The 144,179-nt window shown below is 38.6% G+C and overlaps 5 protein-coding genes and 2 long non-coding RNA genes across 15 annotated transcripts; 3 read left to right on the top strand and 4 right to left on the bottom strand.

The window, feature by feature from the left end:
• Positions 1–28,590: 28,590 nt before the first annotated feature.
• On the bottom strand, positions 28,591–38,304 carry cdca8 (cell division cycle associated 8). Of its 2 annotated transcripts, none has more exons than XM_023273983.3 (11): positions 38,155–38,304; positions 37,451–37,547; positions 34,784–34,912; positions 32,490–32,530; positions 32,339–32,414; positions 32,196–32,260; positions 31,981–32,063; positions 30,882–30,980; positions 30,291–30,420; positions 29,243–29,329; positions 28,591–29,151 (listed from the first exon to the last, which is right to left on the bottom strand). In XM_023273983.3, exons 2-11 carry the CDS (start codon positions 37,539–37,541, stop codon positions 29,116–29,118), a joined length of 837 nt encoding a protein of 278 aa, XP_023129751.1. In that variant the 5' UTR covers positions 37,542–37,547; positions 38,155–38,304; the 3' UTR covers positions 28,591–29,115. The 2 variants fall into 2 exon arrangements, with proteins under 2 accessions (XP_023129751.1, XP_023129755.1); XM_023273987.3 differs by having other exon boundaries at positions 32,339–32,411.
• Positions 38,305–38,323: 19 nt separating this feature from the next.
• Positions 38,324–44,241, top strand: c19h1orf109 (c19h1orf109 homolog (H. sapiens)). 2 transcript variants are annotated; one of them, XM_023273988.3, is made up of 4 exons: positions 38,324–38,761; positions 42,087–42,266; positions 42,340–42,458; positions 43,857–44,241. In XM_023273988.3, exons 1-4 carry the CDS (start codon positions 38,493–38,495, stop codon positions 43,895–43,897), a joined length of 609 nt encoding a protein of 202 aa, XP_023129756.1. In that variant the 5' UTR covers positions 38,324–38,492; the 3' UTR covers positions 43,898–44,241. The 2 variants fall into 2 exon arrangements, with proteins under 2 accessions (XP_023129756.1, XP_054874199.1); XM_055018224.1 differs by having other exon boundaries at positions 43,836–44,241.
• Positions 44,242–44,256: 15 nt separating this feature from the next.
• cldn35 (claudin 35) lies at positions 44,257–47,064 on the bottom strand. The gene is made up of 2 exons (XM_023273989.3): positions 44,508–47,064; positions 44,257–44,416 (listed from the first exon to the last, which is right to left on the bottom strand). The coding sequence occupies exon 1, from the start codon at positions 45,980–45,982 to the stop codon at positions 45,293–45,295; it is 690 nt and encodes a 229-aa protein (XP_023129757.1). The 5' UTR covers positions 45,983–47,064; the 3' UTR covers positions 44,257–44,416; positions 44,508–45,292.
• Positions 47,065–50,836: 3,772 nt separating this feature from the next.
• On the bottom strand, positions 50,837–100,493 carry ago4 (argonaute RISC component 4). 7 transcript variants are annotated; one of them, XM_055018217.1, is made up of 20 exons: positions 100,299–100,493; positions 86,356–86,527; positions 85,316–85,436; positions 82,518–82,699; positions 80,990–81,126; positions 76,768–76,902; positions 75,927–76,014; positions 73,578–73,725; positions 73,365–73,484; positions 72,477–72,638; positions 68,338–68,486; positions 66,053–66,237; positions 65,815–65,974; positions 61,987–62,158; positions 60,889–60,951; positions 60,516–60,659; positions 59,513–59,647; positions 59,327–59,428; positions 56,782–56,981; positions 50,837–54,817 (listed from the first exon to the last, which is right to left on the bottom strand). In XM_055018217.1, the coding sequence occupies exons 1-20, from the start codon at positions 100,315–100,317 to the stop codon at positions 54,709–54,711; spliced, it is 2,703 nt and encodes a 900-aa protein (XP_054874192.1). In that variant the 5' UTR covers positions 100,318–100,493; the 3' UTR covers positions 50,837–54,708. The 7 variants fall into 7 exon arrangements, with proteins under 7 accessions (XP_054874192.1, XP_054874194.1, XP_054874195.1 ...); XM_055018219.1 differs by having other exon boundaries at positions 72,510–72,638; XM_055018220.1 differs by having other exon boundaries at positions 68,338–68,471; positions 72,510–72,638.
• Positions 100,494–102,418: 1,925 nt separating this feature from the next.
• On the top strand, positions 102,419–103,840 carry LOC129350743 (uncharacterized). Its single transcript, XR_008604236.1, has 3 exons — positions 102,419–102,776; positions 103,479–103,587; positions 103,744–103,840. It is a non-coding gene; the product is annotated as an uncharacterized LOC129350743 (long non-coding RNA).
• A 625-nt stretch (positions 103,841–104,465) lies between these two features.
• On the bottom strand, positions 104,466–106,234 carry LOC118471313 (uncharacterized). The gene is made up of 3 exons (XR_008604237.1): positions 105,915–106,234; positions 105,104–105,212; positions 104,466–104,947 (listed from the first exon to the last, which is right to left on the bottom strand). It is a non-coding gene; the product is annotated as an uncharacterized LOC118471313 (long non-coding RNA).
• Positions 106,235–107,594: 1,360 nt separating this feature from the next.
• On the top strand, positions 107,595–136,412 carry LOC111586879 (claspin). Its single transcript, XM_055018138.1, has 24 exons — positions 107,595–107,845; positions 109,945–110,062; positions 110,836–111,269; positions 111,407–111,562; positions 111,743–111,799; positions 111,882–111,954; positions 116,338–116,440; positions 116,561–117,087; positions 118,060–118,233; positions 118,316–118,482; positions 119,443–119,630; positions 120,956–121,008; positions 121,205–121,398; positions 122,469–122,991; positions 124,152–124,185; positions 124,350–124,419; positions 124,526–124,659; positions 126,044–126,205; positions 126,362–126,483; positions 128,151–128,281; positions 129,485–129,605; positions 130,533–130,606; positions 130,809–130,970; positions 135,940–136,412. The coding sequence occupies exons 1-24, from the start codon at positions 107,819–107,821 to the stop codon at positions 136,063–136,065; spliced, it is 3,930 nt and encodes a 1,309-aa protein (XP_054874113.1). The 5' UTR covers positions 107,595–107,818; the 3' UTR covers positions 136,066–136,412.
• The last annotated feature ends 7,767 nt before the right edge of the window (positions 136,413–144,179 follow it).

Genomic DNA, 144,179 nt, shown 5'->3' with positions numbered 1-144,179 from the left:
TATATATATATATATATATATATATATATATATATATATATATATATATACCTTTTTTCCATCATTTAAATGTTCAGATAATCTGATCACAGCAGATTTAGTGCTTTTATCTGCACATTTCCTACTAAAAACATGAAAAACTTTGCAGGAAAAGTAGAATTTCTGCTCGTGTGTGGCCTTCAGATGCTACAAATACACTAATATTACCTGCAGACTGTTCTTTGCATCCGTTTTATCAGAGCAGGAATATAAAGAAGCTCCATCTGATGTATTCCTGAGCTGCTGCTTTCTTATCAATCCCCTGATATCCTGCAGCTTTATTACACAGCTGAGTCTATCTGGAAGGAGTGGAAGCAATAAAAGGCTTTATTTATCTCCAGCCCAAACTTCTACAGTATCAGAGGCAGCAGCAGGACTTCCTCAGGATCCTCTCCTTGCTTTGTTTATTAAAAAGCCGTTATTGCAGCAGATTTCTGAGAGTATCTTCTCCCTGGAGATGCTAATGGAGGGAAAAGAGGCTGGAGGCTGGAAATGAAGTCCTGCCTTCGACCGCTTCATAAAGAGAAGCTGCTCCGTTTGTTTCTTCTCGTTCATCAGAGAACCTCAGTCCTGGGAGTGAATGCAGCTTCAAACACGTGGATTCTGTTTTCTAGCTCCGCTGTCTCTTTTAATAGCTTCGTACACAACATTAATGCTCTCAGACTGGACCAGAATCACTGAAACTGTCCAGAATGACTCCAAATTAGTTCAAAATTAATTACAATTTGGCCAAAATTACAAAAATGAGTTGAAAATGTGTTGAAAATGTGTCTAAAATGACAAAAACTGGCTCTAGGAATGACTCAGAACAAGCTGAAAATTAATTAAAATTTGTCCAAAATTACAAAATTTGTCCAAAATTTGCAAAAACTTTGTCCAGTGACTAAATACTTATTGAAACCTGTAAATATGTGCAAAATGAGGTGAAAATTCATCCAAACCGACAAAAAGTGTCTGCAAGAGTGAACACGAGTCTTTATGCACTCAGACTGGTCAAAATGACTTGAACATTTGTGCAGAATAACTTTAAGCTCTAGAGCTCTCCAGGAGAGTTCAATCCAGCAGCGTCTCTCTTTCATGAAGCGTCTCTGTCTTTATCATTTCCAGGTGAAGCCGTCCTGAAGCGTCCTGCAGACGTCTCAGCACTTTAAAACACTCTGCAGGTTTTTCACGGCCGACCGGCCTGAAGGTCGACGGATCGGAGGTGATGTTTACCGCCAGGTCGTCACTTTATTCCTTTACTCTGGATGTATGAGCAGCAGACGGACGCTTCTGTTGGTTTTACTGTTTCTATGCGACTGTTTTTATACGACAGTCATCAGCTCAGGGACCAGACATGTTAAAGGTCTCATCTGGTAGAAACCTGTGGTGTTTTCTGGGAAATAAAAGCTGTAAAACAACTAGTTATCCTCCCAGCATTACAAGTCTTCCTACCTAACACCTAACTATGACTCACTTCTGACTAGAATTTAACCAGGATGACAAAAATGTGTCAAAAGTAAGTTGAAAGTTTGTCCACAATGACTCAAAACTTGTCCAAAGTGATTTAAATGTGTCTAAAATGACTTCAAAACTGGCTGCAAGTGTGAATGCAAGAGTCTTCATGTATTTAAACTCGTGCAAAGTGATCCACAAATAGTTCTAAATGATGTGAAATTTGTCCCAAATGGCAGAAAGCTGTCCAAGATTACTTCAAAGTTTGTCCATAATGACTCAAAACTTGTCAATAATGACTGAAATGTGTTCAAAACGAGTACAAAGTTTGTCCACAATGATTCAACATGTGTCCAAAGTGAAAAAGGTGTCCAATATTACTTGAAAATTTTCCAGAATGACTCCGAACTAGTTGAAAATTACTTAAAATTTGTCCAAAACTACAAAAATTGTGTCAAAAATTAGCCAAAAAATAGTCTGCAATCACTCAAAACCCATCCAAAATAATTGAAATGTTTCTAAAATGACTTAAAATTGATCCAAAATAACTCAGAAATCATTCTAAATTATGTTAAACTTGTCCAAAATGACAAAAATGAGTTGAAAGTTTGTCTACAATGACTCCAAACTAGTGCAGAATAACTGAATTGTGTCCAAAATGACTTAAAAATAGTTCAAAATGACCCAAAACTTTTCAGAATGACAAACATTTGTCCATATTGTCCAAACAAAAGAAGGTTTTTATTCCATTCATTCATTTCCGAAGTGAAAAAGATGTCCAAAATGCTCAAAATTTGTCCAAAATGCTCAACACCTGTCCAAATTGTCCAAATTAAATTGAAAACTGTCTGCAGGAGTGAACATGAGTATTCATGCACGCAAACTGGTCCAAAATGACTTAAAATGTTCAGAATGACTGAAAAATAGTTGAAAATCAATTTCAATTGGTACAAAATTATGAAAATGTGTTTTAAAAAAAATTGTCTGCAATGACTCAAAATGTGTCCAAAATGCTCAAAATGTTTCCAGAATGACAAAAACATGTCCAACGTAAGATGATAATTTGTCCAAATTTAGTTGAAAATTAGTCGAAAATGAGTTGAAAACTGGCCGGAAGAGTGAACACAAGAGTCTTCATGCACTCAAACTGGTCCAACATTACTGGAAAATCGGTGCTAAATTATTCAAAATGTGTTCAAATTGATAAAAACGAGTCTGAAATGAGTTGAAAATTTGTCAGTGATGACTGAAAACTTCCAAAATGACTCAAAAACAATATTAAATGATGTAAAATTGTTCAAAATGACAAAAACGTCTAAAATGAGTTCAAAGTTTGTCAACAATTACTGAAAACCAGGAAATCAACCATCTTTGGGGTGTTTTCAGCTAAAATGCTTGTAAAGAAAAACGTTCCTGCAGTTCTGTGGATGATGACGAACTCAATCGTAAGATGAACAATTTGCTTGGTGTGACTGTTGATTTGAGTCGCAGATTGGAAGCCATCAGGGTGAGAATCGCTACAGCTGAGGTCTAAAATTGTTGAGAGCAGTAGGGAGAAGGTGAAATTACTTCTCTCCCACCCAAACGTGAATAACTGATTACATTCTGGCGCCCCTGGAACAATAACAAACTCCTCTGGAAGTTTCATGGCCAAGAGATAGCTCTCCTACACCCCCCACACCTTCCCAAGGACACCTGTTGACTTTTGGACCGGGCCAACCGAGGACGTCTCCATAGCAACCTTGCTGTGTTATCGCGCTCCCACCCTCGCGAACTGAGACACCGGAGGTCTGAGACGGAAGTAGATGGGCTACACGCATACACAAACATTTGGACTCATGAACTGAGGACTGAGCTAAACATTTGCACACACATTCCCATATCCACCATCCCCCCCGCCTCCACAAGCTTTCCTCACTATACACAGGAGCCAGGAATCCATGCACCTGCACAGGAACCAGCTAACTGTGTGGTGCTCCCCCCTCCACCACCCCACATCCTTATCCCAACTATCCTTGTCTAACGTCATGCTTTGCCTGTTGCGGGGTTTTTTTTGTTTTAGGTTCCTTCTCAAATTGAATTTCCCAACATTGGAGGTTTCATTTGGTACAACGAGCCTTTTTTTTTTCTTTTACCCTCTGCTATCCCTACCCAGATCCCAACATGTCCTTTTTCTTTTTTTCCTCAAGAAAGGTGCGTGCAGCAGCCTGAGCTGTCATTGGCAGGCAGCTCAAATGAAATTTCGTTGTATATGAAAATGTGCAATGACCAATAAAGATTGATTGATTTTAGCCTCATTCAGATCATTGTCTCTGTTTTTCAGCCACGTTTCTGCCCTCATTAACCTTATTTTCAGTCTCACAGGATAAAAACCACTAATATCTACCAGCTGCTAACGTTAGCGGCTAGCTCTGTTTAATTCAGAGATGCTGCTTTTATTCATCAGGAGGACGTTGGCCCTGAGCTTCCTGCTGGACTAAAGGTTCAAAGATCTGATCGTGAATTAGAACAAATCTGCCCTGTGGCTCCTCATTTTATTATTTCTGTCTCTAGTTTTAACAACGAAGGAATAAAATGCTGCTAAATATCAGCTTTCCAGGCTCACGATGGTAGTTTGGGTTCCATTTAACCTGTTTACTAAAAGAAATTTTGCTTGTCTTGCTTAAAAAACATGAAATGATCATTTGTTGAGTAAATTATGGAAACTCTGAATCGTTTTTGTACATTTGAATCTCATATAATTAGAATATGGTGGGAAATAAATTAATATTTCTTATGAGACAAGTGAAAATTGTTGATATTCATGACTAATACACATAAACTGAAATATTTCCAGCCTTTATTTGTTGTAGCTTTGATGATTTAGGCTTGCAGCTCATGAAACCTGTCCAAAATCAATCAGGTTTAAATATTTCAGTTTTTGCGTAGCGAGGATAGAATATGGACAATTTTCACAATTCTGATGGAAAAAATTGAACTTTTTCCACTATATTCTAAGTTTATGAGATGTTAGTGCACAGAACTGACCTGTGGATTATCCAGTCACCAGAGCTTTATCAAAAATTCCCACAGTTAAATGTTTTTCCTGCATTATTCTAATAATATGAGATGCTCCTGTAGTTTTCAGTGTAAAGTAGCTTCAGAAAACTTGTCTGTGGGTTAAAAACATTCACTTTCCTTGCACTGACAGACATCTGAAAGCCTCAAGGGCAAATAAACCCAAATTTATGGCATGAATAACCTTAACTGGGTGGAAAATTTTGCATTTTTGCAGTTCAGGTTCACGAATCGAAACCTTGAATGAGAGCTGATTACTAAAACTCCTTCTGACATCTTTCCCTTCCAAACTCAGATCAACTATTAGGAAGCTGAGACTGAATCGATGAAGCTGAGCTGAAAAGTTGAAGAAGTCCAGCAGCTTCTTCTGTCATGCAGGGAGATTTATTGACTGAAGATTTGTAGCATAAAACTGCTGAGTTTTTGAAAGTTTTCCAGCAGCAGAACTGTCGTCGTCTTTGTTTGTCTGCGCTCTGATCTCTCTCTGTTTAATGAAAAGGCTCTGATGTTCCTCGCTGCCACAGATTCAATGCACTCCCAATTAAATGGAATTAGATGCCGGCTTATGTGCTGCTTTATTACGTCTCGGTTTGCACTCGCTGCCTCCGATCTGAATAGAAATGAAACGCAGCTCGTCTCTGAAAGCAAAGTAAGAGCCGGACTGAGACTAAAGCGTTGTTTAAAGCGGTCGACTCTTTATTTTCTGTGAATTAAATCGGTGCTGCAACATGATATGATGGAGTATAAACAGCACACTGCTTTAAAGGACATGTTGGATGCCATGTGGACACATTTCAAACTTTACCGTGATATCAGACCGAGTAACATGACTACTATTACACTGTAAAATAAATTATATTAAAAATAAAGAAAATCTGGCCGCAATGTGACGAAACAACGGAATATTGTAATGTTGGTGCCCAAATTGAGGTGGAAATTTTTCAAAACTGGGTAGAAAAAGTGTCCAAACTGGCCGTAAGTATGAAGACAAGAATCTTTATGCACTCAAATTGCATAAAATTACTTGAAAATTCTCCAGGGTGGCTCAAAATTTGTCCAAATTGTCCAAAAGGAGTTGAATATCAGCTGCAAGAATGAACACAAGCATCTTCATGCACTCAAACCTTCCCAAAATGACTGGAAAATTGTCCACAATTAATCAAAACTAGCTCAAAATGAATTAAAATTTGTCCAAAATCACAAAAAGTGTCCAAAATGAGTTAAAAATGTGTCCACAATGACTGAAAACTTGTCCAAAATTGCTGAAAATTTGTCCAAAACTTTGTTCAAATTGAGTTGAAAATGATTCGAAAATTACTTGAGCGTCTTCATGCCCTCAAACCTGCTTAAAATTACTTGAAAATTCTCCAGAATGACTCAAAAAATGTCCAAATAATCCAAAAGGAGTTGAATATCAGCTGCAAGAGTGAACACAACAGTCTTCATGCACTCAAACCTTCCCAAAATGACTTGAAAATTGTCCACAATTAATCAAAATCAATCAAAATTAAATAACATTTGTTCAAAATCACAAAAAGTGTCCAAAATGAGTTAAAAACGTGCCCACAATGACTGAAAATGTGTTCAAAACTACCGGAAAATTCCCCAGAATGGCAAAAATTTCCTCCAGAATGAATAAAATAGATCTTATCTTACCTTATTTGTGCAAATTGAGTTGAAAATGAGTCTAAAATTACTTGAGTGTCTTCATGCCCTCAAACCTGCTTAAAACTATTTGGAAATTGTCCAGAATGACTCAAAACTGGTTCAAAAATAATTAAAAGTTGACCATAATGGCTCAAATCTGTCTAATATAACCGAAATGTGTCTAAAATACCTCAAAATGTGTCTAAATTGAGTTGAAACCAGTCTGCAAGAGTGAACACAAGAATCTTCATGCACTCAACCTGGTCCAACATTACTGGAAAATTTGCGCTGCATTGCTCAAAATGTGTTCAGATTGATAAAAATGTGTCTAACATTAGTTGAAAATTTGTCAACAACTGAAAACTTGTCAAAAATTATTTAAATGTCTCCAAAATGATTGAAAGTTGGTCCAGAAGGACAAAAACGTGTATAAATGGTCAGAAATGAGCCCGAAATGACACCTTTTATACGTTTTCAGTCATTCAGTCCAATGTTTTCCTCCATGCTGTCAATCACCCACACAGAGAGAGTGTTCTTCCTGAAGGGGGCGGGGCCAGCAGCAGCTACAGAAAACAGAAAACCAGGAAATCAACCGTCTTTGTGGTGTTTTGACTTTAAATAATTTTGTGAAAGAGGTTTAATGTGGGAACTTTAGAGCTGCAGTATTCTGTATTAAACATATTAAATTCCTTCTAATAATCTAGAAGTAAATATTGATTCATAAACAGGGATTATTGGTTCTGCTGCTGAAACGTGTTTGTGTGCAGGAGGAGGAACATGCGCAGCAGCTCCTCTAATCGCATCACGTCTAATAAGAAGAGAAGCTGGAAATGAAGACAGATAGACTCCTGGACTGATTCCATCACGGCAGTTCTGCTGCTGTGAGTCCAGGAAGGACAGGAAGGACAGGTGTTCCTCTGTCCAGCGTCCACCAATCACAGCTAACCTCATCTCTGCTCTGTTCTGTCCACAACCACAAACTCACACCTGGACGACAAACGAGGACATTGGAGCGTCTCTGGAGGGTTTAGAGACCAACGGCACTGCAAAAACTCTAAATCCTACCAAGTCTATGTGTCTTATTTTTAGTCTAAATGTCTCATCCCACTTGATTTAAGATAAATTCACTTCACAAGAGACATTTCAGCAGATGGAGGGACTTGTTTTAAGACAATGCATCTGAAATATCTTGTTAAGTCAAACAATCTGGAAATTATCTTGTTTTGAGTTGAACTTTACAAGAAAACTCAAAATAAGTTTAACCCTCGTGTCGTCCTGCAGGTCAAATTGACCCGTTTTAAAGTTTGAAAATGTGGAGAAAAATATTTTCACAGTGAAACTTCTGATGTCCACATTTTCAACATTTTTGGGAAAAAAAGAAATGTTAAAAATGTTTCTTAAGAACATTCACATAAAAATCATAGATTTTTTTCTGAATGTTCTTAAAGAAAATATTAGAAGTTTTACTGATATATATGGAATCACTTTAGATATTTTTAGGATTTTTTGGAAGATTTTTACTAATTTTTTGAAAATATTTACAAGAATTTTCCTGCCAAATTTGGGGGACTTTTTTTTAAATAAAACTTTTAAGGAAACTTTTAAGGAATTGTTGGAATTTTCTTCCTGAAGGTTTTGCAAATTTCCAGAAATTTGGGGAATTTTTTTGCAGATTTTTTGGAAACAATATTTTTTGGTGCTCATAAATGAGGACAACAGGAGGGTCATTACATCTCAAATTAGGAGGTTACATGAAAGCAAAAATCTATTTTTGAGTGAAAAACTGCTATTTTTTTAGCATGTCTGGCTTATTTTAAGACACCTAAGCTTGACAATCCTGGTAAAATAGAGCTTAAAATAAGTTTTCCCAGCTAATTTTAAGATCTCAATATTCTAAATATCATATCCTATTTCTAGAAATCTTACCAAGTCATTTTTCACTTGTTCTATTGGCAGATTTTTCACTTATTTCAAGGTAAAAGTTCCTTGAAATAAGTTTTTTTCCTTGTTTTGCGAGGGGCATTTTTTCCAGTGAGCTAACCTCATCTCTGCTCTGTTCTCTGTCCAGAACCACAAACTCACACCTGGACGACAAACGAGGACGTTGGAGCGTCTCTGGAGACCAACGTGGAGGTGAAACATCTGGACTGGAGATCTTAGATATGAACGTCTCAGTGAGTCTTTAACTCAGCCTGAAGTAATAAAACAAACCAAACATGTGAGTTCTTGCTTCTGAAAGTTCCTCCGAGCTCCTCCAAAAAAGAAACTCAATAAGAAAGTGTCGGCTCGGCTCTGCGTTTGTTTTCTCAGTTTGAGGCAGAGCACAAAGTGTTCCTCTAAAAACACTGAGCCAAGAACCAGCTTTCACTTCTCACTGCTTCATTTCCCTTTTTGCTTTCTTATTTTCTTGCACAAATATTCTCCAAGTCCCTCCTCTGGTTGTTGGTTTAACCTCTCAAAAAACATCTCTGTGCATCAAATTTGAGCTTTGTTTTCATGTCCGGCCTTAAAAAGCAAAGATGTCCACAGTTCCTGTCTTTTTCTGACCTCAGAGCAGCTTAAACTCACATATTAATGCAAAATATCATCTGTGCATGAAGCAAAACCAGAAAGAAACAGTGAAATCAACAGACAGGGGCTGCAGGTTAAACTGTTCAGCTGAAATAACTGTTATTAAGGCATCACTGATCTCCTGTTTCACCTGTATCTATATGTGAACATTTGATAAGACAAGATACCTTGATATTGGTACATTTTGAAATTAAGTCAGCATGAAGCAGCTTGTAAGTCTGAACATCTAACACCAACATCTAGACCCCTATGAACATCTACACCTCTATGAACATCGAGACCTCTATGAATATCTAGACCTCTATGAACATCTAGACCTCTATGAATATCTAGACCTCTATGACCACCTAGACCTCTGTGAACACCTAGACCTCTGTGAACACCTAGACCTCTATGAACACCTAGACCTCTATGAATATCTAGATCTCTATGAACACCTAGACCTTGATGAACATCTAGACCTCTATGAACATCTAGACCTCTATGAACATCTAGACCTCTATGAACATCTAGACCTCTATGACAACCTAGACCTCTATGAACATCTAGACCTCTATGAACATCTAGACCCCTATGAACATCTACACCTCTATGAACATCTAGACCTCTATGAACATCTAGACCCTATGAACATCTAGACCTCTATGAACATCTAGACCCCTATGAACATCTAGACCTCTATGAACATCTAGACCTCTATGAACATCTAGACTTCTATGAACATCTAGACCCCTATGAACATCTAGACCTCTATGAATATCTAGACCTCTATGAACATCTAGACCCTATGAACATCTAGACCCCTATGAACATCTAGACCTCTATGAACATCTAGACTTCTATGAACATCTAGACCCCTATGAACATCTAGACCTCTATGAATATCTAGACCTCTATGACTACCTAGACCTCTATGAACACCTAGACCTCTGTGAACACCTAGACCTCTATGAATATCTAGACCTCTATGAACACCTAGACCTCTGTGAACACCTAGACCTCTATGAATATCTAGACCTCTATGAATATCTAGACCTCTATGACCACCTAGACCTCTATGAACACCTCGACCTCTGTGAACACCTAGACCTCTATGAACATCTAGACCTCTATGACCACCTAGACCTCTATGAATATCTAGACCTCTATGAACATCTAGACCTCTATGAATATCTAGACCTCTATGACCACCTAGACCTCTATGAACACCTAGACCTCTATGAACACCTAGACCACTGTGAACACCTAGACCTCTATGAATATCTAGACCTCTATGAATATCTAGACCTCTGTGAACACCTAGACCTCTATGAATATCTAGACCTCTATGAATATCTAGACCTCTATGAACATCTAGACCTCTATGAATATCTAGACCTCTATGACCACCTAGACCTCTGTGAACACCTAGACCTCTGTGAACACCTAGACCTCTATGAACACCTAGACCTCTATGAATATCTAGATCTCTATGAACACCTAGACCTTGATGAACATCTAGACCTCTATGAACATCTAGACCTCTATGAACATCTAGACCTCTATGAACATCTAGACCTCTATGAATATCTAGACCTCTATGACCACCTAGACCTCTATGAACATCTAGACCTCTATGAACACCGAGACCTCTATAAACACCTCGACCTCTGTGAACACCTAGACCTCTATGAACATCTAGACCTCTATGACCACCTAGACCTCTATGAATATCTAGACCTCTATGAACATCTAGACCTCTATGAATATCTAGACCTCTATGACCACCTAGACCTCTATGAATATCTAGACCTCTATGAACATCTAGACCTCTATGAATATCTAGACCTCTATGACCACCTAGACCTCTATGAACACCTAGACCTCTGTGAACACCTAGACCTCTATGAATATCTAGACCTCTATGAACATCTAGACCTCTATGAATATCTAGACCTCTATGACCACCTAGACCTCTATGAACACCTAGACCTCTATGAACACCTAGACCTCTGTGAACACCTAGACCTCTATGAATATCTAGACCTCTGTGAATATCTAGACCTCTGTGAACACCTAGACCTCTATGAATATCTAGACCTCTATGAATATCTAGACCTCTATGAACATCTAGACCTCTATGAATATCTAGACCTCTATGACCACCTAGACCTCTGTGAACACCTAGACCTCTGTGAACACCTAGACCTCTATGAACACCTAGACCTCTATGAATATCTAGATCTCTATGAACACCTAGACCTTGATGAACATCTAGACCTCTATTAACATCTAGACCTCTATGAACATCTAGACCTCTATGAACATCTAGACCTCTATGAATATCTAGACCTCTATGACCACCTAGACCTCTACGAACACCTAGACCTCTGTGAACACCTAGACCTCTATGAATATCTCGACCTTTATGAATATCTAGACCTCTGTGAACACCTAGACCTCTATGAATATCTAGACCTCTATGAATATCTAGACCTCTATGAACATCTAGACCTCTATGAATATCTAGACCTCTATGAATATCTAGACCTCTATGAACATCTAGACCTCTATGAATATCTAGACCTCTATGAATATCTAGACCTCTATGAACATCTAGACCTCTATGAACATCTAGACCTCTATGAACATCTAGACCTCTATGAACATCTAGACCTCTATGAATATCTAGACCTCTATGACCACCTAGACCTCTATGAACATCTAGACCTCTATGAACACCGAGACCTCTATGAACACCTCGACCTCTGTGAACACCTAGACCTCTATGAACATCTAGACCTCTATGACCACCTAGACCTCTATGAATATCTAGACCTCTATGAACATCTAGACCTCTATGAATATCTAGACCTCTATGACCACCTAGACCTCTATGAACACCTAGACCTCTGTGAACACCTAGACCTCTATGAACACCTAGACCTCTGTGAACACCTAGACCTCTATGAATATCTAGACCTCTATGAACATCTAGACCTCTATGAATATCTAGACCTCTATGACCACCTAGACCTCTATGAACACCTAGACCTCTATGAACACCTAGACCTCTGTGAACACCTAGACCTCTATGAATATCTAGACCTCTGTGAATATCTAGACCTCTGTGAACACCTAGACCTCTATGAATATCTAGACCTCTATGAATATCTAGACCTCTATGAACATCTAGACCTCTATGAATATCTAGACCTCTATGACCACCTAGACCTCTGTGAACACCTAGACCTCTGTGAACACCTAGACCTCTATGAACACCTAGACCTCTATGAATATCTAGATCTCTATGAACACCTAGACCTTGATGAACATCTAGACCTCTATGAACATCTAGACCTCTATGAACATCTAGACCTCTATGAACATCTAGACCTCTATGAATATCTAGACCTCTATGACCACCTAGACCTCTATGAACACCTAGACCTCTACGAACACCTAGACCTCTGTGAACACCTAGACCTCTATGAATATCTAGACCTTTATGAATATCTAGACCTCTGTGAACACCTAGACCTCTATGAATATCTAGACCTCTATGAATATCTAGACCTCTATGAATATCTAGACCTCTATGACCACCTAGACCTCTGTGAACACCTAGACCTCTTTGAACACCTAGACCTCTGTGAACACCTAGACCGCTATGAACATCTAGACCTTTGTGAACATCTAGACGTCTATGACCACCTAGACCTCTTTGAACATCTAGACCTCTATGAACAGCTAGACCTCTATGAACTTCTAGACCTTTGTGAACATCTAGACGTCTATGACCACCTAGACCTCTTTGAACATCTAGACCTCTATGAACAGCTAGACCTCTATGAACTCCAGGTTCTGGTTCCCACCAATGAGTCCACATCAACATTTAATCTAAACATCTAAAAACTGGAACCTTGTCTGGTCAAACTTTAACCCATCAGGTTCTACTGATGTTAGAGCCTCAACAGCTGGAGGAATATGGACCAAAGACTGGATTTTAGTAGAAATATGGATCCATCCATAGATATACACTGACAGGAACTTCCTGGAGACACTAGACCAGCCTGGTTGGACATTTAGCACTTTTTTCCATTTTAAAGGACCAAAAAGTCAGAATTATTCACGTCTGACCATTTTACAATGATAAGTTGGTTTATAGAAACATGGAGGATTGTTCAGTACAAAAAACAAACTATCAGATTAAAGTATAATTTGAAAGTGAAAATCATATTTGTAAAACTTTCCAGGTCTGAAAACATTAAAAAAATTCTCCAAGTTCAACGAAAACATATTACAGAATTTACCTTTGAACCAAAATAACAAATAAACTCTGACTTTACACTGACTTTATAATAAGTTAAAGCAAAAAAAGCTGATTTATTCCCACTTTAATTCAGATTACCCAGTCCTTCTGTCATTTCTGCAGCATCTCACATTATCCCAGTAATATGCTGTGACTTTACAGGATCATGTTTCATCTCCACATCTGTGTATTGTCTGGTACATTCTGATTGGATTAGTTGATCTTATCCACTCCTGTCTGATTAACATTGGTCTAATTCAGAGGTTTGCCTTGGTTAGTGAGTCCTCAGGCTGAATATGAGTCATAGTGGGATAAGATCACACTTCAGACAAGGTGAACATGAAGGCGTCTGAACTTAAAGCAGGATTTTGTGTTGGAGGACACCGGCGGACCCTTTGTCTCCTAATGAATTGGTTTTAGCCTGTTTCAGAGCAAATTATCCTTCCCTCCCGCCCTAATTTTCCAATTTGCTGTGTCATTTAGGCCTAATTGAGGACCGCACTGGGCTGTATTACTCCCACAAATAGGGTGATAGAGTTTATTGAAGGCCTGCTTTATTCAGAGGGGCTGCTAAACCAAACATCAATTGCAGAGCGTACAGAAGACGAGGGTTTTTCCTGGAGGCTGGAGAGCAGCGCAAAGAGGCTTTAATTATTTCTCAAAGGCAATTGTGGCCAAAGCTCCAGCGCTCATTTTATGGTCACTTTCCTTTTCTTTCTCTGACGGAGGTAATGAATGGGGTGAGAATTCACTTTATTTCGTCTCCCTTCCCGGTATTTGCATCTCATATTGGTCTAACCAGATGAGGGGAGCTTCTTTTGGTCCAGCATCAGAATGAATGAAGGTTAATGGATCCACATTAAAACCCAGACTGCGGTTCCTCCTGTTAGCGAAGACAACGCCGCTGTCCTTGACTCTCAAACTGCTGGATGAAGAATTGGATTTATTTGCAAAATCAGTAGCTTGCTGTTAGAAAGAGAGAAAAAGCCTCAAGGTCCAATTAATTTTAGGAAAATAAAACCCAGAATGTGGAGTTAAATTCATGTATAGACTGTTGACCTTTAACAGCTTTAGATCCTTGAACAGACTTTTATTCCACTATTGTGAGTCCATGAGCTGGAAAAGTGCAGTTAATCTGTAATTTCAATATAAAACATTAATGCAACCACAGAACCAGATGCTCACCTGAGAAATAATGAAATGATTTAATGAATTTGGACAATAAAATGGCAGATATACACTCTGTTAGGACGTTCACAGAAACCTTTAAGAACACAGCAGGGATTTCAATCTCTTCGAATTAGAAGAACCTCAAAGAACTCTGGAGGTGAACCCTGCTTGATTGGAGGTTCCTGGAGGTTCCTGGTTTTTTAACAATTCAATTTAGAGAAGAGGTTATTGGAGGAAGCTCATTAAAACTAGTTAGCTAAAAGTACAAATAGCTGAAAGTAATATATAGCGAGCTGAAAGTAAGATATAGTGATGTTAGCTAAAAATAATAAATGATTGGCTAAAAGTAAGAAATATTTTAAGCTAAAAGTGACAAAATAGTTAGCGTAAAATAAGAAATATTTACCTAAAAGTAACATATATTTAGCTAAAACTTAAAAATACTTGGCTTAAAGTGATATATAGCAAGCTAAACGTAGCAAAAAGCTGACTAAATTTAACAAATAGCTAAAAATAACAGCAGTTAGCTAAACTTAACAAATATTTAGCTCAAACTAATAAAAAGTTCAGATTCAGATTCAGAAAACTTTATTTGTCCCCAGGGGGCAATTAAAAAGGCATGCAGAGCAGACAGTGCAACAATTAGTTTGGGGGATTTTTTTTTTTTTTTTTTAAATAAAACTTTTAAGGAATTGTTGGAATTTTCTTCCTGAAGATTTTGCAAATTTTCAGAAATTTGGGGATATTTTTGCAGATTTTTTGGATTTTTTCAGATAAGGAAACAATATTTTTTGGTGCCTGTAAATGAAGACAGCAGGAGGGTTAATACATCTCAGATTAGGAGGTTACATGAAAGCAAAAATCTATTTTTGAGTGAAAAACTGCTATTTTTTTTTTAGCATGTCTGGCTTATTTTAAGACACCTAAGCTTGATAATCCTGGTAAAATAGAGCTTAAAATAAGTTTTCCCAGCTAATTTTCTCAATCAAAAAAGATCACAATATTCAAAATATCATATCTTATTTCTAGAAATCTTACCAAGACATTTTTCTCTTGTTCTATTAGCAGATTTTTTCACTTATTTCAAGGTAAAGTTCCTTGAAATAAGTTTTTTTTTCTTGTTTTGGGAAGGGCATTTTCCAGTGTAGTTAGCTGAAAGTAATAAATCAGTATAAAAGTACGTATAGGAACTCCTTTCAGAGCTGTTTAACTACTCTGTGCGCTGACATCCAAACCTTCTCAGAACTCTGACAGGATTTGAGAGGAGTGTTGGAGGGTTTTACTGGATGAAACAGGTTGAGTTCATGGATGGATGATTTCAGACGTCTTTCTCCAGCTGATATAAGCTGGAACACTTCAACGGACACATCAGGTTCTTTCAGTTCCTGTGCTTCCACTTCACTTATTTCAGAGCTCCATCTCCACCTTCAGCATGAGCTTTCTTCTGCTTGGTTTGAACTCTGATCTGCTCACACCTGCATTATTTCATGGAGAATCAATCAGAGGGATTTCTACAGAGTGAATATTGTGTAGAAAATGATCCTGGTATCAAACGTCGGTCAAATGGAGACCTTTCCCCATAATATCTTTTCTTTCTGTGTCCTTTCTCCGAGTGTCCCTGGTCCCAGAGCTGGATGCTTCAGATGTGTGGTTGTTCTCCCTCCTCCAGCTGCCCATTTCCATCAATCTACTCTGCATTGTCCTCACTATACTTGATTTGCTCATCTACATATTTTTGAATTTACCACCAGCTATATATGTAGTATATTTAATGCCAGAGCCATACACCATAGCAGTAAACTATAATTAGTTTCCATGTTAGTTGTACTTTGCATGTATCATCTGTCTCATCATGCATGTATTATACTGTGTGTTTTATGGTCCTTGTGTCCCCCCCACCTCTCTATCTCTACCTCTCTACCTCTTCTGTCCCTCTCAACCCGTCCTTCCAATTCAATTCAATTTCAATTCAATTTTATTTATATAGCGCCAATTACAGTCAAATTGTCTCGAGACGCTTTACAGAACCCATATGCCTGAACCCCCAGAGCAGCCCTAAGGAGACAGTGGCAGGAAAACACCCTTTTAACAGGGAAAAAAACCTCGAGCAGAACCCGGCTCTAATGTGGGGGGACCCATCTGCCTGCTGGCCGGGCGGGTTGAGAGGGACAGAAGAGGTAGAGAGGTAGAGATAGAGGGGTAGAGGTAGAGATAGAGGGATACAGATAGAGGGGTAGAGATAGAGAGGTGGGGGGGACACAAGGACCATAAAACACAGCCACACATCTGAAGCATCCAGCATCCAGCTCTGGGACCAGGGACACTCGGAGAAAGGACACAGAAAGAAACAGAGTGAATGTAATGCAATAATGGTATATATAGTAAATACATAGGTAGTTAGAGAAGGGCTCAGTGCATCCAGAGAGATTCCCCAGCAGCCGAGGCCTATAGCAGCAGAACTAGGGGCAGAACTAAGGGACGTCAAGAGGGGAAGTCAGTTGTACAAATGAAAACACCAGCTCACCCTGTCAGGGTCCCCCAGTCAGCCCTAACTATAAGCTTTGTCAAAAAGGAAGGTTTTAAGCCTGGTCTTAAAAATAGAGAGGGTGTCCACCTCCAGAACCCAAACTGGGAGCTGGTTCCACAGGAGAGGAGCTGATAACTGAAGGCTCTGCCTCCCATTCTACTTTTAGAGAGAAGTTACAGGTCACTTCTCCAAGTAAGCCTGCAGTCTGAGAGCCAAGAGTTCTGCTAGGATAATATGGTACTATCAGGTCTTTAAGATATGATGGAGATTGGTTGTTAAGAGCTTTATATGTCAGAAGAAGGATTTTGAATTCTATTCTAGATTTAACAGGGAGCCAATGAAGAGAAACCAATATAGGAGAAATATGATCTCTCTTGCTAACTCCCGTCAGTACTCTGGCTGCAGCGTTTTGGATCAGCTGTAGATGTTTCAGAGAGCTATTGGGACAACCTGATAATAAGGAATTACAGTAGTCAAGCCTAGAAGTAACAAATGCATGGACTAGTTTTTCTGCATCACTCTGAGACAGGATGTTCCTGATTTTCACAATATTTCTCAGGTGGAAAAAGGAAGTCCTACAGATTTGTTTTATGTGCGAGTTAAAGGACATGTCCTGGTCAAAGATAACACCGAGGTTCCTCACAGTAGTACTGGAGGCCAATGTAATGCCATCCAGAGTAACTATATGCTTTGAAAGCAATTCTCTAAGATGTTTGGGGCCAAATACAATGACTTCAGTCTTGTCTGAATTTAGTAGTAAGAAATTATAGGTCATCCAGGTCTTTATGTCCTTAAGACAATCTTGCAGTCTAGCTAGCTGATTAGTTTCATTTGGCTTCATAGATAAATACAATTGAGTGTCGTCAGCATAACAATGGAAATTAATACAGTGCTTCCTAATAATATTGCCTAAGGGAAGCATGTATAATGTGAACAGTATTGGTCCTAAGACAGAACCCTGAGGAACTCCATGATTAACCCTAGTATGCTCAGAAGAGTCATTGTTGACATGCACAAACTGGAACCTGTCTGATAAGTAGGATTTAAACCAGTCCAGTGCTGTCCCTTTAATGCCAATAGAATGTTCTAGTCGCTGTAATAAAAGTTTGTGGTCGATTGTATCGAATGCTGCACTAAGGTCCAATAAAATAAGTATAGAGACCAGTCCATTATCTGACGCTATGAGAAGGTCATTAGTAACTTTCACCAGAGCTGTTTCTGTGCTATGATGCACTCTGAAGCCTGACTGAAACTCTTCAAACAGGCTATTCCTTTGTAAATGTTCATATAATTGATTTGCAACTGTTCTTTCCAGAATTTTAGAGAGAAATGGGAGGTTGGAAATTGGTCTATAGTTGGCTAAAACATCTGGATCTAGAGTGGGCTTTTTAAGTAAAGGTTTGATTACAGCAACCTTAAAAGCCTGTGGTACATAACCTGTTACTAGAGAGAGATTAATCAGATCTAACATTGAGGAATTAATTAAAGGTAAAGCCTCCTTGAACAGTCTAGTTGGGATAGGATCTAAAAGACATGTTGATGGTTTGGATGTAGAAACTATTGAAATGAGTTCAGAGAGATGTATGGGGGTGAAAAATTCTAAATATCCATCTGGTCTTACAGCCAATTCTAAAGTATCTGTACTCGATGATACATCTGTGACATTTGCAGGAAGGGCCAGATTAATTTTTTCTCTAATCGTAATAATTTTATTTGTAAAGAAGCTCATGAAGTTGTTACTGCTCAAAGCTAAAGGAATACAAGTTTCAACAGAGCTCTGACTCTTTGTCAGCCTGGCTACAGTGCTGAAGAGAAACCTGGGGTTGTTCTTGTTTTCCTCTATTAAAGATGAATAATATGTTGTCCTGGCATTACGAAGAGCTTTTTTATAAATTACTAGACTATTTTTCCAAGCTACATAAACTTCCTCTAAATTAGTGGAGTACCACTTCCTTTCCAGCTTTCAGGACGCCTGCTTTAAAGTCCACAGCTGGGAATTATACCAAGGAGCAGGTCCTCTCTGAGATAGAACTTTCTTTTTTACAGGTGCAACACTATCAAGTGTTGTACGCAGTGAGGCTGCAGCATTATTAACAATATAATCCACTTCTGTGGGGGTAAAATTATAATATTTCCCTTCCATTATATCAGTAAGTGGTGCTGGACTAAATAGAGAGGGTATTATTTCCTTGAATTTAGTCACCGAATTGTGAGACAGACATCTACTGTAATGATATTTATTCTTAACTCCTATACAATCTATTGTTGTAAATTGAAATGTTATCATAAAATGGTCAGAAAGAAGAGGGTTCCGGGGAAATACTGTTAACTGTTTGATTTCTATGCCATAAGTCAGAACGAGGTCAAGGGCGTGATTAAAACTATGAGTTGGTTTATTTACAAGTTGAGAAAACCCAATTGAGTCTAATATTGAATTAAAAGCAGTCGTAAGGCTGTCACTGTCCACGTCAACATGAATGTTGAAGTCACCCACAATAATGACTTTATCTGAGCTGAGCACTAAATCAGATAAAAAGTCTGAGAATTGAGATAAAAACTCAGAGTAAGGAGCAGGAGGACGATATACAACAACAAATAAAACTGGTTTCTGAGCTTTTAAATCTGGATGAGAGAGACTGAGAGTAAGATTTTCAAATGAACTGTAACTAGGTTTAGGTCTCTGGTTCATTTTTAAGCTAGAGAGGTAAATTGCTGCCACTCCTCCTCCTCGGCCCGTGATTCGAGGAACATGACAGTTAGTATGACTAGTAGGAGTTGATTCATTTAGACTAACATATTCTTCCTGCTGCAACCAGGTTTCAGTCAAACAGAACAAATCAATCTGGTTATCAGTTATCAAATCATTTACTAACAGAGATTTAGACGAGAGAGATCTAATATTTAACAGACCACATTTAATTGTCCTGTTTCTTCGCTCAGTTGAAATAGTGGTATTAATTTTAATTAGATTTTTATGGTTACTATGTCTTTTGTTTAGTTTTGATTTGCTTAATTTATTGAATTTTGGTGGTCGGGGGACAGACACAGTCTCAATAAAGCTAAGTGATTTACTGGAGGGTGACAGCTGAGAGGAAACTGCAGAGAGGTGTGGAAGACTACAACTCTGCATCCTGGTCTGAACTCTGGGTTGTCATGCTTTAGGAGTTCTAATAAAATCAGCCATATTTCTAGAAATGAGAGCTGCACCAGCCAAAGTGGGATGGATGCCGTCTCTCCTAATCAGACCAGGTTTTCCCCAGAAGGAGCTCCAATTGTCTATAAAGCCAACGTCGTTTGCAGTACACCACGTAGACGACCAGCGGCGAAACGATGCCATACGGCTAAACATATCATCGCTTGTCAGATCAGGCAGGGGTCCAGAGAAAACTACGGAGTCCGACATGGTTTTGGCAAAGTTACACACCGATGCCACACTAACTTTGGTGACCTCCGATTGGCGTAACCGGGTGTCATTACCGCCGACATGAATAACAATCTTACTGTATTTACGATTATCTTTAGCCAGCAGTTTCAAATTTGCTTCTATGTCGCCCGCTCTGGCTCCTGGGAGGCATTTTTCTATGGTCGCTGGTGTCGCTAGCTTCACGTTTCTGACTATGGAGCTGCCAATGATCAGAGTTGGTTTCTCAGCGGGTGTGTCATTGAGTGGGGAAAAACGATTAGAAACGTGAAGCGGTTTGTGGTGTGCTGGGACAGCGGGCTTGAGTTTAGGACTACGTTTCCTACGAACTGTCACCCAGCTACCCTGACTTCCCGGCTGCTCGGGAGCTGCTAGGGTACGGCTAGCAGAAGCTGCACTAGCAGCTATATTATTGCGGTCCGCACCGGCTAAGGGAGCCTGGCTAACAGCTAGCGGGGTGTTTTCCATGGTGCGGAGCCGCGCTTCCAATTCAGAGAGCCTCGTCTCCAAAGCTACAAACAGACTGCATTTATTACAGGTATCATTATCACTAAAGGAGGCAGAGGAGTAACTAAACATGTGACACACTGAGCAGGAAAGAGAAGGAGAGGAAGAGGGAGAAGCCATGCTAACTGCTAAGTGCTAGGCTAGCGGACAGAGATAACAGATTAACTTAGAATTAAGTACTGAGAGGGTGCGTGAAGAAAACGAGTGTATGTTACGATTCAAATATTACCGCTACACACAGATTTAATGAATATCAAATTAGATGGAGTGGATAAGCTACAACAGTCACAGAACACAACACAGCGCTACAACAGGAAGTGACGCAATACGCTCACCGTAACGTCAGACGTCAGCAGGGAGAAACATCCAAGCAGCAGATGGTCCCCCCACATAAAGAGCCGGGTTCTGCTCGAGGTTTTTTTCCCTGTTAAAAGGGTGTTTTCCTGCCACTGTCTCCTTAGGGCTGCTCTGGGGTTCAGGCATATGGGTTCTGTAAAGCGTCTCGAGACAATGTGACTGTAATTGGCACTATATAAATAAAATTGAATTGAATTGAATATTAATGCTTAAAGTTCACAAAAAGCAGATTTAGTGTGATGGATGTTAAAGTGACTCCAACTCTTCCTTAATGTTGTGATTTAGCATTATTTTGCAGTGATATTGTGTCTTGTCATGCTGATTTTGAACGTTTTTGTGATAATATTGTCCCTTATAGAGAAGATTTTGTGGTATATTCACCTCGTGGTGATTTTGAGTGTTTTTGTTTGGGATTTTGGGTAATTTTGCTACTTTTAGTGTTGATTTTTGTTGTATATTCATCTCTTTGTGGCGATTTGAGGTCCTTATGTGGTAATTTAGCATTTTTTTGTGGAGATTTTATCTTTTTGAGGTAATTTTGCATCTTTTTGTTGTATGTTTACCTCTTTTTGTGGTAATTTTGGTCCTTTTTGCCAATTTTGTGCATATTTTTGTCGTGATTTGGGGTAATTTTGTGTTAATTTTGGCCCTTTTTGTGGTGATTTTGCACATTTTTGTGCAGATTTTGTGTTTCTTTGTTGTAATCTCTGCCCTTTTAGAGGATATTTTGAGTCGTTTTGTGGTATATTCACCTCTGTTGTGGTGATTTTGAGTGTTTTTGTGGTTTTTCTTTTTTGTGGAGATTTTGAGTCTTTGGGGCAATTTTGGCCTTTTTTGAGGAAATTTTGAAGGTAATTTTGGTTGGTTTAGTGTTGATTTTTGTTGTATATTATAATCCTTATGTGGTAATTTTGCATCTTTTTGTGGTAGTTTTGGCCCTTTTTTGTGTTTCTTTGTAGTAATTTCTGCCCTTTCAGAGGAGATTTTGATTTTTTTTTGTGGTATATTCACCTCTTTTGCGGTGATTTTGTGTGTTTCTGTTGTGATTTTTCCTTTTTGTGGTTCATTAAAAAGTGATAAATCTGGACCCACCTGGAACTCTGGAAATATTCCCAGGATGATGGTAGAACTTCCTTTTACATCACCATTTGGTTCATTTACATCAAGTTTTGTGCTGTACTTTGGTCATTTTATGTCTTTATGAGTTCATTTGGCTGTTCTCTATCCTTTAGTGGTAGTTTAGCGTCACAGTTTGGCTGGGTTTTATCATTTTGTGGACTATGTGTGATATTCTGGTCGTTCTTCATCATTTTGGGGTTGTTTCCTGTCACATTACAGCGGATATGATTAATTTATGGCCTGATTAATTCTTCATCCACTCCTGGTGTCACAATCTAAAGACTAAATGTGTTTATTGTTCATTTTTGATGGAGAAAGTCCATTTAAAAGTGATAAATCTGGACCCAGTGGAACTCTGGAAATATTCCCAGCATGAAGGTAGAATTCTGATCATTGATAAAGTAACTGCAGAAATAGAACCAGATGGTTCTTTTAGTGGAGATTTTATATCTTTTTGGGAGATATTAACATATTTTTGTGCTTGGGGCCAGTTTGTGGTCGGTTGAACCCTGTCTGAAGGTGATTTTGTCTCTTTTTTTGATAATTCTGCATCCTTTTGTGCTGGTTGTGAGTCTTTGCTGTGATTTTGCGTCTTTCAGTGGAAATTTTGTGTCTTTTTGTGGCATATTTATCTATTTTTGTGCTGGTTTGTGTCTTTTTCTGGTAAGTTTCCATTTTTCTGTGCTGGCTGTGTATCTGTTTTGCATGTTTCAGTGGAAATTTTGTGTCTTTTTGTGGTATATTTACTTGTTTTGTGGAAATTTTGGCTCTTTTTGGCAGTTTGGTCTCTTTTTGTGGTAATTTTCCAGCTTTTTTAGTTATTTATCCATCAAAAAAGTGATAAATCTGGACCCACTGGAACTCTGGAAGTATCCACAGCATGAAGTTAGAACTCTGATCATTGATAAAGTTACTGGAGATGAAGAACCAGATGGTTCTGAGGGGATCTGGTTGATTTTATAAGGAAATTTGAGAATGTTGAATCAGAGAACAGGTTTAACGTCTATTTGCTGTTTTTGCATCCAGAAAACATTAAAATCTGATTTTTGGAGCCACTGAAAGGCGTCTGGAGCTGAACTTTGTCTCTGTGTAATGAGCAAACAGCATTAACTCGTCTCCTCGGAGCGTCCTGTTGTAATTTCCAGTGATTTTTTGGGCAGCAGATGTTGCCTCCGCCCCGCCCAGCATGGAGGCGATGGAGGGGCTTCATCAGAGCTCCATCAGGACCCCGCTGGCCCCCAGATGAATCCATCACGGTGGGCTGTTAGGTCCCATTTACCTCTTCCACCCGTCTGCCACTTCAGCTCCGGTCCTCTCAGCTCTCCATCACCACACCGACGGAACAAAGCCTCCTTCCTTTCTTTGTGCTGACAGACCAACTTGGCGGCGCTGCTGCCGACCCCTGGCCTGCAGACGGAGGTGTGGGCACGTGAATAAATCGATTAGCGGGGCGCTTGACGGATGGGATTTACAGGAGGCCTCGACGCACCAGAGAATTAATTTCGCCAGGAGAACACGCCTCTGCCAGGTTCATTCGTCTTGGCAGGAAATCTGGCAGTTTCTCTGGTTCTGGAGGCTCAATTAAGCAGCAGCTCCAGCAGTTCAGGGAGGAAGAGCTTAGTGGAGGATCAGCCACGTGTCAGACACATGTTAATGATGACAGATCCTCAGAACAGAACCAGACCCAGAGAGGCTGGGGGGGGGGTGCTAACAACACAACAGATTTATGTAACATTAAGGAAGAACAAAGCAGCTCTGATCGCTTTATTGTTCATTTAGAACAAGCTGTAAACAAAACTCTGATCATGATCACAGAGCTGCTGCTGCTGGAAATGTTCTTGTCCTGAGACCAAATCTATAAAAACTAGGAGAAAAGAATGTTTAAAATATTTTAAACACCAAATAAGTCTGGAGTTCCCCTAAAATGCCATTTTTCTCTTGTCCTCCCCCCTGATGACCAAACTGGATCTCTGATAAAACAGTTAGAATCTCATTTAAATTGTCAGCCTTGATTGAATGTCTCCCTCCAGCTCATATTATCAGGATCAGACTAATTCTTTGGACTGTTTTCCATCAGTCAGTTTGTCCTCTTGGTCAGCAGTAACAGCAGCTAAATATCTAGCTTCTACTGCTGAGAAAAAGATCACATTAGCATGGATTAGAGTAGAGTTAGCAAACAGTACAGAAAACATGGAAGAAGAAGCTGAGCCCATCAATACCTATTATTGATCAATATGGAGCAGAAAGGTTGATTTTTCACACATTTTGAAGCCCAAATGTCCTCCAGTTCTGAGATGATCCAGTCAGTTTGTTACAGAAACATTTGTTCCAGTGCAAATATCCTCCTTCCTCCCTGTGGATCTGTAGTTTCTCAGGTGAATGCGGAGCTGCAGAGCCGCTAACAGAGCTAGCTCCGTCTGTCTCCACTATCTCGGCCTCCAGTCTGTCATCCTGAACATCTCTGAGGATGATTTATGTCGCCGTGTTGCTCTGTGACCTGCAAACCCACCCCATCCATACCGCAGCCGTCACCGCTGCCTGCATGCTTACTGCAGACCAACCATCCGTGCACAACGGCAATCCTCCACCCACCTGGAGAATAAAGAGAGGATCCGATCCGTTCAGAGGTGAAACCAGGAAACCTGTGATATGTAGAGCAGGTGTGGCTCCGCTAACGAGGGACGAACCTCACGCACCGCCGACCACAACATCTGTCAACATCTGTCCATTGCAGCGATGCACAGTTTAGTTTTCAGCTTAGTTGATGAAACTGAGGACGGCTGCAGACGGACGGGACTGAGACCCGGGTCCAGCCTGGGGCATCGGGGTCCAGCCAGGGTCCAGCCAGGGTCCAGCCAGGGGCCAGCCAGGGTCCAGCCAGGGGCATCGGGGTCCAGCCAGGGTCCAGCCAGGTCCAGCCAGGGTCCAGCCGGGGTCCAGCCGGGGTCCAGCCGGGGTCCAGCCAGGGTCCAGCCAGGGTCCAGCCGGGGTCCAGCCAGGGTCCAGCCGGGGTCCAGCCAGGGTCCAGCCAGGGTCCAGCCAGGGTCCAGCCAGGGGCATCGGGGTCCAGCCAGAGGCATCGGGGTCCAGCCAGGGGCATCGGGGTCCAGCCAGGGTCCAGCCAGGGTCCAGCCAGGGTCCAGCCAGGGTCCAGCCAGGGGCATCGGGGTCCAGCCAGGGTCCAGCCAGGGGCATCGGGGTCCAGCCAGGGTCCAGCCAGAGGCATCGGGGTCCAGCCAGGGGCATCGGGGTCCAGCCAGGGTCCAGCCAGGGTCCAGCCAGAGGCATCGGGGTCCAGCCAGGGGCATCGGGGTCCAGCCAGGGTCCAGCCAGAGGCATCGGGGTCCAGCCAGGGGAATCGGGGTCCAACCAGAGGCATCGGGGTCCAGCCAGGGGCATCGGGGTCCAGCCAGGGTCCAGCCAGGTCCAGCCAGGGTCCAGCCAGGGTCCAGCCGGGGTCCAGCCGGGGTCCAGCCGGGGTCCAGCCGGGGTCCAGCCAGGGTCCAGCCGGGGTCCAGCCAGGGTCCAGCCAGGGTCCAGCCAGGGGCATCGGGGTCCAGCCAGAGGCATCGGGGTCCAGCCAGGGTCCAGCCAGGGTCCAGCCAGGGTCCAGCCAGGGTCCAGCCAGGGTCCAGCCAGGGGCATCGGGGTCCAGCCAGGGTCCAGCCAGGGGCATCGGGGTCCAGCCAGGGTCCAGCCAGAGGCATCGGGGTCCAGCCAGGGGCATCGGGGTCCAGCCAGGGTCCAGCCAGGGTCCAGCCAGAGGCATCGGGGTCCAGCCAGGGGCATCGGGGTCCAGCCAGGGTCCAGCCAGAGGCATCGGGGTCCAGCCAGGGGAATCGGGGTCCAACCAGAGGCATCGGGGTCCAGCCAGGGGCATCGGGGTCCAGCCAGGGTCCAGCCAGGTCCAGCCAGGGTCCAGCCAGGGTCCAGCCGGGGTCCAGCCGGGGTCCAGCCGGGGTCCAGCCGGGGTCCAGCCAGGGTCCAGCCGGGGTCCAGCCAGAGGCATCGGGGTCCAGCCAGAGGCATCGGGGTCCAGCCAGGGTCCAGCCAGGGTCCAGCCAGGGTCCAGCCAGGGTCCAGCCAGGGGCATCGGGGTCCAGCCAGGGTCCAGCCAGGGGCATCGGGGTCCAGCCAGGGTCCAGCCAGAGGCATCGGGGTCCAGCCAGGGGCATCGGGGTCCAGCCAGGGTCCAGCCAGGGTCCAGCCAGAGGCATCGGGGTCCAGCCAGGGGCATCGGGGTCCAGCCAGGGTCCAGCCAGGGGCATCGGGGTCCAGCCAGGGTCCAGCCAGAGGCATCGGGGTCCAGCCAGGGGAATCGGGGTCCAACCAGAGGCATCGGGGTCCAGCCAGGGGCATCGGGGTCCAGCCAGGGTCCAGCCAGGGGCATCGGGGTCCAGCCAGGGGCATCGGGGTCCAGCCAGGGTCCAGCCAGGGGCATCGGGGTCCAGCCAGGGGCATCGGGGTCCAGCCAGGGGCATCGGGGTCCGGCCAGGGTCCAACCGGGGGTCCAACCAGGGGCATCGGGGTCCAGCCGGGGGCATCAGGGTCCAGCCGGGGTCCAGCACCGGGGCTCCGGGTCCGACACTGGGGCTCCGAAGCATATGATGCGTGAGAATCCGGTGGGAAAAGCAACGACTGGCTCGTCTGCCGGGGCTCAAGGTGAAGCCCGGCCCGACCCACTCACCGTCCCAGGTGGAACCCTAACAAGCTCATCAGGACTAACGAAGCCTAACGAGCTGCTAATTGGCAGCATTGTGACGTCCCAGAAGGTCGGGGGGCAGGTTCTGGTGCCAGCAGCAGAAGTTCCCGCCAACAGAACGTCATGTGACCTGCCGACATCCCTCTGAGCGGGAAAGTCAGGGAAGGTCAACAGGAAGTTCTGAAGAAAACAACAGCTGAGAAAACTATAGCTTTGTTAGTAAACCTGTACCATGACAAAACTAATAACAGTGGTAACCTGTCATGAAGATTAGAAATAACATCAGTGTGATGTATCTCAACATAAATGAAACTTCTCTCCTCTATTAGTGAATGTAGCTCAACATACATTAAAAACTGAATTAAAGGTTCAATCAAGCGTAAAAGTCGTATTTTTCTTCATGTACAGTGGAGGAAACAAGATGCTCTGACTCCTGATTGGCCAAAATATCTGCAGTGGAATGCTGCCACCTGCTGGTCACTATGCAAAGATACAACTTGTCCAGAACAATATTCCAGTAAATGCAGAAAGTTTTACTACAACATGATCATAACATGTATTTGAACCTCTGTGACTGACAGCAGGTGGATGGATTCAACACTGATTTACATCTGATGTCTCCATCCAGCTCCAGATATGAAGAGGAGACACAACAAACTGGACATGAAGACCAACAGAGACACTGAAAGTACTTTAGAGAATTTACTTTCTGAAAATAAATGAAACGTGAATCAGAACGACTCCTTTGCTCCTCTTAGTATGACATCACTTCACTGGTCTTGCTGTTATCACACCTGGAATGATGTGTCTCCATAAATATCTCCAGTATCTGGACGAGAACATTTCTAAAGGTAAAATCTGCTTCATACACACATGGACAAAATTTAATGAAGTTTATTTTTTAAAATGATTCTGTTGAACCATGGTTCAAAAGCAATGTCTGATTTTCACTGGTTAATTTTCATAGAATTTTTATTTTATTACACCTAGACCTCTGTGAACACCTAGACCTCTGTGAACACCTAGACCTCTATGAACACCTAGACCTCTATGAACACCTAGACCTCTAGGAACACCAGGTTCTGGTTCCTACCAATGAGTCCACATCAACATTTAGTCTAAACATCTAAAAATTTGAACCTTGTCTGGTAAAACTTTAACATATCTGTTTCTACTGATGTTTCAAGTCAATTTGATTACCAGATTACAGACAGTTTTTACACATTTTGGACAGGTCTTTCGGTTTATTTTTGGATAAACTTTCAAATCCAAATAGTACAAAACTGAAACCACCACATCAGGTTCTACTGATGTTAGAGCCTCAACAGTTGGAGAAATGTGGACCAAAGACTGTTTTTAGTAGAAATATGGATCCATCCATAGATATACACTTACAGGGACTTTATGGAGACACTAGACCACGTTCATTTGAAAGTTTTGCACTTTTTTCCCCCCCATTTTCCAGGTCCAATAATTAAAAATGTGTCCTCTGTTGGATCCATTCAATCATACTGATCTGAGTCCTCAACACATTTCATGGCTGCTGGAGTTTTATTTCTGGAGATACTGAACCTTTAAAATGAATGTTTGGGTTCAACAGTTTTTGAGGGTCTCAAAAAATCCAGGTCTGAAAACATGAAATCCTCAAAATTCTGTCAAAAATATTTTATAGAACTTGGTTTTGGGTCACAAATAACAAATAAGTAAATTATGAATAAGATTAAAGATCTGAAATAAGACAGAATAGCTCATGTTTCCAAATGTTTTATCAGTTTTATAGATATAAAGAGGAGAATACGTACATGCAGTCTGTATTTTCACCAGTAACAATAACTACAAGCTGGTTTATAGAAACATGCAGGACAACATCATATAGAAAAAAACTAAATCAGATTGAAGGATAACTTAAAAACAAAGAAGATAAAACTTTACACACATTTCAGTTTGAGATTATCTAAACAATCATGAAGCTTAAAATCCAGACTTTAGAAGTCAGACTGGCCAGAAATAGAACGAGACAGAATTCCTCCAAGGATTCAACCTAAAGCCACTAAAGCAGCAGAAAATACCCATAAAAGTAAAAGGAATGGATAAAAAGGTAAATAAGTGAAAAGAATAATTCACTCTGAGCAACATTTAAACATCCGGCAGCTGCTGACTGAGCTGAAAGGGAAAGTCCTGGATCATGTTTAGAGATTTTAAATCTGCTTTTTTCTATTAAAAAAAAAACACCCCACCAGAACAGAGCCTGTAAATAAAGACGAGTCGGTCGGTCAGTCTGACGTCCCACACAGGGAGGTGAGGCGATTCTGTCAGGAGGAAAATAAAACATGATGAGGAACACAGCAAACGTTTCACACTGAAGGATTCAACCTGCAGCAGAGCCGAAGGACAAATCACCTGCAGCAGCCGGATGCTCTTCAGAGCCGTTTCATCCAGAAGAGACAAGTCGACCGAGTCCATCTGACTGGCCAGCAGCTGGATGCTCTGATCAGGAGGTACAGGACGGCTGGTTGGTTAATTAGCTGCTCTGTCAGACTATAAAGACTCTCCAGTTCATAAGTTAAAGACTGAAGTCACATCTCAGCAGAAATACATGAAAACACACAGTCTGGGTTAAACTGGAACATCATATGGAGACACGACAACAGCCTGGATGGAAGATTTTAAAGGTCCAGAAAGGATTTATTGTGGTCATTCTGGAAAGTTTCAGGTCATTCTGGGCTGATTTTGAATCACTTTGGACAAAATTTGGGCATTTTGTGCTGGTTTCAAGTCAAACTAAAAACTAGAACAATGTCTTTCAACCATCAGATTCTACTGATGTTAGAGCCTCAACAGTTGGAGAAATGCAGACCAAAGACTGGATTTTAGTAGAAATATGGATCCATCCATAGATAAACATTGACAGGAACTTTATAGAGACACTAGACCAGCCTGGGTTGACATAGTTTGAAAGTTCTTTGGAACGTTATTAATTGTAATTATTATTAAGCCATTTGCAATCTGCATTTTACTGTTAAATCCACTTTACGAGGAGAAAAAACAACTTTGTGTGCAAATCTTCCACTAAAACTCCACTGAGGGAACACATCACTGTATCCTGGGCTTAGCTCTGCCCAGAATGACTCTGATTGGTTTAAACAAACATAAACAAGCTGGCAGGAATAATAATGATGAGGTGTAGCTGATCATTCTACAGCCAGTCTCATCTGGATTTGCTCTGGATGGAGGAGTTTAAATAAACTAAATATCCTGTTTAAAGTTAAAACTGTTTCCTGTGAACCTTAAAAACATTCTGAAGTGAATGAAAGCTTTTCTGCACTCGTCTTTATCTAAAATAGTTCAGTAAGAATGATTAAAACTGAACTTTAATCATGACAAACGGTGCTCTCGGGCTGACACTGAACTATTCATCTTCATCTTTAAACGTCCAACTGTAGCTCACCTCTCCGTTGCCGACGGGAACGTTGATGACGATGTCGTCGTCTCCGGCTGCGATGGGAGAACCGTTCACTGAGATGCTGTACACTCTCTCTTTGTGACGGGGAACTCTCACTGCAGGAGTTTTAGGAAGCCTGAGGACAAATGAAGGATGATAAGAAGCAGCAACGGAGGGAAATTTAGAAAAACATCCAGGAGTAAACACAACCGGTACAGAGAAGAACACTCAGATAAAGCAGTCAAAGCAGATCCATGAAAGAAAAGGAGCTTTAAGATGAGGTTTGAAGGAAGAGTTGGAGCATTAATGGGTCTGACGTTTTACAGAATCAGTCAGTAAAGGAAAGTGTGTTGGTTAAACTGACCTCAGAGTTAAATATTAAATAGAATATAAAGACAAAACACAGATTCAGAACCTTAAAGTTACTACAACTAGGGTGAGTTTTTCCATTCCTGTCGATACCAATCAGTTATAAAACACCTTGATTGGCCCCAGTTCCAGTCTTCTAGATCAGGTCAGCTCTGACATACAGGAAGTGAGACTCTGTAGAAGTAGAAGCTGTTTTTATTTAAGTGGCACTAGGCTATAAATCCTCACCTTGGGTCGAAGCGAGGGGTGATCAGAGGAGTCGTTCCCATCATCAGAGAAGAATCCAGAATACTTCTGGCAGGAGTCACCAGAGGCTTCCTGTTAGACCTGAACACAGACAGAGATGAGTTAGCATCACTTTACTGATGGATTACTGAAATAAAACCCTGTTCAGACACAGGGTCATCATTCTGGCGGCTTCTTCAACCTGTTAACAACATTCTCCTGTGCGAATAATCTAGTGCAGTGACTCAGACTGATCCTAGTCCAGGTTCCACATCCAGGACCAGTAGAACCAGTAAAACCACAGCAGAATAACCTAGAACTAACCACAACTCCTAATGTTTCCTTTATTTCAGTGCAGAAATGTTCACGTTTCAGGAATTATCTTTTTACTAAACATCATGAACAACCTGAAATTTATGAAGAAAAATAAATTCAGTTTCATCAACATTCAGCCTCAGTTTATCATTTCCACATTACAACTTCCAGATCACAGAGTGTCGACACAAAGGAACACAACATTTAGTCACCTGGAACTGAACCATACAGGATTTACTGGAGGATAGAAGACAAAAGTGACGAAAAAACAAGACAAAATATTACAAAAATGAGACACAAAACAACAAAAGAACAAAGAACAATCTAGTATTTTACTTTCTGATCAGAACAACTTTTCATGGTGATGAAATGATTAAATTGAAATTTAAAGTTTCTGTAATTTAAAATCTGCAGTTAATGTGCAATTCTTACTCTTTACTAAGTCATCTCCTAATTGATGGTTAGAAAACCCTTGTGCAGTTCTGTTAGCACATGGATAAAAGTGGGAGTTTTCATGGAGAACATGGAATTATCTGGATGAACCCAAACTGTTGAACTATGATGTATATTTCATACTAATTCCAATAAGAGACTAAGTCTAAACTAACAGTCCAAATAACCAAGAGTTTCCTTCAAGATTAATAATGTTTTATCTTAACGTTCTAGTTTATTTTGGATAGTTTTATAACACGTTTAAATAAAAACCCATAAGGAGCTGAGTTTTACCGTCTGATGGAGGCGCTCTGCTTTATGGGATGTTTAAATAAAACCAGTAGCTGAGTTTTACCGTCTGATGGAGGTGCTCTGCTTGCTGACCGTCAGTGCTTTGGCTCGTTTTGATGTGGTTGGAGGCTTTCTGGTGGCTTTACCCTTCATTAGAAACAAGATTAAAGCCAAAATCCACAGAAAACATCACAAACAAACCAACACTCATGAAGAACGAAGCTCCTAAACTCTGAGCTGTGTCTGTTTCTTCATGGGATCACGTGAAATGTGCTCTACCTTCCTGGTCGTACTGGGAGTGTTTTCATCCTCAGAGCTGGACTTGGTTCTGCCTTTCTTGGACGCTGTGTGTGGACAGAACAACTACAGTCAGCTGTTTGGTTTTCAGCCTGGTTTGATTTAAGGAGGAGGTCTAAACGTACTTTTAACAGTTTTCAGCAGTACTGCGTGATCTTCAGCCACGACGCTTTCAACCATAGCAGCTTCTTCTTCTCTCTGCTAACAGACGGATTAATCAGGGAGTTAATCTGGAACTGAGTCATGAAATATGATGAGAGAAGAACAGATCATCACCTTCACATCATCCACCTCTGGAGCCTTTGGTTTGTCACACTCTGTAAAGAGAGACAAAAGTTTTTATTAGAATCTGGAGAGCAGGTTTTACATAAATAAACTTCTGTTACATTCAAGTCACATGAAGCACAGCAGGTAGTACAGTACAGCAGAGTTTTAGATTCATCTAATATCATGGATTTTATTATATTTTTTCAACCAGGAAATCAGTATCAAAGTAAGTATCAAAAGTACTGCAAAAAGTACAAAAATTACCACAAAAAGGATCAAAATCAGCAAAAAAACCCACAAAATCACCAGAAAAAGGACCAAAATTACTACAAAAAGTATCGACATTATCACAAAAAGACACAAAACACTCCAAAAACAGCCGAAACCACCTTGAAAGGTTCAAATATCTAAGGAAAAACACACAAAATCACCACAAAAAAGACCAAAATTACTACAAAAAGTACCAAAATTAACACAAAAAGACACAAAATTACTACAAAAAGACACAAAATCACCCCAAAAACAGCCCAAACTACCTTGAAATGTTCAAATATGTAAGGAAAAACACCCAAAATCATCACAAAAAGGTGAAATTGCGACAAAAACTCAAATTCAGCACAAAAAAAATCAACCAAATAGGACTAAAGTTCCTTCCTGACCTCCTCAGAACATCTGGTTCCTCATCTCCAGTAACTTTATCAAAGATCAGAGTTCTACCTTTGGACAGTGTTGATGTATCACTGTGTGAACAGTCTGTTCACACAGTGATACATCCCATAATACTGTACTGACGCTCACAGCTGGTTATAAATTTAATTGGATAATTTTTTCCAAAATAGTTTTTAACAATTTCCGAGGGATACAAAATGACCACAAAGAAAAAGACTAAAAAAGTTGCAGCAGAAATAATGTCGTGAAGATGCATCAGCAGCCAGGAGAAGGAGACGAAGAGCAGCAGAGGAAACATGAAGTCTGCCATCATTTAATTCTCTAGTTGTTTTTATGTTTAATGTGGACACCAGGTGTGTCTGTTCAGAAGCTGAGGGGATCAAGTGGCTCAAACTGCATAGAACCTCCGTCACTTCCAGCGTCTGTCTGTCTCTCTGACAGGTTCTGCTTCCTTCTGGAGCTCCAGCAGCCTGGTTTGGTTTGGTTTGGTTTGGTTTATAGCCTTTAGTGCACCTTGTTGGCTTGGTTTTGCATTGCAATAAAACCTTTTTTTTAGTCACCACCCTGTTGTTGGCTCCCTGTTTTGTTGCAGCTTCAGAGCTGAGTTGTAACATTAGTTTCTAACTTTAACCCTCAATCTTCTTTAATTTTTAAACTGCCTGCTTCCTTTGTTTGATATGAATCTATTCATTTAATTATTATCATTTTTACTTTTTATTTGAATTGGCTGCTCTGACTCGTCTCCCATATCTCTTTATTGTCTGTGTTGCAGGTTTTGATGTCATTTTAGATCAATTTTGGATAAACTTTGGTCATTTTGGATGGATTTCACCTCATTTTTTGACACATTATAGAGATTTTGGATCAGTTTTAGTCATTTGAGACATTTAGGAAAATTTTTTTTTTACCAGATTAAGTCATTTTAGATTAATTTTGAGTACGCTGTAGTCATTAAGGACACAATTTGACTTTATTTTGGACACATTTGAGTCATTTTAGCCTTTTTTTCTGTCATTTTGGATTAATTTTGGATAAACTTGAGTCATTTTGGACAGATTTCACCTCATTTCAGACACAGTTTAGACTAATATTAGGAATTTTAGAAAAGTTCTGGTCATTTTGGACTATTTTTGGGTAATTGTTGACCAGATTCATGTCATTGTGGACACGTTTAGAGTCTAGTTATGTGTTTTTGCAGTGATGTGTGCAGGTAGAAGCAGATCAGAACACAAGGACATGATGTCGTCTCTAATTCTACATATTTTGTTTGATTTCTACCTTTTAACCCTCAGTCTGATTCTTAATTTTTAAACTGCCTAGTTCCCTTGTTTGATATGAATCTATCTAATTATTAATTTAATTATGAGCATGTTTATTTTAATTGGCTGCTCTGACTCGTCTCCTATATTTTGTTTGATCGCCTGCGTTTTAACTGTCAAAGCACCTTATTGTGAACGTTGTTTTTAAGGCTGCTTTAGAAATAAATAAAGTTATTATTAATTTATGGGAGGAGGAGGAAGACAACTATCTGCTCATTAAAAACACACATTAGATGTGCTGCTGTGCTTCTATGTGAGCAGAACAGAACAGTGAAGCAGCGTCTGCAGCTCGTCCTACTTTGTGATTAAACTCACTGCAGTGCTCCATCCAGGACGTCTGCCGGACAGCTTTGGGGAGTTTGATCAGAGCCATGTTGTAGCTGTTGTCCACATCCTTCAGCAGTTGGTTGATCTTCTCCTTCATCTGGCCCACTCTGGTTTTTACTGGAGAACATCAGCGTTATGGAGGTTAGAAAGCAGAAGAAACTGACTCCACGACAAACTACAACTTTATAATGCTGCTAATACAGACTCATCAAGATTCCAGGTTTTTATTTGACATTTGTACTCATGAACAGACAGTTGAGAAACAGGAATTCTTCTTGGAAGTCGAGTTAAAGATCAAACAACACAACTATCAAAAATAGAATAAAAACAGACTCTCTACAAGGTACAAAAATGCTTCAGTTGTCCATAAATATATAGATGTAGTGATGAATTATTGCACAGAAAATATTGTTTCCATTCTCGTTTTTGCCGTCAGCCTCATAGCAGCAGGAAAAACAGTTGTGGAAACGTGTTTTGTGTGATGATGCTGCCTCTTCATGTTCATGTTCTCTTCTCAGTAGAACTCTAATAAACTTCATGTTTAGGCTGAGCAGTTTATTCATATAATATCTGTTCATTTTCACATGTAAATCCATCCTGTCTTGTCTTTATTCTTTACTAATTCCTGTCCTGCTTCTTCTATTAATCTGATTCCAGCTGCTGGATCATCTAAATTTCCCCGCGGAGACTTTATTCATCAGTGAAGTCTATTTTTATTTTTACAGCTGAAAGTTCTATCAGGATAAAATGTTCAGTTTCAGTCGACATCACTGCTAATTTAAATAACCGCATTAGTTTGGATTTAACCACTTTAGCCTGTTTCTCAAAGTTCACAGGGAATCATTTTAATGTAAATTCAATAATGAAAAACATCTTTTTAACATCCAATAATTATTCAATAATGTCATTTCAAATGATGAAAATGATGTTGGTCAGGTTTCAGGTAAATTTTGAGTCATTCTGAAACAGAGTTTTAGTTTTAACTAATTTTGGATATTTCTGAGTAATTTCGGAAGTTTCAAGTCATTTTGGGGAAATTTTGCCAAATTACAGATAGATTTTACCCATTTTGGACAGGTCTCTAGTTGGTTTTGGACAATCCTGACTAATTTTAAGTTTCAAATCCAAATAATAAGAAACTGGAACCCCCACATCAGTTTCTACTGATGTTAGAGCCTCAACAGTTGGAGAAATGTGGACCAAAGCCTGGATTTTAGCAGAAATATGGATCCATCCATAGATATAGACTGACAGGAACTTTATGAGGACACTAGACCAGCCTGGATTGGAAACTTTGCCCTTATTTTCATTTTAAGGGGACAGAGTACATATTATTTTTGTCATTTTGGACCATTTTGAGTAATTTTTCAGGTAATTGTGGACAGATTTCAAGTTTAAATAGCAAAAAGCTGCAGGGCTTGGGTTAAACTTGTAAAATTCAGGGGTGACAGTAACACCATCATTTGAAAATGGTGGAGGTTTTTTCCATTTTAAGGAGCAATAAGTATTCAATATTGACATTTTTGACAACTTTTAGTGAGTTTTGTAAAAGTTTAAAGTAATTTTGGACATATTTTGAGTCAGTCACCTTCCTGTTCATGTTCTTCACGGCTTCTTTCAGACACATTTACAGATATTAGTCTGCTCATTCAAGATTAGATGAGACAACTATTTATATTTCAGAATAATTCTGATAAGAGACTAAATCTAAACTGTTCAAACAACTAAAGAGTTTCCTTCAGGATGTTTGTCTTATCGGTCTAGTTTATTCAGGATTATACATCATAAATAACCCTAAGGAAAACACATCTACAGAAAGGACATACAAATAAGGATGCAGGAATAATCTCACCCTCCTTATTGACATAAAATAAAGACAGTAAAACATTGTTAAGACAAACTATTGGAAATTATTCTTACTGCGCTGATGCTGACAGATAACAGGCTATTATTTTATAGCCCAGGCTTAAATAAATGTATATTTGTATGTATGTGTGAATGTATAAAGAATATTAGAATGTTTGACAATATTTTTTTTAAATCATAGTTTTAAAGATTTTTTTATTAGTAATAATAAATTCAAATTAAAAAATCCTTAAAATTCTGAAAAAAATATTTTGATATATATATATATACACACACACACACACATATATATGTGTATATATATATATATATATATATATATATATATGAATTTTCCACATTTTATTGCATTTATATGGGCTAAATTAAATATATACTCTTAAAAAGTCAATTTTGAGGAATATTTTCAAAATATATCTGTATTTTCTTCATATTAGTAAAATTTATAGGGATTTAATTTATTTTATGCTCTTAAAATATAAATTTTGAGGATTATTTTCAATATAAGTGTGTATTTTCCTCATTTTACAATCATGTATAGGAACTCAAATTAATTTATACTCCTAAAATGTCTATTTTGAGGAATATTTTCAAAATATTTGTGTATTATCTTCATTTTAGGATCATTTTAGTGTCCTTTACAACTTTAACAAACTGCTGCCTGAGTCTGTGGTCAGTGGAAATGTAAGTTTATAATGAGGTCAAACAAAAACTGGTTATTTATTATAAAACACTTCACAGGTACCAGGTTTTACTGCAGTATTTCTACTAGAAATGAAGAATATTCACCTTCGAGGTCGAAATCCTCCAGAAAAGCTTCCAGTTTAGCGGACTTTGGGTTGTTCTTCCTCTGTTTGGTGGTTCTTTTCCTGGGAGCCATGTCTGCCTGAACAGTGAGGGACAAATGAATCCATTTAAACACAATATGAGCGGAAAATAGCTAAAAACAAGCAATTAAAAAAAAACATCAGTTAAAACTAACGGCAGTGTGCTAGTTAGTTACTTAGTTAGCAGGTTCCTGCTTCAACAAATCCATTTACACACAATATAAATATGAACATAATTACGTTAGTTTATGTAGGGTTCCGTTATAATTTTGGGATGTTTGTATAAAATAAGCTCCCGACATGCGGCCAACGTTAGCATGCTAAAAGCTAAAACTAACGTTGTTCGTTAGCAACGCGAGTTAGCTGACTTTCTGCTGCAAAAAAAATCCATTTACACACAATAAAAAGGTGAAACATGAAGATAATTCCGTTAGTTTATGTAGGGTTCAGATATAATTATCTCACGTTTGTTTAAAATAAGCCTCCGACATGCGGCTAACGTTAGCACGCTAACAGCTAAAACTAACGTCGGGGTTTGTTAGTTAGCTACGCCAATTAGCTGACTTTCTACTTCAACAGCTCCATTCACACACATCAGCATTAACCAACCCACTGTAAATAATCAGATTAACTGCTGTAATACGCCTTTTACAGAGGATTCTTTACCTAATTGTACTTTTCACTCTCGTCTCTTCGCTTCCTCTACAAAGCCGTTTTCAAATCTTCCCGCGGGGCGGAGCCAACACTCCAAACCAGCCAATGAGAACGCACGTTTTCCTGGGGTCACAGCAAACTGCCTGGCAGCCAATCACAGCCCTGAACGTCAGTGTTTACATCAGGAGGGCGGAAATGCGTTGAGGCAACATGGCAGAAATGTGATTTTTAAAGCAGAGAAGAAAATATCAGCAGAAATCACCAGAATGCTGCATTTAACGTCAAGATTTAAATAAAGCAAACCAGAACCGTGTGTTGGCGTATTATTTTACGTCTCATCGGCTCCTGAAATGTCCAAAGCTGCGGTGTTTTCCCTCCATCAGGTGTTGAGGAGAAGCTTCGTGAACCTAGAGAACAGTCAGAAGGTCTGGATCAGGGTGCTGGAGGACTGTAACCCCCTCATGGAGTCTCTGGGGAACCTGGCCGAGCAGTCAGCAGCTCTGTCCGGCCTCCAGATCTCCAACACGCCGCTCAGAGACTTTCCAGACCTGGAGGAGAGACTGAGGTTCAAACTGTGTCTGGAAACGGATTCAGTCCTGAGGAAACTCCACGACAACATGTAAGGAACTGTTCAGTTAACTCTGTAAGACTGCAGGGATGCTGTAAAAACTCACCCCAACCTGCCAGATAGCCTCAAATTACTCATAACAGCTACCTTCAAAGGTTCAAATATGCCAGCAAAAACACCCAAAATCACCCCAAAAAGGACCAAAATTACTACAAAAAGGACCAAAACTACCACAAAACAGGTGAAATTGCGACACAAACTCAAATTTGGACAAAAGGCATGCAAAATCAGAATAGAATAGAATATGCTTTATTGTCATTATACAGTGTATAATGAGATTGGAGAGCTTCTCCTTTTCAGTGCAAGGAAATCTTAAAGATAGTGCAAACAGTCTATTTACAAATATACAGTATAAATAACAGGGTGAATATAAATAGCAGGGTGAATGAGGCAGTGGTGTATATCACCCTTAAAAGAGTCTAAAATTACCCTGAAACTTTCAAATATGTCAGCAAAAACATGGAAAATCAGCACAAAAACAGCCAAATTTACCACAAAAAGGACCAAAACTATCATAAAACAGGTGAAATTGGGACGAAAACTCAAATTTGGCACAAAAAAAACATGCAAAATAACCACAAAAAGAGCCAAAACTACCTTCAAAGGTTCAAATATGCCAGGAAAAACACAAAATCTCCAAAAAAGGACCAGAACTACCACAAAACAGCTGAAATTGCGACAAAAACTCAAATTCAGACAAAAAACTTGCAAAATAACCCCACAATGAGTCAAAATTACCCTGAAATGTTCAAATATGTCAGCAAAAACACCCCAAATCACCACAAAATGGGTGAAATTGTGACAAAAACTCAAATTCAGCACAAAAAAAAAATCAACCAAATCAGACTAAAGTTCCTTCCTGACCTCCTCAGAACATCTGGTTCTTCATCTGCAGTAACTTTATCAATGATCAGAGTTCTACCTTTTAACACTGTGGTACATCCCATAATACTGATACTCACAGCTGGTTATAAGTTTAATTGGATAATTTTTTAAAAATATTTTGAAGTTTCCCAGCGATGCGAAGATGCAAAATGATCCCAAAGAAAAAAAGTTGGTAAATATTCCATTGAAGACTAAAAAGCTGCAGCAGAAGAAACCAGAGGAACGAACAGAAACCAGGAGGACAGCAGGAAAACCTGGAAGACCACAGAGGAAAGATGCTTAGATAAAACTAAAGGAAGGATTAGAGTCTAAAAAACAGAAACCTCCAGATAGCCTCTAACTACTCATAATGAGATTTATAGTGAGATTTATTTCACAGATAGATTAGTTCTGGCTAAAAATGACATAAATAAATAAAACATCAACTCAGCAGCATGTCTTTCTGTCTGCTGTCACTAGTTTGTGTTATTTCTACCTGCAGATTTCGACGATCTGTTCTCTATTTTATCCACATCTTCATAGATTAGTGTGTTTGTCCATTCATTAATTCTCTTTATTCTCTAAATAATGAACTTTTCTGCTGCTTCTGCTCTTCTGGTCTGATGCTAAACTGCATTTCTTCATTTTAGAACTCGTTCTCTGTGCAGCGACTATAATTTCATCTCATCTAATTTCCAGCTGGAAGAAACCAGTTAATACGCTGTAAATAAAAATCAACCCTCAGAATGAATCATTTCTGTCTCAGCTGTATTAAATATGAGCCTCTACTGGCCACTTTGTGATAATAAACAGCAGCTGATGGTGTTTTATTGATACGACATGATTCTGAGAGACATTCCTGCTGATTAAGGACAGAGAAAGAGAAGATAATCCTTCATTAATACGTTGCAAAAACACCTACACTACTGTTCAACAGTCTGGGGTCATCCAGACAATTCCATGTTTTCCATGAAAACTCCCACTTTTATCCATGTGCTTTGATTTCATGTGGAAAAAAAAACTGCTTTTCTTTCAACAATAGAGACATTTCTAAGTGACTCCAGACTGTTGAATGGTAATTTTAACGGTAGTGTTTAGGTCTGTTTTAATGGTAGTGTTTAGGTCTGTTTTAACGGTAGTGTTTAGGTCTGTTTTAACGGTAGTGTTTAGGTCCGTTTTAACGGTAGTGTTTAGGTCCGTTTTAACGGTAGTGTTTAGGTCCGTTTTAACGGTAGTGTTTAGGTCCGTTTTAACGGTAGTGTTTAGGTCCGTTTTAACGGTAGTGTTTAGGTCCGTTTTAACGGTAGTGTTTAGGTCCGTTTTAACGGTAGTGTTTAGGTCCGTTTTAACGGTAGTGTTTAGGTCCGTTTTAACGGTAGTGTTTAGGTCCGTTTTAACGGTTGTGTTTAGGTCCGTTTTAACGGTAGTGTTAAGGTCCGTTTTAACGGTAGTGTTTAGGTCCGTTTTAACGGTAGTGTTTAGGTCCGTTTTAACGGTAGTGTTTAGGTCCGTTTTAACGGTAGTGTTTAGGTCCGTTTTAACGGTAGTGTTTAGGTCCGTTTTAACGGTAGTGTTTAGGTCCGTTTTTAACGGTAGTGTTTAGGTCCGTTTTAACGGTAGTGTTTAGGGTCCGTTTTAACGGTAGTGTTTAGGTCCGTTTTAACGGTAGTGTTTAGGTCCGTTTTAACGGTAGTGTTTAGGTCCGTTTAACGGTAGTGTTTAGGTCCGTTTTAACGGTAGTGTTTAGGTCCGTTTTAACGGTAGTGTTTAGGTCCGTTTTAACGGTAGTGTTTAGGTCCGTTTTAACGGTAGTGTTTAGGTCCCGTTTTAACGGTAGTGTTTAGGTCCGTTTTTAACGGTAGTGTGTTAGGTCCGTTTTAACGGTAGTGTTTAGGTCCGTTTTAACGGTAGTGTTTAGGTCCGTTTTAACGGTAGTGTTTAGGTCCGTTTTTAACGGTAGTGTTTAGGTCCGTTTTAACGGTAGTGTTTAGGTCCGTTTTAACGGTAGTGTTTAGGTCCGTTTTAACGGTAGTGTTTAGGTCCGTTTTAACGGTTGTGTTTAGGTCCGTTTTAACGGTAGTGTTTAGGTCCGTTTTAACGGTAGTGTTTAGGTCCGTTTTAACGGTAGTGTTTAGGTCCGTTTTAACGGTAGTGTTTAGGTCCGTTTTAACGGTAGTGTTTAGGTCCGTTTTAACGGTAGTGTTTAGGTCCGTTTTAACGGTAGTGTTTAGGTCCGTTTTAACGGTAGTGTTTAGGTCCGTTTTAACGGTAGTGTTTAGGTCCGTTTTAACGGTAGTGTTTAGGTCCGTTTTAACGGTAGTGTTTAGGTCCGTTTTAACGGTAGTGTTTAGGTCTGTTTTAACGGTAGTGTTTAGGTCTGTTTTAACAGTACTATTTGTGAATATTGTAAATGTACATGTCTGTGTTTTCATTCCGTCTGTTTTTCCTCCAGGTCTTCCCTCCAGGCAGTCAGAGACTCGGTCAGTAATCATCTGTCTTCGATCCAGCAGCAGTTTGATCAGATCTCAGAGGGTCTGGATCTGCTGGATTTAACGGAGCGCTCGGCCTCGATGCCGTCCGTCTGTGATATGATGGAGTGGCTTCAGGATGCAGAGCGACTCTATCGGCTGCAGTATCCTTCTGCTTAGCTCTGAAGGTCTATGTCGTGTTTGTGCTTTTATTTTCTCCTGAACTCGTGTTTCCAGATTCCTGAGGAGGAAAACTCTGCTTCAGACGCTGAGAGTTGACGACTTCTCTCTGCTGGAATCTGCTCCTCAGAGGTGGAAGTCTGTGGAGTGTGAGAGCAACGAGGATCGGATCACCGGTAAGATAATCACACGGCTCTGGTCACGTATCAATAATAGAACAGACCTGCAGCAGAGAGCCTTCACTGTTTTTAGCTGCTTTTATTTCCTATAAACTATCTTTTAGTTCTTCCACTATTATTTGTTCTCTTTCTGTTAGTTTTTATCCGTCATATTGTGTTTCTATCTGTCTTAAATCCTGTATGCTTTTCTTTGCTGATCATTAATAATTTCAATCTAATCATTAATTAATCACACACTTCAGCCTCATTCTGTTGCTCTTCATAGTGAGACAGATGACACTCTGATCTATTGTGGTCTCATTGAGCTGCTTTGTGTTTGTCCTGAAAGGATGATAAAATGTGAACAAAACTTTCTTCAACTAAATAAAAACACGATAGAAATAATTCTATTCCTGCAATTAGGGATGTTAGTGATTAGTTGTCGTTAATAATTTAGCCGATTAAGAATATTATAACCGATAAATGTATGTCCGTAAATATAGATCAGCTGTAGTACCTGGTGATGACACAAAAGATACACAATATGACATAAGACACAAAAATGATGAAACAACGCAAATAAGACACGACGCAACAAAAAATTAGACAAACAGCACAAGTAGGACACAAGACAAGACAAAAAGAAGTCAAAAAATGACAAAAATGAGACATAAAACGACAAAAACGAGAGTCAAAACGACAAAAATGAGACATAAAACGACAAAAACGAGAGTCAAAATGACAAAAATGAGACATAAAACGACAAAAACCAGTCAAAACGACAAAAATGAGACATAAAATGACAAAAATGAGACATAAAATGACAAAAACGAGAGTCAAAATGACAAAAATGAGACATAAAACGACAAAAACGAGGGTCAAAACGACAAAAATGAGACATAAAACGACAAAAACGAGAGTCAAAATGACAAAAATGAGACATAAAATAACAAAAATGAGACAAAACGACAAAAACGAGGCACAAAATCGCTAAAAGAAGGGAAAGGTCATGATGTCAGTAAATGTAGATCAGCTGTAGTACCTGGATGTTCCAGCAGGTGGAGCCTCTGAACCAGATCTGATGTGAGAACGTTCTTCCTACATCACCTTTTAATGGTAGGAGCTTCAGTAGAAACCAGCTGGACTTCAGGACCTGGATGAGTTTAGCAGCAACGGGCACCATGACAGAGACTTCTGTAATAATTAATGACCTCCAATCAGAACTAACGTATATAGGATGACTGGACGTCTTTACTGGACCAGTAGGTCAGTAAACATGAAATAAACCTGATGAAACCTTTTACCATCATTCAGCCTGAAGTCCGTTTAACGTGGTTTCAGTTGAATCTACGACTGACTGTTTGCTTTCTTGTTCTGTATTTTGTTAACTTGCAGATTCATTGTTTCTGTTTTCAGAAACACTCTGCAGAGTTTCTTTCTTCATGGAGTCGCAGTGAAGGAAACTCATCTGTGGATCTAAAAACAAACCCAAGAACTGATGAGACTCAGAGGGACACTCAGATATCAGAGAGGACATGAACCAAGACTGGATAGTCAGTAGAACCGCCTCACATCTGTTCTAGGACTGGATCATCAGTAGAACCGCCTCACATCTGTTCTAGGACTGGATCATCAGTAGAACCGCCTCACATCTGTTCTAGGACTGGATCATCAGTAGAACTGGACTACAGAGGACATGAAGGATCATCTCAGACTTGAACTTCCAGTAAAAACGCAGTATTTTGATGTGTTTTCCAGCCTGTGATGTTAGATCGACCTAGAATAAACACAGAAAACAGAACACGCCTCCAACATGTTGTTTTTATCACACTTCAAACTGGTTTTATTTCACCGCTGTGATGTCATCAGCCAGCATCATGTGACACTTCAGGAGGAAACCACAGCAACCGTCACAACACGAGCCATCATTGAAGCCCAGTGATTGGTCCTGGTTGGTCCTGGAGGCTTTCTTCAGGCTCCACAGTTCAGGAAAAGAGAAATACAACATATAGATCCAATAATTCACAAATATACAATTCAACTTCTAGATTCTCAGCAAATTTAAACCTGGATCTGGTGGATCTGGAGACGTTCAGTTTGTCTTTAGACCAGGGGTGTCCAACATGAGGCCTGTGGACCAAAAGTGGTCCTCCAGAGGGTCCAATCTTCCAAAGGGTCCGATCCGGTCCTCAAAGTGTAAAAATTCCAGAGAAGACATTAACTGCAGATTGTAAATTAGTAAAACTATAAATTTAAAATAACTTCTAGACCATGACAAGTTGTTTGGATCAGAAAGTAAAATACTAGATTGTTCATTGTTCTTTTGTTTTGTGTCTCATCTTTGTAATATTTTGTCTTGTTTTGTTTTTTTGTCTTTTTCGTCCCACTTTTGTCGTTTGTCTCATGTTTTTGTCGTTTTGTGTTTCCTTTTGTCTCGCTTGTGTTTTGTCTTGTTTTTGTCATTTTGTGTTTCACTTTATTTGTTGTTTTGTGTAAAGTTTTTGTCATTTTGTAAGGTTTTTTGTTTTGCTGGCATTTTTGTCACATAACTTTTTTGTCTATTTTGTTTTGTGTCGTTTGTATCAATTTTTGTCATTTTGTGTCTCGTTTTTGTCCATTTTTTTGTCACTTGTTCAGGTTGTTCATGATGTTTAGTAAAAAGATAATTCCTTAAATGTGAACATTAGGACCCATCAGGAGTTGTGGTTATTTAGAGGTTGTCATGTTCTGGTTTTTCTTGTCTGGTCTGGAGGTCTGGAGGTCTGGAGGTCTGGAGGTCTGGAGGTCTGGAGGTCTGGAGGTCTGGAGGTCTGGAGGTCTGGATGTAGTCCTGGACCTGTGGACCCCCCGGTCTAGACGTACTCCTTCAGAGGCAGGTTGTTGGAGATGATGGGTTTGGGCGGATCCGGAGCCGTGGCCGGTGAGTTGGCGAAGCTCCGTCCGATGTAGCCCCGTCGGTAGCGTCCTCCTCGCTCCATCAGAGGACAGGTGCTGCTCAGGACGGCGCCGCTGATCATCAGGATGACGGCGGCGGCCCAGCCCAGGTAGATGGCCTGGCCCAGCTCCCGTTTGTGCATCAGCGGCACGTTGGGGTTGTAGAAGTCCTGGACGACGGTGTTGGCGGTCCAGGAGACGGGGATGAGGACGCAGAGCCCCGTCAGGATGAAGAGGACGCCGCCCGACAGCGCGATGCCGGCTTTGGCCCGCCGGTCGTCTCCGGCGCAGGTGGTGCACTTCATCCCGCAGCAGGAGACGGTGCAGGACAGCCAGCCCATGAAGATGGCCAGGCACATGAGGGCGCGGGCCGCCTGGATGTCCGGCGGCAGCGCCAGCATGGAGTCGTAGGTCTTACACTGCATGTGGCCCGTGGTCTGGTACACGCAGTTCATCCAGATGCCCTCCCACTTGATCTCCGACGTCAGGATGTTGCTGCCGATGAACGCCGACACCTTCCACTGGGGCAGCGCCGTCACCGCGATCGCCATGATCCAGCCGGTGACGGCGCAGGTGAAGCTGATCAGCTGCATCCCCGTGTTCACCATGGCGACGCCTCGGCCGTCCTCTGGTCCGGTCTCTGGTCCTGGTCCTGGTCTTTAGAGTCTCTAGAGTCCGTCTGAGTCTTAAGGTCGCTGCTCTGCTGTCACTGGATCAGCTGCCATGGTCTCCTACTCCGAAACATCTGCAGGAGCTCCAGCACTGTTCACCCCGAGCCACTGCGTTACTGATCATCCATCAGCTGATCAGACGAGGGTGGAGGAGGAAGACGAGGGTCTCTGGGAGGTTTCCAGGTTCCTTTCTGGAGCTTCTTTGTGCTCCAGTCTGAGGATCTGCTGCTGCTCTGGTTTCCGTCGGTGTTTTCTTACTGGATGATCCGGTAGAACCCGACACCAGCGTCTCCAGTCACCAGCAGAACCACGACTCTGACGCTAAACAGAAGAACGCTGCAGCTTTTTGTCTTTTTATCCTCAAAGAGACGTCGGCTCTTCATCAGAGGAACTTTAATCCTGCAGCTGAAGGGTGTCCTTGTGGACCATCAGCTGGTCCTCCTCCAGATGAACGAGGACTCAGGGCCGGGCGGTGAGGTGGTTTGTGGGTAAACGGAGCGTTGCTTCTCCTCCGTCCATCTCCAGCTGCTGTCTGACCTGCAGAGAGAAACGCTGAATAAAAGCAGCAGGCGGGGCGACGGAGGGACGGACGGAGGGACGGAGGGACGGAGGGACGGACCAGGACAAAGACGACAGGAGGCCGGGACAGAAAAGCTTCACCTGCTGACAGAAAGCAGCTCTCCTTTTTGTTTCGGCCACAAAGAGCCTCATAGTTTCCTTTATTCCAAACATAACGGAGCTTTAAAGGTGAAGAGCAGCAGAGGAATAAACAGAACAGAAGGTTTAAAGGTTTTACAGCCGGACTGAATTTAAAATAAACTAAACTAACATGAGAAGAGGGAAAATAACAGGAATAAACAGGAAATAAAGATAAAATATAATAAAACAAAGATACCATAACACCATAAGCACATCCAGATACGCCTTTAACACTAAATAAATCCGCATTTTAACAGTTTAACGGATATGATTCATGTGGTGTCAGGTAAACTGTAAAGTAAAAAATCGGTAAGTAAAAATAAAATCTGATGGCAAAGCGGCCAAAAAATAAATGTAAAAAATGCTGTTATAAAATGTAAAAACAATAAAAAAAAAAAACAGCAAACGTCTGCAAAATATCTCTATATCTTAATATAAATTTTAAAAATAATAAATTAGTCTGTAAAAATACAGATTTTTGAGGTACACAAATATATATATATATATATATATATATATATATATATATATATATATATATATATATATATATATATATATATATATATATATATATATATATATATATATATATATATATATTTCTATGTTTTGGAAAACTGCACTGTCAGGTACAAAAAAATACTTTAATTAGTAGGAAAAAAAACTTAAAATAAATGTCTGTAAAATATTTAGATTTTTCGCTCATTTAAATTCATTAATAAAAATATTTCCTAAAAAAAACAAATCACTGTAAATGTAGTTTTAAACATTTGACTGTAAAATTACACCATTTTTACTGTATTTAAATAAGCAAAAGAATAAAATAATTTTACAGATATTTGCTGTTATTTGAAAGAAATATTGTCTTAATGATTGAATTTTAAAAATAAAGATAATTCATTTTTCACAGTTCTTTGACATTTTCCAGTTTGTTAAAGTTCAGATAATAAATAAAATCCCAGAAAACAAAATATTTACATGTTGACTTTTATAAATAGTATAGTTTCTCAGTTTTTCTTCACATCAACTAAAATATTTTTTAAAATACCGTTTAACATTTTTGTTTCAATATAATTTAATAATTTTAAAAATATTTTTTAAAAAATAATTTTTAAAAAATGTCCGTATTCAGATATGATGTGATGAGTACTTGCAGCTTTAATTGTGACATAGTTGAAGAATTTCACTTAAAAAGCTGTAAAGCGGAATTATACTTATCATTATTATTATTATTATTATTATTATTATTATTATTATTATTATTATTATTATTATTATTATTATTATTATTATTATTATTATTATTATTAATATTAATATTAATCCCTGGAGGGATATTAAGCTGTTCCAGCAGCATGAATATTCAATAAAGATATAATAATAAACAAGACAACACAGAATATTAGGGTGTAAAGTGAAGGTTAAATAAAAATAAGTCTAATGACTCACTGAATAGATAATATGTGAGTATATCTATAAATATAATATTTATTCCCAGGCTATTATTTAGTGACAGCTGCTGCATATTATTAAATATAGATCAATAAATACATATTACAGGATGATAAATCTGTATTAATGTTTATATAATATTATGGGATGTTTTATTATCATGTCAGCATTCAGTGAACATTAGAGTTGATTTATTATGAATTTATGATTCATTTTTCGGCTCCAGCAGTAAAATCGAACCCTGATCTGTCGGCAGAACGTTCTCAGATTCTCTGATGAATTAAATATGGAGGTGTCCAGGTCTCTGCTTCGGGTTTCCTTTCTTCTGTGGCCTCTGATCGCCACAGTAACGGTGTCCATGGTGTCCACGGCAACGGCAGAGGAGAAACAAAGGAGGAACAGCAGCGATGGAAACACAGAGACAAGACTGAAAACACAGGAAATATTTCATATTTTCTATAATTATCAACACCTGCTGGTAGTTCGTTGATCTTTAACAACATAAACCTGAAGAATTAATTAAAGATTTAATTCTAGAATTAATTATCGGAGTGTTCAGAGCCTCTGATGGGATGTTTTTGTACTGCAGCTGAAGGTTTGACCTCTTTTAACTGGAGGCTCCAAGAGTCCAAAACTCTGAATATTTATATAGAGAATAAAATGGAAGTAGCCCCTAACATCACACAATTCTATAAACTCATTTATTACAACATACAGGATAAAAAATAAAGAATAATCAAACACAGAACTAATAAATCTATCTACAATATCCTGATACCACCTTATATTTTAATATTAAACAGAAACCAACATTTAATGTCTTTAATTAACCAACAACACAACTGAAATACCAGATTTTAGATTCATTTGTGCTTCTGTTTTAAAAAATGTGTTTTTAAACTTTTCTGAGCGTCATCACCACACTGGTCGACTTCACTAATTTAAAAATATTCATATAGTTATTTAGAATTAATTAATTTTACATTTCTAATTTTTAAAATTTAAAAAAAAAATTATATTTTTTTTGTTTTTTCTTGTACAACTACAAATTGCTAGCTGGAGAGTTAAATTAGCAAAAATAAATAAATAAAAATGTACAGATATTTGTTGTTATTTGAATAAAATATGGTCTATTATTATTTAACAATAATCATTTTACAATCTTACATTTTATTTAATTATAATTACAATGATTTAATTACTGATAACTTAAAAGTAAAAATTTACGTTGACTTTTAAAAACAGCAATTAGTTGTTTTCAAAAAAAATGCTTGATCAAATAAAATATTAATAAAAATAAATAATAAAAGTAATAACAATACTAATAATATAGTAATAATAATGATAAGATCAAAGCTAATGAAAGACTGAAGCTGGTATTATGGTCTGCGGTTACATCACGTTTTCTGGTATTTCATTTAATTTAATTTAGGCTCAGAGTTGCAGCTTTTTGACAAACTTCTAAAGTTCTGGTGTTTTCTAGTAAAAACCTCAAATTTAAACCAGAACGACTGGATCAGCAGGACGACATCTGGACTGGTTAAACTGGGAGGAAAGAGTTATTCAGGGTTTAAACATTTTTATATTATTAATGTTCTCAGTAATGTAAGATCAGGTGTTCTGGTGAAGAACGCCACCTAGTGACTGAATAATGAACAGCTGCAGCTCTCTCAAGACACAACAGAGGTTTTGTTTTTTACTGTATTATCGTGTCCATGTGATGTTTATTTAAACTATGAGACATTTGATGAACAGATTCAGGATTTTAATTATTTCCACCATGAACCGACATGAAAGTAAAAAACAAACTAATTTAATATTTCCTGAATTTCAGACATAATAAACTTCAGGGACTGATCTTGGAATTAGTTTAACAACATTTGATTGTAAAAAAAAAAAAAGCAGAATTTCTTCCTTTTTCAATCAGTTAAAATATTATTTTACAGATATTTGCCTTTATTTAAAACACTAATTCTGAAAATTGATTAATCTTTATTATTTTAAAGATTTTTTTTTAATTACAAAAATCAAATAAAAAATTCCCATGGAGAATGAAAACTGGAAATAATATTGACGTCAAAACATTTTTACAAATAGTAATCAGGTTTTTTCTGAAGTTTTACTACATTTAAATCAGCTAAAATATTTTCTAGATATTTTGCAGGAGTTGTTCTTATAGTTGTTGAATATTAGAATCCTCCAGGATTAAGGATTTACTATTTATTTTAGGAACTCCTGCGGCCAAACTGTCACCAAATTCTTTAATTTCCCTCAAAAAGAAAAACTATATAAACAGATCATAAAAACTAAATTTATCAGACTCCATGATCCTGTTTACTCTTCGCCTCGTATATATAGATGTTTTTTGCACTTATTTCCATCTATATCTGTATATATTCATATAAATCTATTTATTTCTAGTGTTTTTATTCTTCTGATTGTTTTGGTCTGATCCATGTGACTGCTGGTATTCTGTGTTTAACTATGTTAAAGGTCTTAAACTTGGTCCAGACGGAATAATTTCATGGAAAAATAACGTCTAAATATTTAACTTTAGTGCAGAGATGATTTAATCAGTAGAATATAAAAGAGAGATGAGCTTTAATGTGTAGAATATAAAAGAGGAGAAAACGCAGCTTCGTTTTAGGCATAAAATACCAATTTATTACTTTGCACATTAACACAAGAATTCCCTGCAGGCTAAAAAAAAATGTATTGAACATGTCACATAATAGCAATAACAGCGAGTGAATGGCGGTCTGCTGAGGGCGGAGCCTCAACGAGCCCCGCAACCAATCACAAAGGTTCCTCCGTCAGAGCCAGATGGGGCCAGTTCTGTGGTTCTATTGCTATGAGACGATCACAGAAGAAAGGAACAGAACCAGAGCTAAACAACAGAAACAGGAACTGAGGAGGAGAAGGGAACTGAAAACACGACGAAACACAGAATAACAAATCCGTCGAGATAGAACGAGATATCAAAGTGAGAGGAATTCAAAATAATTCATGCTCTCTGTCTATCGGGGCACAAACAGTTATGGAGCTTTTTAGTTTTTTGTCGACTTTAAAAAGGTTAAAAAGAGGTAATCCTGCTCCGTCATCGTCGCCGTGGAGACCGCCTCCACCCGGGGGGCGCCAAAGGAGTTGCCATGGAAACGGGAGGGCGGCCGCGGGTACATAAACCAGGAAACAAGGAGACGGAAACGGACGCTCGCTACGGTAACCAACCGGCCGGGAGGCGGCGGAGGCGTCGCTCTTTAACGGGTCCAACGTTTGAACAAAGTACCTCGTTTGGATTCGAACACGACGCTAAAGAACGACTCCGCTGCCGCCGAACACGACCTCCACATCACCGGTGTAGGAATAAGATACATCTGAGAGACCGACAACATATTGCTAGCCTAAAACAGTCCCACTAAAATCCATAAATATTTACCCGAAAAGAAAAAAGTGTTTATATTTTCTCATAATAAATATGATTCCAAAAAGTTTTTTTTTAAACTTCTATTTTGAAAGGACAATACTCCGGCATGCAGGCGAGCAAAGTCTACGAGAAAGAAAATCTACACAACTATTCCACCAAATGCACATTCCCACTGATTGATACGAGCAAATAAAATTAACTGAAAAAGTACGAGATTAAAAAAAAGTACGGACGCACAACAACGACCACGATGAGAAGAATTATAGCTTTGCTGTTCCATATTTTAGGAAAAACGGGGCTGATATTGCTCATCGGATTAAATATTCGCCTTGTGGATGCTGAATCGAAGAGCCCGCTCGGCTCGGTAGAACTAGTGCACGTTTTTAAAAAGCTGATCTTTAAACTAAGTATTGCATGCAGTGCCTGGACACACCCCCTGCCATGCCCACCGCCACCGCCGACGCCCACGCCGTCCGCAGGAAGGCGCTCGAACTCATTCATAGTAAACCTGCTGCTTTACCGGTGGTTTATTACAAAAGGGTTCGTCTGCTGAGCGGCCCCGCCCTGAGGAGGCGTGCACGCCGACGTAACCCCGCCCCTTCCTCTCCAGCAGGGGGTCCGAGGGCAGTGCTGATGCTTACTGTCAATTCAATCCAGTGTTAAAAACGCATAAAAATATGAAACAAACGCCGTTAAATAGTAAGATGGGTATACTTCAATACACACAGAGAGTAATAGAAACCGTTGTTTAAAAAGTCTAAAAATTCAACTCATTGCCTATTGCAAACTGCTTTTTACTTTTTCTTAAAAACAAATCCCTCAATCTGATCTTGATCGCACTTCCTGATTGTCCGATCGAAAACAAACCAAGCAGCGGTGGGTTTGAGGCTCCGGGTGGCACCTGCTTGAATCAAACGTTAAGCAGATGATGTCGGATTATATGTTTCTAATATTGATCATGGAAAGTCAGATTATCTCACATTTACTGTTTGTTTTTTCACCAACGTTGCAAAATGACGCAACTATAGGAAAAAAAAAATCAAGTCTTTGAGAAGCGTTTTGCGTTTCTTCTTTTATATAAATACACTGAAAATAATGAACCAAAGACGGAAAGAATCAGAAAAATAGTGCGATAAACTCATGAATCAACGCAGCAGTTTTTCCTCTAAAAACTCGTTAACGGACAAAACGACTAAACTCTTCGGCTGAGAAACACTGAGAATTGGAGCCTTTAAAACTCCTGGTTGTGTTTTTTCCCATTATTTTCAGCTTATTTACAAAAGAAAAAATGGAAAAATGCTTCTCTGACCGGATCAAATGTGATTATCGGATGCATTTCTCAAGAAGAGTTGCGTCTTTTAGCCACATCGGTAAAAATACCCCATCAAATGTGAGCTAATCGGACTTTTCATGAACAGTATTAGAAATGTATAATACATCATCTGCGTAATGTTTGATCCAACCAGACGCTACACGGAGCCTCAATCCCACTGCTGCCACTGTTCGCCAGGATGCTACAAATAAAACCTCCGAACCCTCGAACCTGCAGCTCAACAACCGAATCTATTCCCAAACTAGTAACCAGAATAAAACTGGCTTCTGCTGCCGAACCGTAAAATTTCATCACAATAGCAACAACATTGACAACAACGACAACATCGATGGTAAACTACTAGATCCTAAACAACGCTTTGTGTTTTTTTTGTTCTTTTTTTTTTAAAGATAACCACAAAACATCTTATATTAAACTTTTACAAATCTGATCCGTCGATTCGTATGTATAAATGCATAAAGGTAAAGAGAGATTGAGAGTGCCCTCTGTTGCTTGCCTAGCGTCCCGGGTCAGTGCAATGAATTGACCAAATATTAGCGAAAAAAAACAATCAAAGAAAAAACTATGTCGGTTTCCGGCCCTTGAAACTATTTTTAAAAAAAGAAGAAATGTCCAGCAGTGTCGTCCATATAATCTTTCATATAATCAGGTCCAAAGGAAATTAAGATCGCTGATAAAACTGTGATTAATGCCTTCGGCCGGCCGGACCACGGGTACAGCTACTGCTACACTCAGACCTGGACTCACTCCACTGACTCAAACGCAGCTGATTAGTCGATTTTCCTCATAATCCGACGCATTTCAGGCGACAAAGCGATCCAGGGCTGCTAGGAAATACCCACACTGGCCTCGTCGGGCCTGTTTTTTGTCATATGTCTCAAAGTTGCTCTATAGATGTAAATATATGCTTATATGTACTGTACGTGTGAATATAAAAACAACAAATCTGAGGCATTTACAGCAGTTATCTCCATGATTTCCCTTTACAATTCAGTGGCCTGCCATGAAACACACACACACACACATACACACACACTCTCATACAACAGTACATGTATATACAGAGATCACACACACGTTGCTAAGATGGGAGGAAAGTCGCAATGGGCATGGACACCCAGGTCACCTCGCTTGTAAAAGACCGAAAAAGGAGAAAAAGTTAAAACACACGTTCATAAAAAGGAAAAATATATATATATGTATATATATCATTCTGAAAAGGTCGACTCCCCTCCGTCTCTAAGAGTCCCTCCCCACCACCCGATAAACCCCAGACCTTGTGACAGATTTAGCCCGATGGGCGTTGAGGTAAAAGTAGATAAGAGTCCTGCTTAGCTGAGAGCTGGAGCTCAGTGTATCACAAACACCACATTCAGAGAGGAAAAAACAAAAACAAACGCTAAAACAATGGCTCAACTCGTGTGTGGTTTGTTTTTGTTTTTTCATGGTTTCTTTCTTTAGTTTTTTTTTTCTTTTTCTTTTTTCTGTGCAGCGGAAACCATGGCGGCTTCGCAGTGCTGGATTTGCTGGTTGAAGACGGCGGCTCGGCCGGGAACGCCGGCTGGAGGTGGTTCCACGAAGGGAAGCTGGTTTTACCCCAACCGTCAGCTGGTTTTACCCCAACCGTCAGCTGGTTTTCTTCCCTCAACGAGCCGCTTTGGTGCAGATTCAGAAGAGAAAGAGACAGACTACGAGGAGAGAAAGATGAGGAGAAAGAAAAGGGGGAACAGGACGTGGATCCACAGGTGGAGCTCAGGCGAAGTACATGGTGTGCTGGGTGTCATAGTGGATCTGAACCGCCTTCGCCAGCGCCTGGGGGTCCCGGCCGTTACTCTGGCCTGAAACATGGCTGCCTTCAGCGCTGGAACACAGAGAAAAGACGGGTTTACAGGAAATATTTACCATAAAATAACCCATCTATCATCCATCCATCCATCCATCCATCATCCATCCATCCATCCATCCATCTTCTTCCTCTTATCCGGGGTCGTGGAGGCAGCAGATGAAGCAGGTCATTCCAGACATTCCTCATCCCAGCAACACCTTCCAGCTCTTCCTGGGGGATCCCGAGACGTTCCCAAGCCAGATGAGATACATAATCCCTCCAGTGAGTTCTGGATCTACCCCGGGGTCTCCTCCCAGGAGGACATGTTCAGAAAACCTCCAGAGGAAGTGTCCATGGAGGATCTGAATCAGATGTCCAAACCACCTCAACTGGTTCCTTTAGAGGTGAAGGATCAGCAGCTCTACTCCGAGCTCCCTCTGGATGTCTGAGCTTCTCCCTCTACCTCTAAGGCTGAGTCCAGCCACCATACGGAGGAAGCTCATTTCAGATGCTTGGATCCACGATCTCATTCTTTGGGTCACTATCCAGAGCTCATGACCATTGGTGAGGGTTGGAACGTAGATGGATGGTAAACTGAGAGCTTCTCCTTGAGGCTCAGCTCCCTCTTCACCACAACAGTTCAGTACAACGCCTTCATTACTCCTGACGCTGCACCAATCCTCCTATCCATCTCCAACTCCATTTTCCCATCACTCCTGAACAAGATTCTGAGATACTTGAACTCCGTCACTTGGGGAAGCAACTCCCCCCCGAACCCAGAGGGAAAAATCCGCCCGTTTCCATCAGAGAACCATGGCCTCGGACTTGGAGGTTCTGATCCACATCCCCACCACTTCACACTCGGCTGCAAGCCGCTCTAGTGCTGCTGAAGGTCTGAGGAACCAACAGAACCACATCATCTGCAAAAAGCAGAGATGAGATCCTGAGGTTCCCAAACCAGACACCCTCCTCACCCCAGCTGATCCTTGAGATCCTGTTCATGAAGACCACGAACAGGATCAGAGACAAGGGAGAGCCCTGGAGGAGTCCAAGACCCACTGGAAATGAGACACAGCTCTCACTTTGGTTGTACAGGGACCCAATGACTCGTATCACAGAGCCTAGTACCCCATACTCCCTCAGTGCCCCATACTCCCTCAGTACCCCCATACTCCCTCAGTACCCCCATACTCCCTCAGTACCCCCATACTCCCTCAGTACCCCATACTCCCTCAGTACCCCCATACTCCCTCAGTACCCCCGTACTCCCACAGTACCCCATACTCCCACAGTACCCCCCACAGAACCCCTCAGGGGAGACGGTCGTAGGCCTTCTCCAGATCCACAAAACACATGTAGACTGGCAGGTCCAACTCCCATGACCCCCTCAGCAGCTCCACAAGAGTAAAGATCTGATCCACCGTTCCACGATTAGGATGGAATCTACATGGGGCCTCCTGCATCCGAGATTCAACAATCGGTCGGAGCCTCCCTTCCAGCACCCTAGCGTAAACTTTCCCGGACAGGCTGAGAAGTGTGATACCCCGGTAGTTGGAACACTCTCCGGTCCCTCTTTTAGAAAATGGGAACCACCACCCCGGTCTGCCACTCCACAGGTACCGTACCCGATGCCCATGCCACATTGTAGAGACATGTCAGACAAGACAGTCCAACAATGTCCAGACCCAACCCAAAGTCCTTCTCCATAGCCTCTCCAAACTCCTCCCACATCTGAGTTTTAGCTTTTACAACTGCTGCAGCCCTTTAGGCCAACTGGTACCTGTCAGCTGCTTCAGGAGACCCCCGAGCCAACCAGGCCTGAAAAGTCTCCTTCTTCAGCCTGATGGTTTCCCTCGCCGCTGGTATCCATCAGCGGGTTTTTGGGTTGCTCTGATAGGTAACAGTGACCTTCTGCCTCCACCAGAAGCCAGAAGCATTTTAAACCCTCTGTCTCATTACATTTCATTAAAATGACCCGGACTTGTGCAGCGCCACCTCACCTGTCGTGGTCTTTGTCCACCAGGTGGTACCGGGCTCTGAAGGCCACCAGCCGGGCGTAGTAGGCCGGCGCTGGGATGGACACTGAGCGCGTGCAGCGGACGTAGGTGTGGCACAGCTGGTAGGTGAGGAGCTGCAGCTCATCGGCCGTGAAACAGTTATCATCCCACAGGACGTGGTAGTGGGAGGGACGGCTGGTTCCCTGAGGGGGAGGAAGAGGTAAATATTACATATTAACTATTTAATAAATACATCACCTGGTGACACAAAACAACCTTCATCTGATCTGCTAAGTAGACAACTCTTACCAAGTTAAACTGACCTACAGAAAGCATGTTTTAGGTGGAATAACCCTTTAAACCAGGTGGAATTTATCTTTAAAGCCATAACTTATTAGAAAGTAATATTTGGACAGAATAAACCTTTAGAAACTATAATAACCAAGACAAGAAATTAGAACTTTGGGTGGAAAAAAAAAATCTTCAAAACCACTTTTTTTCCAGTTAGAAAGTACTGTTTGGGTAAAGTATCCCTATACAACTAGACATATCTGGGCACAAAGTTGTATTTTGGGAAGAATAAACCTTTAAAACCATAAGTTGTTGGTTAAAGGTGCTATTTGGGTGGAATACACTTTTAAAACCACAACTTACTGGTTATAAAATAGTATTTGGGTGAAATAAACCTTTAAGTATCGGGACAGCAGGCAGTATTTTGGATGGAAAAATCTTTAAAACCACAACTTATTCGTCAGAAAGTACTATTTGGTTGGAATAAACCTTTAGAAACTGCAAGTACTTGGACAAGAAATAGTATTTTGGGAGGAATCAACCTTTACAACCATAATTTGTTAGTCATAAAGTATTGTTTGGGTGGAATATACCATTAGAAACTGAAAGTACCTGGTCAGAAATTTGTACTTTGGGCTGAATAAAACCTTTAGAAACAATAACTTGTTGGTCAGAAAGTACTATTTGGGTGGAATAAACCTTTAGAAACTGTAAGTACTTGGACAGAAAGTAGTATTTTGAGAAGAATAAACCTTTAATACCATAACACATTCTTCAGAAAGTACTGTTCACCTTTAAAACCTGGACATCAGGTAGAATTTTGGATGGCATATGTCTTTAGAAACTCTAAGCACTTTGACAGGAAGTAGTATTATGGGAGAAATAAACCTTTAAGACCATAATTTCTTAGACAGTGCTATTTGGGTGGAATAAACCATTAAAACTAGAAGTACCTGGACAGAAAACAGCATTTTAGGTGGAATTTAAGTACTTTTTGGGTAAAATATATCTGTAAAACTAGACATATCTGGGCATAAAGTTGTATTGTGGGAAGACTAAACCTTTAAAACAATAACCTACTAGTTAGAAAATACTATGTGGGTGAAAAAAAACTTTAAAACTGTAAATACCTGGTTAGAAAATAGTATTTTGGGAGAAATAAACCTTTAAAACGATAACTTGTTAGTTAGAAAATACTATTTGGGTGAAAAAAAACTTTAAAACTGCAAATACCTGGACAGCTGGTAGCATCTTGGTAGGAATCTGATAGGTATTTTTGGAGGGATAAACCTTTAAAACCATATTTTTTTAGTGAGAAAGTACTGTTTGGATGGACTATACCATTAAAACTAGAAGTAGCTGGACAGCAGGTAGTATTTTGGATGGAATAAGTCTTTAGAAACTGTAAGTATGTGGACAGAGAGTAGTATTTTGTGTGAAATAAATCTTTTAAGGCATAACTTGTTAGTCAGAAAGTACTATTTGGATGAAATTAACCTTTTACAACTAAAAGTACCTGTACAGAAATATTATTTTGGGCTGAATAAACCTTTAAAACCACAACTTGCAAGTTACAAAATACCATTTGGGTGAAAAATAACTTTAAAACTGTAAATGCCTGGACATCAGGTAGTATTTTGGGAGGAATAAACCTTTAAAACCGTATTTTTTTTTAGTTAGAAAGGACTGTTTGGATGGAATACACCATTAAAACTAGAAGTACCTGGACAGCAGGTAGTATTTTAGGTGGAATAAGACTTTAGAAACTGTAAGTACTTTGACAGGAAGTAGTATTTTGGTAGGAACAAACCATTAAAACTATAATTTTTGAGTTAGAAAGTACTGTTTGGGTGGAATATACCATTAAAACTACAAGTACTTGTACAAAAAGTTGAATTTTAGGTGAAATTTGGGCACATTCTAGCTTTAATATTGAGCTCACATGTTCAAAATGACCTAGAATCTTCTGGTACTCGATGTACGAAGCTGATTTTGTGGCAAATGTGATGCGTAAATATATCTCTAATAGTGACCAAAAATATTAACGCTCAGTTGTTCTAACGATTAAACCACTATTCATTGATATTATTTAATGTATTTGCATTTTTATTTATTATTTTCATTATTAAATACAACCGTTATTTAGTGTTTTATTGTCAGTAAATGTGCCAAATAGCTGCAGAAAGCTGCAACAGAGACAGATTTCTCACCAAACTGTAAACTAACTACAGTTAAAGGTGCGTTTTAGTGAACTCACCTGAATCCCAGCATGGCTGCACAGGTAGAAGTCGAACTCGGACGGGTGAGTGATGGTGCTGTCCACCGTGGTGCCAGCTGGAACGTTACCGCTCTTCCCAACCTGGAACCAGTGGGAGTATCATCAGCGTTGGACCATAAAAACCAACAGAAAGCAGTGATTGTGAAAGACAGAACTCCTCCTGACCCTCTCGGCTTTATCGGAGCAGAACAGACGGGTGTGGTGACGCTTCTGGACCACGATGTAGGTGATTCCTGGCCGGTAGTCCTCCTCCAGACTGATGCAGGCCTTCCTGATGGCGATCAGCTCCGGCCACGCCACCTGAAGCACAGCAAACACGTCAACTACACGGAAATGTTTAAAATAAAATGTCTAAAGAACGTCTAAACTACACTTTTTATCAGAGCATGACACTAAAAACCAGTAAAACTGTTGGATTGTTAACGTTCAACTGTGCGACTTCATCTTTAAGAAAAAACAAATTAAAGCTAAAAATTTGAACGTTTAGAGACCAAATACACTGTGTAGTATTTTATGTGGTTGTTTTGTGTCTCTTTGTAGTCGTTTTGTGTCTCTTTGCACTCGTTTTGCGTCTGTGTCTCTTTGCACTCATTTTGCGTCTCTTTGCAGTTGTTTTGCGTCTCTTTGCAGTTGTTTTGCGTCTCTTTGCAGTTGTTTTGCGTCTCTGTCTCTTTGCAGTCGTTTTGCGTCTCTGCGGTCGTTTTGCGTCTCTGCGGTCGTTTTGCGTCTGTGTCTGCGGTCGTTTTGCGTCTGTGTCTCTTTGCGGTCGTTTTGCGTCTGTGTCTGCGGTCGTTTTGCGTCTGTCTCTCTTTGCAGTTGTTTTGCGTCTCTTTGCGGTCGTTTTGCGTCTCTTTGCAGTCATTTTGCATCTGTGTCTCTTTGCGGTCGTGTTGTGTCTCTTTGCGGTCGTGTTGTGTCTCTGCGGTCGTTTTGCGTCTCTTTGCGGTCGTTTTGCGTCTCTTTGCGGTCGTTTTGCGTCTCTTTGCTGTCGTTTTGCGTCTCTTTGCGGTCGTTTTGCGTCTGTGTCTGCGGTCGTTTTGCGTCTGTGGCTCTTTGCGGTTGTTTTTTGTCTCTTTGCAGTTGTTTCGTGTCTCTTTGTGGTCATTTTGTGTCTCTTTGTGGTCGTTTACGACAGAAATAAGTTGTAAAATGACTTCCAGCCTCTCACCTGCTTCATCTGTCCCTCGGAGACGCCGCCTCGATAGTAGATGATTCGTGTTGGCTTGAAGCGAGTCGACTTGTAGAACTGGATGAGCAGCTCTCGGACCATGTTGGTCAGATCCTGGATGACCTCCTGACTGAAGAGCTGCTCCTGGAAACACAAAACACATCAGATTAAGAGTTTAACAACAGAGGAATCAAGTTAAACTCAGTAAAATCTGCTTTAAACCCACGTCTGTAAATTTGAGACTAAAACTGACTGAATTATTGGGAAATTCAGCCCAAGTTAAGTCTAAGTGTCCAAAGTTTTGTCTGGTAGTGTATATGTAGCCCTGAGTTAGACTGTTACCTGTCCAGGTGAACCTATGATAGACCGTTACCTGTCCAGGTGTCCCCTGCCTTCGCCCTGAATCAGCTGGGATAGACTCCAGCCCCCCATGACCCTAATGAGGATTAAGCGGTGTATAGATAATGGATGGATGGAGATTTTAAATGACCACAAAAACACTGTTTGCCTAAAATTAACACAAATTGTTTAAGTTACATAAAACTTATCCTCAATACATTCCAAGTTTTCGTCATTAAAAAGAATTTACAACTCCAGCGTTTGTCAAAATCACTCAAAAAGTGACCAAAATTACTCAGAATTTACCTAAAATGAGCAGAAATATTCCTTAAAGACTCTTTTCATCCAGAATGACTAAAAGCTTGACCAAAACTTGTTCTAAAAACGTTTTAAATTAGCTCAGTTTCAACAGAAATGCTGCAGAAAGAGTCCCAAGCCTTTCCAAAATGAAAAATAATTTTAACCCTCGTGTCGTCCTGCGGGTCAAATTGACCCGTTTTAAAGTTTGAAAATGTGGAAAAAAAATATTTTTACAGTGAAACTTCTGACGTCCACATTTTCAACATTTTTGGTGGAAAAAAGAAATGTTTAAAAAATGTTTAAGAACATTCACAAAAAAATCAACCAAAATCCAGCGAATTTCTTAAAGTGTTCTTAAAGAAAATATTAGAATTTTTACTGATATATATGGAATCACTTTAGATATTTTTAGGATTTTTTTTGGAAGATTTTCATTCATTTTTTGAAAAAATTTAGAATTTCAATTTTTTATTTATTTATTTATTTTTTTTAATTTTTATTTCTTGCCAAATTTGGGGATTTTTTTTTAAAAATAAAACTTTTAAGGGAAACTCTTAAGGAATTATTGGAATTCTCTTCCTGAAGATTTTTGCAAATTTTTATAAATTTGGGGATTTTTTTTTTGCTGAATTTTTGGATTTTTTTCAGACAAGGAAACGTTTTTTTTTTTGTGCCCGTAAATGAGGACAACAGGAGGGTTAAATGTTGCCCAAAGAGGAAGTGTAACTCTGGAAATGTTCATATTTTGAAGGTAAAACTCTGCATGGACTCATAAATAAACCTAGGAACCAGCTGATTCTGAGGAACAGATTGTATTTTGAGACGTCTCTACCTGCGACATGTCCTGCCGAGACGTCTGGACTCTGACGGTTGCACAGTATCTGCTGGGATGTCCGTCCATGCTGCCGACTACCGCCGCAATCGATGGCTTCTTCCCGTCGCCTGCCGGAGGATGTGTGACGTCAGCACCGAGGAAGATGACAGGCTGCTGGAACACCGAAGGCCTAAAAACAGAAATAACAGACAATCAGAACAACGAGGAGCTGAATCCTGCTTTAAAACGATCCTAATGACGCTCGAACCGGAAGATATTAAAGTGTAACTCCTCAGGATTTCAAAACCACTCAGAATAAACAGCGAGTTTATAGGAAACGATGTGTTCAAAGACAAGAGACAATTCCAGCCTCATCTGCATCTCAGTGGAGAAATGGCAGAATCCTTATTGAGATTTCTACCATAAGTTGGTTTTCATATCGTCTGTCAAAACTTCATCAATGTTTGCTTGATTTTCAACTTTCCTATGGTCCTTGATCTCATCACAGACCGGTGAGTTTTTTGGGGGGTTTTTTTGGGGATCAAACAACCGATGACACATCCCAATCTCAAGCTCAGTAAATGAAGAAAAAAAGGCAAGAAACATGAAATAATTCACTTTTCTTCCTGTTTCTTTGCTTCGTTTTGACATTTTTTGAGATATGAATCACCTTAACCCTCCTGTTGTCCTCATTTACGGGCACCAAAAAATACTGTTTCCTTGTCTGAAAAAAATCCAAAAGTTCAGCAAAGAAATCCCCCAAATTTCTGAAAATTTGCAAAACCTTCAGGAAGGAAATTTCAATAATTCCTTAAAAATTTCCCTAAAAATTTTATTTTTAAAAAAATACCCCAAATTTGGCAAGAAAATTCTTGTAAATATTTTCAAAAAATGAGTAAAAATCTTCCAAAAAAATCCTAAAAATATCTAAAGTGATTCCATATATATCAGTAAAACTTCTAATATTTTCTTTAAGATCATTCACAAAAAATCAACCAAAATCCAGCAAAATTCGCTGGATTTTGGTTGGTTTTTTTTTGTGAATGTTCTTAAGAAACATTTTTAACATTTCTTTTTTTCCCACCAAAAAATGTTCAAAGATTTCCCAAAAATGTTAAAAATGTGGACATCAGAAGTTTCACTGTGAAAATATTTTTTTTCCACGTTTTCAAACTTTAAAACGGGTCAATTTGACCTGCAGGACAACATCAGGGTTAAACGTGCTTTCAGCTCTTATCTGTCTGAATTAGTTTCTACCCAACAATCGTGCTCAAAACGCAAAAAAATTAAAAAATCTGGATATTACAACAAAATATCATTCAAAAATTTGAAATAGATTTCAGTTATTCAATCATACAGGGAGAAATTCATCACCCAGCAATTTTTATTACTTTTCTGACTGTATTTGAAAATAAAGGTGAAATAAACTGTTTAAACTGAAAGAATTGTCTGCCTTTTTGAGGAGGGAATCAAACAACCAATGAAACATCCCAATCTCAAGCTCAGTAAATGAAGAAAAAAAGGCAAAAACATGAAATAATTCACTTTTTTCCTGTTTTTCTTTGCTTCGTTTTGATATTTGTTTAGATCTGAATCACTTTGACATGTTTTTAACTCATATCTTTTATCCTTTTAAAGACTCACCTTTTTAGATCTGCTTTCCTTAAGTGATTCTGTATTTTATCTTGAACTTGTTTTACTATCTATTGATTTTAATTAACAGTTTTGTTTTATCTTATTGTATTTTATGTACAGCGTCTTTGAGTTTTTGGAAAAGCGCTTTATAAATAAAATTTATTATTATTATTATTATATCTGAGTTAGTTTTTATCCAACAACCACACTCAAAAAACACAAAAGTAAAAATATGGATATTTAATCAAAACCTGAATTACAAATTAAATAAATTTCAGTGATTCAATCATATGGGGAGAAATTCATCGCCTAGCACATTTGTTTTTTTCTTTGTGACAGTGTTGATCCTCTACAAGTATTTGAAAACAAAGGTGAAATAAACTGTTTGAAACAAGAAAATTGTCTGTTTTTTAACTTTCCTATGGTCCTTGAACTCATCATGGGCCTGTGAGTTTTATTTTGGGGTTTTTTTTTTGGATCAAACAACCGATGAAACATCCCAATCTCAAGCTCAGTAAATGTAGAAAAAAACAAATAATTCACTTTTTTCTTTCTTTGCTTCGTTTTGACATTTTTTTTTAGATCTGAATTAGCTTGACGTGTTTTTAACTCATATCTATCTGAATTAGTATTCTCCAACAATCACGCTCAAAAAACAAAAACAAAGAAAGGGGATATTTCATCAAAATTTCAATCAAAAATTAAATAGATTTCAGTGATTCAATCATATGGGGAGAAATTCATCGCCTAGCATGTTTTTCTTTTTTGACAGTGTTGATTACCTATAAGTGTTTGAAAATAAAGGTGAAATAAACTGTTTGAACGAAGAGAATTGTCTGCTTTTTAACTTTCCTACGTTCCTTGAACTCATCACAGACCTGTGAGTTTTGTTTTGGGTTTTTTTTTTGGATCAAACAACCGATGAAACATCGCAATCTCAAGCTCAGTAAACGTACAAAGAGACAGAAAAAAGTGAAATAATTCATTTCTCTGTCTTTCTTTGCTTCGTTCTGATATTTTTTTTAGATATGAATCAGCTTGATGTGTTTCTAACTCATATCTGTCTGAGTTAGTTTTTCCCGAACAATCATGCTCAAAAAACACACCAAAAAAAATATGTGACATTTCATCAAAATCTCAATTAAATATTTGCCAAAATAAAATAGATTCAACGATTCAATCAAAGGGAGAAATTCATCCTTTAGTGGGACGGCAGGAATTTATTTTTCCCTTTTGGACAGTGTTGATTGTAAGTATTTGAAAATAAAGGGGAAGTAAACTGTAGAAACTGAAAGAAATGTCTGCTTTTTAACTTTCCGACGGTCCTTGAATGCATCTTTTGTCACATCCTGTTCTTTAATATGCAGTTTCTGGTGACATTAGGACCCGTCTGTCTTTTTTTAATTTTGACAGATTTTCAAATTGCCTAATTTTTTATTATTAATTACAATTTTTTTATATAATTTTATGCATTTAATTTTAGTTTTTTACTCTTTATTTTCCCTTATTAGCGTTTTTATTTTATGTATTTACTATTAATATTGTTCTTTTTCCTTATGAAGAATGTAACGAGCATAATTTGTTATATTTATCCTTTATTTGTTCCATATTTATTTATATTTGTGCTTTTTTATTGCTTGACTGATTTGTAAATTGTATTTTTTATCATTAATTTTAAATTCATTATTTAATTTTATTCATTTAATTTTTTCAATTTTTTTAACCTTTATTTACTCATTTATTTTATACATTTACAATTACTATTAATATTATTGTTCTTTTCCCTTATGAGGAATGCAACATGAACATAATTTGTGATTTTTTTTAATCTTTTATTTTTATTGTTGGGCGGATTTTCAAATTGCATTACTTTTTTTTTCTTCATTTTAATTTAACAAGAATTTATTCCTCATTTCCCCTTATTATCTTATTTATTTTATGTATTTACTATTTATATTATTACTCTTTTCTCCTTTTATTATTTTATCTGGTGTTGATTTATTTTGAAAATCTTTTCCTTTTTCCACTGATGTAATAAATTCTGTTTAGAAAACGTGCTCTATAAATAAAGTTATCATGTTAACTATTAGTAGCTTGACAGACTTATTGTTTGTCTAATTACAAACTTCATTGTTTGCCGTCTAACCAGAGTCTGCTGACAGGAAATAGACGTTTTTGAAGCGTTCTGTTGGATACGTTCCCTCCACTGACCTCTGGTGAGGAACCAGGACGTTGTTGATGCCTCCCAGCTTGGCGTTGATCTTCAGGCAGAGGTTGGAGAGCGTCTGAGGCGACGTCTTCACCACGTTCTTCACCTGGACGCACTGGGTGGCCATGCCAAGCAGCGTATCTCCGACCCGCTTCACCTCAGCTGTGGAGGAGACCAGTTTAGCTCAAAATCTAACCGTCATTTCTGCTCTGAAGCTGCTCCAGAGTCTGAGCTTCTCACCGTAAACGGGGGTTTTTCCAGGCAGGATGACGACGATCAGCTGCAGACCCACGTAGGACATCTTCAGGTGCTTGAACATGGGCTCCACGCTGTCGGCTCCCTGGGCGTATTTACAGAAACACGGCTGGCCCTGGATCGGCATCCCAGCGTCCTTGGAGATCTTCCTCAGCTGATCTGTGAAGCTCCTGTTGGAGGAACATCACCAGAAATCCAAACTTTTATGAGGCTGTTAGCAGCAGAATGAGATGTTTCCCTCATCGGACACTCAGAAGGAAATAAAACCACAGCCTGCTGAGTTTATATCCGGATAAGTGGACGTCAGTGGTCCATAAAAACTCACTTCCTGCTGGGTGCTACTCCTTTAAAACCAGTAAAATAATTCTGTTTATGATTCACTTCCTGCTGGGTGCTACTCCTTTAAAACCAGTAAAATAATTCTGTTTATGATTCACTTCCTGCTGGGTGCTACTCCTTTAATACCAGTAAAATAATCCTGTTTGCTGTCTATGATGACATGAGCTCAATCTGCAGGGTGTGAACATGTTTTTAGGAAGCTTTATATTACACCAGACAAAAGAAAAATACACAAAAGAAGTGTTAACCCTCCTGTTGTCCTCATTTACGAGCACCAAAAAATACTGTTTCCTTCTCTGAAAAAAATCCAAAAGTTCAGCAAAGAAATTCCCCAAATTTCCGAAAATTTGCAAAATCTTCAGGAAGAAAATTCCAATAATTCCTTAAAAGTTTTCCTTAAAAGTTTTATTTTTAAAAAAAAATCTCCCAAATTTGGCAAGAAAATTCTTGTAAATATTTTCAAAAAAATTAGTAAAAATCTTCCAAAAAATCTTAATATCTAAAGTGATTACATATATATCAGTAAAACTTCTAATATTTTCCTTAAGAACATTCACATAAAAATCAACCAAAATCCAGCGAAATTCGCAGATTTTTTTGTGAATGTTCTTCAGAAACATTTTTAACATTCCCTTTTTCCACCAAAAAATGTTCAAAGATTTCCCAAAAATGTTGAAAATGTGGACATCAGAAGTTTCACTGTGAAAATGTATTTTTTTCCACATTTTCAGTTTAAAACGAATCATTTTGACCCGCAGGACGACACGAGGGTTAAAAAGCTGCTTCTTACTGGGATTTAACATCTCCACAATCCACAGGACGACGCTGTTAAAACCTCTCAGGAAGTTTCCAGTCGTTGGGCATAAAAACCACAATCTGATCAAACATTTACACCGAAATCAAACAGATATCAGAGTAAATGTAAAGTTTAAAAGGTTAACCATTCCTGGAGCAACAACTAGCATTCCTATGCTAATATTTGTCATTATTAAGCTAGTTGCTACCATTCCCAGGCTAATCCCTAGTATTCCAAGCTAACCAACTGTGTTCCTAGGATAACAAGTACCATTCCAACGGTAACTCCTAGCATTACCAGGTTAGCCACTAGCATTCCAAAGGTAACAAGTACCATTCCAAGGCTAACCCCTAGCACTCCCAAGCTAGCTGCCTGCATTCTGAGAGTAATAACTGTCATTCCCAGGCTAACCACTAGCATTCCAAAGGTAACAAGTATCCTTTCCTGGGCTGCCAACTGGAATTCCTAGCCTAGCACGTACAATTCCGAGGCTAGCAAATGATCTCCTTAGTCGGACAACTAGCATCGCTAGGCTATCAGCTAGCATTCCAAAGTTAGTCACTGGAATCCTCAGGCTAACAGCTACTATTCCCATGCTTATAAATGGCATTCCGAGCCTAGTAACTATAATTCCTAGGCTAGCAAATAGCATTTTTACTTCAAGCTGCAAACCGACTCCACACAGAATTCATCAGACAGAACTTTTCCTGTTTTACAGCTGAAAACAGCAACAAAAAAAAAAAACTAAACAAATACAATCAGTTCCTTATTATTCACTGCAAGAAACCAGAAAAACATGAAGAATAGCAGGATTTTCAGAATTCCAACTATCCTGGAACTAATCAGTTCTGAGTTTTTGGTTAAAAACATCAAATAATCTAGATATTTAAACTAAATCTCAATTAAAAATGACCAAAATTAAACTGTTTTCAGTCTTCAATCACACAGGGAGAACACAGTGTCCATATATTTACAACTAGAGGCAACAGACGCCGTATAAACTGAAAAATCTGTCGGATTTGTACTTTCCAAGACATTTCTGGGTGCTCTCTCCTTCTTCATGTTGTTCTGTCTCCATAGAGGTTTCAGGCTTCAGACTGTAGAGAAAAATGAGCTCAGAAGCCTCCAGACTTACTTGAGCAGATCCTCCCGACACTGTTTCTGGGGGGCGAAGCAGGCCACAGCCCAGACCTTGATCTCGATGCCGGCGTAGAACTGCTTCCCCCTCATGTCCCAGACGCCCTGGTTGGGCGTGGCCACGGTTTTATTCTGTGGAGAGAGTCCCTACGCTCTTAGTCAACCCCCCGGTAGGACCAGCCAGTACACAAGATACCACAGCAGCAGCACACATTTCCATTCAGCTTCAGTTTACCGGTGCAACAGGCCAGATTATTAACCCCCCGGTGGACCTGTGATAGACTGGTACCTGTCCAGGTGAACCTTCACCCTAAGTCAGCTGTCTCTGTGGTAGTTTTGGCCCTTTTGTTTGTGATTTCTCATTTTTGTGGAGATTGTGTGTCTTTCTGTGGCATATTCATCTATTTTTGTGTTGATGTGGGATAATTTTGTATAAGTTTTAGCCCTTTTTGTGGAAATTTTGCACCTTTTTATGATGATTTTGTGTCTCTTTATGGTACTTTTGGTCCTTTTGGCTCTGATTTTTCATTTTTGTGGAGATTGTATGTCTTTTTGTGGTATATTGACTTTAAAACTTGTTCTAAAGCTGTTCTAAATTAGCTCAGATCCAACAGAAACACTGCAGAAAGTGTCCCAAACCTTTCCAAAATTCAAAAAAAACTTTAAATGTTGCCTAAACAGGAAGTGTAACTCTGGAAATGTTCATAGTTTGAAGGTAAAACTCTGCACGGACCCATTAAATGGATGGATTTTAGGCAAAATATACTATGACATATTATGCTGATGGTTTGTTTATGGAGCCCAAATCAAGCCAATGTTAATTTAACACATAGATATTACATTGAAATCAGTTAAACGGTAAGAATAGAAATTAACAGCAGCCAGCGTTGATCTTTGATAATTTTTTGCTGACAGCATAATTTTATCTTAGTGTGTGATTCAGTTTTTCCTTTGATTTGAACGGTTTTAATTGTATTTAACCCTTGTGTTGTCCTGCAGGTCAAAACTGACCCATTGTAAAGTTTGAAAATGTGAAGAAAAATGTATTTTCACAGTGAAGATTTTTACTCATTTTTTGAAAAAAAATTGCAAGAATTTTCTTGCCAAATTTGGGGGATTTTTTTTAAAAATAAAACTTTTAAGGAATTATTGCAATTTTCTACCTGAAGGTTTTGCAAACTTTCAGAAATTTGGGGAATTTTTTTGTAGAAGTTTTGGATTTTTTTCAGACAAGGAGAATAGAATGAGAAAGAATATTTTTTTGGGTGCCCATAAGTGAAGATAACAGGAGGGTTAAGATGTTAATTCAGAGTTTAAGATGCTTAATCCTCATGTGTTAACAGGTATAAACTGGCCTGGAGGGTTAATCTGGTCTGTTACTCTGGCATCCAAACACATTAAAACACCACATCTGGTTTAACACATTGAAATCAGAGCCTTAGTTCATGTTTTATAGAGGCAGAACAACAAATCCAACATTAGTTCAGTTTCATGAGGCTCCAGTTCTATTAAACACCATCCCTGTTTCTGCTCTAACAGACGTCATAAGGTGGATGTTTCAGCTCCACTCCAGGTTGTGAAAACTATTCCAAATGGCAACGACTTTCAATTAAGTTAACGAGACCTTTCCATTAAGAGCTTTATCCTCCAGAACCAGAGCCTCAGTGTGGAGCCAGGAAACGTTCAGAGCTTCCTCTGCTCCTCACAAGATGTTCTCCAAACAGTTCATTCAATCAGGATTTCAGCAGATATATAACACAGGTTTCTGTTGGTGTATTCACCACCGCTCAACAGTTTGGGTCACTCAGAAATGTCCTGATTTCTGAAAAAGCAGTTTTTAAAAGCATTTAAGCTAATGTAAAGCAACTTTAACTAATATAGAGCAACCTTAATATAGAGCAACTTCAACTCATTTAGAACAACTTTAACTCATTTAGAGCAGCTTTAACTCATTTTGAACAAATTTAACTATGCCTGGTTGACCCTAAACTTTTGAACGGCAGTGTACATGTAAAATTCATCATGACAGAAACAGCCTGCAGCTTTTCCCATCTCCTATGTGAACACAGCATCAGTATTACTTAACACTCAGATGGACTGTATGTCAGAAACAGCATCAGTATTAATGAACACTCAGATGGACTATATGTCAGGAACAGCAGCATGCAGCTGAAGGTGGAGCTCATTCAGATCACAGAAAAGGGAAAAGCTTCCAGTCTGCATTTAAGGCGTTTCATTGGAAGCCGATTAGACTCCATTTCCCAGCAGGCCGTTGTCCAGGTCTGATCTACAGTGATAAGATCTCAGGTTTATGAACCAACGTACAGCTCAGGGGTTAAACCTGAAAACTGGAGCTTTTCTTTAAAGAAAATATCCCCATGAAAGTGTTGACACCCCCACAGGGATCATCTTATCCCAACAGAACCTCTCTGAAGGGGAGCCCTGCTAGTTTATACATCAACCTTTTTATTTTCAGGTGGGAGATAAAGTCAAAGTGTTTTCATTCTGACTTTATTCTCAGTCTCATCGGCCTCCAGCTGACAGCAAGTCCATTTATTCCCCCATTCACACAATCCTTGAACCCCAAATCAGCCTCCAACGCCCCAAACAGGTAGAACTTTAACTGATTTTTGATCTTGTAACAAACTAAAAGCACCAGAGATTCCAGATCTACAGAGGAGTGAACGATAAAGAGATCAGATCAAATGTTTAGAGAAAAAAATCTGCTCAGCTGCCTCTGATTTTCATTAAAGTTTTAGAGCATAAAGTTTGAATATTTATAAAGATGTTTGGGAAACTTTAGCTTCATATATTAAACACTTTCAGAGATATGATTTTGTTTGTTGACTCGCTTTGAGCAACTTTATCTTGTACTATGAACCCAGGTTAGTGGGTCAAATTTTAAGAAAAAATTCTGCTCAACCATCTCTGATTTGCTTGAATTTTTATGGCATAAAATAGAGATGTTTATAAAGATATGAGAAATTTCAGCTTGATAGATCAAATACGTTCCAAACCAAATACAATGAAATAAAAAGATCCCACTGATTTTTTGTCATGCATATGTTCTTTCTCGTATTAGCGAGATTAGCGGGTCAAACTTTTAGAAAAATTTCTGTTCGACTGTCTCCAATCTGCACGAATTTTTTTATAGCATAAAACATACATGCTATTATGGAATTGCCTGGGTGACCCCAAACTTTTGAACGGTGGTGTAGATTCCTAGACGGCTGATTTGAAATTCAGCGGGTGGATCTCAGCGGTCAACTTTCTTCTCATCTCATTTCTTAACCCTCCTGTTGTCTTCATTTACAGGCACCAAAAAATATTGTTTCCTTGTCTGAAAAAAATCTAAAAATTCAGCAAAAAAAATCCCCAAATTTCTGAAAATTTGCAAAACCTTCAGGAAGAAAATTCCAATAATTCCTTCAAAATTTCCCTTAAAAGTTTTATTTTAAAAAAATCTCCCAAATTTGGCAAGAAAATTCTTGTAAATATTTTCAAAAAATTAGTAAAGATCTTCCAAAAAAATCCTAAAAATGTCTAAAGTGATTCCATATATATCAGTAAAACTTCTAATATTTTCTTTCAGAACATTCACATAAAAATCAACCAAAATCCATCGAAATTTGCTGGATTTTGGTTGATTTTTTTGTGAATGTTCTGAAAGAAATATTTTTAACATTTCTTTTTTTCCCCACCAAAAAATGTTCAAAAATTTCCCAAAAATGTTGAAAATGTGGACATCAGAAGCTTCACTGTGAAAATATTTTTTTTTCCACATTTTCAAACTTTAATCCGGGTCAATTTTGACCTGCAGGACGACACGAGGGTTAAACTAACAGAACTGGGTGCAAAAAGAGAAAATCTCCCAACAGAAGAACATTTACACACTTTAAATCAGAGTTAATATCAGATAACAGACTGCTGAGATGCACCGCAGGACTAAACGTGAGGCAGGTTCCAGGTTTTCATGCATTTACGTTGAATTTATTCACCTCTTAACATCTATATCTGATAAATAATTCCCATCTGCTGTGACCTGGAATGCCGCCCCACACCCCTCCATCCAGCCCTAATGCCCCCCCGCCCCGTGGCCCCGGCGGCCCCAGAGAGAAGCCCCGTCCCAGTACTCACCCTGCCACAGTCCCTCCCTGTGTCGGTACTCACCCGGCCCCCATACTGCAGCATGGGCGCTGGCAGCACTCGGCCGGTCACCTCCGTCATGTCGTTGTGCACCACGATGCCAAACTCCTTCAGGTAGGGGTCCGGGCCCCCGACCATGCTGTTGCTTTTCACCTGGGGGTCGACACACAGGAGAGTGGAGCTAAAACACAGAGGCTGGAATTACAACCGCCACTGAACACTAGCAATGGAAATAGTACAATATTGAAGCATTATATTGTCCTATTTTGCAGTTTTCTATCATTCATAGTGAATTTCTGGTTTAGTGACGTGAAAGTAAACAACAACACTGTTAACGTGCAGCATCTCCTCATGTTTTAAAGGTCCCAGAGGAGAGAGAAATGGGAACTTTGATCATTCTGTGTCTCGTTTTTGTCATTTTTTGTCTTGTTTCTGTCGTTCCGTGTCTCGTTTCTGTCGTTTCGTGTCTCGTTTCTGTCGTTCCGTGTCTCGTTTCTGTCGTTCCGTGTCTCGTCTGTCGTTCCGTGTCTCGTTTCTGTCGTTCCGTGTCTCGTTTCTGTCGTTTTGTGTCTCGTTTCTGTCGTTTTGTGTCTCGTTTTTGTCATTTTGTCTCATTTTTGTCATTTTTTGTCTCGTATTTGTCGTTTTATTTCTTGTCATTTTGTCTCGTTTCTGTCGTTCCGTGTCTCGTTTCTGTCGTTCCGTGTCTCGTTTCTGTCGTTTCGTGTCTCGTTTCTGTCGTTTCGTGTCTCGTTTCTGTCGTTTCGTGTCTCGTTTCTGTCGTTTCGTGTCTCGTTTCTGTCGTTCCGTGTCTCGTTTCTGTCGTTTTATGGCCTAATAAAACGTCAGACTGTCTGGAGGTGTTTCTTGGGGACCCACCAGTCGGCTGATCTCCTCCTGCCTGTCGGGGGCTGAGCGAGCCGTGGCTTTAATCATGGTGGACGTCTGGTTGTCTGTGAGCTTCTTGATGCAGCGCTGACCGGCTACGATGTTACACACCTGCACAGCAGAGCTTTGTTAATTAATCTGGATAAATGACACATTAGAGGCATTAAAAACATCTTTTCTGGTTTAAAACGGCGTCCTCCTCACCTCCAGGGGAAGGTAGGTGTGCTTCTGCTCCTGCCCCACTTGCAGACAGGGTAAATGTGGATATTTGAGCTGGAGGTTGTACTTCTGCTTGAAATACTGAGCTACTGTGCACTCCATGGCCTGGCCGTTCTCCAGCTGCAACGGGAAGCTGTGGAGAAACAAAAGTCCGCGTTAGAAAAACAGAAACACAAAATAAAAACTACTAAGTACTAATACATTTACTGTTTTTATTTATTATCTCACACTGATGGACTTAAGTTTTACATTGTGTCATGAAATGTATTTATTGTCTTTATTTTTTTTTTATGTAAAAAAAAAATTGGCTTCCAAAAAAATCCGAAAAATATCTAAGGGGATTCCATATATATCAGTAAAACTTCTAATATTTTCTCCAGTGAATTTCACTGGATTTTGGTTGATTTTTATGTGAATGTTCTTAAGAAACATTTTTAACATTTCTTTTTTTCCACCAAAAATGTTCAAAGATTTCCCAAAAATGTTGAAAATGTGGACATCAGAAGTTTCACTGTGAATTTTTTTTTTTTCCCCACATTTTCAAACTTTAAAACGGGCCAATTTGACCTGCAGGACGACACCAGGGTTAAAGCGGCTCATGTTTGTGCTTCTAGTTCAGGTTTTGCAGATCAAGTTGAAGTTAATTTGACGTTATTAAGATGCTACGAAGCTACGCTACTCCTGCAGGCTAACAGCTAACCTCTTAGCAATAGCATTAGCTTAGCAGAATAAGTTCTGGTGGCGCTCACACCTTTTCTGACCTTGTCAGGAGAAACTGAGCATGTTTGTGGAAGATTGTGGTGTTTATTACAACTTCAACAACATCTGCTTCCTCAACTTTAGCTTATTTATGTTTTCACTGTTGACTGGCTGTCACTCATGATGTGTAACCAATCAGACAGAGCAGTGGGCGGGACATTACTACTACAGACAGAGAGGCAAGTAAAACATTAGTTTTAAGTGGATTTACATTTTTACTACAAATATATAACAGTTCGAAAGATGGATTATCATTAAAAATATTGGTAATTTAACGCCACTATTACATTTAGCAGCTTTATTTCCTTTGTAGATTCAGATGATTAATATAAAATACATGCAGACTATTATACATTTATGTATTATGGCACATTAAGCTACCCAGCAGTGTTTGAAGTCGGTACTATTGGTGAAATATTGATGCAAAAACAACACAATAATGAAGCAAAATAATCTGAAATGATGTCAAACACTTTAAGTCCAATCGTGAAGGACATCTGCTTTACTTGGGTGTTTTCATTTTATGCTCCAACCTGACTGTACTTCAAATAAATATAACCTCATAAATAAATCGCTCAAAAATAATGATAATTTTACTTCACTATTTTCATGAGGCATCTAATTTAATGTAATATAATATTGGGTCAAGTACTGATATATGTGCTTGGGTTTTTTTCATTTTATGCTCCTTTTTATTTCAACCTGCCTGTATTTCAGAGGAGGGCTGCACAGTGGTGTAGTGGTTAGCACTTTCGCCTTGCAGCAAGAAGGTCCCTGGTTCGCGTCCCGGCTTTCCCGGGATCTTTCTGCATGGAGTTTGCATGTTCTCCCTGTGCATGCGTGGGTTCTCTCCGGGTTCTCCGGCTTCCTCCCACAGTCCAAAAATATGCTGAGGTTAATTGATCATTCTAAATTGCCCGTAGGTGTGAATGTGAGAGTGATTGTTTGTCTCTGTATGTAGCCCTGTGACAGACTGGTGACCTGTCTAGGGTGTCCCCTGCCTTCACCTGAGTCAGCTGGGATAGACTCCAGCCCCCCATGACCCTAGTGAGGATTAAGCGGTGTATAGATAATGGATGGATGTATTTCAGAGGGATTATTGTTAATTTAACGTCTCTATTCTTATTTGGCAGCTTTATTTCCTTGGCAGATTCAGATTATTATGACAAAATACATAAATAAAATAATCAGACAGAGCAGTGGGCGGGACATTACTACTGCAGACAGAGAGGTAAATAAAACATTTAATTAGCTTTAAGTGGATCTTATGCATACATTTTTGCATTTGTTAATAACACCTATACAGACAATCAGATAAATTATAATCATCAGCTCTGATAATCAGCCGAGCTGCCACTTTAGTCGCATTAATTGTGTATTCACATAGTTTTGTTATGTTTTTGGTACATAAAGCTGAATAAACAGTGTTTCTTCTTGCTATAAATGAGGGTAAACGGTGCAGGATCTTACGTTTGGTGGCTGGCAGGTCGATCATTATTATGTTTTTGGTACATAAAGCTGAATAAACAGTGTTTCTTTTTACTATAAATGAGGGTAAACGGTGCAGGATCTTACGTTTGGTGGCTGGCAGGTCGACGCGTCACGTTGCAAACACGATACTTCCTCTTCATCTGACCGCAGTGTGTGACCTCAACTTTCAGGCCTGTTCAGAAACACAAGAGCATTACAAAATAAAAAGAGCAGGAAGCTTCTCCACCAGCTAGTATGTTGATGTTTTTATCTGTAGGAGGGTGAATTGTTTTACTGCCGTTTTAAGATAAATGACGACATGTCAGCCAGCTGCAGTTTCCTTTAAACTCGGTTTAAACAAACTGAAAGTAGAGAAACGTCATGAGATGAAGGATCTCCTGCTGCAGAGAGGCTCTATGTGCTCGTAACAATAACAGATGTGAGAATAAACAAAGCTGCATTAACAGCTGCGGTTTTGCATTAAGTCAAATATTTGAGATGCAAACGCGACTCTAGTTCAGGAGGTCTGGAATTAACACAGGTTTGAATCTCACCGGCACGGTTAGGTTCAAGTTTCTCTGCAAAACTGGCAGGATTATATGTGTTAAAAGTAGAATTTTACAGCTTTTTCATGCGTGGCATTGCATAACTGTACCAGAATATCAATTTATAGCAGTAGAAATAAACCTAAACAGACAGAAATGGACAAATTTTCTTCAGTAGAATCTCCAGAAACTCAATCGTTGCTCCCTGCAGGTTAAAATCAGGTGTTTCTGGAGCAGCTTTAACAGTCTGTGGAGCGTATGGAGCTCTGTTAAGCATCCAGAGTGGGTGTAGCTTCATTATCTTCTCTGTACGGCTGCAGAACAAACATCTGGATGCCTGCAGGTCCACACCTACCTGGAACCTCGGCATTGAGGTGGTGTGAGTCTGTTAATCTGCTCACCTCTGATCTCCTTGGTGAATTTGACGCGCTGCGAGTCGGTCAGAGGTTTGGTCTGCTCGTTGATGTTCTGGATGTCCAGAACTTCACACATGAACTCGATGACGGGCTGAGCGCGGTAGAAAGCCGTGGCCGACACTGTGGAGGTCAGACACCGGCGTTAGTCGGGTTTCATTCAGCAGAGAAAATATTCAGGAAAAACAAAAACCATGGCAGTAAGAACCTCAGATTATAGCAGCGTTTATATGTAAAATAAAAACTATTTACTGCTCAGAACAGACCTTAGGGGGACGACAACACACAACATCAGTCTAAACAATATCAGGCAGAAATATGTTCATTTTCCTGTTATTTCTAAACATTTAGTAAACATAAATGTCAACTAGTCTTTTCCAAAACTGGCCTTTTGCCAATTTTAATAGTCTTCCTCTGAATTCATGAGGAAAACTGCAAAAAAAAATGTCATAATACAAGAAAAAACAACCTGAATTTTAACATTTCTACTGAAATTTTCAGTTTTCAAACAGAAAATAGATTTATTTTAAAGTAAGGGACTGTATTTGCTGTATAAAATATATTAAGGCGTCTTGTTTCAATGATTTATTCTAAATATTTATTAATAAGAAGATTGTTTAGACTTTTTTTAAACCAACTGTGAGCAGAAACAAACAAGAAATCTAAATTTAGAAACCCACTCTTCTGAGCCTAAAAATCCATGTTTATACTTGACTAGTTTTGCTGTTATTTTGCAGGAAATCTTTATTGTGTTTAATGAGGGTGACAATACGTACTGTATTAGACAGAAATATATGTATTTTCCTGTCATTTCTGATGAGTAAATAAAGAAAAATGTCATCTAGTTAAAAAAATGTCAAAAAACCCCCTTAATTTCCATTTTTATCATCAGTTCTGGTAGTTTTCCTCTGATTAAATGGAAACCCAACAACCAAAACTGACTTTTTATTGTCAATTTTAATAGTTTGCCTCGGAATTATTTAGGAAAATTGCAAAAAAAAAAAAAATGTCATAACGCAAGAATAAACAACCTGAATTTTAACATTTCTACTGAAATTTTCAGTTTTCAAACAGAAAATAGATTTTATTTTAAAAGTAAGGGACTGCATTTGTGTTCTAAAATATATAAAGGCGTCTTGTTTCAGTTTAAAGTGGTGATTTATTATAAATATTTATTAATAATAATAATAAGAAGAAGAAGAAGAAGAAGAAGAAGAAGAAGAAGAAGAAGAAGAAGACTAGACTTTTTTAAACTGTGAGCAGAAACATGAGGCAGAAAACACAAGAAATTGAAAAATCCATGTTTATATTTGACTAGTTTTGCTGTTATTTTGTAGGAAATCTTTATTTTGTTAAATGAGGGTGACAATACGTACTGTATTAGACACAAATATATGCATCTTCTTGTAATTTCTGATGATTTATAAAGAAAAAATATCATCTAGTTAAAAAGAATGTCAATAAAACCTTAATTTCCATTTTTATCATCAATTCTAGTAGTTTTACTCTGATTAAATGAAAACCCAACAACCAAAACTGGCCTTTTATTCTCAATTTAAATAGTTTTCATCTGAATGTGGCTGAAATTCTTCAGGAAAACTGCAAAAAACATCACAATGCAAGACAAACCCAGATCTGAACGACCTGAACTTTAACATTTCTACTGAATTTACAAGTTTTCTGACAGAAAATATACTTATTTTTAAAAATAATCTACCAGGAATATGCAGTAGTAGAACGTAAACATGGACATTTTCACAGACTTTATTCGAGTGCGATCATTCGGTACTTTATCATTTTAGGCCACTTCATGCTTCAAATATTGGACATTTAACTTCACTATTTTTCAGCTTGATTTACTTAAAAGTTTCAAAATGTAGGAAAACTTCAACTGAAGTTCCAAGGTTTCAGACAGAAAACTTTTTATGTTTCTAAAGAGAAGTGGAGAAATGGAGAGTCCATTTGCAAAGGGATATTTTAGTTTAACATTATTTAATATAATTGCTATTAATAATTAGTAAAATATTTATTAATATTTAAATGTGGGGTCAAGTGTTTTTATTTGGGTTTTATAATTTTATGCTCCTTTAAACTTCAACCTGACTGTATTTCAGAGGAAAATAATTTAAATTTAACTTTATTATTTTCATTTAGCAGCTTTATTTGCTTTGCAGATTCTGATTATTAATATAAAATACATAAAAATTCATATAAAATATATCACAAATAATGTATTTAACTCTACCGTGTTTGTTGGGCAGCTTTAGTTACTCTGCAGATTCATATTATTGAAATTAAATTAAATTAAAATATGGGGTCAAGTACTGGTACTTTACTTGAGTTTTTTCATTTTATGCTCCTTTAAACTTCAACCTGACTGTAATTCAGAGGAAAGTATTGTTAATTTAACTTTATTATATTAGTTTGGCAGTTTTATTTCCTTTGTAGATTCAGATTATTATTACAAAACACATATTAAAGATAAAATACATATACAATTAATCATAAATAATGTTTATTTAACTCTACTGTGTTTATTGGGCAATTTTATTTCCTTTGCAGACTTAGATTATTACTAAAACACACATATCCAAGCTATGAAATGACCATGTATGATTATTAATTGGTTTAAAGTAGTTAGAAGTCAACATTAATATAATATAATCTGAAACGTGGGACACTTTAACAGTATTTTGATGCCTTGATCGTGTACTAAAGCAGTATTTTATTGCAGTATTATCTGTGTTTTAGATAGAAGCTCCGGTCTGAGACGTTGTTCCATCAATGAATCATGAAGTCGGTCTCACATGTTCACATCCGTCCGGCCAAGACTCACATTAGCAGACAGAAGCGATATTTCAGACAACAGGAGGAGAAATATGAGGAGATGGAAGCAGCAGCCAAACACAACCAGCCTAAATATAGAAACCTGTTCTCCTGGAGCACAAATAAACTCTGGAGACGCTTTTATTTCACTGTCATCCAGATAAAACTTCAGGAAGTCCAGTTTTCTACCCGACTACCTTCACTGTCTGCATTTTCCTGCTATTTCTGAAAAAATTAAAACCTAATTCACAAAACTGTCCAAAAAACAAATGTAAATGCCATTTTTATCATCAATTCTGTAGTTTTCCTCTAAAACTTCTTTGGGAGAAAAGGAAAAGTTCCAAAATGCAGGAAAATTTCTAATGAATTTCCAAGATTTCAGACAGAAAATTTTTTATTTTAAAAAGCTAAGAGACAGCATGTGCAATGGCGTGTTGTTTCAGGGATTTATTTTAAATATTTAGCAGTAATAAGAAGATTATTTAGACTTTTTTAAACCTAAATATAGAAACCCGGTCTTCTCGAACACAAACTCTGGAGACGTTTTTAATTTTATTGTCACGAAGATAAAACTTTAGGAAATCCAGTTTTCTACCTCAGTACCTTCACTGCGTCTGCATTTTCTTAATATTTTGTTGATTTAATGAAGAAAAAACGAAAATCTAACTCACAAAACAAATGTAAATGGCATTTTAATCATCAGTTCTGGTAGTTTTCCTCTAAAACTTCTCTGGGAGAAAATAAAAAGTTTCAAAATGCAGGAAAATTTCATCTAATTTTACAAGAAATATATACAGAAAACTTTTTATTTTTAATTTTTATTATTTTAAAGGGAAGAGACTCCATTCGCAAAGTAATATTTAAGTTTAAATTAAGATTATTTAAGGTTATTACTTCATACAGCCGTGTATAAAGCAGCTCTAATTAGTAAAACCCACAAATTAATACAAAAATATTCAAAAATAATGTTTTTCTTCTAATTTAAAGGGGGTGTTTTCATTTTATGCAACTTCATTTTATTGAAATACTGTTAATTTAGCTCCACTACAATAAAAACCATTAACTTTTTATTAATAATTAGTAGAATATTTAATAATTTTAAAACATTTTTTTAAATATTATCATTACGATTTATGAGACAAAAACCTGAAGCCAGTTTATGATTTTTCTCAGCAGGACATAGAACAGTTTCTAATTAGTCGTATTAATTAATACCTGACATTTAAACCTGAATATTATTCTTAATGTTGGAACACCGGCTGAGAAAGTTTCATTTTATTTTAACCCTGAATTCTTCTACTTTAACCACACTGATTTTATAATATTTCTATAATATTTCTCTTTAAATAATCGCCGTGTTGCAGCTTCTAATCGGGTTTCTTACCGTCGATGTTGAGCATCATGTTCCACATGGCCGGACGGACGGACTGATGGAACCCGAACCACACCTCCCGGCCTCCGCCTAGAGGATGGTAGTAACCCTCCGGAGGTGAGAAAAACGAACGCCCCACCGGAGTGTACCTGTGAGGACGATAAACCAATGTTAACTTAATAAAAACTTGATTTATGAGACAGACTAATTTTTAATGAAAACAGGCAGTTTAGGATTCATATTAGTCAGTTTAATCTGTAAAATAACTGGACTTAACAGATAAATATAAAAAAAACACGTTATTCTGAGGCTGAGTGAATTAATAAAAGCACAAAATCATAAAAAACATGAACGTATAGCACGCAGGGCCACTTAAAGGCACACTTTTTTTTTTTAAAGTTATTTTTTTGGCCTTTTTTCGGCTTTATTTAGGCACAGTGAGAGAGAGAGAGAGACAGGAAACAGGGGAGAAGAGTTGGGGGAAGACATGCAGCAAAGGGCCGTGAGCGGGAATCAAACCCGGGCCGCTGCATCAGGGACCAGTCCTGGACATGGATCACCCCTTTAACGTGTTGAGCTATACGAGCGCCCAAACACACACATTTTGAGTTTATATTTGCTAAAAATGTCAAAATGAACTAAAAAGAATCTTACATTTAATAAAAACTCACTCTCTTAACCATTCATGTATTAAAAACAAGCTACCTGTGTTAGCATAAATTAACACAAAATGAGATTAGATAATAAGCACATCTCATAATTAATAATGTCACAAGTTAAACCTTCCATGAGTAAAAGCAACATAATAAACGCTAAACAAAACATTAAACTACGTAAACAATCAGATTTTACATCAAATTGAAAGTTTGCTGTGAACTTTTGAAAGAATAAATCTATAAATTCTTCATTTCTGCCTGTTTAGTGGAACTTCTGCTATAAATGAACCTTCTGGTACAGCTCTAAAAGACCGAGCACGGAAAAAGATGCACAATTACTGTTTAACATGAATTAATACACAAGTTTAGTGTGATATTATGCCTTAAACAAAGTCAAGAAATCTGAAAAAATGCCAAAATTGAATCGACTGCAGTGTTTAATCCGAATTAATGACAAATAAATGATACAAGCGGGGACTAATGGTGAAGAAACAGGCATAAAGATGGAAAAAATTAACCAAATCTGAGCTTAAGGTTGAGATATCAAAATCATTTTTTCCATGGGTCTCGTGCAAATATTCACCAAAAATAAACAATTTAGTGGAACTAGATTCAACAGAACAGCAGGAAATGAAGTTAGATGAATAAACAATAAAAGCGGCAACTAACGGTGAAGAAACAGGTGTGAAGACATGAAAAATCAACCAAATCTAAGCTTAAAATTCAGATATTTCATCTACATCACTTTATTCTACGGAACTCAATGAAAAAAAAAAAGCCAAAATTGACCCAACTGCAGTGTTTAATCTGATTAAATGATAAAATCAGGGTGTATCGGAGAGGAAACAGGTGTGAAAACAGGTGTGAAGACGTGTTTTCTTTACCTCATGGAGGGAAGGTGTCGTGTGATGACATCCAGAGCCTGAACAGAGTCTTCTGGGACCTCGTTCAGGTGACCCGACAAGGCCTCCAGCAGCATCTGAAGACTGACCACAGACACCCACTGCAGAGACACCTTGAAGGTCTGGTCCTTCCCCTCGCCAGGTAGGGTCACCTCCAGGTCCACCTGAGGACGGACGGAGGGACGGCAGGATGTCAGGACATCGATCAGAGAGCAGGTGGAATAAATATCCAGAGCAGAGCGACAGGAGAGAGAAACCCCCAGCCAATCAGTTCGTCTTTTAAAACACGAGTCAGCATCCCAACATTTCATCAGGAGGCAACAGGTGGAAATAAGAAGATAAAAAGCAGGGAGAGAAAACGCTCTGCAGCATGTTTATGGAGGAAAAACACTCATACCTGAATGTAAATATTAGTATTTACCATCATTAAAACACGTATTTCTCCTCTAATCTAAACTTATTCTGGCATTTTGGTCCCAAATCTTTCTAATTTCTAGAAAAAACAGACAAAAAGATGCCACATTTAGGAACAATTCCTGTGAAATTCCTGATTTTCTTCAACAATTCTCACTGTCAGGCTTGTTTTTGTCACTAAATCTGTTTTTTGTTTATTTTCTTGATAACCAGCTTTGAGCATCAACACCGTGTAATGGATTATAGTTTTAACAGAAAATATGTAAAAAGGATGACTGTATTAGAAAATTGTTTGAGCACATGGAATGAATCCTGTCTCCAGATGATCCTGGTTTCTTCTGTTGGTAAAAAAGATCCTTTCGTCCATAATAGTTGTGACCAACCAAAAAATGGCTTAAATGACATTTAAGAATGAAAAACACATTTGAGTTCTCGTAAAAACTGCAACTAAAATTACTAAAAGAGCTGGAAAATCACCACAAAAAGAGAAATTAACCACAGAAACAGGCAAAATCGCCAAAAAAGGGCCAAAATTACCACAAAGAAACAAAAAATAAACACAAAAGGAGACAAAATTACCACAAAAAGAGACAAAATCACCATAGAAAGGGCTAAAATTACCACAAAAATAGATGACTATACCATAGAAAGACACAAAATCTCCACTAAAAGAAGCAGAATTACCTCTAAAAGGCCCAAATCATCATAAACAAATGCAAAATCAGTACAAAAACACACAAAATTTCCACTGAAAGATGCAAAATCACCACAAAGCCTCAAAACTACCAAAAAAATAAATAAATCACCACAAAAATAGATAAATATAGGACAAAACGGCACAAAATCATTTACTTTAACATTTCTCCCTGTCAGGCTTTTTGTCACCAACTCTGTATTTTGTTTATTTTCTTGATAACCAACTTTGAGCATCAATACCGTGTGATGGATTCTAGTTTCAAGTGTCTATTAGATGATCCTGGTATCTTCTGATGGTAAAAATGATACTTTCATCGTCTGTAATACTTCTGACCAACCACCTATCACACATGCTGCACTTTTTTCCCCTCAACTTGTCCAGAACGACTCAAAAGTTGTGCAAAATGAGTCAAAAGAGGTCCAAAACAACCCCAAAACTCACCTAAAATAATCAGAAATATCTCCTAAATTACTACATTTTTGCCCAAAATGACAAAAACTTCTCTAGAATTATCAAAAATGTTAATTTTGAACAAATTTAAAAATAATTTTGGACATTTTTTAAGTTGTTTTTAACCATTTCTGAGTAATTCTAGACTATTTCTGTGTCATTTTGGACAAATGTTGGTTCCTTTTGGACAAGTTTTATCTAGACTAATTTTAAGTCATTCTGAACCATTTTTGTGACATTAGACACATTTTCAGTCATTCAGGATGACCTTTTTGTCATTTAGGACAACTTTTGAACCATTTTGAACAAGTTTCTGTTAAACTGAACAATCAAAATATGTGTAAAATGATCCTTCCATCGTCTCTAATAGTTCTGACCAACCACCTACCAACATGCTGATACGAGCCTTAAAAGTTTATCCACAATGACCTTTTTTCCTCTAAACTTTTCCAGAATGACTCAAAAATTGTGCAAAATGAGTCAAAAGACGTCCAAAATAACCCCAAAACTCACTTAAAATGATCAGAAACATCTCCTAAATTACTCAATTACTGCCCAAAATGACAAAAATGGCACAAAGATTATCAAAAATGTTCATTTGGAACAAATTTTGAAAGAATTGAAAAATAATTTTGGACATTTTTCAAGTTGTTTTTGACCATTTTGAGTAATTCTAGATTATTTCTGTGTCATCCTAGACAAATGTTGGTTCCTTTTGGACACGTTTTATCTCAGACACATTTTCAGTCATTCTGAACCATTTTTTTGTGACATTAGACACATTTTGGTTAATTCAGGATGACTTTTGTATCATATATTTGAGTTCTCTCTCCTTCCTCATGGTTGCTGTGTTTCCACAGAGCTGCAGGACTTTAGATTGCAGTGAAAAATGAGCCCACAGTGAGTAAAAATGAGACCGGAGGAAGAAAATGTGAGGTATCTAGTAGGACTTGTGAGGGTTAAACAGTAAAACAGACATACAGATCTAACAGGACTTCCTGGACGTCCACTCAGCAGCCATAAACATCTACTCTGCTTCAGACTAATCCAGTCATCAGCCGCCGCTTCCTTCTTAAAACATGATCAGTGATGTAGAGCTGCATTAGCGACCAGAACTGCCTTTAAGAATGAAGAGACGGTTCCTTATTCTCCTCTACATGATGACACAATAAGCAGACGACCAAACAGAGACGTAGGAATGTGTTCCTGGAATACCAACCCTGTCCCTCCCTATCGGCAGTGGGTGTGCCGTGTACATGTTCCTCTTCCCGTCGTAACCCGGCTGTCGGTCTCCAAAGATCTGCATCTTGAAGTGCCGCACCATGGTGTCCACCACCTCCCTGAAAGACGGAACAATCAGCAGTCAGACACATGTTTATACTGGAATATAAAGCTTTCTCAGGTTTACACAGACTGGTTATAAACACAGACTGGTTATAGTCACTGGAATAAACACAGACTGGTTATAGTCACTGGAATAAACACAGACTGGTTATAACCACTGGAATAAACACAGACCGGTTATAACCACTGGAATAAACACAGACCGGTTATAACCACTGGAATAAACACAGATTGGTTATAACCACTGGAATAAACACAGACCGGTTATAACCACTGGAATAAACACAGACCGGTTATAACCACTGGAATAAACACAGATTGGTTATAACCACTGGAATAAACACAGATTGGTTATAACCACTGGAATAAACACAGACTGGTTATAGTCACTGGAATAAACACAGACTGGTTATCACCACTGGAATAAACACAGACTGGTTATAACCACTGGAATAAACACAGACTGGTTATAACCACTGGAATAAACACAGACTGGTTATAGTCACTGGAATAAACACAGACTGGTTATAGTCACTGGAGTAAACACAGACTGGTTATAGTCACTGGAATAAACACAGACTGGTTATCACCACTGGAATAAACACAGACTGGTTATCACCACTGGAATAAACACAGACTGGTTATAACCACTGGAATAAACACAGACTGGTTATAACCACTGGAATAAACACAGACTGGTTATAACCACTGGAATAAACACAGACTGGTTATAGCCACTGGAATAAACACAGACTGGCTATAGCCACTGGAATAAACACAGACTGGTTATCACCACTGGAATAAACACAGACTGGTTATCACCACTGGAATAAACACAGACTGGTTATAACCACTGGAATAAACACAGACTGGTTATAACCACTGGAATAAACACAGACTGGTTGGTGTTTTTACCTGTTGACCCTCCGAGGCCGTTTCTCAGGCTTGATGTCGATATCGTAGTGATAGACATCAATCTTGGGAATCTGGACCTGGAAGTGGTTGGCGAGGAGCCGGATGGGTTTCCCCACCGTGCCGAGGCCGGGACGCCGTGGAGGCTGAAACAGAGAGGTAGGGGCGGGCGGGCCTGGAGAGACAAGACAAAACGGGTTTAATGTTAGTCTCAGAGCGATTAGCAGGAGCTCTGGAGGAGAAAATCTGGAGAAAATAACAATCGTGAGCTCTGGAGGAGAAAAAATAAAGATCACTGCATCAAAGATGGTCCACAGTGAGCATCGTTCCATTACAGTTCAGCAAAATCACAAAAGGAAAAAGATGGTTTGTTTGTTAGTTTCAGCAGCAGACCAGAGTAGGATTATATTTAAGAACCGGAAGAAAAATCAACCAAATCTCCTGATCTCCTCAGAATCAGCTGATCCTTTATCTGCAGTTACATTAGTTTATTTAATGAAGCCCTGAAACGTGACATTTTAGAATGGAAACACATTTGAGAAAACTGCAACTAAAATGATTAAAAGACCTGGAAAATGACTACAAAAAGACACAAATTAACCACAAAAAAAGAGACCAAAACCACCACACAATAACCAAATCACCACAAAAATACATGAATATACCACAAAAAGACACTAAATTTCTGCTTAATGATGCAAAATCTCCTCAACCATTCAAAATGACCATAAAAAGAGAGAAAATCACCACAAACAGGGTCCAAACTACCACAAAAATTAAACAAAACTACTGCAAAAATACACAAAACACCACAAAAAAGGGTAAATATACGACAGAGACACAAAATTTCCACAATTACCACAAAAAGACATAAAATCAGCATAAAAAGCAGCAAAATCAGCACAAAAATAGATGAATATACCATAGAAAGACACAAAATCTCCACTAAAAGAAGCACAACTACCACAAAGATGCAAAATCACCACAAAAAGACTCAAGACTAGAAAATCTTTTAGTCCTGTTGGTACGGTAGAGGAATGTTGATTCTACAGTTTTTAGTCATTCTGGTTCATTTTAGTCATTTAGGACAGGATTTGTAGAATTTTCCAACGGTTCAGTCAATCTGATGATCACCAGATTTAGTATTTAGATTGTGACTCCTGGATGGATGAAAAACTGACCTCAACCCTGCCTCTGTCAATGTAGCCCTTATTGTTCAGATTCTGCATCATTTTGTGCTAATTTATGTCTTTTTCTAGTTGTTTTGGCCCTTTTTGTGGTGATTTTGCATTTGTTTTTGCTGATTCTGTGTCTTTTTGTGGTAATTTTGCTTCTTTTAGTGTAGATTTTGGTCTATGGTATATTCATCTATTTTTGTGGTGATTTGGTTACTTTAAAGCTGCTGCTTGTGAAGATGTCAGATTGACTGGTTGGTTAAAGCTACTGGTTGTGAAGATGTCGGGTCGACTGGTTGGTTTTTAAAGCTACTGGTTGTGAAGATGTCGGGTCGACTGGTTAGTTTTTAAAGCTGCTGGTTGTGAAGATGTCAGATTGACTGGTTGGTTAAAGCTACTGGTTGTGAAGATGTCGGGTCGACTGGTTGGTTTTTAAAGCTACTGGTTGTGAAGATGTCGGGTCGACTGGTTGGTTTTTAAAGCTACTGGTTGTGAAGATGTCGGGTAGATTGGTTGGTTTTTAAAGCTGCTGGTTGTGAAGATGTCAGATTGACTGGTTGGTTTTTAAAGCTACTGGTTGTGAAGATGTCGGGTAGATTGGTTGGTTTTTAAAGCTACTGGTTGTGAAGATGTCAGATTGACTGGTTGGTTTTTAAAGCTACCGGTTGTGAAGATGTCGGGTAGACTGGTTGTGTTTTTAAAGCTGCTGGTTGGTTTTTAAAGCTACTGGTTGTGAAGATATCGGGTAGACTGGTTGGTTTTTAAAGCTACTGGTTGTGAAGATGTCGGGTAGATTGGTTGGTTTTTAAAGCTACTGGTTGTGAAGATGTCAGGTAGACTGGTTGGTTTTTAAAGCTACCGGTTGTGGAGATGTCAAGTAGACTGGTTGGTTTATAAAGCTACTGGTTGTGAAGATGTCGGGTAGACTGGTTGTGTTTTTAAAGCTGCTGGTTGGTTTTTAAAGCTACTGGTTGTGAAGATGTCGGGTAGACTGGTTGGTTTTTAAAGCTGCTGGTTGTGGAGATGTCAAGTAGACTGGTTGGTTTATAAAGCTGCTGGTTGTGTTTTGTGTTCATTCATAGGTAGAGCTTCTACACTTTTAATGATGTGAGCAAAGACGTCCGACGGCGGAAGCATTGATCTTTGCATTAAACGTCTGAACGATAAACAGTAGCGGCATCACGCCACGCTGGCTGCAAACATCCCATCAGTGACACCTGCTTGAATGCACAGAAACGACTGATGGCAGCTCTGACCTACATGAGTCGACCAAACAATGACCTCCAATTATCCTTGGGCCTGCCCACGGCTCCACCCAGACAGCCAGGACAAAGACCCAGGCCTGCCAGACAGACCATATGGAGGGAAACCACACAGGGAGGCCGGGATTACCGTTACCCTGAGCACGCCATCCACACACACCATCTATAGAGATATATATGGAGATATATAGACAGGAGAGGCCATTAACACCGACTAACTCCTCCTTTTTCTATAGGAATGACATCTAAATGACAGATTCTATTACTTATGAGACGCAGAACCCCGCTATGTTTCACATTTACTTATTATTGCTCCATGCACTCGTGTTTCCATCCAGCATCTCGTTGATATTTTCAGTGCACTTTTTTCTCTCTTCTTCCTCTAGTCTTTGACATCTAAAAATTGATCAATATAGCACAGCAATTATGATTTCAGTGGAATTATTATTGTAAAAATACTCAAACTGCATTTGAAGATGGCATTTCATTCACTCATTAAGTTAATTAATCATAGGTTTAACATAGATTACATTACAAAAATGTTACATGACGATTCAGGAAAAAAGCTTGTTATAAACCTGGAGGACCACATCTGATTCAGACATTGTAACACGAGTTAACTGAAATATAAACAATGAATTTCTCTGTAAATATGCATTCATTCAATGCAGAAAATACTTATTTTAAAAAATGAGTAACAATTCAGATGTTATTTTTACTTCTTGACAACTAGCGTTTCCTGAAAAACTTGTGTGGACGATTTAAAAAAGTGTCAAAATCTGACTTCAGCAGAATACTTGGATCGGGTATATACGACAGGTTTTTAAGAAAACTATTATTATATTGATGAGATAGAGGTCTCTGAAACTCATGGATCAAATATAATACAAATGGCTTTACAGGGTTAATGCATTAATTAATTAACTCCAAGAATTATTTTATTGTGTGTTTATTATAATATTGTGAAAATCCGTTGCTCACTGGCTCTGAATCCAGTAGGGCTGGACCCGAATATCCGAATATTCGGTCATTATGGTGGTATCTGAATATTTATTTTGAGATCTAAATATTCAGATCCCTCCCCCACCCCCCGTTGGACGATTTTGCATGATCAGTATTCGTCTCGCCAATTCGCCTGACGTATCCCCCCATCGGACATTACGAAGCGAACCGAATATTTGGATATTCGTCATTAATTGGGGCCAAATATCCGGATCCCACAAGCTGCTATTTGGACCAGCCCTAGAATCCAGACAGACTAACCGTGGATCAGGACATCATCACGTCTCTGAACAGGAGCGAGGCTTCAGACTGGAAGCAGAGATGAACTAAAACAAGACAACAAACACCACAGAGAAGTAGTTCCCTACAGACTGTATTCTGATTAGTTTAGTGGAAGATGTTGGTCTGATGAACGTTCTTTGGAATGAGTATGAACCTCCACCTGCATCACTGGAGGGTTTAATGTGACGATATAAACCAGGACTACAGTGATGGGTTCCAGTCCGACCCACGGCCATTTGCTCTTCTCCCCACGTTTACTGTCTCTCTCCATTGTCCAATATGTTAAAACCTAAAAAGGGTTATTGAGGATGATTTTGGAGCCGTTTTAGACCATTTTTGAGACAATTTGAAGACGTTTCAGTCTTTTTGGACAAGTATTGAATCATATCAGACAACGTTGGAGTCATTTTAGACAACCTGGACAGGTTTTCAGGCCTTTTGGACCATTTTTGAGATGTTTCAGACAAGTTACTATCCTTTTAGACAAACGCTGAGTCATTGTGGACAAATTTGCAGCCATTTTGGATCATTTCAAAGTCAGTTTGGGCCGGTTTCAAGGTAATCTGAACCAGTTTTGAGTCATTTTGGACAATTATTGACTCATTTAGGACAATTCCGACTCATTCTGAGCAAGTCATTTTAGCCACTTTAGAGGAAACCTGGACAGGATTGAAGTTATTTTGGTCATTTTGGAAACTTTTTGACTGATTCTGGACAAGTTTAGACCTTTGAGGAAACCTAGAAGGTTTTAAGTTACTTTGGACAATTTTTAAGTAGTTTTAGACAAATTTCATATACAACCATTCAACAGTTTAGGGTCACTTAGAAATGTCCTTACGATTGAAAGAAAAGCAGTTTTTTCAATGAAGATAACATTAAATGAATGATAAATCCAGCGTAGACCTTGTTAATGTGGTAAATGACTATTCTAGCTGGAAACGGCTGATTTTTAATGGAATATCTCCATACAGAGGAACATTTCCAGCAACCATCACTCCTGTGTTCTAATTAGGGCTGGGCGATATGGCCTAAAAAAAAAAATCTCAGATTTTTTCACAAACAATCCCGATTCACGATTTATCCGATTTTTTTTTTTTTGTACCCCCTACCTATTCTCAGCACCCCAGAGTCCAATCTACTCTATGCAAATAAGCTGCAGCCCTCTCCAGGTAAACACACCTGATCGCAGCTGGAAATGCGCTGCATGTGGCTGCTGGTCCAGTTGCGGTGCGTTTCCCGCTGCGATCAGGTGTGTTTACCTGGAGAGGGCTGCAGCTCATTTGCATAAAGTAGACTGACTTCTACTTCAGTGGTTCCCAACCTGTGTGGCTTGGAGCCCCTCCTATAAGCTGCACTCCAGCCCCAGCGCCCCACCCACCTACCACCACCACATAAGTACACTACAAAATATAAGAGGGAAGTTATTGAATTGTATTACTAATAGAAAATTTCCTAAAATTACAAAAAAATGTTTTATATCAAACCAAGAGTTCAAGAGTTGTACTATGACGAGGAGGAGAGAGTTTATGGCTGCAGTAAATTTGTTGACACTACAATGCATAAGAGTTTAGTTATTTATTTATTTTTTTTTTTAAACTAAAAAATTCCTTACAATTATGAGAAAAAATATTTAATATTAAACCAAGAGTTGTAGTATGACCAGCAGGAGTCAGTTGCTGGCTGCAGTAAATTTGTTGAATATTTGTGTCTCTTCGCTGTTTGCAGCGGTTTTGCGTTTTTCAGACACCGTTTCCGTCAGTAATTTTCTAACTGTAACACAAACTAATGAATCGGGATGAACTAGAGCCAACCTGAAGAAAGACCAAATAAATGTGTTTTTAAAATGTTTCATAGGTAGACTTGTGATGACACAGCGAGTCTGTTACTCTGATCTTATCCAGAATGTAAAAATCTGAACTACGGGAGCCCAGCGGGAAGGCGTTGGTGGCGGATGTTGATGAGAAAATCGATTTTCATTAAAACAAATCGACATTAAGTACAAACTCGAATTAATCAATAAAATCGATTTATCGCCCAGCCCTAGTTCTAATGCTACATTGTGTTAACTAATGGTGCTGAAAGGCTCATTGATGATTAGAAAACCCTTGTGCAGTTATGTTAACACATGGATGAAAGTGGGAGTTTTCATGGAAAACATGGAATTGTTTGGATGATCCCTAACTTTTGAACTTTTTAGGAACTGAATTCTTCTGTTTTGTCATTTTGTGTTTTTCTGAGGAATATCTGGCACAATTTTTGAGATAAATAAAGTTTCCTCAGGTAGTGAATGAACCCTAAACTGTCACTGAACCAGCTGCAGGAGATGGAGGAACATGACGTCAACATGGGTTTGAAGCAGCACATGTATGACCTGATGATGATCCAGCTTCATGAGATGCTAGCTCTGTTAAAGTAAAGCAGATTTCAGCCCAGATACAGAGAAAGCGTCCACTGGGACTGAAACCAGCAGTCAGAGGCTGTATTTCTGTGTCTCTGAGGCTGAAACGCTGCAGCTCTGGAGGTTCTGGAGGAGGTTCTGGAGGAGGCAGCTTAATGCTTTTGTCATCTGACAGCTCTGGGACTGCGGGGGTCCTCCTGAAGCACCGACACGCTCCAGTTAGCATCTGAAGAAGCCCGTCTCGGACAATCAGGCCTCCCCGTGGCTTCCTGAGAACACGCTCCACAACATGCCCCTGTCCACCCCAGGCCCCCCGACTCCTCCTCCTCCTCCGTCACGCTAACGAGCCTCCACCTCCTCCACGGCACGGCGGATAAGAAGCCATTTGTTGCTCATCTTTGTCATGACTGGGATTAATGTGTCTGATGGTTCATTCATTCCGTCCTACTGGCCTCCATGGCAACAAAAGGAAGCTGTTGAACACAGAGCAGGAAGCTGCACACGGTGTTTATGTGTCTGCTGCACATTAAAACATCTCAAGTGTGTTGGAATTAAACAGTTCTTAAAATGCATTCTGTTATGACTCTAGTCTGGTGCTTTGTGTTGATGTTTATGCTCACAGGCAAGGAAACAGGTCTAACCCCGAAAAACCCACTGCTGCAGAAATACAACAGGTTTATGTTTTTAAATATTATTTTCTGTCTGTCTGTCTATCTTTATTTTTTGCTCATTTTCTTCTATATTTAGAGATTATATATATATATATATATATATATATATATATATATATATATATATATATATATATATATATATATATATATATATATATATATATATACACACACACATACAGATTTTTTGTTTTTTTTTCCTCTTTTTTTCTATATTTGGGTCTTACAGGGTTAAGGCTGCACAGCTTCTGTAATCAGGACTGAATTTATGACTTTTTAAATAATGTTTTAATCACGCTTTACAAACTCCACAGGGCTACAACTATTACACGATCCGACGGATATTTTTAGTTAATTTAATATATAAAATGTCAGAAATTACAGATGTTTCTTTGGTGTACAAGCCTAAACCAAAGAAACTTTCACATCCCTTCACAAAAGGAGCTGGAACCAGAGAACCTGACCAATAAAATGACCAGTTTTAACTGTTACACCTGAACATACCAACATTATTGAGAATGACTAATAACAGGACTGTACCTAATACATGATTAGTTTCATCACTGGTTAATCTTACAGTATTTTTTCCAGCTAATTTAGCCAATGAACGGCGTGCAAAATACTTAGATTACTTTTACCCACAAGCTAAAATCCACAAAACCTTCAAATCATCACACAAAAGAAGCAGGAACCAGCAAAATGTTAATGAGTTTGCTCAAAAAAAAAATTACCAACTATCAGAGTTAAATAGAGCAAAAACCAGAATCTGTGAGCCTGGCTAACTGATTAACCAATGATTAAACAATTATTTTCATTTTTGGTTAATCTCACAAGTGTTTTTTCACTTAATTTTAGGATAAAATGATGGAAAAACTTACATTTGTTTGATCTATGAGCTAAAATCCACAAAACCTTTCAAATCCTCCCACAAAAGAAGCAGGAACCAGATAATGTTCTGTTATTTTGAATGAAAAATCACCAATTCTCATTCTTGAAATGAAGCAAACCAACTGGTACGCAACGATTACACAATTATTCTCCTGCTTGGTAAATCTCACAAACATGTTTCCTGTAAATTTTGTGTCTAAAATATCAGAAAGTACTGAAATTTCTTTCATCCAGAAGTTAAAATCCCCAAAATGTCCAAATCCCCAAACAAAAGAAGAAAATTTTTATGCCTTTGCTCCAAATATGATCAATTCTCATTGTTAAAATGGAGCAAACTAACATTCTTGAGCTGATCAATCAACTAATAATTACAGTTTAAACAATCCAAAGTATGAAAATATGACAGAAAACATGTGAGAGCTACCTAATTTATAATTATTTATTACTATATTACGTTTCTGCAACACTTCCCTGCTGTGAAACTATAATATTTCCTAATGATAAGTGGAATTAAATCAACGTCTGGGTCTGGATAAGCAGCAGAAAACTGATCGACGAATCAAATGGGATTCATTTAGGTTTTGGCTAAATTCAACACTTTGCAGCCGTTTTCTGCAGGAATAATCTCACTTTTTATTCACGTGTTTAACACCTTGATTACTGTATTTCTGCTGCTAATGCATTATATTTTACAGGGTTTTTACAGTTTTTTTCAGGAATAATCTCACTTTTTATTCACGTGTAGAACTGACAGTCAGCTGTTAAAGATTAATTTACTGCCAACACCCTGATTGTTGTATTAATACTGGTGATGCATGGCCTTTGACAGGGTTCCTGCTGCTCTGCTCACCATGTGCACGCTCAAACACTACAGGAAGGTTTCGGTCTCTGCATGATGTGCAGCGAGTCTTCCTCCAAAAACAGAGATGTTCCTATATTTAGCCTCCTCAGCTGCCACATTACTACACTTAGAAACGTGAAGCGCCTGAAGCCATTCTGCTCACAGACATCTCCTAAACCAAAAGGTGGCGACTTGCTGATATTTCTCAGCTGAACCATCTGAGGATTAATAAGTCCTCAAACTGTTCTGTCGGACCAACTGTTCAAAACCAAACATGTTCTGGTTTTTAATCGCATAAGGAAAATAAAAAGCAACAACTCCTGCAACTATGAATGGAAATAAGAACACTAGAGATGATTCATTTGATTAAAACTGACCTCCAGTTTACCGGGTTATGAACTATTCATGGTGTGAAATAAAACTAACTGCTGAAATGCTTTTATTCGGTAAAATGCCGCGTTGTAAGTGGTGTAAACAATGGCAAACTTCTTCTTCTCTAGTTTAGTACCAGAGTAGACCAGGTAGACATGTGTTTGAGCTACACTGCCCCCTGCAGTTTTGGAGCAGACGCGCACGGAGTATAAATGCACACACGTTCTCTCGCACGGATTTCCATGCGGCTGATTTCCGCGTGGCTCGTTCGTGCGGAAAGTATATTCCAGCCTTAATGCTAAGCTATCGCTGCTAACCACAGCGGCGTGGAGCAGAGAGCTTAGAGCTGATGGCTCGGCCGGTGATGAGTCACTGAGCTCTGACGCCTCCACCTGCAGATCACCTGGATTAAGAAACTACGCTGCAGCTGCACTAAGACGGGCTTAGAGCCATTCACAAGCTGGAAATACCCTCCTGGATGCATGGAAGTTCAGCTGGTTTGGACTTTAACTGATGATTTTAGCACATATTTTTCTACTGATGTTCATATTTTTACTTATATTTTGAAGATATATTCTTGTACTTATGTATATTTTTTGGTCATATTTTTTCTACTTCTGCTTGTATTTTTAGGACACATATTTCTACTGATGTTCATATTTTAGGACATATTTTTGTACTTATGTTTATATTTTTAGGACACAAATATTTCTACTTCTCTATATATTTTTATCACGTTCTTCTACTTGTATATTGAGAAAATGTTCTTGTACTTACGTTTACATTTTTCAGACATATTTTTTGACTTAAACTTATATTTTTTGGACACAAATATTTCTACATACGTTTATATTTTTAGGATTTTTTTTAAGCTATGTTTATATTTTGTAGACAAATAATTCTACTTATGTTTACATTTTTGGACGATTTTCTTAAGACACAAATATGTCTACTCATGTTTATATTTTGCAGAAATATTCTTGTACTTATTTTTATATTTTTAGGACATACTTTTCTGCTTTTTTGGACATACTTTTCTACTTATGCTCATATATCTTACAACATATTTTGCTGCTTGTATTTATACCACATTTTTCTAACTATGTCTATATTTTTAGGACACATTTTTCCCACTTATGTTGATTTTTTTAGGCATTTTCTACTTATATTTTTAGGACATTTTCTTCCTACTTTTGTTTATATTTTTAGGATAAATATTTCTACTTATATTTATATCTTTAGGTCATGTTTTTCTACATGTGTTTATATTTATACCACTTTTTTTTTAAACTTATGTTCATATTTTTAGGACACATTTCTACTTATGTTTAGATTTTTTTGGACATTTTTCTACATATGCATAGATTTTTTACAACATATTTTTCTGCTTATATTTATACCACATTTTTCTAAATATGTTTATAATTTTAAGACATTTTTTCCACTTATGTTGACATTTTTTTTTTTCCTACTTGTATTTTTAGGACATTTTCTTCCTACTTTTGTTTATATTTTTAGGACGCATTTCTATTTACTGGACATATTTTCTACTTACGTTAGTATTTTTACGACATACTTTTACACTAATGTTTGTCTTATATTATTTCTACACCTTACATTTAAAAGACTGAATGGGAGCAACTCTCCTCGGGGATCAATAAAGTATTTCTGACTACTGGCCATAAACTACAAGTACAGCTGGTTGTGGAAGTAAATAAAACTATATTTGGCAGATCAGACTGAAATTAGCACCAGATATTTCCAAATTTTACCCAAATTAGCTGTATTTACTTCCTATTTTTGACTGTCTCTGCATATCAACATTTCAACCCAAACCTATTACGGGGAGCGAGACACACAGGGCGGATCTAAAGAATTTTAGTAATTTTTTTTCATTCAAGGCAAAAAAACCCAAAACATTTTGGACATAAGTTCACATTGCAATCACAGATTGTCCATCATCCTGCAGCCCTACAAACAAACATCATCTCAAACTGCGATAAAAACAAGCACAATGCAAAATAAACCTGATGGCTCCAATTTTAGGTCAACATTTGGACCTAAAACTTGTTTTAAATATTGTTCAACAAGTGTTTTTTCCTGACATTTAATGCTGTACAGTCTGATTTACTGTTCACATCGCTTCTGTTTTATCAATCTAACTCTGTGTTCATGTTTTTCTTTGAACTCTAACCCTAAAAATGCTCCTGATCAGGAACTGTGACCATCCAAAAGTCCTTTTGCACAATTAAGTTTTTGTCATTTCAACCCAGATTGTTAGTATTTTATACAGCTAAGTTTTTAATATTTTAAATTACTGTTTTCATTTGGTTTGCTGTGATTGCCAAGTTCCAGTCAGTCACCTCAGGGTCCAGAAAATTAAATAGTAATGTGATATTACGGGGAGTGATGGTTGCTGTGATCATTACGAACATCCCACAGGGTGTATCTAAAGAATTAAAGTGAATTTTTGCCATCCAAGGCAAAAAAATATATAATTTTGGACGTCTTTGGCAGCGTTACACCACATGAGAAAGGCTCCAAATTTATTGTTTTTTTTTGCATTTTTATGTTTGACAAGATGCACTCCCCCTACAAAAACAACCCAATCATTTCAGAATTAATTATTCAAGTTATTTTGGTCACCTGCTGGAAATTCCTGCATGCGACTTTTCAGACACAAATATTTCTACTTAAGTTTATATTTTTACTACATATTTTCTACTTAGATTTTCAACCACATATTTTTCTACCTATATTTATATTTTTTGAACATACTTTTCTTCTTTTTGGAATATATTTTTCTACTCATGTTAATATATTTTTTGGACATTTTTTTAAATATGCTTATATTTTTTACAAGACATGTTTCTGCTTATATTTATACCACATTTTTCTAAATATGTTTATATTTTTAGGACACAAATATTTCTACTTATGTTTATATTTTTACTACATGCTTTTCTATTTATGTTTTGAGGACATATTCTTGTACTTATGTTTATATTTTTAGAAAATATTCTTCTACCTGTGTTTATATTTTGAGGACATAAATATTTCTACATCCATTTATATTTATACAACATTTTTTCTACATAGGTTATATTTTTACAGCATATTTTTCTACTTATATTTTGAGGAAATATTCTTGTACTGATGTTTATATTTTAGGACATTATTTTTCTACTTATGTTTATATTTTTACCACATATTTTTCTACTTGTGTTTATATTTTAAGGATATAAATATTTCTATGTATGTTTCTATTGTTACAGCATATTTTTCTACTTATATTTTGAGGAAATATTCTTGTACTGATGTCTACATTTATACCACACATTTTTCTACTTATGCTTACATTTTTAGGACATCAATGTTTCTAATTATGTTTATATTTTAGGACATATTTTTCTACTTATGTTTATATTTTTAGAAAATATTTTTTAACTAGCATATGTTTATATTTTAAGGACATAAATATTTCTACATATGTTTATATTTATACCACATATTTTTCTATTTATATTTTGAGGACATATTCTTGTACTGATGTTTATATATGTAAGAAATGTTTTTCTACTTGTTTATATTTTTATCACATATTTTGTACTTGTGTATATATTGTAAGAACATAAATATTTCTACTTATGCATATATTTTTACAACATTTATTTCTACTTATGTTTATATTTATACCACATATTTTTCTACTTATATTTTGAGGACATATTCTTGTACTGATGTTTATATTTTTACAACATATTTTTCTACTTATGTTTATATTTTAAAAACAGAAATATTTCTACTTATGTTTATATTTTTACTGCATATTTTTCTACTTATGTTGATGCAGTCTCAGATTCTCCATCATCCTGCAGCCCTACAAGCAACCCCATCTCAAACTGAAAAAATAAAAACAAGTACCATGCAAAATAAACCTGAAGGCTTGAATGACTCACATCACACACCTGTGGATGGATGGATAGATATCATTGTGTCCCTAAACTCCCCCAGAAACCTCCACCGTCCACACAACACACCTCAGCCTCTCCTAATGCCACCACCTTTACCGTGGAGCCTGTGGGCGAACTGTGTGGACACGCAACCAAAATAAACCCGCTCCACGCGTGTCGCATAAAGGCTGATTTTTGTTCTGCAACATGCGTCGTTTGTCCAAAAATACGCACGGAAAATGCCATGAATTAGCATGTTTTGCAGGGTTTTGACAGTCTAAATGCATTGCAGCGCTGCGTGTGTATGCGTGTGCGTGCAGGACTGCAGACTAAGTGCCTTTGTTATAATATAGGAGGTGAGTATTATGGAGCTGGCCTGCAGATCTGATCGATAAAAGCCACCATCCATCCGTCCCGCTGGGCTCCATCAGGCGCATGGCCGCGGACAGGCGCGTAAACCTGATGACAGCCCCGCAAAGCAAAAACACCACAATTACGAGCCACAAAACACGCACGCCCGCTCATTTAGCGCCACTAACGTGTTTTATTGGCATTCATTTTGTTTTCCACCCATCGTTGTCATCTTTGACGGGGAGACATACTGTTCCTGATGGCGATGGTGTGAATTCACCTCGAAAAAACACACCAATACGGGTTTGTTTGGTCGTAATTCGACGGTTCGCGGGTTTAAATGGAGGGTATGTGGCCTAAAAGAGGCACAGCGATAACAAACATCAACGTAAACACACCACGACGCGGAAGGAAGGGAGGAAGGGAGGACGGTCCCAGTTAAATCCCCACTCACACAATACCAGCCCCGACACGACGGGTACAGCGGGGCTCGGAGACACAAAAACCGGACAGACACGACCCCACAGCCGCTAAAAACACCCCCCGTCCCCGTACGGACAGGTAACCGACCCCCCTGCTCGGTGTGGGCACGGTAAACCGGACGTCGGGACCGCGGCTCGGGCTGGGCCTCGGTTTGTTGTGGAGGCCTCGCCGCAGCCTCGACCCCCAGTGACGCGACGCAGTGGCTCACACGGTCCCACACCGGGCTCGCTGCCTCCGCTCCCCGCCCGTTCGAAACATCTCTTACCGGGTCCGAGCGCTTCCATGGCCGAGGCCTCTCTCTCCGTCTCTGTCCCGGCCTGGCGGCTCCGTACCGACGCTGAAATTGGGGGCGGTATCGCGAAGCTGAAAGTGACTAATTTAAGAAAAGGGAATAAAGGTAGCTGCGTGAAGGACCGCTGACCGACCGGAGCCGCTGCTGCTGCTGCTTCTGGGGATTTGTATGTGCGCATGCGCCACTTACTAACGTGCAGACCGCAGTGCGCATGCGTAATTTGCTATACCGCACTGGCGGATCAAACTTTAACTATGGATCATATTTACTATTATTAGGGTCCGAGCACCGACGGTGCGGAGAACCTTATTGTAATGCAAGGAATTATTATTATTATTATTATTATTATTATTATTATTATTTTTCTTTCTACGTCCGTCGGAAAACACATATTTTTGGCGGCCTTAACACAAATTATGAAAATGTGCACACACATCAGGACTGGCGAAAACTTTGATATTTTATGGGACTTGTGCATATGTGTGCCAAAATGGCTTCATAGCGCCCCATCAAAAATTGAAAAATGTGACATTAGCCCAACGCGCAAGATGTTTCATCGACAGCTACAAAATGTTGTAGGCATATGCAGCACATCAGGAAACGCAAACAAGTCAACCACGGCCATATTGTAAACCCAGCAGGAAGTCGGCCATCTTGAATTAGCTGTTAAAATTTTGTGATGAACTTCTCCTAGGGGGTAAGTCCGAGAGCCCTCAAATTTGGCCAGCATATGCGATAGTCCTTCCTGATCAAAAGTTATCAAAGTTTTTTTCATAAGTCAAAGGGCGTGGCCATGGCAGTGCCTAAAAATATTGATAAAAAATATCGTTATTTTACAGATGTTTGCTAGCGTTTTATAGTTTTTGAATATGTGTTTTCAATATTGTTATTTTACAAATATTTTCCATTATTAAAAAGGAAAACTTATTTATTGTGCTTAATTTAATTTAATTATGGAAATTGTTCCACAGACTTTACCTGCTTTGTTAAATTACAGATAATAACTAGTAAAATCACAGGAAAAAAACATGTTTACTCACATGTTAAAAAACAGGCAAAGATAAACTAAACATTTACGGTGTTTGACCCTAAAATGGCCAGTAGGGAGAGGTAGGTACTTTATTGATCCCGATGGAAAATCAAGATACCAGCAGCATATTAAATCAGTCAAGAGTTCTCCGCAATATCAAAAAAGTATCCAAAATGCTGAGAAACATTTCCAAAATTACTCAAAACTTGATCAAAACTGTCCAATATATATATATATATATATATATATATATGGCATGCCGTTTAGGAAATTATATATATATATAAAATCTAGAATTCTGAATATATGGAATGAAAGTTTGAATATATTGAATGAAAGTCGGAATATATTGAATGAAAGTTTGAATATATTGAATGAAAGTCTGAATATATGGAATGAAAGTCAGAATATATTGAATGAAAGTCGGAATATATTGAATGAAAGTCGGAATATATTGAATGAAAGTGTTCAGACTTTCATTCCATATATTCAGATTCTCATTCCATATATTCAGAGTTTCTTTCAATATATTCAGAGTTTCATTCAATATATTCAGAGTTTCATTCAATATATTCAGTTTCATTCAATATATTCAGAGTTTCATTCCATATATTCAGAGTTTCTTTCAATATATTCAGAGTTTCATTCAATATATTCAGAGTTTCATTCAATATATTCAGTTTCTTTCAATATATTCAGAGTTTCATTCAATATATTCAGAGTTTCATTCCATATATTCAGAGTTTCATTCAATATATTCAGTTTCATTCCATATATTCAGAGTTTCATTCAATATATTCAGATTTTCATTCCATATATTCAGATTTTCATTCCATATATTCAGAGTTTCATTCAATATATTCAGAGTTTCATTCCATATATTCAGAGTTTCATTCAATATATTCGGATTTTCATTCAATATATTCGGATTTTCATTCCATATATTCCGAGTTTCATTCAATATATTCAGAGTTTCATTCAATATATTCGGATTTTCATTCCATATATTCAGAGTTTCATTCAATATATTCAGAGTTTCATTCCATATATTCAGAGTTTCATTCAATATATTCGGATTTTCATTCCATATATTCCGAGTTTCATTCAATATATTCAGAGTTTCATTCAATATATTCGGATTTTCATTCCATATATTCAGACTTTCATTCCATATATTCCGAGTTTCATTCAATATATTCAGAGTTTCATTCAATATATTCAGAGTTTCATTCAATATATTCCGAGTTTTTACCTACCGAGCCCCGGAAGGGACATGTCGGTATGGCGAAACGACAATGGAGGACACCCACCCGTACGAGAGTTTTATTGAGTTTTATTTTGTAATCAGCCTAAAATACAAAGACATTCAAGCAGTGCGATGCATGAGGAGTCTGCCATGCAGACCAGCGATCCTGATCCTGGTAAGTTTTATTTCTCCAACACCCTGCTGTTAGCCCGCTATGAATACACAGCTACAGTAGTCCCACATTAATATTATGAAGGCTACACCAGCTAACGTGGTAGGACACAGCATCAGTGATCAGAGGTTGGTGTTGAACTGTTGTTTGCTAACCAGTTAGCCGCCGCTAAGATAACAAACTATGGAACAATTCCTTATAAAACCTGAGAAAAGGAGCAGCAGTATTTCCTAACAAGACCTGTATTCAAAACCTCCCACGTTGTTACACAACGACCCATTAATTATATTACTGAACTATATGGTAATCATTGAAATTTCTCTTGAAGAACCAATGAACTGTTTGCTAACATTATCATTAATGTAAGTCTAAAACTAATTCAACTGATCAATTTAACACAATGAAGTAAAGAGTACTGGTAATGTGCAGCTATTTTTATCATTTCAAGGTAAAATGCTGATTGTTCTTGAGGTTTCAGCTTTGCAGATGTGGAAATTCAAAGCATTGATTTCCTTTACTCAGATTTTTTTGGGTGGTTTCCAGTTGTGCCTCAAAGCAAGGCATTTAGCACTGTTAGAAATTATTACAGGTATTTTTGTAACACTTTCTAACATCGTATGGACAAAGCAATAATTAAACAGTTAATGGAGAAAATGGTTTTAAATTACAGATGCTATCATCAACATTTCTTATTCATTTATTTAGTTGTCGGCCTTGGAGGATGAGGTCCAGCTACCAGGATCACTACTCTGCAGCTCACTGATCCCATCCTGCAGCTCATCCATGCCGTCCTCCTCTCAACAGACCAAATCAAGTAAGATCTGTTTAGACTGTGTGGACAACAACATGATCAATATGTTAACTTTCAGCCCATCCTAAAATCACAAAACAGAACATTTACTTTAACTGTGTTTATGAATATAGAAAGTAATTACTAACAACTAATACCTTTTTGGGTGCTTTTATGCAGGAAAAAGGAAGCAGGATGCTACTGTGGATCTGCTCTTCAGATTAGCTCTGCTGTGATTAACAATCTGCCTTCATCGCAGTCACAGCCAACGGGGAAGGCAAGTAATTGTCAGAGATGTTTTGACTCTTAACACTGAACATGTTAGCATTAGCTTAGTTACTTCGCTTCGACTATGTTTTCATCCATTACATAACAGTTAAACGCAGTAAGTTGATGATAATATCTATGTTCATCTTTACAGATGGTCTTAAGGTTAATTGCGAGGCAGAGGTCAGCTGTTGCCTGGATATCCGTGATCACGCCACTGGTGGGACACAATTGTACTGGATTTCAGCTGAAGGCTGCTGTTCTGTCCAAACTGTCATGAGACACTGACATTTTTATTGTGATATACCCACCACTGTTGTTAGTTTTTGTTTCAATAAATTGTTTGAGATGAGGAAATCGCTATTGCATGCTTCTACTTAAATGCCCTACTTTCATGATTTGGTATCACCATAGCATGAATTTTTTACATTTTCCATAAATTTCACCCAAAAGTTGAATAACTATTTGTGAGCGGTGTATGTATACACGTCATCTAAGCACACTTCAATAATATATCTGCTGCAGTAGTGCAGTTTATCTATCTTGCTTGGTGTGATATGTTCAAAAGCACCACTAATTATCTGTCAAAATGTGTGTAACAGAAGTGCACTGAACACTGAATAAAGTCTGTAGATTATAGACAAAACACGCATCTTTCATCACAAATTTCTGTTTATTCCCCCAACGTGCAAGAGTTAAAATACAAAACAGGTGAAGTTAAATAACTAAAATGTAAAAGAATTTACAAAAAAGAAGTTTTTTTTTTTTTTTTTTTTAAAAAGATCAGAAGTAGTGGATAATGCAGTTTATTTCTGTGACAGTCTCTCCAGCACTGACACCGTACGTCCCATCAGTCCAACCAAGGTGTTTGAATTTTCATCCATCCTCTGGATGTTCTGGAGCATAGCAGTGGTCAGGTCTTGGTCTCTGGATGTTCTGGAGCATGGCAGTGGTCAGGTCTTGGTCTCTGGATGTTCTGGAGCATGGCAGAGGTCAGGTCTTGGTCTCTGGATGTTCTGGAGCATGGCAGAGGTCAGGTCTTGGTGTCTCCTCAACTGTTCCTCTGACCTCTCCAGATACTGCAGCAGATCCACAGTAGCATCCTGCTTCCTTTTTCCTGCATAAAAGCACCCAAAAAGGTATTAGTTGTTAGTAATTACTTTCTATATTCATAAACACAGTTAAAGTAAATGTTCTGTTTTGTGATTTTAGGATGGGCTGAAAGTTAACATATTGATCATGTTGTTGTCCACACAGTCTAAACAGATCTTACTTGATTTGGTCTGTTGAGAGGAGAACGGCATGGATGAGCTGCAGGATGGGATCAGTGAGCTGCAGAGTAGTTATCCTGGTAACTGGACCTCATCATCCAAGGCCGACAACTAAATAAATGAATAAGAAATGTTGATGATAGCATCTGTAATTTAAAACCATTTTCTCCATTAACTGATTAATTATTGCTTTGTCCATACGATGTTAGAAAGTGTTACAAAAATACCTGTAATAATTTCTAACAGTGCTAAATGCCTTGCTTTGAGGCACAACTGAAAACCACCCAAAAAAATCTGAGTAAAGGAAATCAATGCTTTGAATTTCCACATCTGCAAAGCTGAAACCTCAAGAACAATCAGCATTTTACCTTGAAATGATAAAAATAGCTGCACATTACCAGTACTCTTTACTTCATTGTGTTAAATTGATCAGTTGAATTAGTTTTAGACTTACATTAATGATAATGTTAGCAAACAGTTCATTGGTTCTTCAAGAGAAATTTCAATGATTACCATATAGTTCAGTAATATGATTAATGGGTCGTTGTGTAACAACGTGGGAGGTTTTGAATACAGGTCTTGTTAGGAAATACTGCTGCTCCTTTTCTCAGGTTTTATAAGGAATTGTTCCATAGTTTGTTATCTTAGCGGCGGCTAACTGGTTAGCAAACAACAGTTCAACACCAACCTCTGATCACTGATGCTGTGTCCTACCACGTTAGCTGGTGTAGCCTTCATAATATTAATGTGGGACTACTGTAGCTGTGTATTCATAGCGGGCTAACAGCAGGGTGTTGGAGAAATAAAACTTACCAGGATCAGGATCGCTGGTCTGCATGGCAGACTCCTCATGCATCGCACTGCTTGAATGTCTTTGTATTTTAGGCTGATTACAAAATAAAACTCAATAAAACTCTCGTACGGGTGGGTGTCCTCCATTGTCGTTTCGCCATACCGACATGTCCCTTCCGGGGCTCGGTAGGTAAAAACTCGGAATATATTGAATGAAACTCTGAATATATTGAATGAAACTCTGAATATATTGAATGAAACTCGGAATATATGGAATGAAAATCCGAATATATTGAATGAAAATCCGAATATATTGAATGAAACTCTGAATATATGGAATGAAACTCTGAATATATTGAATGAAACTCTGAATATATTGAATGAAACTCTGAATATATGGAATGAAAATCTGAATATATGGAATGAAAATCTGAATATATTGAATGAAACTCTGAATATATGGAATGAAACTGAATATATTGAATGAAACTCTGAATATATGGAATGAAACTCTGAATATATGGAATGAAACTCTGAATGTATTGAATGAAACTCTGAATATATTGAAAGAAACTCTGAATATATGGAATGAAACTCTGAATATATTGAATGAAACTGAATATATTGAATGAAACTCTGAATATATTGAATGAAACTCTGAATATATTGAATGAAACTCTGAATATATGGAATGAGAATCTGAATATATGGAATGAAAGTCTGAACACTTTCATTCAATATATTCCAACTTTCATTCCATATATTCAGACTTTCATTCAATATATTCAAACTTTCATTCCATATATTCAGAATTCTAGATTTTATATATATATATAATTTCCTAAACGGCATGCCATATATATATATATATATATATATATATATATATATATACATATATGGATATAAATAAATAGATAGATAGATAGATAGATAGATAGATAGATAGATAGATAGATAGATAGATAGATAGATAGATAGATAGATAGATAGATAGATAGATAGATAGATAGATAGATAGATAGATAGATAGATAGAAATACAGATATATATAGTCTTGCATGTACATGTGTGTATGTATGCAGGTGTATGTGTGTCACACACATACACCTGCACACATACACACACACACACACACACATACACACAGACACACACACACACACACACACACACACACACACACACACACACACACACACACACACATTTATTGCACAAGGGTTAGTATTATTAGTAATATTAGTAATATTGTATAGATCGTCAGTATTATGGGATTGTCCTGTGTTTTTGTTTTCTGATAATTCACCAGAGAAAACTTTAAAAATCATCATTAACAGCATCTCATATTTCATTCTTCTTAAGACAGTGGAAGCTGAATTTATCCACCACCAGTTATCCACCACGTGCAGCATTTATGTGTTTGTTCAGTGTTGTCTTTCTTTCTTTCTTTCTTTCTTTCTTTCTTTCTTTCTTTCTTTCTTTCTTTCTTTCTTTCTTTCTTGATAAATTCAGATCTCTCCCTCCAGTCATCAGTCAGAGAGCTCCTTATCGCCGCCCGCCTGAGCGTCCCGGTACTTACAGCGAGCTTTCACTAAACTGTGTCGTCAGAGAGAGGGCGGGCAGAAAAGTCCCGAATAGACCAATCAGAGAGTGAGAATAGGTCGATTGACACCTCGGGGACGAAAAACTGCGGGCCAGCTGTCACGGCGCGCGAAAGATCAAATCAGCTCCCGGTGCTGCTGAAGAGGCGGGAGGACCCAGAACCGACCGGACAGTCACCGCCAATGTGCTTTAGGACGTCCAAATAACGCTTCACTCCTGCCGAGGCTCACTTTGGAGGCTACCGCGGTCCGACGAAGCTCCGTGTGTGCCGGTTTATTGCCGGTTTATTCCCGCTGAAGACGGTACAGCTAGCGGCGGAGATGAGCCTGGTGGTTCCTCAGCAGCAGGTGAGCCGACAATCCGACCCTCCGGTAGCTCGTTACCGTCTTTACCGGGACTTTATTCCGCTGACACATGGGGCTATGTGGGGTAGAAGTTATGAGGGAACACCGGCAGAACAAAAACGGCTCCAGATTATAATTATCTGCTAACTGAGCTGATTGTTAGCCGCTTAGCTCGCCTGCTAACTAGCCTGGTTAGCTGCTGCTCGGCCTGGTGGCACCGATTAAACCCGCCTCAGTGCGGCCCTTAACTCCACTGATCACTGCTGAAATCTTATATTTAACTAGATAAATATCCATGAGACAGTTCGCGGACTTTAATCCTGCTCCTGTGACCTTTTTAGTGACTGATAAGGTGCTATTAGTTAACCCCCGCTAGCTTCTGCTCATTGTTTGGCTCCTTTCAAGGCGCCACCAAAGTCATTTAAGAGACATAAAATCACACAGTCAACCTCAATGCGAACAAATCACCTTCTCCTGGGTGTTTTTCACAACTACAGACCCTTTGTTTAACTTTGGTATTCTAGAGAAAGTCATGCAGTCGATTTGCAAAGCTGAAAATAAGTCATCTGCTGTTTAAAGCCATGAAATCAGTTTATATAGCATTTAAATGTCATTAAAGGGTCTTCACAGCTCACACAGCACAATAAAAATCGACCTGAACTCCACACAGCACCATAAAAGTAGACATGAACGCCACAATCTGACAGTTAGAGGTTATTTTTCTTCTATTATACAGAAGAGCTGCAACGATTATTCTCACTTTTGAGTGTTTTCCTGGTTAATAAATCAATTTTTTGTTTCATAAAATGTCAGAAAATATTGTACAAGTTCTAAAATGATGTGCTCAAATGTCTGTAAACCCAAAGATGCTGAGCTTACTGTTAAAAATGAGGAAATAAACCAGAAAATATTCACATTTAAGAAGCTATAATCTGATTTAGAAAGTCATGCTGTTGTTTCGCACAGCTGAAAATAAGTTATCTGCTGTTTAAAGTCATGAAATCAGTTTATGTAGCATTTAAATTTCATTAATGTGTCTTTACAGCACACACAGCACAATAAATGTAGACATGAACTCCACAATCTGACAGTTAGAGGTTATTTTTCCTCTATTAAACAAAAGGGCTGTAACGATTATTTTCCCTTTTGAGTGTTTTCTTGGTTAATAAATCAGTTTTTTGGTTCATAAAATGTGAGAAAATAGTGAACAGGTTCTAAAATGATGTGCTCAAATGTCTGTAAATCCAAAGATACTCAGCTTATTGTTATAAGGAAAGAAATCTGAAAATATCTTATCTTTATCTGAAAATCTTGCAAATTATTTTAGGAATTTTTAGAGTTACTGCAATTAGAGATCCAATTAATGATTAGTTTTAATGATTGTTTTCTGGATGAATCAGTTGGTTGTTTTGTTCAGAAACTGGTGAAAAATATCCAAGATGATGTTAAACCCAAATATATTCAGTTTACTGTCACAGAACAGGAAAGAAAGCAGAAAGTATTCCCAATGAGGAAGGTAAAATCGAGGAATTTAGATTTTGTTCCTCATAAAAAAAAATCCTCAAATTGATTATTTATCAAAATAGTCAGTGATTAATTTGATAGTTGATGACTAATTGATTAATTAAGGCTAGCTATTTGTAGTTTGTATCTTTATCTGAAAATCCTGTTATTTCTATGAATATTTGGAATGAATATAGTTACAGTTGCAACTAAAGAATATTTTCATTGCTGATTAATCTGTTATATTGTGATAAAGGTCCATCGCTGTTTCCAAAAAGCCCAAAGGTGAGAAATGTCTTGTTTTGTCCACGACCGAGATATTCAGTTTGCTGTCAAAGAGGAGGAAGGAAAGAAACTAGAAAATCTTGACATTTAAGAAGCTGCCATTAAAAATTTTGACTTAATCATTCTTCTAAAAAAAAAAAAACACTCAAAAGGATTAGTCATTGATCAGTTGGTACATTGAGTTGGTCGTCGATGGCTCCTCGGTGATCTGATTAACTGCTGCATCACTGCTACCCAAACATCAGAGCGTATTGTGTATTGCATTTAACGGGGATCCTTTTAAATAAATAAATATTGTGGTGTTCTGTTCCCAGGCTGATCCGATCCCTGCGGTGGTCCAGACTTCCACAGAGAGCGATTCAGACAGCGGGATGGGATCTCCAGCTGAGGAGATGGTCACAGAGATGGTCACCAAAAGAGAAGAACTTCCAGGTAAAGCAGAAGAACTGTAGATGATGATCCAGTGTGACAGAAGACAGAGCTACTGAGGCTGTAGATGAAGGACGTAGTTCTAGCATTACACATTATGATACATTTTCTCACCTCATCTTATATATGTTACCTCATCTCACCTTATCTCATCTCACCTTATCTCATGGTATGTCACACTGTGATACACTGTGACGTTTCACACAAACACTTTTAGAAACCTACATTTTGTGCTTTATATTCTTTGTTATTTCGATTTTACTACTAACCTCTGTGTAATTGTGTTTATTGTTTTTTGTACTCTAGCAAAATAGTTTCCTCCAGGATGAATAAAGTAGATCTTATCTCATCTCACCTTATCTCATCTTATCTTATCTCACTTCACTTAATTTTATCTTCTCTCATCTCACCTTGTCTCATCTTATCTCATCTTATTTCATCTTATCTCATCTTATTTCATCTTATCTCATCTCATCTCAGTCTGATGCAGCTCTTCCAAAGACAGAAAGCAATAACTGCTGTGTTGATAAAATAATAAAAATTTCACTTTAGTCTCAAGGTAGTATTTGATATGTTTATTTTAAAAACACAATAGTTATATTCATCAGTAAGTAACACAACAATCCCACTATACAGGACAAGCAGCAGTGACACTTATTATTCTCTTCCTAGTCTGACATACATTTATTACAGACTGTTTTACTGCATCACATGAAACCTCTGATTTATTCTGGGATGATTTTTAGTGATCCTAAATTGTTCTCCTGTTTTTTTAGATTCTGATGATGATGATGATGATGATGAGGAGGAGGAGGATGTCGTAGCTCACAGGAAGCCTCACCGTAACGCCATCAAGGACAGCGACAGCGAGGAAGAGGAGGCAGAGAACAGCGTCAGCATGGCTGAAGCTCTGGTTCTATCCACCTCCAGCGGAGACGAGATGGACACCGGAGAGGCTGAGGAGAAGGACGAGAGGAAAGAAAAGGGAGGGAAGAAGAACAAGAGGATCAGCCGAGCTCCTGCTGACAGTGAAAAAAGTGAAGCAGAACGAGAGGAAGGAGAAGAAACCGAGGAGCCAAAGAAGGAAGTGAAGTCGACGAAAGATTGGAAGAAGAGAGAGAAGAGCCAGAGACATCGAGAGAAGAAGGAAAAACGAAGCAAAGCAGTGGAAAAACTGAAGAAAAAAGAGAGATTCTCCAGAAGAGATGAAGTAAGTCCTTCTGTCAGTGAACTCTTTTTACATTTATCAGCATTTTACACTTTATTCATGAAGAAGAATGATTCAAGCACTGATGTAGAAGCAGGAAAGTCACCAAATCACGGGTTTAACTTCTTCCGTGTCCTCAGGACTCGCCTCTTCCTGGGGCTCTGAATGACAGCGGGTGTCAGCTGGGCGACACAGATCTGTACAACGCCGGTCTGGATGAGGAGGAGGAGGAGGATGAGGAAGAGTCTCTGGATGCCATCAGAGCTGCAGTCAAACAGAAGATGAAGAAACATAAGGTGAGAACAAGAAAAGAAGTTCTGTATGCAGCTTCCAGTAGCATAAAAGATGAAATATTCTGGTCTTTCTGTCATTAGCATCCATAAACCTCTGTGTTTCTGTGTAAGAAGGACTTTTAGTCTTTGTTTTTTAATGTGGGACACGTTAATGAGATGAGTTGTTGCTGAATGTTGCTGCAGGATCCTCTCCTGGATGATGAGGAAGATGAAGAAACACCAGAGAAACCCCAGCGTGTGGTAAGCAGAGGAACAACGCAGAAAAATGAATAAAAACCAAATACTTTAATGTGTTCTCACTGTAAATCTGTGATGTCTCCAGGAGAGGAAGGCGGCCCGAGCCAGCAGAGAGGCAATGAAGCAGCTGCACAGCGAGGCTCAGAGGCTGGTCAGAGGTCAGTTTAACTGGTTTTTATTCATCTGTTAGTGTTCATTACAGCTTATTAGTCAGTACCATTTGGATATTAAAGCCAATGGAACGACACAATGGAGGCTGTAGAAGATCCAGACACTGAACAGAAGAATCTGGAAGGACAAATCAAACTGTCCTGACTCAGATGGAGGTGGATAAAAGCCAGAGGAAGCATAATAAAACAAAGACTGACTAAAGAATCGGGGTTGATTGAGAGAAGGGCAGACATTAGAGGACTGTCGAAGGTTAGAACAGGATCACAGAGATTATAGAAAACCAAATGAAACCTTAGTGTGCAAAACAGGGATAAAAACAATCAAAGGAATCGGTTTGAATTATATTTCCATTTTAAATTGAACATTTGAATTTGGACAAACCTTTTCAGACATGGAGTAGAATTTTTGGATTTTTTTTAGACAAGGAAAATATTTTTGCTGCCTGTAAATGAGGACAACAGGAGGGTTAATGATGAGTTTTGAAGGTTGGTAGCGTAGACACTCCCTTACGGAGAGTGGAAGACTGTTCCAGATCTTACTGTCCTTCACAGAAGGAGGCTGTTTTTCTGTGTTGGACCTCACAGTCCCCTCTAGAGGAGGTCCTGGTCCTCAGACCTCACAGTCCCCTCTAGAGGAGGTCCTGGTCCTCAGACCTCACAGTCCCCTCTAGAGGAGGTCCTGGTCCTCAGACCTCACAGTCCCCTCTAGAGGAGGTCCTGGTCCTCAGACCTCACAGTCCCCTCTAGAGGAGGTCCTGGTCCTCAGACCTCACAGTCCCCTCTAGAGGAGGTCCTGGTCCTCAGACCTCACAGTCCCCTCTAGAGGAGGTCCTGGTCCTCAGACCTCTGTAAGCCCTCCTCTTCAGAAAGTCAGACATGAGGGGCGGAACAAGTCCATGTTACACCTTGTAGATCAAACAAGCACATTTATTCTCAAAGCTCAATAAGTTGTGCTTCTCTAAGATATTCCAGACATCATATGATATTGGTTTTCTTTCAAAGACCTTTTAGGATTTTTTATAGAGTGATTCTAGATTTCAGATTGTGGGGAGAAGTGAACGAGAATGTCATGATAAACTGTTCTTTGCTAACTTGGGATGTTTTTGGACCAACTTTGGTGCTGAAATGTGGAAAAAAAAGGTCCTTGTTTAAATCACTTGAATCAACTTGAAGTTCTGCTGCTGGTCAATATGTGTCTGTCCATCAGTATGACGTTAAGGTTTAGACTTGTACTGTTTACCACATCCCATCATGCTGTTATGAATTTACATAAAACTCAGCAGGATTAAACTGATTCAGACATGAAGATCATATTTCTCCTCTACTGGTTTCTCTTCATTGGCTTCCTGTTAAATCTAGAATAGAATTCAAAATCCTTCTTCTGACATATAAAGCTCCTAACAACCAATCTCCATCATATCTTAAAGACCTGATAGTACCATATTATCCTAGCAGAACTCTTCGCTCTCAGACTGCAGGCTTACTTGGAGAAGCGACCTGTAACTTCTCTCTAAAAGTAGAATGTGAGGCAGAGCCTTCAGTTATCAGCTCCTCTCCTGTGGAACCAGCTCCCAGTTTGGGTTCTGGAGGTGGACACCCTCTCTAATTTTAAGACCAGGCTTAAAACCTTCCTTTTTGACAAAGCTTATAGTTAGGGCTGACTGGGGGACCCTGACGGGGTGAGCTGGTGTCTTCATTTGCACAACTGACTTCCCCTCTTGACGTCCTTTAGTTTGCCCCTAGTTATGCTGCTATAGGCCTAGGCTGCTGGGGAACCTCTCTGGATGCACTGAGCCCTTCTCTAACTACCTATGTATTTACTATATATACCATTATTGCATTACATTCACTCTGTTTCTTTCTGTGTCCTTTCTCCGAGTGTCCCTGGTCCCAGAGCTGGATGCTGGATGCTTCAGATGTGTGGTTGTGTTTTATGGTCCTTGTGTCCCCCCTACCTCTCTATCTCTACCTCTTTACCTCTTCTGTCCCTCTCAACCCGCCCGGCCAGCAGCAGATGGTTCCCCCACATTAGAGCCGGGTTCTGCTCGAGGTTTTTTTTCCCTGTTAAAAGGGTGTTTTCCTGCCACTGTCTCCTTAGGGCTGCTCTGGGGTTCAGGCATATGGGTTCTGTAAAGCGTCTCGAGACAATTTGACTGTAATTGGCACTATATAAATAAAATTGAATTGAATTGAATTGAATTGAATTGAAGCCGTCAGGTTTAGCTTGCATCAGATTAACCAGAAGAACTGAATATCAACTTCAACTTTATTTGTCCCTTGAAGGTGTTATGCAGCAGTTACACAAGTATTCACCATAAACAAACAATATATATGTATATATGTACACAATAAATATATAAACAATAAAATATCACACAAAACATAAGAGACAAGGGCACTAGCAGTGATCTAGATCATTTCGTCAGATGTAGTTCAGTGAAGCAGTCGCTTCATCAGCAGCAGCATTAAGACAGAATGAAGTAAAACAGGATAAGTCCAGCAGCAGAAACACAGTTTATTACCTCCTCTTCTCAGTGTTTAGAGCTCAGATGGAGGCACAAAGGAGAAGTTGGACCTGTTTTTGTGGCCTGGAGGGGAGCAGCTTCTACTTCTGATTCAGAGGATGAGCAGCATCCATTAGAATAAACTGAGCTTTACTTTTAACTCATGTATTTAACCCTGTAAAACCCACTGTTGCAAAAATACAACTTCATATGTAGGAATTTATAGATAGATATAAAATTTTCTTTTTATTGCCAATTTTTTCTATATTTGAGTATATATTATTATTATGATTATTCATGTTTTTTAGTTTCATTTCATTTTCTTTTTATTGCTTTTTTTTGGATTTGGGTTTATATGTTATTATTTAGATATTTTAGTTTTATTTTAATTTTATTGTTTTTTCCCCAGATTTAAGTGTGTGTGTGTGTGTATGTATATATATATATATATATATATATATATGTATGTATGTATATGTATATGTGTATATGTGTATATATATATATATATATATATATATATATATATATATATTAGTGGTGGGATGCGATAAAAAATGTTTTATCTAATTAATTACAGGCTTTGTAATTAATTAATCGCAATTAATTGCAGTTTTGTAAATAGCAATATTTGACACAATAAGTGAAGTTTTTCAATTCAAATAAAATTGTGGTTGACAGTTGAATCAATGAATAGACATATACGTGTTTATAATTTAAAATTTATTTTAAAAAAGGAAAATGGGACATATAGAAAAAGTGATTTTGATAACTTAAAGCTTGAATTTAGTTGTTTTTTCCACTGTATGGCACATAAAATCAGCATAAGTAGTTCAAGGAGCTTCAGAAAGTTGAAAATCCACAGATTCATTCTGTTTTCATCTTTTCTGGGTCTGATAAATGGTGTAATTTTGATGGTTCTTTTTACAGGAATATTAATTTTTATTTATATAATTTTTTATAAACAAAAAGTTTATAATAAAGTTATTAAAAGAGATATTTTTGTTGTTTAGGTTATTCCTCCTCCAAGGAGGCAGAGCCTCGACTGAGTAAAAACTTAAACCACAAAAATGTTTCATTTCTATTTATCTGCATTTTTCATCTGTCTGCTACATTCACAGATTACTGCAAATCTAAGTGCAATTATAGCGATTTTATTCAACATTTTAAGACTTTCTGTAAACTCAAGCACTGTCTAGAAAAGTGGTCTATTATGGGATGGCTACACCGTTAGCCGTTAGCATGACTCGTAGCTAACGTTAGCTCTGGTGCTAACAGCAACATGTTTTACATTGAGGTGATACCGTCGCCTTGAAGTGACGCAGTGATCAGAAAACTCTTTGTTGTACAATTTGCACACAACCAGGCTTTTATCCAAGCTGCCATCAGGAATATTTTTAAAAGGAAACTTTCTGCCCAACAAGCTCAATCTCATCTTCCTTCACTGTTCACCAGAGCCTGACTTCACTCAGTACTTCCTGTGCTTCTTCTTCATGGCTACAAACAGACTTTAGGTTCATTACCGCCACCTACTGGGCTGGAGTGTTCATCAGCGTTACTGGTGTGCCAGAAATGAGGAAACTGAGGAGGGTGCAATTAAGCGCGTTAATATTTTAACGTGTTATTTTCGCTGTAATTAATTAATCGAAATTAAAGCGTTAAAGTCCCAGCCCTAATTTTTTTTTAATTTATTTTTTTAAATTTAGATTTTTTTTTTTGTTTTTGTTTTTATGGCTCTTGCTTTTCTAGATTTGGGTCTTACAGAGTTTAGATGTCTTCAGGATTGTCTTCTCTCAAAGCGGCTTTATTTGAAACACCTATTTAAGAGCAGTCTCATGGCGTTGTGTGTTTTTCTGTGTCTCTGTAGAGTCGATGCTGGGCCTGCCCTACCACATCCCTGAACCCAAGACCATTGACCAGTTCTTCAGGAGGAGAGCCAGGCCTGACGGTCCTGCTATGGCTCTGCTCAAGTAAATGCAGACATTTAACAGTTTTCACACCACAAATGAGCCAGTTGGGAAGACTTCCAGGCAGTTTTGATGAATTCAGTTTTTACCTGCACACATTAATGCAGACATTCCTGCTTTTAGATCTACAAAGTACTCAGAGATGATGCTGGAGGCTCCATCAGCTCCTCCTCCTCCAGCTGAACCCCAGCAGAAGGACTCTCCTCCTCCTCCTCTGGATCTGTCCTCCACTCAGATCCAGCCTTTACAGCCGCCTGCAGCCACATCGTCCCCCCAGCAGGAGAACCTCAGCCAGCCCAGAGGAACCCCCCAGACCCCCGACCCTGAGCAGGAGTCTGGCCCGATGCTGTACCTCTCTGAGAGTCTGCAGGAGTCGGCCCCAGACGCTGGAGGGAATCCTGCTCCTGGTTCTGGAGAGGAAACCTCCACCGCCCTGAAAACAGAAACTCATCCTGGGGGTTTGGTTGAACCTGAAGCTCCTCAGAGTCTGAACGTTTCTCCAGCAGAACCTTCAGCGCAGCTACAGATCAAGCAGAAGAAGGACAAACTGGCCCGGCTGAAGGAGCTCGGTCTGGATCCTCCTCCTGTGGCCAGACTGTGTCCAGACGACGGAGCGTTTGTTCAGCTGGAGGTGAAACAGAACAACACCGGTGAGTTGGATTCCTTTAGATATCAGGACCAGAAGAATGAAAATGAGAGATCTGAGCCCGTTATTGTAGTTCTCTGGCTGCCTTCACATTCTGCTGGTTATCAGCTGTTTCAGTTACAAAACAAGCTGTAATCGGAAACAACATGAGGAATTTAAAACTATAATACAGACTGAAAGCTGCTGCAGTCATATCTAAAAGGAGAAAAAGCCTGAAGATGTAATTTAGTATTATCAATAAAACTGTCCCATTGTGTAGAAGTTACTGAATGTAGACAAGATCAGGTTAACCCTCGTGTCGTCCTGCTGGTCAAAACTGAAAAAAAACCATACATTTTCACAGTGAAACTTCTGATGTCCACATTTTTGGGAATTTTCTGAACATTTTTTTGGTGGAAAAAAATGTTAATGTTTCTTAAAAACATTCACAAAAAAATCAACTAAGATCGAGTGAATTTCGCTGGATTTTGGTTGATTTTTATGTGAATGTTCTTAAAGAAAATATCAGAAGTTTTACTGATATATATGGAATCACTTTAGATATTTTTAGGATTTTTTTGCAAGATTTTTACTCATTTTTTGAAAATATTGACACGAATTTTCTTGCCAAATTTGGGGGATTTTTTAAAAATAAAACTTTTGAGGAAAACTTTTAAGGAATTATTTGAATTTTCTTCCTGAACGTTTTGCAAATTTTCAGAAATTCGGGGAATTTTTTTGCTGAAATTTTGGATTTTTTTTCAGACAAGGAAACAACATTTTTTGGTGCCCGTAAATGAAGACAACAGGAGGATTAAAATCTGTTCAGAGTTACCGATACATGATCCGAAAGTTTGGAAGCTTGTTTTTGTGTTGTGTTGAATAGTTGTTTTGTTTTTTATTATTTACTACCTCCCTAATAACCTCAGATCTTGCTTGGTAGTGCAGGACTGCAGTAAGACTGTTTATCTGTACTGACCTGTGGTTCTTCCACCAGCCCTGGAGGCCCTGAAGGAGCGCTACCTCCGCCACGTTCAGCCTCCAACACGACCTCCAGGAGAACGGACGGTCCAGCTCAGCATCATCCGTAAAGACCAGGAGGAACTGCTCTCTGAGTCCGTTAGCGTCACCGTGAAGGAGGGAACGGAGGAGCCGGCCACCTCCAAACCAGGTCTGGAAGCTCAGCAGAACATCAGGAATATTACACACACAGGGAATCCTTTTACTGACTTTAACCCGTCCTGTCCGTGTAGGAGAGAAGCTGCTGAGTCTGAAGCATCGCCTGCAGCTCGCCATGGCCCATCGGAGGAAACAGGAGAGGGCTCGCAAGGCCGAGCTCCACCGCCTCGACAACGAGGACTGTGGGGAGGAGGAAGAGGAGGAGGAGGAGGACATGACGGATGAGTCAGATGAAGAGGAGGTGAGCGTTTGCTGCTTCATTGCGACCGGATGGCCTGGTGAATGTCTGCCATCACTTCAGCACTGCAAAAACTCAAAACCCTACCAAGTCTATTTGTCTGAGCCCTTGTCCACACGTAGCCGGGCATCTCACAAAACGAAGATATTTTTCTACGATTCGGCCCATCATCCACACGAAAACGCAGATTTACGTCATCAAAAACGATTCTTTTTAAAAACTCCGACCAAAGTGAAGATTTGCGAATTCTCCGTTTTATGCGTCTGCATGTGGACATCAGTAACCAGGGTTTTGCGTTTCAAAACGTCACTGCCTGCGACAAAATATGTTCTTACGTCACATATGCGACCTGTGTTTACATTGGGTAACAGTATGGATGCTCTCACAAGGTTTTGGGCGATGTTTCTTGTACAGGCGCTTTTTACTTGCTTGTTTTTACAAGCCCAGATACTGCTCCACATTCAACAACACAGGCGAAGGACGACGTTAAGGACGGTTATTCTCCACCACCTTGCTAGGATTTGGGGAACTACTGCCACCTAAACGTCCAGCATGCTTATGAATGTGCTGAAAAACGTACTTATGCGGTTAGGTGTGGATGAAGTTTTTTTCTAAAAACGAGGTGGTGTGTACGTAAGTTTTTTTCTAGACGGAGGGGGCAGGATATTCGGTTTTACAAAAACCCTGCTACGTGTGGACAAGGCCTCAGTTTTAGTCGAAATGTCTCATCACACTTGATTTAAGATAAATTCACTTAACAAGAGACATTTCAGCAGATGGAGGGACTTGTTTTAAGACAATGCATCTTAAATATCTTGTTCAGTCAAACAATCTGGAAATTATCTTGTTTTGAGTTGAATTTTACAAGAAAACTCAAAATAAGTTTAACCCTCGTGTTGAAGTTTTCTTTCTTGTTTTGAGAGGAGCATTTTTTCCAGTGAGGGCTTCTCTCCTGTCTGGCAGGGTGTCGATGACCTATTAGGAGGAGATGATGGAGAGGAAGAGGAGAAGGGGGAGGAGGAAGGCAGCGTTGTCCAGAGCATCAGGAGTCCTTCTCCTGTGGCACTGAGTGAACCTTCACAGACTCCTGATCTGGTCAACACCGACGGCACGTTGATGCTGTTCCCCGGCAGCTCCTGCTCTCGTACCGGGTGGGTTTCAGGTTTATTTTTTAGAATTAGAGATCAAAATGTTATTCTGCCATCAATCTGATCATTTAATATTTGGTAGACCATTTACCATACCATTTTCCTATGTATGATACACATCCTGTTCTCTCCACACTGTACCCTCACCCCAACCAGTCGAGGCAGATGTCCACCCTCCCTGAGCCCGGTTCTGCTAAAGGTCTCCGTCTGTTAAATAGCAGTTCTTCCACTGCTGAAAACAGGGAAATTTTGGAATTGTTGAGTTTTCTATGTGTACTTTGTAGGGTTTCATGATTAAATTTGTCCAGTAAATCAACATAATTAATATTACAGTACCTCATAGTTTATTTCCATCAAGTGAATTTGTATTTTATGTAATTTTGGAGACTTTTACCCATATTTAATAATAAATAGTAGAATCAGATCATAAATCACACTGTAAGGTCTAGAGATGTCTGGATTTTTTAATCCTCCAATCAAAGTCATTTAATATTCAGCATTTATACATAGAGTCCCAATCAGATGCCAGTTTCCTTCCTAGTGCTAGATGATAAATGGAGTATTAGAGGGTAAATGTAGCATTAGAGAGTAAATGTAGTGTTAGAGGATAAATGTAGTGTTAGAGGGTAAATGTAGCATTAGAGGGTAAATGTAGCATTAGAGAGTAAATGTAGTATTAGAGGGTAAATGTAGCATTAGAGAGTAAATGTAGTGTTAGAGGATAAATGTAGCGTTAGAGGGTAAATGTAGCGTTAGAGGATAAATGTAGCATTAGAGGATAAATGTAGCATTAGAGGATAAATGTAGCGTTAGAGGATAAATGTAGCGTTAGAGGGTAAATGTAGCGTTAGAGGGTAAATGTAGCGTTAGAGGATAAATGTAGCGTTAGAGGGTGAATGTAGCGTTAGAGGGTGAATGTAGCGTTAGAGGGTGAATGTAGCGTTAGAGGGTGAATGTAGCGTTAGAGGGTAAATGTAGCGTTAGAGGGTAAATGTAGCGTTAGAGGGTAAATGTAGCGTTAGAGGGTAAATGTAGCGTTCGAGGGTAAATGTAGCGTTAGAGGGTAAATGTAGCGTTAGAGGGTAAATGTAGCGTTAGAGGGTAAATGTAGCGTTAGAGGGTAAATGTAGCGTTAGAGGGTAAATGTAGCGTTAGAGGGTAAATGTAGCGTTAGAGGATAAATGTAGTGTTAGAGGGTATGAGTCATTGAAAGATTCAGTCATAGAGCAAGGCAGCTCGGTCTCACCGGCAGACCAATCAGGTGATCATGGACTCGTCTCATACATGTTTTGTTTGGACTATAATGTTTGTGCTGTTGTCCTTCTCAGGGACGGTGTCAGAAGGTCTGGACCTCCTGGACATGACAGCAGCAATAAGATGGGTGAGTCCAGTGGAAGACCTTCCTTCAGTTTGTCCACATTTCTTTACATTTCAGACGGTTTATGAAGCCAACATGGTTCATACTGACAGAAACTTCTTGCGGTTTAGTTTGCGTTCTCCACATTTCTGCTCAGGTTGCTCTACATGCAGCTCTTTGACATTGTTTTCTCCCTCTCTGTCATCACTCCCGTCTCCAGAAGAGGACGATTGTCTGTCTCTGGTGAAGGACAACAGCCACAACAGCAGCTTTGAACTGGCTGCCTCCATGATCACGTCCTACCAGCCAATCAACAACCAGCGCTCTGCAGGGAGAGGGATCTCCACCTCCTCCATCTTCCGTTCTCCTTCGCCCTGCCTCTTCAGGCCCAGCTTCCTGGGATCTGCTTCCAAGGTCAGACGGAAGATTTAAGTTCTTTATTTATTTGATTTTCTACAGAATTTATATTTGGATCGTTTCAGACCTGGAGGACGTTTTACATCCCATAATCCATGTATTAAACCCTAAACATCAATAGTATGTAAATGTTCTTGTCCTGAGACCAAATCTATAAAAACTAGGAGAAAAGAATGTTTAAAATATTTTAAATCCCAAATAAGTCTGGAGTTCCTCTAAAATGCCATTTTTCTCTTGTCCTCCCCCCTGATGACCAAACTGGATCTCTGATAAAACAGTTAGAATCTCATTTAAATCTACTTTTACTGGTTTTATTTTTCCATTCATGTCTCTGTAATTGTGGGAACATTTTTTCATAAACATAATATTTTAAATAATAATTATTATTCATGGAATGTTTCCCACAACATGTTAGAACCTGGTGATGAAGTTTTTGTCTTTTTGTGTCTTTTTTTAATGTCATTTTGTGTCTTTTTTTGTTTTTTTTTTCTTTTTTGTCGTTTTCTGTCTCGTTTTTGTCATTTTCTGTCTTGGTTTTGTCATTTTCGGTCTTGTTTTTGTCGTTTTGTGTCTCATTTTTGTCATTCTGTGTCTCGTTTTTGTAGTTTTATGTCTTGTTTATGTCGTTTCCATCATCCAACAGTGTTCCTACAGAATGTGTAGAGCAAAGCTATGTCCTCTCTTCTATTTTCCATCTTTTCATCCCATTGTCAGCCTTGATTGAATGTCTCCCTCCAGCTCATATTATCAGGATCAGACTAATTCTTTGGACTGTTTTCCATCAGTCAGTTTGTCCTCTTGGTCAGCAGTAACAGCAGCTAAATATCTAGCTTCTACTGCTGAGAAAAAGATCACATTAGCATGGATTAGAGTAGAGTTAGCAAACAGCACAGAAAACATGGAAGAAGAAGCTGAGCCCATCAATACCTATTATTGATCAATGTGGAGCAGAAAATTGGAGAAGAGAAGCTTTATTGAAGCCCAGATGTCCTCCAGTTCTAAATGATCCATAATCTGATGTTTTCTTTAGATTTCAGTGGTTTAATTTGTCTCCTTTGGTCCTCCAGAGTTCAGGTAAGCTCTCGGAGCCCTCCCTCTGCCTCCCCGTCGAGGACTCCCAGGACCTCTACGCCCCTCCGTCCCCCGGTGCTGATTCTGGTCCTCTGGGTGGAGCCGGTTCTGGTCCCGGTTTGGGAGGAGACTCTCAGGGTCGGTTCTCCCTGGAGGACGACACTCATTCCCAGCTCCTGGACGCCGACGGCTTCCTGAACGTCGGCCCGCGACCCGGAGCTCCTCGGTCCCACAAGAGGCAGCTGATCCTGGACAGCCTGGACGAGAACGCCATGGACGCCAACATGGGGGAGCTGCTGGGGCTGTGTTCAGGGGTGTTTGGGTCGGCAGAGGGCGGTAAAGGTGGAGGTCTGGGGGCAACACAGGAGGAGGAGCTGCTCGGGTTGTGTTCAGGAGCTTTTCCTCCGACTCAGGCTGGAGAGAAGACGACTGAAGCAGAGGAGCGTAAAGAGGATGAAGGGTCTGAAAACACCATGGACCAGCTGCTGGGGCTCTGCTCAGGAAAGTTTCCTAGTCCAGGTAAGACTGGGTTTAAAGTTTTAGTAAAACAAGGAGTTTAGAGAATTACATGATTATAGAAGGTCCGCGGGTGGTCTGACCAAGATTTAGGAGAACTTCAGAAGCAAAAATATTGTGTCCAAATGAGGATTTTATGGAGCATGAACAAACACAAACTCAGTGTCATGACTTCAAGTAAAGGCATCTGATTCTGTTAAAGCTGTTTAGATTTTAGATTAACTTGTTTTCTTGCTGTTTGAAATGATCTAAACTTAAAGAAGTCCTGGAGAAATCTACCTTTTGATCTGGGAATACCGATGATTTTCAGTTTACGGCAAAGAAAAATAAAATTCTCAAATTTGAGGAGCTACATGCCACAAATGTAAACAGTTTTGGTCAGAAAATGACTAAAATCAACATCCGCTGATGGATTTTAGCTCTAATCTGAGCCCTGAGCTTCTTAAACTTCATGTTTTCATCAGAAACTCTGTGGGTTCATCAGGAAATACCAGAGGTGGAACGATTAATGATTTATTGTTTAGTTGTTGATTAATAAATCATTGGACAACTATTCTGATCAGCAGTTATTCAGTTTGAGTAACTTTATTATATATAAAAAGTAAAAACCACCAGATTCCAGCCGCTTAATTTAATTATTTTATGTTTTTTGTTGTTCCTCTGTGACAGTAAAATGAATATCTAAGGGTTGGTTTTTGCCGTCTTCGGCTTTTAGAGACCCTGAGTTCCATTTTCTGACATTTTATCGACTAAAGAGCTCATTAATTAAGCATAAAAACACAGATTTAATCACTATTTTGACAGTAGATTAATCAGTTTGAGCCATTTTTAAGAAAACAAGGTGAAAATCTTTTAAATCCAGCTTCTTAAATTAGAATATTTTGTGTTTTTGTTTCTTCTCTGTGATTTTAGTCTGTCAGATTAATTTAAAATAACAGATCGGGTTGTTAAGACTGAAACCAGTCTGATTATCAAAGTCCTTTTAAATATCACCATTTACTTATCAGAAAATGCAGAATCTAAGAGGAACTTGTGGGATTTATAGGTTTATATGGTTCTAGTTGATTCTCATTTGTGGTTTTTAAATGTTAACAGCCTGTTTTTTGTGATGATTATCCTTCTGTTTACATGATATTTTCTCTCCTTTGCTGCCATGTTTTTAGGTTCTGCTCAGACGGCTTCACCAGCACATGACAGGTACAATAAAAACATCAGATATCGTCTAAAATCTGGACAAAATGTTTACAGTTTTGTCGACACTAAGCATTTATCCATCTGTAGAAGCTGAGCCTTCATAGCTCTGCTGTCCTCCTGTCTCGAGTCTGAAGGGATTAAATGGATCCTAATTTCTCTCTTTAAAGTAAAAAGAAGCCTGAGGAGGAGGAAGAGGACTGTGAGTTCAGACTTCTGTCAGATGTAGGAAGTGAGCAGGTAAATAAAACAATCTGCTGAAAACTGCAGCGTCTCATCTGATGTCTGGATTATCTGGATTATATTATGGATTTAAAAACCTGATAAATGAGTTGTGGATGTGCAGGAGGAGGACAGTGATGAGGAGGAGGAGGAGGATGAAGGTGATGCCAGTGAGGAGGAGAACGATGAGGTTGAAGAGGAGGAGATGCAGGCGGTGTTCATGCCTCACAGAGTCCAGAAGAAGAAGAAGAAGAAAATGTACGAAAACAGATCTGACTTCAGGAACTCTAGATTCACTTTAACCTGTTTTTATCCAGTTTCTTTACATCTAAAAGAAACATTATAAACTCTAAAAACTTTTTAACACTACATTTACCCTCTACCACTACATTTACCCTCGAATGCTACATTTACCCTCTAATACTACATTTACCCTCTAATACTACATTTACCCTCTAGTACTACATTTACCCTCTAGTACTACATTTACCCTCTAATACTACATTTACCCTCTAATACTACATTTACCCTAGAATGCTACATTTACCCTCTAATACTACATTTACCCTCTAGTACTACATTTACCCTCTAACACTACATTTACCCTCTAACGCTACATTTACCCTCTAATACAACATTTACCTTCTAGTACTACATTTACCCTCTAGTACTGCATTTACCCTCTAGTACTGCATTTACCCTCTAGTACTACATTTACCCTCTAATACTACATTTACCCTCTAATACTACATTTACCCTCTGATACTACATTTACCCTCGAATGCTACATTTACCCTCTAATACTACATTTACCCTCTAGTACTACATTTACCCTCTAGCACTACATTTACCCTCTAGTACTACATTTACCCTCTAATACAACATTTACCTTCTAGTACTACATTTACCCTCTAGTACTGCATTTACCCTCTAGTACTGCATTTACCCTCTAATACTACATTTACCCTCTAATACTACATTTACCCTCGAATGCTACATTTACCCTCTAATACTACATTTACCCTCTAGTACTACATTTACCCTCTAGTACTACATTTACCCTCTAACGCTACATTTACCCTCTAATACAACATTTACCTTCTAGTACTACATTTACCCTCTAGTACTACATTTACCCTCTAATACTACATTTACCCTCTAGTACTACATTTACCCTCTAATGCTACATTTACCCTCTAGTACTACATTTACCCTCTAGTACTACATTTACCCTCTAATGCTACATTTACCCTCTAGTACTACATTTACCCTCTAGTACTACATTTACCCTCTAATGCTACATTTACCCTCTAGTACTACATTTACCCTCTAACGCTACATTTACCCTCTAGTACTGCATTTACCCTCTAGTACTACATTTACCCTCTAATGCTACATTTACCCTCTAGTACTACATTTACCCTCTAGTACTACATCTATAAATATACGTTACTTTGGTGTTTGTGGTGCAGGAACCTGATTTCCAGTGTTTTTAGCTGCTCTAAGTTTTAAGTCCCTGATTGATTTCCAGTGTTTTTAGCTGCTCTAAGTTTTAAGTCCCTGATTGATTTCCAGTGTTTTTAGCTGCTCTAACTCAGTTTTAAGTCTCTGATTTCCAGTGTTTTCCTGCATCGTCTTCCAGGCGTCTGACCGACTATGTGGACTCGGAGGCTGAGCTGTCGGGCAGCGATGTGGGCAGTGAGGATGAGGACGCCGACCGAGGCAGCGAGTACGAAGAGGAGGACCTTCTGGAGGACCTTCCCTCTGATGAAGAGCTGCAGGACCAAGTCAACAAGATCCACATGTGAGCAGCAGCTGATGGCTATAATTAAATAACGCTCCGACTAAATGTGAATCCGATGAGAGGAGCTTGAGATAGTTTTCAGTCAGTCTGCTCAGAAATAAATAGAAGCACTGAGTTGTTTTTACACGTGTGGAAATGCTTCTTCTGCTGCTCCAGGAAGCAGATCATGGATGATGACAAGCGTCGCCTGAGGCTCTATCAGGAACGTTATCTGGCCGACGGGGATCTCCACTCTGACGGACCGGGAAGAGCTCGACGCTTCCGCTGGAAAAACATCGGTGAGTTCACAGGACGGAGAATAAATCCAGCTAGATATTAAACAGAAACAGACAAGTCAGTCACATCTTTGTTATTTATAGGTGAACATTTAGAAGAGCAGCAGCTGAGCCAAAGAGACAAACACTGGAAAAATAAATCAAGTTTTTAAAAAATATGTGCTAAAAAACTGTATTTACCAACAGAAATACTGTAACTTTAAAAACTGTAAACGCTGGCGAAAATAACAGCTAATATCTGTAAAATAATTATATATTTTAACTGATTTAAAAGCAATAAAATGGTAACTTTATGGACAAATGTTATAAAAGGAAAAAAATAGCATTTAGAAATAATACAGCTTTTTGATATTCACAGTTTTGTTTAACTCGTAAATTTAAAAAAATATATAGTATTTTCTTATCTAGGTATCTGTAATTTACCAAAATAAAATTATAGTAATTTTTACGACATTTTTTACATTTAAAAACTAATTTTATCTTTTTTTTTTGACAGATTTTATTTTATTTTTTTCTGATTTTATTTTATTTTATTATTTTTTTTTGCTTATTTCATTTTTTGCTGGTTTTGTTTTTTTGCTGATTTTATTTTTTGGCTGGTTTTATTTTATTACTGATTTTATTTTATTTTTTTACTGATTTTATTTTATTTTTTTACTGATTTTATTTTATTTTTTGACTGATTTTATTTATTGTTTTTACTGATTATATTTATTATCTCACACTGATGGATTTTAAAGTTTTTTTGTGTTATTAGCTGTATTTATTGCTCTGTGGTTGTTTTATTTTCCTGTACCTGCCCAGATTAGCTGCTAGCTCACTCTGGTGTATTTCTAATTGTGTTGTTCCTGCAAAAAGACAAAACTAAATAAAATAAAACTAAACTTTTACAGTGTGAGAAGGCATTAAGTTTAAATATGAAGCTTTTAGTGCTGTTTGTTTTTTAATCAAGTGTAATTCTTTGTTTCCATCATGTTGTAAAGGGAGAATACAGTTTGTTGTCAGGAAGCTGCCATTATAAATAAATACTCATATAAAAAAAAGAGAAAGGACGGTAATATGAACTGTTTTAACAATCAGTTATTTGGTTTGAGTCACTTTTTTAAAGAAAAAAGTCAAAAATCCTCAAATTCCTGCTTCTTAAATTTAAAAAAAATCTGTTTTTCCTTCTGTAAAATATTAAAGTGTCTTTTACTGCAACTAGTCCAGATAAAACATGGGTTTTATCCAGATAGAAACAAACACTCTTCAGTAAAAATAAAAGTTTAGATAATAAAATAAAAGCAAAAGTTCCTCAAGTGGTCTCATCCAAACATTTTCTGTGTATAAAGGTGGACGCAAGACATAACCAAAAATCATTTCTGTTGTGATTTCTAACTGTTCATTTCAAGCTTTACAAGCATTTAGCTCCGTGTTGTCTGATTTAAAGTAAGTAGATGGTTGTTAATTATTCTAAGAACAGCAGCTTTACTGTCTAACAGCACAAAATAGAAAGTAAAAGGAAGAAAAACACAAACTAAAGACAGTCAGAGGCTATAAGACGTTGAAATGGAGATAAATGCATGAATAAATGGCTAAAAGGTTTGTTAAAACAGAGCAGACCTGAGAATAAGGATATGAAGTGTTTTTAAGTGTTGGTTTTTCAGTGATTGTGTGATTGTGTGGTGCAGATGATGGATTCAACATGGAGCGGATGGGAGCAGAGGGGGAGGAGGAGGGAGAGGAAGATGAAGATGTGGACCAGACGGAGGTCCAGAGGAGGAAGGAGAGACTGGAGAGAGAGCAGTGGCTCAGAGAACAGGTCGGTCTGAGAGGATTAGTAGGTCTAAAACCAGGTGGTGATCAGGAAAAAACCATAAAAAAAACATTTAACTCCAGAGATTTCCGTCCTGCAGGTTCAGAAGATATTTCTGTCCATCTGTCAGTGAATTCTCTGTGAAAAGATGGCACAAAAAACAAGCAAAATAACCACAAAACCGCCAAAGTTACTACAAAAAGAGACAAAATTTCCGTGAAACGTTCAACTATGCCAGCAAAAATGTGGAAAATCACCACGAAAATGTACGAATTTGGCACAAAAAGTACCAAAACTACCATAAAAGAGGTGAAATTGCTACAAAAACTCAAATTAGGCGCAAAAAAACCAAAAACGGCCAAAATTACCACAAAAAGACACAAAATCACCCCATGAAGAGCCAAAACTACCCTGAAACATTCAAATATGCCAGGAAAAACACCAAAACTCACCACAAAAACAACCAAAATGACCACAAAACAGGTGAAATTATGACAAAAACTCAAATTTGGCACAAAAAACATGCAGAATAACCACAAAAACAATCAGAATTACCACAAAAAGACACAAAATCACCCCAAAAAGAGCCAAAACTACCTTGAAACGTTTAAATGTGCCAGGAAAAACACCCAAAATCACCACAAAAAGGACCAAAATTACCACAAAACAGGTGAAATTTTGACAAAAACTCAAATTCGGCACAAAAAATTACCCAAAGAGAGTGAAAATTACCCTGAAATGTTCAAATATGCCTGTAAAAACACAGAAATTGCCACAAAAACAGTCAAATTTACCACGAAGTGAACCAAAACCACCACGAAACGGGTGAAATTGCACCAAAAACTCAAATTAGGCATAAAAACATGCAAAATGACCCCAAAAAGAGCCAAAATTCCTCTGAAACGTTCAAATATTCCAGCAACAATATGGAAAATCACCACAAAGATGACCAAATTTACCATTAAAACACGTGAAATTGCGACAAAAACTCAAATTTGCCCCCAAAAAATTGCAAAATCGATGAGCTGCTGTTGATTTTAGTCATTTTCCGACCAAAACTGTTTAAAACTGTGGCTTTCTGGTGTTAAATGTGTCTCAGATTCCTGTTCTAAACAGAACTGAAGCTCCAGAGGTTCATCAGAACTGTCTGTGAAAAGCTGCTGGTAGTTTTATTTGTTTTATTCCTTTTCTCTGTGTTTCTTCTCTCAGTCTGAACAAAAAGCCAAGAAAGGAGAAGATGTGGAGGCCGACGACGAGAAGATGGGAGATGAAGACAGTCACTTTATGAAGCTGGCAAAGAAGCTGACGGCAAAGACTCTGCAGAGGAAAGGTCGGTCTGATGGAAGAACCAGCCAGAAACCAAAGTTAGGTCCAAACTAGTCACAGGAACGGTTTTAAACAGCAAACAGACTGATGGAAGTTTAGTTTCGATCATAAAATATGGTCATTTCAGCTTTAGTCTGAACCCTGAGCTTCTGAATCCTCATGAATTCATGAGAAACTGTTGGTTCATCAGTAAACAGCTGCAACTAATAATCAATTAGTTTTAGAATCAATAAATCAGTTTCAGTCAAGAAAAAAAGGGAAACATTTTCTGTTTCCAGCTTCTTCAATGTGAATATTTTCTGCTTTATGACAGTAAACTGAATCTGTTTGAACAAAATAAGACATTTCAGGATTTTTCGTCTCTTCACAGCCAGAGGTGACGTCTTTAATGGTCTAAACCTGAAAGATCATCAGTTTACAGGAAAGAAAAACAGAAAAACTTGGAATTTTTTTTCTAGTTGTTGTTGCTCCTCTGTGACAGTAAAGTGAATATATTTTGGTTTTAAACCAAACTAGAGATTTGGGCGACATTTTAGAGACCAATCAGCTGATGAACGCTGGAAATAACCGTCAGCTGCAGCTTCAGTCACAGATTCTCCTCATGAGCTGCACATCTGGTGACAGAATCAGAATTTAAAGTAAAACTCTGACATGAAGCGTCCCAGAAACTAAACCTGCTGCCAGTAATCTAATTACCAGATGTTTGTGAGGACTCCTCGTTCTGGAATTAAGTCACTTTTTAAACCATAGTTCTCTATTTTCTGTGCACGAATCAAGAAAAAAACACTTAATTTATTCAGTTCTTTTATCCATAAATGCCGATATTTGTATAAATCCGTATACAAATGGAGTCATGATGAAGTGTAGATGTTTTAACCTGTTTTCTGGAGCAGGTTTCAGATGATTTTATGAACTTTACTGTTCCATCCAGAGCCTCCAGCGGCGCCACAACCAGAGAAGACCTCGACCCTGAATCCCTTCCAGAGACCCTCCCAGCCTGCTCAGGTGAGTCCCAGTCCACCTTAAATCCTGATCCTGAACGTCACTGTTCTCAGAGAAACGTTAGCAGGAATAATAAAGAATCAGAGTTCCTTCTTCAGAGTGTGATGGATAAAGTTAGTTTTCTGTCGTTTAGTTGGTTTTACTCACTGTTCTCAATGTTGGTGACTGGCCTTAAACATTTCTTTTATTGTCTGACTCTGTCCAGGTGAGGAGAGGTTCCCTCCTCAACCAGCCTCAGTCCGTCCTCCAGAAACTGGCCTCCATCTCTGGAGGAAACCCTCTGGCTCCCAGAAACAGCCGAGGTTTCCTGTTCCAGACGCTTTCACCCGAGAAGGTCGACAACACGTCAGACGCCCCTCAGAAACAGGTAGAGAAAGTCTGGAAATATGCAAAAAATCACCTCATCTCCTCAGAAACAGGTAGAAAAAGTCTGGAAATAAGCAAAAAATCACCTCATCTCCTCAAACAGGTAGAGAAAGTCTGGAAATAAGCAAAAAATCATCTCATCTCCTCAGAAACAGGTAGAGAAAGTCTGGAAATATGCAAAAAATCATCTAATCTCCTCAGAAACAGGTAGAGAAAGTCTGGAAATATGCAAAAAATCATCTAATCTCCTCAGAAACAGGTAGAAAAAGTCTGGAAATAAGCAAAAAATCATCTAATCTCCTCAGAAACAGGTAGAGAAAGTCTGGAAATATGCAAAAAATCATCTAATCTCCTCAGAAACAGGTAGAAAAAGTCTGGAAATAAGCAAAAAATCATCTAATCTCCTCAGAAACAGGTAGAGAAAGTCTGGAAATATGCAAAAAATCACCTCATCTCCTCAGAAACAGGTAGAGAAAGTCTGGAAATATGTTAAAAAAAAATAAAATCACCTCATCTCCTCAGAAACAGGTAGAAAAAGTCTGGAAATAATCAAAAAATCACCTCATCTCCTCAGAAACAGGTAGAGAAAGTCTGGAAATATGTAAAAAAAAAATCACATCATCTCCTCAGAAACAGGTAGAGAAAGTCTGGAAATATGTAAAAAAAAAAAAATCAAAAAAAATCACATCATCTCCTCAGAAACAGGTAGAGAAAGTCTGGAAATAAGCAAAAAATCACCTCATCTCCTCAAACAGGTAGAGAAAGTCTGGAAATAAGCAAAAAATCACCTCATCTCCTCAAACAGGTAGAGAAAGTCTGGAAATAAGCAAAAAATCATCTAATCTCCTCAGAAGCAGGTAGAGAAAGTCTGGAAATATGTTTAAAAAAAAAAAAATCACATCATCTCCTCAGAAACAGGTAGAAAAAGTCTGGAAATAAGCAAAAAATCACCTAATCTCCTCAGAAGCAGGTAGAGAAAGTCTGGAAATATGTTTAAAAAAAAAAAAAATCACATCATCTCCTCAGAAACAGGTAGAAAAAGTCTGGAAATAAGCAAAAAATCACCTCATCTCCTCAAACAGGTAGAGAAAGTCTGGAAATATGCAAAAAAAAAATCACATCATCTCCTCAGAAACAGGTAGAGAAAGTCTGGAAGTATGAGAAACAACAAAAAGACACAAAATCACCCCAAAAAGAGACAAAATACTACAAAACAAGTGAAATTGCGACAAAAATTCTAATTCTGTACAAAAAACTTGCAAAATTACCCCAAAAACTGTCAAAATTACCTTGAAACATTCAAATATGCCAGCAAAAACACACAAAATCACCACAAAACAAATAAAATTCTGACAAAAACTCAAATTTGGCATAAAAAGCATGCAAAGTAACCACACAAAGTACTAAAATTACCACAAAAAACACAAAATAACCCAAAAAAGAGTCCAAACTTACCTGAAATGTTCAAATATGCCAGAAAAAACTCCCCACATCACCACAAAAAGGACCAAATTTACCACAAGAAGGACCAAAACCACCACAGAACAGGTTAAATTGTACCAAAAACTCAAATTTGGCATAAAAAACTTGTAAAATCACCCCCAGAAGAGCCAAAACTACCCTGAAAAGTTCAAATATGACCGCAAAAACATGGAAAATCACCACTGAAACGGCCAAATTTACCACGAAAAGGACCAAAACTACCACAAAACAGGTGAAATTGTGACAAAAATTCAAGTTTAACACAAAAAGCATGCAAATAACCCCAAAAACACAACAGCTGCTGTTGAATTTGGTCATTTTCTGACCCAAACTGTTTAAATCTGTGGCTTCCTGCTGTGTAGATTCCTGTTCCTGAAGCTCCAGAGGTTGATCAGAGTCTCCAGACAGAAGGAACGTCATGTTTTTAGTCCAGACTGCAGTAAACATCTCATCGTTTTATCTTTTCAGTGGAACAGAGATGAAAAATAACCATAAAGTCGTGACCAGATCCTTAAAAACAGCCAAAAATCACCGTTAAGTCCCTAAATTTATCTTCTAAAAGGCTGCAGGCGACGGCTCATGGGATTTATGTTTCTTTGATTATTAAATCTGTAAACATTAATGCGCTCTCATGACTTTATGGTGAGTTTCACGAGACATTAGAGACTCCAGCACATAAACAGAGCCTTGTTCAGAGAAAAATAACAGAAGAAATCCTCTGTTTCTCTCATTTTCTTTAGTTTTTTACTTAAACGCCATCAGAGAACGCAGCTCACTGTGATTATTGATTATTAAACCAATAAAAGACATAAATCTGAACCATAGCAGCTAATTAAAGTAATAACAGAGAAGATATTCCTTCATTAAACTGAAACTAATCTGTCCAGTTTCTTCTAAAATCTGGAGTTTGAATCAAATTTGTTCCAGTTAAACTAAATTTAAATCTTTGAATGAAAGCAACAGCTTGGATTCAGGAAGTTTTAACTCCTCAGAAAGAGAAATTAAAGTATTTTCTACCAAGGAGGTGCAGTTTTATTAACTTCTGATTATCTTTGTGTGTTTTTGCTTCTGTTCACTATCAATAAAATAAATTTAAATTCATTTATTCTGCTTACCTGATCTCCTCAGAAACAGGCGAAGTCTGGAAATATGATTTAAAAAAAAAAAAAAAAACACAAAAAGACACAAAACCACCCCAAAAAGAGCCAAAGCTAGCCAGAAAGGTTTAAATATGCCAGGCAAAACCCCCAAAAATGACCAAAATTACCACAAAAAGTACCAAAACTAGTGCAAAGCAGGTGAAATTGTGACAAAAACTCAAATTCGGTACAAAAAATTACCCCAAAAAGAGCCAAAATTACCCTGAAAGGTTCAAATATGCCAACAAAAACATGGGAAATCACCACAAAAATGGCCAAAACTGCCATAAAACAAGTGAAATTGTTACAAAAACTCAAATTTGGCCAAAAAACATGCAAAATCACCACAAAAAATACCAAAATTACCACAAAACTGGTGAAATTGTGACAAAAACTCAAATTTGGAACAAAACAATCACCTGAACAGGACTAAAGTTCCTTCCTGACCTCCTCAGAACCATTAATTTCTTATTTATTTATGAGAATTTATTAGTAGCTTCTGATTGTCTTTGTGTGTTTTTGCTTCTATAAACTATAAATAAAGTAAATTTAAAGTCATTAATTCTACTGAATGTGTTCCATCCAGGTGTTTGTTATAAATCTGATAAATTGAACATCTTTAAATCTACAAAAACTCTTTAAATAAAACAAACTCTTTAGATGAAAGGGAAACTCTTGAAATGAAACAGAAACTCTTGAAACCTATTATTTCTGTGCTGCTTTTATTCTGGTGAACAGTAAAGATGTGGTGTTTCTAAAATCAGCAGTAGATGTTTTCCTGCTCGCTGTGACGACGTCGTCTGAACACTCCACACTTTGTGATTTCTTCTGAACATCTGACACTAGATGGAGCCAAAGTCCAGCAGAGGAAGCAGCTGGAGGAGGTTAATCTGTCAAAAATGGAGCCAAAACTGTATTTATTCAGCTTTTCAGACACATTTCTGTTGATTTATTAGTGTCAGAGTCAGTTTTTATCCAGTTTTTAGTCAGATTGGAGACATAAAGCAGCTGATCTGTGGAGGTAATTAGGATTCATTCCTCTGTTTCACATCCCACCTGATCTAAGCTGAATATCCATCCAGCTGCTCCGTCTCTGTTGTTTAATGTTTTTAATGTGTAGATATGAAAATGTCTGTTTGTACGGTGTCCTGGAGCTGAGAAAGACGCCTTCAAATAAGATTTATTATTATTATTATTATTATTATTATTATTATTATTATTATTATTATTATGATCAGTTTTCTAAGCGTCTAAACCAGATACGAGGAACTTTCTCTCTATTGTAACTTTGAGGTGACGTCTTCAATTAAAAAAAACTGAAATCTATTCAGATATTGGATGAGAAACTCCTCAAATTACAAATATGAGGAGCTGGAAGCCACAAATTTGAACAGGTTTGGTCAGAAAATGACTAAAAGCAACAGCAGCTGCTAATTTAGGAGGAAAAACATCTAAGTTCTGATTTAAAAAAAAAAAAAAACTACAACTAAAACAACTAAAAAGGCTGAAAAACTACAACAAAAACGACCAAAATGACCACCAAAATCACTCCTAAAGGTTCAAATATGCCAGCAAAACATGGAAAAGTACCACAAAAAGAACCAAAAATACTACAAAACAGGTGAATTTGCAACAAAACCTAAAAAAAAAAATAAAATATGCAAAATAAAGAATTAAAATTACCCTGAAATGTTCAAATATGCCAGCAAAAACATGGAAAAGTACCACAAAAAGAACCAAAAATACTACAAAACAGGTGAATTTGCAACAAAACCTAAAAAAAAAATAAAATATGCAAAATAAAGAATTAAAATTACCCTGAAATGTTCAAATATGCCAGCAAAAACATGGAAAATCACCACAAAAACAGCCAAATTTCCCATGAAAAGGAACAAAACTACCACAGAACAGGTGAAATTGTGACAAAAACTCAAATTCAGCACAAAAACTTGCAAAACAACCCCAAAAAGAGCTTGGCTTAGTTTACCACCAAAAGCTCCAAAAATAACAAAAATCAGGTGAAGTTGTGACACAAATTTGGCACAAAAAACATCTAAAATCACCCCAAAAAGAACCAAAACTATCCTGCAAGGTTCAAATATGCAAGAAAAAACATGCGAAATAACCACAAAAATGGCCAAAACTACCATAAAACAGGTGAAATTGCGACTAAAACTCGGCCCTAAAAACTTGCTGAATTCTAATCCCTGATTACATCTATCTGATAGTTGCAGCTCTAATCTGAACTCGAGCTTCTGGATCTTCATGATTCATCAGAAACCCTGTTGGTTCTTCAGGAAACGGCTTTAATTTTGTCAGATTTGTGAACTTTCTGTGTTTCCTCCTCAGATGATGAAGAAACGAGGTCGGCTGGACGCCACGAATCCATCAGCCAAGAGGATCTGCAGAGAAAACCAACCAGCAGCTCTGACTAAAGCTTCTCAGAGGAGCATCTTCAGCTTCCTGGACCACTGAGGAGATCCAGACCCACTGAGGAGATCCAGACCCACTGAGGAGATCCAGACCCACTGAGGAGATCCAGACCCACTGAGGAGATCCAGACCCACTGAGGAGATCCAGACCTACTGGAGGATCTGAGGAGGGTCAGACTCCGTCCTCCTCCTCCAGCAGGTTTTTCTTCCAAACTAAACCTCCTCCAGCTCTGCTCTGTTTACATTTTAAATCCGTTATTCTGAGGTTTTTTCTTGCTGTTCCATTTAAAATGTTTTATCGTGTAAATAGACTGATTCTGTTTTTAACATTTAGGGTTTTTCTGTATGAAAATGTTTTACTTTGTAAATAAAAGTGTATTTTAAGACTGATCTGATGGTTTTCATTTCCAGTTTCAGCTCCTTAGCTGCTCCAAACTAAGAGCAGCTTTAGGATTAACTTCTGGTTTTCCCTGCAGGTTTTTGCCTCTTTATGCCATAAATCAAGTAAATTTAAAGTTCCTGCAGTGATTCTACACTCAGCTCGATGCTAGAAAGTCTCCAAACAGCTGCACATGTTGATGTTCACTCATTATTTTAACTTTTCCTGGAAATATGGGACAGTTTGGCCTCTTTAGACTCAATCATTTATCATAATCTGATCTGTTTACAGATGAAATCACTCAGAGTGGCTCTAAAACATCTGAATCCACAACAAGGAGCTACAATCAGATGCTGCTGTTAAACACAACATAAAGATCTTCTACTAAACTTCTTCAGCTTAACTAAAAGTCTTACGCTCAGTAAAATCCAGAAAATACTAAAGAGGCCAAATGTGTCGGAGAGATTCACAGAGAAATATTTCAAATTGATTCCTGCTGCTTTATTTATTAAAATAAGTTTATTTGAAGTGTTTGGTGAAGAACCCAGAACTGATGAAGGTTCAGGAACCAAACGATGTTCAGATCAGTCCTCCTCCAAGGCTGCTCATTCCCCCATATTGTCAGAAATGCAGCATTTGTTTAGTAGTTATTGATGATCAGAAATCACAGCAACATAGAATGTGTCCATTTAGTTTTCAGTCATTTTTAATCATTTTCTGCTCATTCTAGACAAATTTTCTGTAATTTTGTATCATTTTCCAGTCATTTTGGAGGATTTTTACAGCATCTTGGACAAATTTAGTGTCATTCTGCAAATTTTAGGTCATTCTGGATCATTTTTAATCATTTTAGAGAAATTCTGACTGATTTTGGATCATTTTCCAGTCATTTTAGATGATTTTCATGTCATTCTGAGGAAATTTTCATCATTTTAGATCATTTCTGAAAAGCCTTTAATTCTGGATCATTTTCAAGTCATTTTGGATCATTTTTGAAGCATCTTGGAGAACAAGAAAAGCCCTCAGAGAGCTCAATCCTCCTCCAAGGCTGCTCATTCCCCCATATGGACCGACCAATCATCTGTTTTTACAGTAAACTTGTAAATTGAGTAATTTTTCTGAGGGTTTTACTCGATATTTCATATTTAAATAAAGTAAATCTACAATTTTACAGGATACCCGGGTGTTCTGATGTCCAGAGGAGGTTCTGGACTGTTCTAATAGTGTTCTAACTGGTAGTTTGTGTTCTGTGGATGTTCTGATGTCCAGAGGAGGTTCTGGTCCGTTCTAATAGTGTTCTAACTGGTAGTTTGTGTTCTGTGGATGTTCTGATGTCCAGAGGAGGTTCTGGTCCGTGTGTGTGGGTTTCCTGTAAACTGTTATTTTGATGCTGCTGTCTTCTCTGTGGTGAATGTTCATGTCCAGGAATGAAATGGTCCGGTTTATTTCCTCTTCCTGTGTGGATTGTATGTTTCCCGTGTCGTCCATGTTGTTCAGATGATCAGTGAGTTCTTGTGTGTGTCCAGATTTTATTATTTCCAGGATGTCGTGGACGTAGCTTCTCCAGAGTGTGGGTCTGCAGAGCGGGGATGGCTTTGGTTTCCAGGTCCTCCATGAAAAAGTTACTCATTATGGCTGAAAGTGGATCTTTTTTTCAACTTTATTTTACCAGGTAAGATCAGATGAGAACAGTTTCTCCTTTACAATGATGACCTGGCCAGATGTGTCATTGCTAAACCTGGTTTCTGACTGTAGATTATTCCTTTCAACTGAAAATAGGTGGATTTGGCAATAAACCGGAGTAATGTGATGATGTCGTCTACTGGGAGGTTTGTGTGTTTTTTCAGTGTCCTGTCCTTCATGAGTCGTTCCTGTACGATGTGTAATGTGACGTCTACGGGGTTTTAGTGATGAATGAAACTACGTCATGTCATATGAATATCTCCTCTTTTTCTACTGTGATATGGTTTAGTTCTTGTCCAGTTGTTTGGAGTTCTTGCAGTGATGTTGTGATGTACCAAGGAGGGGTTTGATGATTTCTACCAGAGCTTTATAAAGGTTGTAGGTGACTGATCTGATGCTGTCCACTATGGGGTGCAGTGCAGTGTCTTTTTGTGTATTTTGGGTGTTCCATATATCTGGGGGGGTAACGTTGGCTGTGGGTATCAGATGGTTTTATGCTTCCTGTGGTATCTGTTTGGTTTCTAGTAGGGGTTTTAACACAGTTTTTAGGGTCCTTTTCTTTTGTTCTGTGGGATCATTTTTCCAGTATTTCCTCTGTGTTCCTATCTTCTACATGTTAGTTAGCTGTTGTTCATACGTGTCCGTGTCCATGATGAATGTGGTTCTTCCTTTATCGGCCGGTAGGATGATGATGCTGTTGTCCTGTTTGAGTGATTTTATTCTTTTGTTTCTTGATTTGTGATTGTGAGTTTTTCTGATTTTAATGTGCCTGCTATTGAGTTTCAGAGTTCTGCTTTGTGTCCCTGGTCCTGTAGTTTGTGACATGCTGAGTCTGTAGTTTGTGACATGCTGGTTGTGTAGTTTGTGACATGCTGGTTGTGTAGTTTGTGACATGCTGGTTGTGTAGTTTGTGACATGCTGGTCCTGTAGTTTGTGACATGCTGGTTGTGTAGTTTGTGGCATGCTGGTTCTGTTGTTTGTGACATGCTGGTTGTGTAGTTTGTGACATGCTGGTCCTGTAGTTTGTGACATGCTGGTTGTGTAGTTTGTGACATGCTGGTCCTGTAGCTTGTGACATGCTGGTTGTGTAGTTTGTGGCATGCTGGTTCTGTTGTTTGTGACATGCTGGTTGTGTAGTTTGTGACATGCTGGTCCTGTAGTTTGTGACATGCTGGTCGTGTAGTTTGTGACATGCTGGTCGTGTAGTTTGTGACATGCTGGTCGTGTAGTTTGTGACATGCTGGTCGTGTAGTTTGTGACATGCTGGTTGTGTAGTTTGTGACATGCTGGTTGTGTAGTTTGCGACATGCTGGTTGTGTAGTTGGTGACATGCTGGTTGTGTAGTTTGTGACATGCTGGTTGTGTAGTTTGTGACATGCTGGTTGTGTAGTTTGTGACATGCTGGTTGTGTAGTTTGTGACATGCTGGTCCTGTAGTTTGTGACATGCTGGTTGTGTAGTTTGTGACATGCTGGTCCTGTAGCTTGTGACATGCTGGTTCTGTAGTTTGTGACATGCTGGTTGTGTAGTTTGTGACATGCTGGTCCTGTAGTTTGTGACATGCTGGTCGTGTAGTTTGTGACATGCTGGTTGTGTAGTTTGTGACATGCTGGTTGTGTAGTTTGTGACATGCTGGTCCTGTAGTTTGTGACATGCTGGTCCTGTAGTTTGTGACATGCTGGTTGTGTAGTTTGTGACATGCTGGTCCTGTAGTTTGTGACATGCTGGTTGTGTAGTTTGTGACATGCTGGTCCTGTAGTTTGTGACATGCTGGTTGTGTAGTTTGTGACATGCTGGTCCTGTAGTTTGTGACATGCTGGTCCTGTAGTTTGTGACATGCTGGTCCTGTAGTTTGTGACATGCTGGTCCTGTAGTTTGTGACATGCTGGTTGTGTAGTTTGTGACATGCTGGTCCTGTAGTTTGTGACATGCTGGTTGTGTAGTTTGTGACATGCTGGTCCTGTAGTTTGTGACATGCTGGTTGTGTAGTTTGTGACTTGCTGGTCCTGTAGTTTGTGACATGCTGGTTGTGTAGTTTGTGACATGCTGGTCCTGTAGTTTGTGACATGCTGGTCCTGTAGTTTGTGACATGCTGGTCCTGTAGTTTGTGACATGCTGGTTGTGTAGTTTGTGACATGCTGGTCCTGTAGTTTGTGACATGCTGGTCCTGTAGTTTGTGACATGCTGGTTGTGTAGTTTGTGACATGCTGGTCCTGTAGTTTGTGACATGCTGGTTGTGTAGTTTGTGACATGCTGGTCCTGTAGTTTGTGACATGCTGGTCGTGTAGTTTGTGACATGCTGGTCCTGTAGTTTGTGACATGCTGGTTGTGTAGTTTGTGACATGCTGGTCCTGTAGTTTGTGACATGCTGGTCCTGTAGTTTGTGACATGCTGGTTCTGTAGTTTGTGACATGCTGGTCCTGTAGTTTGTGACATGCTGGTTGTGTAGTTTGTGACATGCTGGTCCTGTAGTTTGTGACATGCTGGTCCTGTAGTTTGTGACATGCTGGTCCTGTAGTTTGTGACATGCTGGTCCTGTAGTTTGTGACATGCTGGTCCTGTAGTTTGTGACATGCTGGTTGTGTAGTTTGTGACATGCTGGTCCTGTAGTTTGTGACATGCTGGTTGTGTAGTTTGTGACATGCTGGTCCTGTAGTTTGTGACATGCTGGTCGTGTAGTTTGTGACATGCTGGTTGTGTAGTTTGTGACATGCTGGTCCTGTAGTTTGTGACATGCTGGTTGTGTAGTTTGTGACATGCTGGTCCTGTAGTTTGTGACATGCTGGTCCTGTAGTTTGTGACATGCTGGTTGTGTAGTTTGTGACATGCTGGTCCTGTTGCTGGTGTGAAATCTTTGTGTGGTATTATAGTTGGTGTGATGGTGAACTGAGACCTCTGGTTAAAACTGTTTGTTCTGGTTCTGTGAGGGTGTGTTGTGATAAATTTCGTATCTATTTATTGTTGAATTTTGTGTGTTTGTTTGTTTCTGTTTTTTATTTCTCTTAGTGTGCTCAGTTTTTGGATGTGGTGATTTTTCATTGTGATGAATTCTTCTTCATGTGTGCGTTTTAAATGTGAACTTAAAGGGAGGTGTTCTTTGAGTTTGTTTGAATCCTCTTGTATTAGTTTGTTGATTTTTTTCCAGTTTGTCATCGTCCTTCTTATCCTCTTTCTGATGAGGGCCTTCTTTGCTTTGTTGATGATGTTTTCTGCGTTCTTTGTTGGGATGGGGTTCCTGATGTTGAGGCTTACGTCCTCGTCTCTGCATCAGAGGTTCAATATGAGATGATTCCTGTAGCGTGCTCTCTTTTTTTTCCCAGTTTTTCCAATCTGCGGAATATTAGGACACATTCTTTTTCCAATCTTCCTCGTGATAGTTGGACACGTCAGATGACGCTCTTGAAGACAGCAGATGCCGTCGAAACATGTCAGCAAGGTAAAACATCTTTTCTTACTGAATTGTAGGTTCAAAAGTAACGCTATCCTATAATAACAAATGACAAAAATGAACATAATCCAACTAGAATGTTACAGTCACGCATTGAAGATTTTCCTTGTTTTGTTAAATTATAGATGATATCTATTAAAATTATAGAAAAAAGTGATAAATTACAAGATAAAAATAAATGACAATACACACATGAGAAATCCGGTTACGGTTATTTTTGGTATTTAAATTAGCTAAAAATCTCCTTATTTTACTGATATTTGTTGTTTTTTCAGTTTTTGAACATATTTCTCCATTTTTAACTCATTTTTTCTGTCCGGTTTTCCTGTTTTTTCTCCGTACAGAATATTTTTTACTCCACCTGAGGATCTCCACTCTGACTTCTTCTTTCACTTTGTGCTCCTAATTGCACTTTAGAGGCTAATGATTTGCTAAGTGGCTAATAATAGTGTGGTGTTAACGGGCCAGTCCTCTAACGAGCCCTTCATGTCTCCGTCTCATTAGGAGCCGTGGTGATTAGAGGAGCTTCATTAGAGGCTCCAACCCCACGGTGGTCTCCAGATCATCTCCACCTTCGTCTGAGAGGCTCCAAACCACCGCTGTGAAGTCTGGAGAGGCTTCCAGCACTGAAATGATCTGATTGGTTCCTGGTCTGTGGTCGTCTCTGAGCCATTAGCTGCAATTAATCCACATTAAACCCCATGCTGCTAATTAGACTTTAGTAGAAATAAACACAAACTGGATCCACAACTTTTATCTGAACCCCAGAGGTCAGAGCTCTGGAAGCAGGAGGAAGGTTCTGGAACCGAGGCCACAGGGGTGTCCAACATGAGGCCCACAGGCCAAAAGCGGTCCCCCAGAGGGTCCGATCCGGTCCTCCAGAGGGTCCGATCCTCCAGAAGGTCCAATCCGGTCCTCAAAGTGTAGAAATTCCAGAGAAGTCATTAACTGCAGATTGTAAATTAGTAAAACTATAAATTTAAAATCATTTCTAGACCATGACAACTTGTTCTGATCAGAAAGTAAAATACTAGATTGTTGTTTGTTCTTTAGTTGTTTTGTGTCTCATTTTTGTAATATTTTGTCTTGTTTTGTTGTTTTTTGTCTTTGTTTGACTTTTGTCATTTTGTTTCTTGTTTTTGTCATTTTGTGTTTCTTTTTTGTCTCGCTTGTGTCGTTTGTAAACTTTTTTGTCGCTTTGTAACTTTTTTACTAATTTTTTGTCTCTTTTGTTTTGTGTCATTTGTTTCATTTTTTGTCATTTTGTCTCATTTTTGTAATATTTTATCTTGTTTTTATCTTTTTTTTGTCTGGCTTTTGTTTCTATCATGTTTTTGTTGTTTTGTGTTTCCTTTTTGTCTTGCTTGTGCATTTTGTTTATTTTTTGGTCTTTTTGTTTCTCGCTTTTGTTGCGTTGTGTCTCATTTTTGTAATATTTTGTCTGATTTTTGTCGTTTGTCTCATGTTTTTGTCCTTTTGTTTCTAGCTTTTGTCCTTTTGTGTTTTCTTTTTGTCTCGCTTGTGTTTGTCTCAAATTTTTTGTCTCTTTTTAGTTTGTTTAGTTTTGTGTTCTTTGTTTACTTTTTTGTCATTTGTGTCTCCTTTTTGTTTCACTTGTGCTTTTTCTCTATTGTTTATCATTTTGATCCTTTCTTTGTAATTTTTGTCTCATTTGTGTCCATTTTTTGTCGTTTTGTAACTTTTTGTCTAATTTTTTGTTTCTTTTTTGTTTTGTTTCATGTTGTTTCTCTCATTTTTGTCGTTTTGTGTCTTATTTTTGTAATATTTTGTCTTGTTTTTGTTGTTTTGTGTCTTGTTTTTGTCTGACTTTTGTGGTTGTGATCCTCCAGTAAATCCTCTATGGTTCAGTTCCAGATGACTAAATGTTGTGTTACTTTGTCGACACTCTGTGATCTGGAAGTTGTAATGTGGAAATGATAAACTGAGACTGAATGTTGATGAAACTGAATTTATTTTTCTTCATAAACTTCAGGTTGTTCATGATGTTTAGTAAAAAGATAATTCCTGAAATGTGAACATTTCTGCAGTAAAACAAAGGAACCATTAGGAGTTGTGGTTATTTCTGGGTTATTCTGCTGTGGTTTTACTGGTTTTACTGGTCCTGTACTAACCTGGACTAGAACAGGTCTGACAGCGCTGTGCTGGAGGACAGGATGTGGTTTTATTCCGACCGGGAGGCTGGGGAGGTTTCAGGGTGGAATAACGGAGGAGGAACCCATGGGTGACGTCTCCAACTGCATGTGTCGGCTCACATCTGCAGCCGGAACACAGGCGTGTAATTAGCGTGTGGCCTGACCCTGCTGCAGTTTAACACGTCTCAGCCGGTTTGTTCAGCCTGGAGCCGAGCGGCGGAGAAGTGGGTCACGGTGCCGCCGGCCGTCACACAGGCCTTCATCATGCACACGGAACGTCACGCCAACGTTAGCTCCACAACCACCATGCAACCACCACCAGACAACCACACAACCAGTCCAACAGGAGGAATGGAGACCAGCAGAGGGCCTCCTATCTGCTCCTCCTCTTCTTCTTGTTCTTCTTTCTGAGCAGGAGATCAGATGACATGATGGTGGTGTGATGAGGCCTCTGGCAGACGCTCGGTTTGATCCATTTTTTATGTGTTCGGGGGG

Source organism: Amphiprion ocellaris, chromosome 15, assembly GCF_022539595.1.
Source record: "Amphiprion ocellaris isolate individual 3 ecotype Okinawa chromosome 15, ASM2253959v1, whole genome shotgun sequence".
In the NCBI taxonomy this organism is placed as follows: domain Eukaryota; kingdom Metazoa; phylum Chordata; class Actinopteri; family Pomacentridae; genus Amphiprion; species Amphiprion ocellaris.
Note: the sequence above shows the minus strand (reverse complement) of the source record. Positions and strands in the feature narration are given on the sequence as shown.

Coding starts and splice junctions, on each gene's coding strand:
- cdca8 (XM_023273983.3), bottom strand. CDS start 37,541: ATGGCTCCCAGGAAAAGAACCACCAAACAGAGGAAGAACAACCCAAAG. Junction 34,913..37,450: donor GGAGGATTTCGACCTCGAAG/GTGAATATTCTT, acceptor GATGTTCTCCAG/TAAAAACCAGAGTGGGCCAG. Junction 32,064..32,195: donor CTCCCAGTACGACCAGGAAG/GTAGAGCACATT, acceptor TTTCTAATGAAG/GGTAAAGCCACCAGAAAGCC.
- c19h1orf109 (XM_055018224.1), top strand. CDS start 38,493: ATGTCCAAAGCTGCGGTGTTTTCCCTCCATCAGGTGTTGAGGAGAAGC. Junction 38,762..42,086: donor AGGAAACTCCACGACAACAT/GTAAGGAACTGT, acceptor TTTTTCCTCCAG/GTCTTCCCTCCAGGCAGTCA. Junction 42,459..43,835: donor CAACGAGGATCGGATCACCG/GTAAGATAATCA, acceptor GTTAACTTGCAG/ATTCATTGTTTCTGTTTTCA.
- cldn35 (XM_023273989.3), bottom strand. CDS start 45,982: ATGGTGAACACGGGGATGCAGCTGATCAGCTTCACCTGCGCCGTCACC.
- ago4 (XM_055018217.1), bottom strand. Junction 81,127..82,517: donor CGACACCTTCCCTCCATGAG/GTAAAGAAAACA, acceptor TCGTCCTCACAG/GTACACTCCGGTGGGGCGTT. Junction 68,487..72,476: donor CAGGGAGGGACTGTGGCAGG/GTGAGTACTGGG, acceptor CTAAGAGCGTAG/GGACTCTCTCCACAGAATAA.
- LOC111586879 (XM_055018138.1), top strand. CDS start 107,819: ATGAGCCTGGTGGTTCCTCAGCAGCAG. Junction 111,955..116,337: donor GGCTCAGAGGCTGGTCAGAG/GTCAGTTTAACT, acceptor GTGTCTCTGTAG/AGTCGATGCTGGGCCTGCCC. Junction 118,483..119,442: donor ATGAGTCAGATGAAGAGGAG/GTGAGCGTTTGC, acceptor CCTGTCTGGCAG/GGTGTCGATGACCTATTAGG.